The sequence below is a fragment of the Chiloscyllium plagiosum genome, unplaced genomic scaffold (genome assembly GCF_037043375.1).
Source record: "Chiloscyllium plagiosum isolate Xiang-an unplaced genomic scaffold, Cpla_swu_hap1 HiC_scaffold_44, whole genome shotgun sequence".
Lineage (NCBI taxonomy): Eukaryota > Metazoa > Chordata > Chondrichthyes > Orectolobiformes > Hemiscylliidae > Chiloscyllium > Chiloscyllium plagiosum.
Genome location: NW_028270182.1, coordinates 3,663,194 through 3,807,372, shown reverse-complemented (window position 1 = coordinate 3,807,372; position 144,179 = coordinate 3,663,194). Strand labels below are relative to the sequence as shown.

General features: G+C 49.9%; 3 protein-coding genes across 7 annotated transcripts in view; 2 read left to right on the top strand and 1 right to left on the bottom strand.

Annotated features, from left to right (window-relative positions):
* The window catches only part of shbg (sex hormone-binding globulin), a 40,201-nt gene extending 31,872 nt beyond the window's left edge, over positions 1-8,329 (top strand). Inside the window, exons 6-8 of the mRNA XM_087982803.1 lie at positions 3,837-3,991; positions 5,884-6,103; positions 8,007-8,329. Coding sequence (XP_087838929.1) covers positions 3,837-3,991; positions 5,884-6,103; positions 8,007-8,155 — 524 coding nt within the window. The 3' untranslated portion in view covers positions 8,156-8,329. The remainder of the gene's footprint in view (positions 1-3,836; positions 3,992-5,883; positions 6,104-8,006) is intronic.
* A 3,265-nt stretch (positions 8,330-11,594) lies between these two features.
* On the bottom strand, positions 11,595-39,982 carry LOC122546811 (rhodopsin kinase GRK1-like). 2 transcript variants are annotated; one of them, XM_087982747.1, is made up of 7 exons: positions 39,011-39,982; positions 35,534-35,661; positions 32,348-32,505; positions 28,188-28,271; positions 19,861-19,985; positions 15,444-15,645; positions 11,595-12,518 (listed from the first exon to the last, which is right to left on the bottom strand). In XM_087982747.1, the coding sequence occupies exons 1-7, from the start codon at positions 39,710-39,712 to the stop codon at positions 12,238-12,240; spliced, it is 1,680 nt and encodes a 559-aa protein (XP_087838873.1). In that variant the 5' UTR covers positions 39,713-39,982; the 3' UTR covers positions 11,595-12,237. The 2 variants fall into 2 exon arrangements, with proteins under 2 accessions (XP_087838873.1, XP_087838874.1); XM_087982748.1 differs by lacking the exon at positions 15,444-15,645.
* A 16,043-nt stretch (positions 39,983-56,025) lies between these two features.
* atp1b2b (ATPase Na+/K+ transporting subunit beta 2b) lies at positions 56,026-129,449 on the top strand. Of its 4 annotated transcripts, none has more exons than XM_087982730.1 (8): positions 56,026-56,230; positions 119,678-119,806; positions 121,444-121,548; positions 123,104-123,309; positions 123,852-123,908; positions 124,051-124,074; positions 126,109-126,204; positions 127,608-129,449. In XM_087982730.1, the coding sequence occupies exons 1-8, from the start codon at positions 56,122-56,124 to the stop codon at positions 127,788-127,790; spliced, it is 909 nt and encodes a 302-aa protein (XP_087838856.1). In that variant the 5' UTR covers positions 56,026-56,121; the 3' UTR covers positions 127,791-129,449. The 4 variants fall into 4 exon arrangements, with proteins under 4 accessions (XP_087838856.1, XP_087838858.1, XP_087838857.1 ...); XM_087982731.1 differs by having other exon boundaries at positions 56,028-56,230; positions 127,611-129,449; XM_087982732.1 differs by lacking the exon at positions 124,051-124,074.
* Positions 129,450-144,179: the final 14,730 nt, after the last annotated feature.

Genomic DNA, 144,179 nt, shown 5'->3' with positions numbered 1-144,179 from the left:
TTGGGGAGTGTGGGTGTTGTTGGGGGTGGGGAGTGTGGGTGTTGTTAGGGTTGGGGAGTGTGGGTGTTGTTGGGGATGGGGAGTGTGGGTGTTATTGGGGGTTAGGGAGTGTGGGTGTTGATGGGGTTGGGGAGTGTGGGTGTTGATGGGGGTGGGGTGTGTGGGTGTTATTGGGGTGTGGGGTGTGTGGGGGTTGTTGGGGGTGGGGAATGTGGGTGTTGATGGGGGTGGGGAGTGTGGGTGTTGATGGGGGTGGGGTGTGTGGGTGTTGTTGGGGATGGGGAATGTGGGGGTTGATGGGGGTGGGGAGTGTGGGTGTTGTTGGGGATGGGGAGTATGGGTGTTGATGGGGTTGGGGAGTGTGGGTGTTGTTGGGGGTGGGGAGTGTGGGTGTTGTTAGGGTTGGGGAGTGTGGGTGTTGTTGGGGATGGGGAGTGTGGGTGTTATTGGGGGTTAGGGAGTGTGGGTGTTGATGGGGTTGGGGAGTGTGGGTGTTGATGGGGGTGGGGTGTGTGGGTGTTATTGGGGTGTGGGGTGTGTGGGGGTTGTTGGGGGTGGGGAGTGTGGGTGTTGATGGGGGTGGGGAGTGTGGGTGTTATTGGGGGTGGTATATGGGGGTGTGGTTTGGGGTAGGAGGGGTCTGTGCTCTTGGAAGAAGTGGAAGCCGTTCAGCCCAGTCTGGGACATCCTGGCCCACAGAGCCAGAGTAATGCTGCTGTACTGGAAGGGTGGGGCTGGCACATTCGGTCCATCTAGTCTGTCCCGAGGCCCAGATGCCCTTCCCAATCCCGTCCTCCTACCCAAATGGAGTCAGGTATCACCACATTGAATTCACGCCCCAAAACTCCTCTCCCAAATCCTTTCACTCCATTGCTCTCTGGATGTGTATTGCAGGGGGGTGGGGGGGAGTAGGGGGAGATGAGGAGTGCCTCCTCACCAAATGTGTTTGGAGGTAACTGTAGGATCATACAGTGCAGAGGAGGCCCTTCAGCCCTTCGAGCCTGTACTGCCATGACAGTATATGGGACAGGGGTGTTGTGAGTGTGTCTCTCTCGCTCTGTGTGAGAGTGTGTGTGTGTGCGTGTGTGTGTGTGTGAGTGTGTGATTGTGTGTCAGTATGAGTGCCTGGGTAAGTGTATGTGAGTGAGTGTGAATGAGTGTGTGCGTGTGAATATGTGTGAGTGAATGTGAGTGTGTGTGGGTGGGTGTGTGTGGGGTATATGTGTATGTGGGTGAGTGCGTGTGAGTTAATGTGAGTGTGTGTGTGCATATAGGTGAGTGAGTGTGAGTGAATGTGCGTGCGAATGTGTCTGCGAATGTGAGTGAGTATGCATGTCTGTGTGTGCGAATGTGAGTGAGTATGCATGTCTGTGTGTTTAAGTGTGTGTGTATGTTTGTAAGTGAGTGTGAGTATGTGTCTGTGTGTGTGAGAGAGAGTGTGTGTGAGAGAGCGTGTGGGAGGGTGTGTGTGTGGGAGTGTGTGTATGAGGGAGGGATGCTGTATTTGTATGAGTGTGGGGGTGTGTGTGCGTGTGTGAGTGTGTGTATGGGGGAGGGTGCTCTGTGTGTGTGTGTGGGAGTGTTTGTATGAGGGATGGGTGCTTGTGTGTTTGTGGGTGTGTGTGCATGTGTGAGTGTGTGTGTTTGTGGGTGTGTGTGTATGGGGAGGGATGCTGTGTTTGCATGAGTGTGTGTGGGTGTGGGTGTGTGTGCATGTGGGAGTGTGTGTGTGTTTGTGGGAGTGTGTGTGTGTGAACATATGTGGGTGTAGGTGTGTGTGCATGTGTGATTGTGAGTGTGTGTATGGGTGTGTGTGTGTGCGTGTGTGTCAGTGCATTTGTGAGTGTGTGAGGGTGTGTGAGTGTGTGGGTGTGTGTGTGTGAGTGCGTGGGTGTGTGTGAGTGTGTGAGGGTGTGTGATTGTGAATGTGAGTGTGGGTGTGTGTGTGAGTGTGTGTGAGTGCCTGTGTGTGTGTGTGTGAGGGTGTGTGAGTGTGAGTGTGTGTGTGGGTGTGTGTGATGTGTGCGTGTGTGTGAGTGCATGTGTGTGTGAGTGTGGGTGAGTGTGTGTGTGTGTGTGTGTGTGTGAGTGTGTGCGTGTGTGTGAGTGCCTGTGTGTGTGTGTATGAGGGTGTATGTGTGAGGGTGTGTGATTGAGTGAGTCTGGGTGAGTATGGGTGTGTGTGTGAGTGTGTGCGTGTGTGTGAGTGCCTGAGTGTGTGTGTGTGTGTAAGTGTGTGTGAGTGTGAGTGTGTGTGTGGGTATGTGTGATGTGTGCGTGTGTGTGAGTGTGTGTATGTGTGCGTAAGTGTGAGTGTGTGGGAGTCTGTGTGAGTGTGTGAGTGGGTGGGTGTGTGTGAGTGCGTGGGCGTGTGTGTGTGAGTGTGTGTGTATGTGAGGGTGTGTGTGTGTGGGTGAGTGTGGGTGTGTGTGTGAGTGTGTGTGTGTGTGTGAGTGCGTGGGTGTATGTGTGTGTGAGAGTGTGTGTGAGTGTGTGTGTGTGTGAGTGTCAGTGTAAGTGTGGGTGAGTGTGTGTGAGTGTGCCTGAGTGTGTGTGTGTACATGTGTGTGTGAGTATGTGTGTGTGAGAGTGTGTGAATGTGTGTATGTGAGTGTGTGTGTGTATGTGTGAGTGTGATTGTGGGAGTGTGTGTGAGTGTGGGTGTGAGTGTGAGCATGTGAGTGTGTGTGTGCGTGTGTGAGAGAGTGTGTGTTCGAGTGTGTGTGAGTGTGTGTGTGAGTGAGAGTGTGTGAGTGTGTGTGTGACTGTGTGTGTGAGAGTGGGTGTGTGAGTGTGTTTGTGAGTGTGCATGTGTCTGTGTGTGTATGTGTGAGTATGTGTGTGTGCGTATGTGTGTGAGTGAGTGTGTGAGTGTGTATGAGTGTGTTTGTGAGTGTGTGTGTGAGTTCGTGTGTGTGTGTGTGTGTGTATGTGTGTGTGAGTATGTGTGTGTTTGTGTGTGTGTATGTGTGTGCCTATGTGTGTGTGAGTGTGTGTGTATGTGCGTGTGTGTGTGAGTGTGTGTGTATGTGTGTGAGTGTGTATGAGTGTGGGTGTGTGTGTGTGAGTGTGTGTGTGTGTGTATGTGAGTGTGTGTGTGTGTGTCTGAGTCTGTGTGTGAGTGTGGGTGTGAGTGTGTGAGTGCGCATGTGTGTGTGTATGTGTGTGTGTGAGTGTGGGTGTGTGTGTGTGAGTGTGTGTGTGTGTGAGAGTTTGGGTGTGTGTGAGTGTGGGTGTGTATGCGTTGGTGTGTGTGTGTGTGTGAGTTTGGGTGTGTGTGAGTGTGTGTGTGTGTGTGAGTTTGGGTGTGTGTGAGTGTGCGTGTGTGAGTGTGTGTGAGATTGGGTGTGTGTGAGTGTGTGTGTGAGTGTGTGTGTGTGTGAGTTTGGGTGTGTGCGTGTGTGAGTGTGAGTTTGGGTGTGTGCGTGTGTGAGTGTGTGTGTGTGAGTGTGTGTGTGTGTGTGTGTGAGTGTGGGTGGGGTGGGCTGTGTTGTCCCCAGTGCCTGGTGATGAGACCCTCAGGCCGAACACTATCAAAAGTACCAACCACGACCTGCTCTTTGCATTCCCCCCCTCTCCCCTCCATCCCCTGGCCCCTGCGGTCTGTGGGATCTTGCTGTGCATGGGTTGGACGCCCTTCATGCCACAACAGCAATGGGAAAGCTCCTCATTGGCTGTGATAAATCCTCAGGGAGAGAGGAGGTGGGTGGATTGTCCTGGGGGGAGGGGGGTGAGGACTGATGCTAGTGAAACGCAGACTCTCTCCACCTGGGTATCATCCTGATGTTTCCTTGTTTCACTCCCCTCTCCCCTCCCCGCCACCCCACCACCCCCAGATCTAGTGAATGAGTCTGAGTCACAGACGGGTTGGGGTCTAACGTTCGAGGCCACAATCCGCCCAAAGAAGCACAGCGGCCTTGTCATGGCGTTACTGACGGCAGGGTACAGTCCCATGGTCAAATTGGATTTCTCCCTCCAGGACCGTCATGAGGTGAGTGTGTCTGCAGAGGCAGAGCCCCTCAACAGAGGGAGGGAGGGTGGGGCTATCCGAGATAGACTGGGATCATCATTCTAACCCACATGGCCCCCACTTAATGGTCCGAATGGACTCCCAAGACTGGGGAAGGGGAAAGGGTGGGGTGGGGAGGGGGATTTAACTGATCGGTGAGGGGCTCTGACCGGGAATTCTGACTATTGGGCAACAGGCTGAAGGGGAGAGGGGGAGGTGAAGGGCTGGAGTATTTGAGACAGTGAGTCATTGCGCGTTTCTGCCGCGATGGCAACAATCAACAAAGGGGCAAGGAACATACCAGAAGGCCATTCTGCCCCTTGAAGCTGTTCCACCACACAACATGGGGCGCCTCAGTGGTCAGCGCTGCAGCCTCCCACTGCCAGGGACCCAGGTTCAATTCCACCCTTGGGCCACTGTCCATGTGCAGTTTGCACATTCTCCCGGTGTCTTCCCCCACAGTCCAGGTCTGTGTAGGTTAGGGTGGATTGGCCATGGGAAATTGTCCCATAGTGCCCAGGGATGTGCAGGTTAGGGTGGGTTGGCCATGGGAAATTGTCCCATAGTGCCCAAGGATGTGCAGGTTAGGGTGGATTGGCCATGGGAAATTGTCCCATAGTGCCCAGGGATGTGCAGGTTAGGGTGGATTGGCCATGGGAAATTGTCCCATAGTGCCCAGGGATGTGCAGGTTAGGATGGATTGGCCATGGGAAATTGTCCCATAGTGCCCAGGGATGTGCAGGTTCGGGTGGATTGGCCATGGGAAATTGTCCCATTGTGCCCAGGGATGTGCAGGTTAGGGTGGATTGGCCATGGGAAATTGTCCCATAGTGCCCAGGGATGTGCAGGTTAGGGTGGATTGGCCATGGGAAATTGTCCCATAATACCCAGGGATGTGCAGGTTAGGGTGGATTGGCCATGGGAAATTGTCCCATAGTGCCCAGGGATGTGCAGGTTGGGGTGGATTGGCCATGGGAAATTGTCCCATAGTGCCCAGGGATGTGCAGGTTAGGGTGGATTGGCCATGGGAAATTGTCCCATAGTGCCCAGGGATGTGCAGGTTAGGGTGGATTGGCCATGGGAAATTGTCCCATAGTGTCCAGGGATGTGCAGGTTAGGGTGGATTGACCATGGGAAATTGTCCCATAGTGTCCAGGAATGAACAGGTTAGGGTGGATTGGCCATGGGAAATTGTCCCATAGTGCCCAGGGATGTGCAGGTTAGGGTGGATTGGCCATGGGAAATTGTCCCATAGTGTCCAGTAATGAGCAGGTTTGGGTGGCCATGGGAAATTGCTGAATATCCCATTTTTACACTGTAGGGATTCTATGGTGACCTCTGGCTGAACTCCCTGTTTAATAAAAATGTATTGATCTCAGATTTAATATTAACAATGGATCCATTACCCCCCGCTGTTTATGGAAGAGAGTTCCAAACCTCTCCCACCCTTTGTGTGTCAAAGTGCTTCCTAACATCTCTCCTGAATAATCTGGCCCGAATTCTCAGACTGTGCCCCTCGATCTCGAACCCCAGCTTTCTCCTCACGTACACTCTCATTTCTTGTCAACATGCTGCAGGCTTTGATCAGGTCACCCCAGAACCTTTTAAGTTCTCGAGAAAACCTGGCCTTGTTTTACTCACCTTTCCCCATAACCTCATCCCCCGAGGCCCAAGTATTATTCTACATTGTACTCCCTTTCCAAAGGTGCGGTGCCTATTGACATGGGATGTTCCTTTGACAAAGCGTTTTGTGCTTCCGTGTGGGAGCGTATTTTGCGAAATTAGAGCTGACCCTAGTGTACAATTCTAACGTTCCTTATCTCCTCCTCCCCCTCCTTACACTCCCCATCCCCGAACCTCCTGACGTTCCTCAGCATTTCCGACTGGACCTGGGGATGAACACGGTCATTGAGATGGCTGGCCCGGACAGATTGTGTGACGGGCAGCAGGTCATAGTTCGCGTCTCAGAGACCGAGGTGAGGTTACAGGTTGGGGACCAGGAGGCACGTCGTGCAGTCGATGCCGGAGACTTTGCGGTTTTGAAAACGGCCTGGTTCAGCCGGAAGTCTGTGTTGTGTCTCGGAGGTCTCCCAGGTAAGTCCCAGAACCCCAAGCCTACCCATTTTCCCAACCCACAATCCCGTCCCAGTCGACAGGCGGGAGCAAGACTGCATCTGTTAGGAAAAGAAATGGCACAGAAATAGGCCTTTCAGCCCATTGGGTTTTCCCCAACGGGATCACAGCCCAATTGGATCACCCTCAGTTCCACTCTCCCACCTTTACCCTAGAACCCACGAATCCCAGAGTCCCAGAAACACAACCAGGAATTGCTGGAGAAACTCAGCAGGTCTGGGAGCATCTGTGGAGGGAGAGAAATAGGTAACAGTTCGAGTCCAGTGACTCTTCATCAGGATTGATTAAAAATCCATCTCTCTCAACCTTGACTATACTCAACGCCCCAGACCTGACAGCCCACTCTCAGAGAGAATTCCACAGATCCACCAGAGGAAGCTTTATTTTCAGTCTCAAAAAGTTGAGGTAGCTCTATGATGGGCTGAACTGCCTCTTTCTGTGCTGCAGAGCTGATGACTCTGTGTTAAAGAGAAATCATTTCCTCAGAGCAGTGGGGAGGGGACGTTTTGTGTCTGTGTGCATATGCGTGTGTGTGCGTGTGTGTGTGTGAATGTCTGTTTCTGTGCATGCATTTGTGACTATGTGTGCGCGTGTGTGCGCGCGCGCGAGGGAGTGTGTGTATGTGTAAGAGTGTCTGTGAGAGAATGTGTCTATAAGTTTCTGTGAGTGCATGAGAGTATGTGTGTGTGATTTTCTATATGTCTGTGTGTGGGTGTCATATGTGAGAGTGTGAGTGTGTATGTGAAAGTGTGAGTGAGTGTGTGTATGTGTAAGTTTGAGAATGTGTGTGAGATTGTGTGTACATGAGAGTGTGTGTACAGTGAGTGTGTGTGTGAGTATAGGTGTGAGCATGTGTACATGTGAGAGTGTGAGTGTATGAATGTGTGTTTATGTGTGTGTGTGATTGTATGTGTAAGTTTGAGAATGTTTGTGAGAGTGTGTGTACAGTGAGTGTGTGTGCATGTGTGAGTGTGTGTGTGACCGTGTGTGTAGGTGTGTGTCTGTGAGTGTATGAATGTGTGTTTATGAGTGTGTGTGTTTATGAGTGTGTGTGTGAGTGTGTGTACATGTGTGAGAGTGTGTACGTGTGTGTGTGAGAGTGTGTACGTGTGTGTGTGTGTGAGAGTGTGTGAGAGTGTGTATGTGTGTGAGTGCATATGTATGTGTGTGTGTGTGAGAGAGTGTGTATGTGCATGTGTGGGAGAGTGTGTTTGTATGTATGTGTGAGTGTGTGCGTGTGTGTATGTGTGTGAGTGTGTATGTGTGTGAGAGTGTGTGCGTGTGTGTGTGTATACGTGTGTATGTGTGTGAGAGTGTCTGTGTGTGTACGTGTGTGTGTGAGTGTGTGTGTATGTATGTGCGTGTGTGGGAGAGTGTTCGTGTGTGTGTGTGTGGGGGAAAGTGTGTTTGTATGTGCGTGTGTGTGTGGGAGAGTGTGTTTGTGTGTGTGTGGGAGAGTGTGTTCGTGTGTGTGTGAGTGTTGGGTTTGTCAGAAACAAAGGCTGAGGAGGGTCAGTGGGCTCAGATGGGGTGGGGGTGAGGGTGAGGGTGGGGTTGGGTGTGAGGGTGAAGGTGGAGGTGGGGAGTGTGGGTGTTGATGGGGGTGGGGTTGGGTGTGAGGGTGAAGTTGGGGGTGGGGAGTGTGGGTGTTGATGGGAGTGGGGGTGGGGAGTGTGGGTGTTGATGGGAGTGGGGAGTGTGGGTGTTGATGGGGGTGGGGAGTGTGGGTGTTGATGGGGGTGGGGGTGGGGAGTGTGGGTGTTGATGGGAGTGGGGGTGAGGGTGAGGGTGGGGGTGGGGGTGGGTGACCGAGACAGTGCCACGAGAGAATCCCACAATGCTTTCCCTTTCCTTCGTCCTGCAGGTGTTGAGAAACTGGGTTATTCCTGGTACCTTTACTCGGGCTGTATGCAGGATATCCGTCTGCAGGGTGAAGAAGTGGACTTTAACTTGGCCTGGTACAAACATGATGCCATCTCTTCACACAGCTGCCCAGCTTCTGCCCCCTTATAGACCCTGCTGATGGAGTCTGACACCCATCTACATCGCTCCCTCCATTAATCTAAGAGGCTCCAAGAACCACTAGTGTCTGTATTCCCTCTGACAGCGTTCCTGCTTCCTATTGCTACAGCAACACCCCTCCCTCACCCTCACTGCCTCATCAATAAACTCTTTTGCAAAATTTTATTGCTTGTCTCTCGTCATTTCTCACCGTCTGAAGGGAACGGAGGAGATCATTTCGCCCCGCTGCTCCTGTACTGGCTGCTCCGAAACCAAACAGGAGCTCAGTGACCTTCCCGTGTTGCTCAGGTTTTCCTGTGAGGCTGAGAGAAATCCAAACATCTCTCTCATCCCGCTCAACCGACCTGGAGTTGGGGGCTGAGACCGGAGCCAGATGGAACAGAATGCAGGAAGCTGCCCGGAGTAGAGGGAATGAGCTATAAGGAGAAGCTAAAAAAAACTCAGGCTGTTTTCCCTGGACACTGAGGGGAGACTTATAAGTAATCTACAAAATAATGAGATGCACAGATAGGGCTGACAGTCACAATCTTTCTCCCAGATTGAAATAACTAATACTAGGGGCCGTGTGTTTAAGGCGAGAGGGGAAAAGTTCAAAGGAGGATGTGAGGGGCAAGTGTTTTTACACAATGTGGAGGTAGACACGACAGGGGCGTTTATGGGTCTTGGAGATCAGCACATGAATATGTAAGGAATAGAGGGATATGGACTGAGGACAGAGAGAGGGGATTAGTTTAATTTGACTTCATGTTTGTCCCGGTCCTGTGCTGTACTGTTCCGTGTTCAAACGGAAGGTATGCCCATTTTCCCACTGAAAACACGTTTCTCGCCTTCAGGAGGCGATACTGAGGCAGGCAGTGATGGCAACAAAGACCTGGACTCCCCAGTCACTGCGACTTGACGCCTGCACAGCTGACCCATTTCCTCTGACTCCAAGCTCTCATTAACACCCATTTTTCACCTTTACCACTCCTTTACTGCTGTCAGCAGCCTCTCTGCCTTTGCCTTCCCATCACCATTCCTTCAACACTCCTCCTGATAACCATCAGTTTCCAGTACCCACCTGCCTCAGATCAGGGGACAGGCTAACTTACGTCTCTCTCTCCCTCTCTCGCTCTCTCTCCTTCTCCCAACCTGTCAACTTTCTCCAGTACCTTCCGTTTCTAAGACAATGAGTTGCTGTTTGCTGTCTTTAAAAGGGTGGTCACTCCTGTTCGTTCCCTGGTTCACATGAGTGCCTTTTCCCATTTTAGGTCACTGTCCAAACTACAGAAAGGTCAAAGGACGTGGCCTTTACAGCGTGGGATTACAAACACAAGTGGATTGGCCACAATCTCAATGAATGGTGGAGTAGGATTGAGGGGCCGAATGGCCTACTCTTGCTCCTATTTCACATGTTCACTCACCCGATCCAACTGAAGAAGTCATAGAGATGTACAGCACAGAAACAGACCCTTCGGTCCAACCTGTCCATGCCTACCCAGATATCCGAAACTAATCTAGTCCCATTTGCTAGCACCTAGCCCATATTCCTCCAAACCCTTCCTATTCATGTCTGGAAATGTGTTGCTGGAAAAGCGCAGCAGGTCAGGCAGCATCCAGGGAACAGGAGAATCGACGTTTCGGCATAAGCCCTTCTTCAGAAGGGCTTATGCCCGAAACGTCGATTCTCCTGTTCCCTGGATGCTGCCTGACCTGCTGCGCTTTTCCAGCAACACATTTCCAGCTCTGATCTCCAGCATCTGCAGACCTCACTTTCTCCTTCCTATTCATATACCCATCCAAATGCCTCTTAAATGTTGTAATTGTACCAGCCTCCACGACTTCCTCTGGCAGCTCATTCCATACATGTCCCACCCTCTGAGTGAAAATGTTGTCCCTTAGGTCACTTTTATATCTTTCCCCTCTCACCCTAAACCTATGCCCTCTAGTTCTGGACTCCCTGACTCCAGGGAAAAGACCTTGTCTATTTACCCCATCCATGCCCCCTCATAATTTTGTAAACCTCTATAAGGTCACCCCTCAGCCTCCGACGCTCCAGGGAAAACAGCCCCAGCCTGTTCAGCCTCTCACTGTAGCTCAAACCCTCCAACCCTGGCAACATCCTTGTAAATCTTTGCTGAACTCTTTCACGTTTCTCAACATACGTTCTATAGCAGGGAGACCAGAATTGTACGCAATATTCCAACAGTGGCCTAACCAATGTCCTGTACAGCCACAACATGATCTCCCAACTCCTGTACTCAATACTCTGACCAATAAAGGAAAGCATACCCAACGCCTTCTTCACTATCCTATCTACCTGCGACTCCACTTTCAAGGAGTTATGAACCTGCACTCCAAGGTTTCTTTGTTCAGCAACACTCCCCAGGACCTTACCATTAAGTGTATAAGTCCTGCTAAGATTTGCTTTCCCAAAATGCAGCACCTCGCATTTATCTGAATTAAACTCCATCTGCCACTTCTCAGCCAATTGGCCCATCTGGTTCAGATCCTGTTGTAATCTGAGGAAACCCTCTTCGCTGTCCACTACACCTCCAATTTTGGTGTCATCTGCAAACTTACTAGCTGTACCTCTTATGCTCGCATCTAGATCATTGACAGAAATGACAGTTTCAGTTCACTTGCCTATGCGAAGGCAGAGAAGTCTGGACAATAGGGAGTCCCTATGGTGTGATAGAAAACCAACCCACCTCTTCTCCTATACCCATTGCCCAGAGATGCCTTGGCGTGCCCACTTACCACCCAGCAACCCTGCTTGGCCATTTCCCTGCACGTGACCTCTAACCTCGACTGTTCCATCACGCACTCTCTTATCATAGGTTCATTCTCCTAGCCCATTGCCTGCCCCTAGCCAATCACGAAAGGGAAGATGTCTTGGGAGCCAATGGGATCAATCTTGATTGAGAGCCAACAATGAAACCAAGAAGGCCACTCAACCCCTTGCTCCTGTTCCGCCACTGAATGGGATTGTGGTCAATCCGATTATAACCCTGGTTTATCCAAAGCGGAATCATCTGTTGAACTCAGAAGAGAAAAATAGGCCAAAGAGAGTTAAGAAAGGAGAAATTTTATTCATTGTCCTTGAGGACTTTTATCTCTGAATGAAAGGGTGGTCTCCAAACAATGTCGACCCGGATTTTGATTTAAAAGAGATTTCAGGGGCTATCATGGTCAACACAGAACAATCTCTCATCAGCTTTCCCAGATCCTGAGGTTGAAATAACCATGAAAGAATTTAATCTCTTTACCTTCCACTGAAGAAAGAAATGTCACAAATTGCCAAACTTTGTGAAGTGACACTGCCCTCTGCAGGGAGATACGTACACCTCAGACAACGAAGCAAACCTTCCAGAATGTTCTGACAGCAATGTCTCAGAATAAATCTCCCTCGACTCTTTTAATCCGAAAGTAAAGCTCCCTTGATACTGTACCCATCAAACCCCATTTTATTAACAACACCTTGGAACAGTCTGAAAACAGAGATTAAACACCAATTCTGGACAAAAATCACTAAAATACAGGATTGAGGGAGTGCCGCACTGTCGGAGGGTCAGTGCTGAGGGAGTGCCGCACTGTCGGAGGGTCAGTGCTGAGGGAGTGCCACACTGTCAGAGGGTCAGTACTGAGGGAGCACTACACAGTCGAAGGATCAGTGCTGAGGGAGTGGGCACTGTCAGAGGGTCAGTGCTGAGGGAGTGGGCACTGTCAGAGGGTCAGTGCTGAGGGAGTACCACACTGTCAGAGGGTCAGTGCTGAGGGAGTGAGCACTGTCGGAGGGTCAGTGTTGAGGGAGCGCCGCACTGTCGAAGGGTCAGTGCTGAGGGAGTGGGCACTGTCGGAGGGTCAGTGCTGAGGGAGTGGGCACTGTCGGAGGGTCAGTGCTGAGGGAGTGGGCTCTGTATAATAACATTGTTGAGGATTGAGTTGCTTTGGCATTTATTCTCTGTCTGAGTGCCATGTCGGTCCTGATGTGTGTGTGTGTGATCTGTGTGGGGGTGGGGGTGGTGGGAGTTGGGTTGTAGATTCGGTCCTGAATCTGGAGCTGGCATTGCTGCTGCGTGGCGGATGGAGTCTCAGAGGAGGAGACAAGTCCCTGATTTACTTCGAGCTGGATCCTCACCGTCACTTGGTGTTAACCCTCCATCTCCCCAGACGTTCAGTTCATCAAACACGCCGGTCTCGATGATCTCCTCCTGCCAAGGAACAGCCATCTTCCCAGAAGCAAACTCTTTGTAAAACTGCTGGTCACTCTCTGTGATAACAACACCCTTGATGCTGGAGAAGGTACCAACATCAGCAATGTCTTTGGCGTAGACTGTCTTTGGGTCGGGGGTGAATGGAGCCTCAATGAGACCTGCAGGGACAGCATGAGGCTGAGTTAATGGATACAGTCAGGGAATGCTGGGAATTCCTGGGCTCCCAGTTCCCGGAAACAATTGATATCCATCACAATCACAGCAAAGACTGAGGCCATTCACCTCCACATTCCCCCCCCCCCCCACTCCCTGTGGGAGCCAGTCCCATAAACCTACCCCCCACTCCCTGTGGGAGTCAGCCCCACATTCCCCCCCCCACTCCCCGTGGGAGTCAGTCCCACATTCCACCCTCCCCCCACTCCCTGTGGGAGTCAGTCCCACATTTCCCCCCCCACTCCCTGTGGGAGTCAGCCCCACATTCCCCCACCCCACCCCACTCCCTGTGGGAGTCAGTCCCACATTCCCCCCCCAACTCCCTGTGGGAGTCAGTCCCACATTCCCCCCCCTCCCTCCCAACTCCCTGTGGGAGTCAGTCCCACATTCCCCCCCCACACCCTGTGGGAATCAATCCCACATTCCCCCCCCGCCCCCCCCACTTCCTGTGGGAGTCAGTCCTGCAGGATCAGTGGATCTGCAAATTAATGAGCTTTGCAAAAGCTACACGTGTCAGAGTTGTGAAATGAAACAGGCAGCTGCTGGAAATAATCCATGGGACAGGGAGTATCTGTTTGAAAGAAAACATTTCACACACAGAACGTCATGGAGATCAGAACAGGAGCATATCATTACCAGCTGCACTCCCTCAGCACTGACCCTCCGTCAGTGCCCACTCCCTCAGCACTGACCCTCCGACAGTGCGGTGCTCCCTCAGCACTGACCCTCCGACAGTGCGGTGCTCCCTCAGCACTGACCCTCCGACAGTGCCCACTCCCTCAGCACTGACCCTCCGACAGTGCGGCTCTCCCTCAGCACTGACCCTCCGACAGTGCCCACTCCCTCAGCACTGACCCTCCGACAGTGCGGCACTCCCTCAGCACTGACCCTCCGACAGTGCGGCACTCCCTCAGCACTGACCCTCCGACATTGCGGCTCTCCTCAGCACTGACCCTTCGACAGTGCGGCACTCCTTCAGCACTGACCCTCCGACAGTGCGGCATTCCCTCGGCACTGACCCTTGGACAGTGCCCACTCCCTCAGCACTGACCCTCTGACAGTGCGGCACTCCCTCAGTACTGACCCTCCGACAGTGCCCACTCCCTCAGCACTGACCCTCCGACAGTGCGGCACTCCCTCAGCACTGACCCTCCGACATTGCGGCACTCCCTCAGTATTGACCTTCCGACAGTGCGGCACTCCCTCAGCACTGACCCTCCGACAGTGCGGCACTCCCTCAGCACTGACCCTCCGACATTGCGGCTCTCCTCAGCACTGACCCTTCGACAGTGCGGCACTCCTTCAGCACTGACCCTCCGACAGTGCGGCATTCCCTCGGCACTGACCCTTGGACAGTGCCCACTCCCTCAGCACTGACCCTCTGACAGTGCGGCACTCCCTCAGTACTGACCCTCCGACAGTGCCCACTCCCTCAGCACTGACCCTCCGACAGTGCGGCACTCCCTCAGCACTGACCCTCCGACATTGCGGCACTCCCTCAGTATTGACCTTCCGACAGTGCGGCACTCCCTCAGCACTGACCCTCCGACAGTGCGGCACTCCCTCAGCACTGACCCTCCGACAGTGCGGCACTCCCTCAGCACTGACCTTCCGACAGTGCAGCATTCCCTCAGCACTGACCCTCCGACAGTGCGGCACTCCCTCAGCACTGACCCTCTGACAGTGCAGCATTCGCTCAGCACTGACCCTCCAACAGTGTGGCGCTCCCTCAGCACTGACCTTCCGACAGTGCTGCACTCCCTCAGCACTGACCCTCCGACAGTGCGGCACTCCCTCAGCACTAACCTTCCGACAGTGCGGCACTCCCTCAGCACTGACCCTCCGACAGTGCGGCACTCCCTCAGCACTGACCCTCCAACAGTGCGGCACTCCCTCAGCACTGACCTTCCGACAGTGCAGCATTCCCTCAGCACTGACCCTCCGACAGTGCGGCACTCCCTCAGCACTGACCCTCTGACAGTGCAGCATTCCCTCAGCACTGACCCTCCAACAGTGTGGCGCTCCCTCAGCACTGACCTTCCGACAGTGCTGCACTCCCTCAGCACTGACCCTCCAACAGTGCGGCACTCCCTCAGCACTAACCTTCCGACAGTGCGGCACTCCCTCAGCACTAACCTTCCGACAGTGCAGCACTCCCTCAGCACTGACCCTCCGACAGTGTGGCGCTCCCTCAGCACTGACCCTCCGACAGTGCGGCACTCCCTCAGCACTGAGCCTCTGACAGTGTGGCGCTCCCTCAGCATTGACCCTCCGACAGTGCCCACTCCCTCAGCTCTGACCCTCCGACAGTGCGGCGCTCCCTCAGCACTGACCCTCCGACAGTTCGGCGATCCCTCAGCACTGACCCTCCGACAGTGCGGTGCTCTCACAGCACTCACCCTCCGACAGTGCCCTCTCCCTCAGCACTGACCCTCCGACAGTGTGGCGCTGCCTCAGCACTGACACTCCGACAGTGCGGCGCTCCCTCAGCAGTTCCCCACCCCTCCCCTCTCTGTCCCTATTCCCACCACTGAACGCCCTCCCTCTCCCCCCACTCTCCCTTCTTTGTCCCCCTCCATGCTTCTCTCTCACTCCTCCCTCCCCCTCCCTCTCTCCCCCACTCCCTACCTCTCTTCCCACTTCTCTCTCCCCTCCCACCTCCCTCTGCCCCCTGCGATCTCCCTCTCCACCCTCCCCTCTCCCTCCTTCCCTCTGTCTCTCTCCCACCCCCTCCCTGTCCCCCTCCCTCTTCTCTCTGTGTCTCTCTCTTCCTTCCCTGACCCTCTCACACCCCCGTATCCTTCCCTCTCCCCTTCTCCCTCCATGTCTACCCCATCTCTCCCTCCGTCCCCCTCCCCCTCCTTCCTTACCAGCCTCCAGCCTGGCCCAGTTGAGGGTTTGGAAGAACAGATGTGTTTTCACCTCGCTGCAGGAGCCCAGCTTGAACCCGATGCGTTCCGAAGCATCTTTGGTCATGAGAGCCTCACACAGTGACTTACAATCCTCACTGAACACGCTGGGGTAAACTACTGGCTCATTCAGGGTCCGCCTGCTTACCTCCTGGGGCTCCACCTGTAACCAGAATGGTGTCAATATAAACCCCCGATCGTACTGGGACCCCACCGGCTACACTCTCACCAGGACAACACCTCCCCTCACCCCCAGAGACAGCAACCCGCACTCCCACGGCCCACTCCATCCTGGCAATGGACACTGCACAAACACAGCAGCTTTCAGCTCCATCAGGGAAGGGAATTGAACACGCCACGGGCAAAGGGGGAGTTCAAGACCAACAGGCTCAGGGAGGGGGTTCCAGAGCTCAGGACACAGGCAGCTCAATGTACTGCCCCCAGTGGGAGAGCGAGGGGAATCGAGGGTGGTCAAGGGGCGGGAAATGGAGGGGGTTACACAGATAGGGAGGGGGTGTAGGGGCTGGAGGGGGTTACAGAGATAGGGAGGGATGTAGGGGCTGGAGGAGGTTACAGAGATAGGGAGGGGTGTAGGGATACGGGGGAGTTACAGAGATAGGGAGGGGGTGTAGGGAATGGAGGGGGTTACAGAGATAGGGAGGGGGTGTAGGGGCTGAAGGGGGTTACAGAGATAGGGAGGGGGTGTAGGGGCTGGAGGGGGTTACAGAGATAGGGAGGGGGTGTAGGGGCTGGAGGGGGTTACAGAGATAGGGAGGGGATGTAGGGAATGGAGGGGGTTACAGAGATAGGGAGGGGGTGTAGGGGCTGGAGGGGGTTACAGAGATAGGGAGGGGGTGTAGGGGCTGGAGGGGGTTACAGAGATAGGGAGGGGTGTAGGGGCCGGAGGAGGTTACAGAGATAGGGAGGGGGTGTAGGGAATGGAGGGGGTTACAGAGATAGGGAGGGGGTGTAGGGGCTGGAGGGGGTTACAGAGATAGGGAGGGGGTGTAGGGAATGGAGGGGGTTACAGAGATAGGGAGGGGGTGTAGGGGCTGGAGGGGGTTACAGAGATAGGGAGGGGTGTAGGGGCCGGAGGAGGTTACAGAGATAGGGAGGGGGTGTAGGGGCTGGAGGGGGGTTACAGAGATAGGGAGGGGATATAGGAGCTGGAGGGGGGTTACAGAGATAAGAATCTTTCTAAACATCTCCATGAGATTCCAGTCTGAAATGTATCCCTCAGTGTCAGCACCTCCAACAGCATATGGTCAGGGTTGGGTTTGGGATACAGTCTTTGTTAGGGTGTGTTCAGTTGGCTTCGAGTCTGGGTTTTAGTCTGGGTTTAGTCTGGATTTAATCTGGGTTTAGTCTGGTTTACTCAGGGTTAGTCTGGGTTTAGTCTGGGTTTAGTCTGGATTTAGTCTGACTTTTGTCTGGGTTTTGTCTGGTTTAGTCTGGGTTTAGTCTGACTTTTGTCTGGGTTTTGTCTGGGTTTAGTCTGGTTTAGTCAGGGTTTAGTCAGGGTTTAGTCTGGGTTTTGTCTGGGTTTAGTCTGGTTTAGTCAGGGTTTAGTCTGGGTTTAGTCTGGATTTAGTCTGAGGTTTTGTCTGGGTTTAGTCTGGGTTTAGTCTGAGGTTTTGTCTGGGTTTAGTCTGAGTTTTGACTGGATTTAGTCTGGGTTTAATCTGGGTTTAGTCTGGGTTTAATCTGGGTTTTGTCTGGATTTAGTCTGGGTTTAGTCTGGGTTTAGTCTGGATTCAGTCTGGGTTTAGTCTGGGTTTAGTTTGGGTTGAGTCTGGGTTTAGTCTGGGTTGAGTCTGGGATTAGTCTGGATTTAGTCTGGGTTTAGTCTGGGTTGAGTCTGGGTTTAATCTGGGTTTAGTCTGGGTTTAATCTGGGTTTTGTCTGGATTTAGTCTGAGTTTAGTCTGGGTTTAGTCTGGGTTTAGTCTGGGTTTAGTCTGGATTCAGTCTGGGTTTAGTCTGGGTTTAGTTTGGGTTGAGTCTGGGTTTAGTCTGGATTCAGTCTGGGTTTAGTTTGGGTTGAGTCTAGGTTTAGACTGGATTTAGTCTGGGTTTAGTCTGGGTGGAGTCTGGGATTAGTCTGGATTTAGTCTGGGTTTAGTCTGGGTTGAGTCTAGGTGGAGTCTGGGATTAGTCTGGATTTAGTCTGGGTTTAGTCTGGGTTTAGTCTGGGTTGAGCCTGGGTTTACCCACATTTAGCCCTGATCGAGCTTGACTTTAGATTGTGCTTTTTTTGGGGTTCTCACAGAGTCATGTCTCGGATTGGTCTGGGATTTTTGGGGCTCAGTCTGGTTATTCATTGGCTTTTAATCTTTTGAGTCGGTTTATTCAGGGTCTGGTCTGGGTCTATTCAGGGTCTGGTCTGGGTTTATTCAGGGTCTGGTCTGGGTTTATTCAGGGTCTGGTCTGGGTCTATTCAGGGTCTGGTCTGGGTTTATTCAGGGTCTGGTCTGGGTCTATTCAGGGTCTGGTCTGGGTTTATTCAGGGTCTGGTCTGGGTCTATTCAGGGTTTGGTCTGGGTTTATTCAGGGTCTGGTCTGGGTCTATTCAGGGTCTGGTCTGGGTTTATTCAGGGTCTGGTCTGGGTTTATTCAGGGTCTGGTCTGGGTTTAGTCAGGGTCTGGTCTGGGTCTATTCAGGGTCTGGTCTGGGTTTAGTCAGGGTCTGGTCTGGGTTTATTCGGGGTTTGGTCTGGGTTTATTCAGGGTCTGGTCTGGGTCTGTTCAGGGTCTGGTCTGGGTTTATTCAGGGTCTGGTCTGGGTGTATTCAGGGTCTGGTCTGGGTTTATTCAGGGTCTGGTCTGGGTTTATTCAGGGTTTGGTCTGGGTTTATTCAAACTTTGGTCTGGGTCTATTCAGGGTCTGGTCTGGGTTTATTCAGGGTCTGGTCTGGGTCTATTCAGAGTTTGGTCTGGGTTTATTCAGGGTCTGGTCTGGTTTTATTCAGGGTCTGGTCTGGGTCTATTCAGGGTTTGGTCTGGGTTTATTCAGGGATGGAAATGTGTTGCTGGAAAAGCGCAGCAGGTCAGGCAGCATCTAGGGAACAGGAGAATCGACGTTTCGGGCATTAGCCCTTCTTCAGGAATGAGGGTCTGGTCTGGGTTTATTCAGGGTCTGGTCTGGGTCTATTCAGGGTCTGGTCTGGGTTTATTCAGGGTTTGGTCTGGGTATATTCAGGGTCTGGTCTGGGTTTTTTCAGGGTCTGGTCTGGGTTTATTCAGGGTCTGGTCTGGGTCTATTCAGGGTCTGGTCTGCTGTAATCAGGGTCTGGTCTGGGTTTATTCAGGGTCTGGTCTGGGTTTATTCAGGGTCTGGTCTGGGTTTATTCAGGGTATGGTCTGGGTTTATTCAGGGTCTGGTCTGGGTTTATTCAGGGTCTGGTCTGGGTCTATTCAGGGTCTGGTCTGGGTTTATTCAGGGTCTGGTCTGGGTCTATTCAGGGTCCGGTCTGGGTTTATTCAGGGTCTGGTCTGGGTTTATTCAGGGTTTGGTCTGGGTTTATTCAGGGTCTGGTCTGGGTTTATTCAGGGTCTGGTCTGGGTCTATTCAGGGATGGAAATGTGTTGCTGGAAAAGCGCAGCAGGTCAGGCAGCATCTAGGGAACAGGAGAATCGACGTTTCGGGCATTAGCCCTTCTTCAGGAATGAGGGTCTGGTCTGGGTCTATTCAGGGTCTGGTCTGGGTTTATTCAGTGTTTGGTCTGGGTCTATTCAGGGTCTGGTCTGGGTCTATTCAGGGTCTGGTCTGGGTCTATTCAGGGTCTGGTCTGGGTTTATTCAGTGTTTGGTCTGGGTCTATTCAGGGTCTGGTCTGGGTTTATTCAGGGTCTGGTCTGGGTTTATTCAGGGTCTGGTCTGGGTTTATTCAGGGTCTGGTCTGGGTTTATTCAGGGTCTGGTCTGGGTTTATTCAGGGTCTGGTCTGGGTCTATTCAGGGTCTGGCCTGGATTTATTCAGGGTCTGGTCTGGGTCTATTCAGGGTCTGGTCTGGGTTTATTCAGGGTCTGGTCTGGGTCTATTCAGGGTCTGGTCTGGGTTTATTCAGGGTCTGGTCTGGGTCTATTCAGGGTCTGGCCTGGATTTATTCAGGGTCGGGCCTGGATTTATTCAGGGTCTGGTCTGGGTTTATTCAGGGTCTGGTCTGGGTTTATTCAGGGTCTGGTCTGGGTTTATTCAGGGTCTGGTCTGGGTTTATTCAGGGTCCGGTCTGGGTTTATTCAGGGTCTGGTCTGGGTTTATTCAGGGTCTGGTCTGGGTGTACTCGGGGATTGGTCGAGGTCTATTGATGGTGTGTTGAGGGTGTGTGGTTTGTTTCGTGTTTGGGGTACGGTGTGAGTTAAAGGTTGATTTTAACTGACCTTCTCTCCCCGGGATCGGAAAGGTCCCTTTGCAGCGACCATCTCATACAGCGTGACTCCGAGTGTGAAGTAATCCACACAGAAATCATAGCATTCCCCTTTCAGCATCTCTGGAGCCATGAAACCTGATGGGGAGATGATGACACCGTCCACAGATTAAAATATCACGTTGATATGCTGGAAGTACTCGGGAGATCTGAGATCTAAGCAGAGAGAAAGGGGAAGACTTATCCAGGGATGGAGGGAGAGAGTGTGAAAGAAAGAGACAGAAGGAGAGATCGAGACAAAGAGACAGAGACCGGGTGAAAGGCAGAGGGAGAGATAAATAGAGAGTGAGAGAGAAAGAGAGAGAAAGAAAGGGAGATAGAGACATACAAAGGGAGATAGGGAGTGAAAGAGAAAGAGGGTGAATGAGAGACAGGCAGAGACAGAGCAGGAGAGAGTGAGACAGACAGAGGAACACAGAGAGAGAGATATACATGAAGACACAGAGAGACAGTGTAAAAGAGAGAGATGGAGAGATGAAGAGATAGAGGGAGAAAGAGAAGGGTAGATAGCAATATATAAACACACACATATATATAAAATATATACGTAGAAAGAGAGAGAGCGAGAGTGAATATTTCAGATCAGTCAGAACCCCTCAGAACCCAATAGCTGTCAAAGTCTATTCCTTTAAATCAAAGTAGAAGCCCCAGTGAGTTTGCTGCCCCGAACCTGCAAGAGCGAGGAAATGACCAGGAGGTGTAACTGGGTGTGGGACAGAAAACGGTGGGAATGGTTTCGCCACATTTACAGAATACAACAAAGGTCACCAGCAAACCCCAGCTCATTGTCACATGGCTACATGTGGGATCTTCCCGTGCACAACCTCGCTCCTTTCCTCCAACATCACGACAGTAACAACATTACAAACAACCGACATCTCATTGTCCCATCACCGTGTGGGGGAATCACAGACACAGACCCCCGTCCCATCACCGTGTGGGGGAATCACAGACACAGACCCCCGTCCTGTCACCGTGTGGGGGAATCACAGACACAGACCCCGTCCCGTCACCGTGTGGGGGAATCACAGACACAGACCCCCGTCCTGTCACCGTGTGGGGGGAATCACAGACACAGACCCCCGTCCCGTCACCGTGTGGGGGAATCACAGACACAGACCCCCGTCCTGTCACCATGTGGGGGAATCACAGACACAGACCCCGTCCTGTCACCGTGTGGGGGAATCACAGACACAGACCCCCGTCCCATCACCGTGTGGGGGAATCACAGACACAGACCCCCGTCCTGTCACCGTGTGGGGGAATCACAGACACAGACCCCGTCCCGTCACCGTGTGGGGGAATCACAGACACAGACCCCCGTCCTGTCACCGTGTGGGGGAATCACAGACACAGACCCCCGTCCCATCACCGTGTGGGGGAGTCACAGACACAGACCCCCGTCCTGTCACCGTGTGGGGCAATCACAGACACAGACCCCCGTCCTGTCACCTTGTGGGGGAATCACAGACACAGACCCCCGTCCTGTCACCGTGTGGGGGGAATCACAGACACAGACCCCCGTCCTGTCACCGTGTGGGGGAATCACAGACACAGACCCCCGTCCCATCACCGTGTGGGGGAGTCACAGACACAGACCCCCGTCCTGTCACCGTGTGGGGGAATCACAGACACAGAACCCGTCCTGTCACCGTGTGGGGGAATCACAGACACAGACCCCCGTCCTGTCACCGTGTGGGGGAATCACAGACACAGACCCCCGTCCTGTCACCGTGTGGGGGAATCACAGACACAGAGCCCCGTCCTGTCACCGTGTGGGGGAATCACAGACACAGACCCCCGTCCTGTCACCGTGTGGGGGAATCACAGACACAGACCCCCGTCCTGTCACCGTGTGGGGGAATCACAGACACAGACCCCTGTCCTGTCACCATGTGGGGAATCACAGACACAGACCCCCGTCCTGTCACCGTGTGGGGGAATCACAGACACAGACCCCCGTCCCGTCACCGTGTGGGGGAATCACAGACACAGACCCCCGTCCTGTCACCATGTGGGGGAATCACAGACACAGACCCCGTCCTGTCACCGTGTGGGGGAATCACAGACACAGACCCCCGTCCTGTCACCGTGTGGGGGAATCACAGACACAGACCCCCGTCCTGTCACCGTGTAGGGGAATCACAGACACAGACCCCCCTCCCGTCACCGTGTGGGGGAATCACAGACACAGACCCCCCTCCCGTCACCGTGTGGGGGAATCACAGACACAGACCCCCGTCCCGTCACCGTGTGGGGGAATCACAGACACAGACCCCCGTCCTGTCACCATGTGGGGGAATCACAGACACAGACCCCGTCCTGTCACCGTGTGGGGGAATCACAGACACAGACCCCCGTCTCGTCACCATGTGGGGGAATCACAGACACAGACCCCCGTCCTGTCACCTTGTGGGGGAATCACAGACACAGACCCCCGTCCTGTCACCATGTGGGGGAATCACAGACACAGACCCCCGTCCTGTGATCGTGTGGGGGAATCACAGACACAGACCCCCGTCCTGTCACCGTGTGGGGGAATCACAGACACAGACCCCCGTCCCGTCACCGTGTGGGGGAATCACAGACACAGACCCCCGTCCTGTCACCGTGTGGGGGAATCACAGACACAGACCCCCGTCCTGTCACCGTGTGGGGGAATCACAGACACAGACCCCCGTCCTGTCACCGTGTGGGGGAATCACAGACACAGACCCCCGTCCTGTCACCGTGTGGGGGAATCACAGACACAGAGCCCCGTCCTGTCACCGTGTGGGGGAATCACAGACACAGACCCCCGTCCTGTCACCGTGTGGGGGAATCACAGACACAGACCCCCGTCCCGTCACCTTGTGGGGGAATCACAGACACAGACCCCTGTCCTGTCACCGTGTGGGGGAATCACAGACACAGACACCCGTCCTGTCACCGTGTGGGGGAATCACAGACACAGACCCCCGTCCTGTCACCGTGTGGGGGAATCACAGACACAGACCCCCGTCTCGTCACCGTGTGGGGGAATCACAGACACAGACCCCCGTCCTGTCACCATGTGGGGGAATCACAGACACAGACCCCCGTCCTGTCACCGTGTGGGGGAATCACAGACACTGACCCCCGTCCCCTCACCGTGTGGGGGAATCACAGACACAGACCCCCGTCCTGTCACTGTGTGGGGGAATCACAGACACAGACCCCCGTCCCGTCACCGTGTGGGGGAATCACAGACACAGACCCCCGTCCCGTCACCGTGTGGGGGAATCACAGACACAGACCACCGTCCTGTCACCGTGTGCGGGAATCACAGACACAGACCCCCGTCCCGTCACCTTGTGGGGGAATCACAGACACAGACCCCTGTCCTGTCACCGTGTGGGGGAATCACAGACACAGACCCCCGTCCTGTCACCGTGTGGGGGAGTCACAGACAGAGACCCCTGTCCCGTCACCATGTGGGGGAATCACAGACACAGACCCCCGTCCTGTCACTGTGTGGGGGAATCACAGACACAGACCACCGTCCTGTCACCGTGTGGGTGAATCACAGACACAGACCCCCGTCCCGTCACCATGTGGGGGAATCACAGACACAGACCCCCGTCCCGTCACCGTGTGGGGGAATCACAGACACAGACCACCGTCCTGTCACCGTGTGGGGGGAATCACAGACACAGACCCCCGTCCTGTCACCGTGTGGGGGAATCACAGACACAGACCCCCGTCCTGTCACCGTGTGGGGGAATCACAGACACAGACCCCCGTCCTGTCACCGTGTGGGGGAATCACAGACACAGAGCCCCATCCTGTCACCGTGTGGGGGAATCACAGACACAGACCCCCGTCCTGTCACCGTGTGGGGGAGTCACAGACACAGACCCCCGTCCTGTCACCGTGTGGGGGAATCACAGTCACAGACACCCGTCCTGTCACCGTGTGGGGGAATCACAGACACAGACCCCCGTCCCCTCACAGTGTGGGGGAATCACAGACACAGACCCCCGTCCCATCACCGTGTGGGGGAATCACAGACACAGACCCCCGTCCCATCACCGTGTGGGGTATATCACAGACACAGACCCCCGTCCCATCACCGTGTGGGGGAATCACAGACACAGACCCCCATCCTGTCACCGTGTGGGGGAATCACAGACACAGACCCCCGTCCCATCACCGTGTGGGGGAATCACAGACACAGACCCCCGTCCCGTCACCGTGTGGGAGAATCACAGACACAGACCCCCGTCCCATCACCGTGTGGGGGAATCACAGACACAGACCCCCATCCTGTCACCGTGTGGGGGAATCACAGACACAGACCCCCGTCCCATCACCGTGTGGGGGAATCACAGACACAGACCCCCATCCTGTCACCGTGTGGGGGAATCACAGACACAGACCCCCGTCCTGTCACCGTGTGGGGGAATCACAGACACAGACCCCCGTCCTGTCACCGTGTGGGGGAATCACAGACACAGACCCCCGTCCTGTCACCGTGTGGGGGAATCACAGACACAGACCCCCGTCCTGTCACCGTGTGGGGGAATCACAGACACAGACCCCCGTCCTGTCACCGTGTGGGGGAATCACAGACACAGAGCCCCGTCCTGTCACCGTGTGGGGGAATCACAGACACAGACCCCCGTCCTGTCACCGTGTGGGGGAATCACAGACACAGACCCCCGTCCCGTCACCGTGTGGGGGAATCACAGACACAGACCCCCATCCTGTCACCGTGTGGGGGAATCACAGACACAGACCCCCGTCCCATCACCGTGTGGGGGAATCACAGACACAGACCCCCGTCCCGTCACCGTGTGGGAGAATCACAGACACAGACCCCCGTCCCATCACCGTGTGGGGGAATCACAGACACAGACCCCCATCCTGTCACCGTGTGGGGGAATCACAGACACAGACCCCCGTCCCATCACCGTGTGGGGGAATCACAGACACAGACCCCCATTCTGTCACCGTGTGGGGGAATCACAGACACAGACCCCCGTCCTGTCACCGTGTGGGGGAATCACAGACACAGACCCCCGTCCTGTCACCGTGTGGGGGAATCACAGACACAGACCCCCGTCCTGTCACCGTGTGGGGGAATCACAGACACAGACCCCCGTCCTGTCACCGTGTGGGGGAATCACAGACACAGACCCCCGTCCTGTCACCGTGTGGGGGAATCACAGACACAGAGCCCCGTCCTGTCACCGTGTGGGGGAATCACAGACACAGACCCCCGTCCTGTCACCGTGTGGGGGAATCACAGACACAGACCCCCGTCCCGTCACCTTGTGGGGGAATCACAGACACAGACCCCTGTCCTGTCACCGTGTGGGGGAATCACAGACACAGACACCCGTCCTGTCACCGTGTGGGGGAATCACAGACACAGACCCCCGTCCTGTCACCGTGTGGGGGAATCACAGACACAGACCCCCGTCTCGTCACCGTGTGGGGGAATCACAGACACAGATCCCCGTCCTGTCACCATGTGGGGGAATCACAGACACAGACCCCCGTCCTGTCACCGTGTGGGGGAATCACAGACACAGACCCCCGTCCCGTCACCGTGTGGGGGAATCACAGACACAGACCCCCGTCCTGTCACCGTGTGCGGGAATCACAGACACAGACCCCCGTCCCGTCACCTTGTGGGGGAATCACAGACACAGACCCCTGTCCTGTCACCGTGTGGGGGAATCACAGACACAGACCCCCGTCCTGTCACCGTGTGGGGGAGTCACAGACAGAGACCCCTGTCCCGTCACCATGTGGGGGAATCACAGACACAGACCCCCGTCCTGTCACTGTGTGGGTGAATCACAGACACAGACCCCCGTCCCGTCACCATGTGGGGGAATCACAGACACAGACCCCCGTCCCGTCACCGTGTGGGGGAATCACAGACACAGACCCCCGTCCTGTCACTGTGTGGGTGAATCACAGACACAGACCCCCGTCCCGTCACCATGTGGGGGAATCACAGACACAGACCCCCGTCCCGTCACCGTGTGGGGGAATCACAGACACAGACCACCGTCCTGTCACCGTGTGGGGGGAATCACAGACACAGACCCCCGTCCTGTCACCGTGTGGGGGAATCACAGACACAGACCCCCGTCCTGTCACCGTGTGGGGGAATCACAGACACAGACCCCCGTCCTGTCACCGTGTGGGGGAATCACAGACACAGAGCCCCATCCTGTCACCGTGTGGGGGAATCACAGACACAGACCCCCGTCCTGTCACCGTGTGGGGGAGTCACAGACACAGACCCCCGTCCTGTCACCGTGTGGGGGAATCACAGTCACAGACACCCGTCCTGTCACCGTGTGGGGGAATCACAGACACAGACCCCCGTCCCGTCACCGTGTGGGGGAATCACAGACACAGATCCCCGTCCCATCACCGTGTGGGGGAATCACAGACACAGACCCCCGTCCCATCACCGTGTGGGGTATATCACAGACACAGACCCCCGTCCCATCACCGTGTGGGGGAATCACAGACACAGACCCCCATCCTGTCACCGTGTGGGGGAATCACAGACACAGACCCCCGTCCCATTACCGTGTGGGGGAATCACAGACACAGACCCCCATCCTGTCACCGTGTGGGGGAATCACAGACACAGACCCCCGTCCTGTCACCGTGTGGGGGAATCACAGACACAGACCCCCGTCCCGTCACCGTGTGGGGGAATCACAGACACAGATCCCCGTCCCGTCACCGTGTGGGGGAATCACAGACACAGACCCCCGTCCCGTCACCATGTGGGGGAATCACAGACACAGACCCCCGTCCCGTCACCGTGTGGGGGAATCACAGACACAGACCCCCGTCCTGTCACCGTGTGGGGGAATCACAGACACAGACCCCCCCGTCCCATCACCGTGTGGGGGAATCACAGACACAGACCCCCGTCCCATCACCGTGTGGGGGAATCACAGACACAGACCCCCGTCCTGTCACCGTGTGGGGGAATCACAGACACAGACCCCCGTCCTGTCACCGTGTGGGGGAATCACAGACACAGACCCCCGTCCTGTCACCGTGTGGGGGAATCACAGACACAGACCCCCGTCCCGTCACCGTGTGGGGGAATCACAGACACAGACCCCCCCGTCCCATCACCGTGTGGGGGAATCACAGACACAGACCCCCGTCCTGTCACCGTGTGGGGGAATCACAGACACAGACCCCCCCGTCCCGTCATCGTGTGGGGGAATCACAGACACAGACCCCCGTCCTGTCACCGTGTGGGGGAATCACAGACACAGACCCCCGTCCTGTCACTGTGTGGGGGAATCACAGACGCAGACCCCCGTCCTGTCACCGTGTGGGGGAATCACAGACACAGACCCCCGTCCCGTCACCGTGTGGGGGAATCACAGACACAGATCCCCGTCCCGTCACCGTGTGGGGGAATCACAGACACAGACCCCCGTCCTGTCACCGTGTGGGGGAATCACAGACACAGACCCCCGTCCTGTCACCGAGTGGGGGAATCACAGACACAGACCCCCGTCCCATCACCGTGTGGGGGAATCACAGACACAGATCCCCGTCCTGTCACCGTGTGGGGGAATCACAGACACAGACCCCCGTCCTGTCACCGTGTGGGGGAATCACAGACACAGACCCCCGTCCCATCACTGTGTGGGGGAATCACAGACACAGACCCCCGTCCCGTCACTGTGTGGGGGAATCACAGACACAGACCCCCGTCCCGTCACCGTGTGGGGGAATCACAGACACAGACCCCCGTCCTGTCACCGTGTGGGGGAATCACAGACACAGACCCCCGTCCTGTCACCGTGTGGGGGAATCACAGACACAGACCCCCGTCCTGTCACCGTGTGGGGGAATCACAGACACAGACCCCCGTCCTGTCACTGTGTGGGGGAATCACAGACACAGACCCCCGTCCTGTCACCGTGTGGGGGAATCACAGACACAGACCCCTGTCCCGTCACCGTGTGGGGGAATCACAGACACAGACCCCCGTCCTGTCACCGTGTGGGGGAATCACAGACACAGACCCCCGTCCCGTCACCGTGTGGGGGAATCACAGACACAGACCCCCGTCCCGTCACCATGTGGGAGGAGTCACAGACACAGACCCCCGTCCCGTCACCGTGTCGGGGAATTGCTGAAACAGAGCCCTGTTCTATGATTGTCAGACTGGTGTAATGTCAGTGAGACAGTCACACACTCAGGGCAGTAACTCTCCTGTTCGATTCCATCACATCCGGTCCCTCCACCTGCATCTCTCACCTGGAGTTCCTGCATAGCCCCTGGTGTGGCTGCAGCCCTCCTTCAGCACGGTCGCTAGACCCAGGTCTGATATTCTCACGTGACCTAGACAGAGAGAGATGGATAGTGACAACAGTGAATAATGCCTGGCAGCAGACTGCAATACTGAGAGGGTGTGGGCTAGGTTAGTCGTGAAGCAGTGCTGTCAAGATAGTAAGATGCTGTTGTTGGAGAACAGCGAGAATCTGGTATTAATGGTCACTCTGGAGATGTGGGGAAACCACTTATTATTCTGCTGCCTGTGATACAGGAAGAGTTTGCCTGACTCCCTGTTTAACAGCTGTTGTGACACTAAACCTGGGGATTCATGATCATCACAGATATGATCAAAGTGACTACTAGACACATACACACTCACCCCCCCCCACACACACACACACACACACACAGACCCACACACACACACACACCCTCACACACACAGACACACACTCACACACCCCCACACACACAGACCCACACACATACACATTCATACACCCTCACACACACACACACACACCCTCACACACACACAGACCCCCCTCACACACACCCTCACACACACAGACACACACACACCCTCACACACACAGACCCCCCCACACACACCCTCACACACACAGACACACACATACACACTCACCCCCCCCACACACACACACAGACCCACACACACCCTCACACACACAGACACACACTCACACACCCCCACACACATACACACTCATACACCCTCACACACACAGACACATACACACCCTCACACACACAGACCCCCCCACATACATACCCTCACACACACAGACACACACACACACACCCACACACACTCACACCCCCCAAACACACACAGACCCACACACACAGACACACACACACACACTCACTCCTCCCACACACACAGACACACACAGCTCCACACACACAGACCCACACACACACTCACACACACATACAGACACACACACACACACTCACCCCCCCCACACACACAGACACACTCACCTCCACACACACAGACACACTCACCTCCACACACACAGACACACTCACCTCCACACACACGCACACACTCACACAGACACTCAGACACACACACACCATCTTCACGTTCTCCATAGGCAGTACTGCTCTCGACAGCATGTCTGCAGTGTTCACCTGCTCCTTTCGCTTGGCTGTCACATCCTGATGGTAGCTCCACAAAGAGCAGAACATGGTTTGTTGATGTTGTTTGCAGTGTTCTAGGGGAGGGTCACTGGACATGAAACGTTCACCCGGATTTTTCACCACAGATGCTGCCAAACCCGCTGAGCTTTCCCTACAATCTCCGTTTTTGTTTGCAGCTGCTTTGGAGAATCTAGAATTGAACTGAAATGTGTTTCTAGTGAAACGCCTGTGTACAAGAGCAGTGAAACTGCCTTCTGCCACACTGTCCATGCCCCCTGCCCCTTTCTGCAAACTCCTTCTCCATAATCGCAACTTGTTCTCTGGCTCTGATCCTTCTGCAAACCATGAGGGCAGCACGGTGGATCAGGGGTCAGCACTGCTGCCTCCCAGCGCCAGGACCCAGGTTCGATCCCAGCCCCAGGCCACTGTCTACGTGGGTTTCCTCCCACAGTCTAAAGATTTGCAGGTCACGGTGGATTGGTCGTGGGAAATTGTCCCATAGTGTCCAGGGATGTGCAGGTCAGGGTGGATTGGCCGTGGGAAATTGTCCCATTGTGCCCAGGGATGTGCAGGTTAGGGTGGATTGGCCATGGGAAATTGTCCCATAGTGCCCAGGGATGTGCAGGTTAGGGTGGATTGGCCATGGGAAATTGTCCCATAGTGTCCAGGGATGTGCAGGTTAGGGTGGATTGGCCATGGGAAATTGTCCCATAGTGTCCAGGGATGTGCAGGTTAGGGTGGATTGGCCATGGGAAATTGTCCCATAGTGTCCAGGGATGTGCAGGTTAGGGTGGATTGGCCATGGGAAATTGTCCCATAGTGCCCAGGGATGTGCAGGTTAGGGTGGATTGGCCATGGGAAATTGTCCCATAGTGTCCAGGGATGTGCAGGTTAGGGTGGATTGGCCGTGGGAAATTGTCCCATAGTGCCCAGGGATGTGCAGGTTAGGGTGGATTGGCCGTGGGAAATTGTCCCATAGTGCCCAGGGATGTGCAGGTTAGGGTGGATTGGCCGTGGGAAATTGTCCCATAATGCCCAGGGATGTACAGGTTAGGGTGGATTGGCCATGGGAAATTGTCCCATAGTGCCCAGGGATATGCAGGTTAGGGTGGATTGGCCGTGGGAAATTGTCCCATAGTGCCCAGGGATGTGCAGGTTAGGGTGGATTGGCCGTGGGAAATTGTCCCATAATGCCCAGGGATGTACAGGTTAGGGTGGATTGGCCATGGGAAATTGTCCCATAGTGCCCAGGGATATGCAGGTTAGGGTGGATTGGCCATGGGAAATTGTCCCATAGTGTCCAGGGATGTGCAGGTTAGGGCGGATTGGTCATGGAAAATTGTCCCATAGTGTCCAGGGATGTGCAGGTTAGGGTGGATTGCCCATGGGAAATTGTCCCATAGTGCCCAGAATGTGCAGGTTAGGGTGGATTGGTCATGGAAAATTGTCCCATAGTGCCCAGGGATGTGCAGGTTAGGGTGGATTGGCCATGGGAAACTGTCCCATAATGCCCAGGAATGTGCAGGTTAGGGTGGGTTGGCCATGGGAAATTGTCCCATAGTGCCCAGGAACTTGCAGGTTAGGGTGGGTTGGCCATGGGAAATTGTCCCACAGTGCCCAGGGATGTGCAGGTTAGGGTGGATTGGCCATGGAAAATTGTCCCATATTGCCCAGGTATGTGCAGGTTAGGGTGGATTGGCCATGGGAAATTGTCCCATAGTGCCCAGGGATGTGCAGGTTAGGGTGGATTGGCCATGGGAAATTGTCCCATAGTGTCCAGGGATGTGCAGGTTAGGGTGGATTGGCCGTGGGAAATTGTCCCATAGTGCCCAGGGATGTGCAGGTTAGGGTGGATTGGCCATGGGAAATTGTCCCATAGTGCCCAGGGATGTGCAGGTTATGGTGGATTGGTCATGGGAAATTGTCCCATAGTGTCCAGGGATGTGCAGGTTAGGGTGGATTGGCCGTGGGAAATTGTCCCATAGTGCCCAAGGATGTGCAGGTTAGGGTGGATTGACCACGGGAAATGAAGGCTGACAGGAATAGTGTGGTCTGGGTGTAATGCTATCCAGAGGGTCAGTATGGACTCAATGGGCCGAATGGCCTACTCCCACATTTTCGGGATTCTAGGAGAGACAATATTGTCTTGCCGAAAGCCAATAGATGAAGGATTGAGTTGGTGGCGGCAATATTTATGGACTCCCATGTTTACTGACAGAGTCACACATGAGGAGCACAAATCTCCTCTCTCAGCCCCCTGCAGTTTGAGGTTATACAGAGGGGAACAAACAAAACCCCAATTAATGTCCACACTGCCTCGTAATAAATCTCATTAACATACAATGAGAATCTGATTGGAGTGAAATGAAACACCTCGATACCCAACTATATCAACTGAAGTTCTCTCTCCTCCTCTCAAACTGAATGTAAAGCTCCCTCTACACTGTTCAACCATCAAACACTCCCAGGACAGGGACAGCACGGGGTTAGATACAGAGTAAAGTTCCCTCTACACTGTTCCCCCATCAAACACTCCCAGGACAGGGACAGCACGGGGTTAGATACAGAGTAAAGTTCCCTCTACACTGTTCAACCATCAAACACTCCCAGGGACAGGGACAGCACGGGGTTAGATACAGAGTAAAGCTCCCTCTACACTGTCCCCCCATCAAACACTCCCAGGAACAGGGACAGCACAGGGTTAGATACAGAGTAAAACTCCCTCTACACTGTTCAACCATCAAACACTCCCAGGGACAGGGACAGCACGGGGTTAGATACAGAGTAAAGTTTCCTCTACACTGTCCCCATCAAACGCTCCCAGGCCAGGGACAGCATCGGGTTAGATACAGAGTAAAGCTTCCTCTACGCTGTCCCCCCATCCCAGGGACAGCATGGAGTTAGATACAGAGTAAAGCTCCCTCTGTGTAGTCTGCACAGGAATGTTGGGGCTGAATGGCCTCTCCATTTACCATTGTCATCAAGCAGCACGTTCTCCGGTTTGAGGTCTCGGTAGATGATACGGTTTTGGTGGAGGTGCTGCAGGCCACAGAGGATCTGGGCGGAATAGAAACACGCTCTGGCCTCATCAAAGCCTGGCATCTTCTCATTCACGTTGTAGATGTGATACCTGTCAATGAGAAACATTGTACCTGTCAATGAGAAACAGTTCGCAGGAGGGAGGGCAAAGAGGAAGTGCGGGATGCGGGTACAGTTACCATATTTAAAAGGCATGTGGATAAGTCCATCAACAGGAAATGTTTGGAGGGATATGGGCCAGGAGTAGGAATGTGGGATTAATTTGGATTGGAAGGAATCTCAGCGCTGAGAGAGTGGGCACTGTCGGACGGTTAGTGCTGAGGGAGCGCCACACTGTCGGAGGGTCAATGCTGAGGGAGTGCTGCACTGTCGGAGGGTCAATGCTGAGGGAGCACCGTATTGTCGGACGGTTAGTGCTGAGGGAGCAGGCACAGTTAGAGGGTCAGCGCTGACGGTGCGCCGTACTGTTGGAGGGTCAATGCTGAGGGAGTACCGTACTGTCAGAGGGTCAGTGCTGAGGGAGCAGGCACAGTTAGAGGGTCAGCGCTGACGGTGCGCCGTACTGTTGGAGGGTCAATGCTGAGGGAGCACCGTACTGTCGGAGGGTCAGTGCTGAGGGAGCAGGCACAGTTAGAGGGTCAGCGCTGATGGTGCGCCGTACTGTTGGAGGGTCAATGCTGAGGGAGCGCCGCACTGTTGGAGAGTCAATGCTGAGGGAGCAGGCACAGTTAGAGGGTCAGCGCTGACGGTGCGCCGTACTGTCAGAGGGTCAGTGCTGAGGGAGCGCCGCACTGTTGGAGAGTCAATGCTGAGGGAGTGCCGCACTGTCGGAGGGTCAGTGCTGAGGGAGTGCTGCACTGTCGGAGGGTCAGTGCTGAGGGAGTGCTGCACTGTCGGAGGGTCAGTGCTGAGGGAGCACCGCACTGTCAGAGGGTCAGTGCTGAGCGAGTGGGCACTGTCGGAGGGTCAGTGCTGAGGGAGTGGGCACTGTCGGAGGGTCAGTGCTGAGCGAGTGGGCACTGTCGGAGGGTCAGTGCTGAGGGAGTGCTGCACTGTCGGAGGGTCAATGCTGAGGGAGTGCTGCACTGTCGGAGGGTCAGTGCTGAGGGAGTGCTGCACTGTCGGAGGGTCAGTGCTGAGGGAGTGCTGCACTGTCGGAGGGTCAGTGCTGAGCGAGTGGGCACTGTCGGAGGGTCAGTGCTGAGGGAGTGGGCACTGTCGGAGGGTCAGTGCTGAGCGAGTGGGCACTGTCGGAGGGTCAGTGCTGAGGGAGTGCTGCACTGTCGGAGGGTCAATGCTGAGGGAGTGCTGCATTATCGGAGGGTCAGTGCTGAGGCAGTGTTGCACTGTCGGAGGGTCAGTTCTGAGGGAGTGCTGCATTGTCGGAGGGTCAGTTCTGAGGGAGTGCTGCATTGTCGGAGGGTCAGTGCTGAGGGAGTGCTGCACTGTCAGAGAGTCAGTGCTGAGGGTGTGCTGCACTGTCAGAGGGTCAGTAACATCTCAGGTTAATACAAGTGTTTGCATGGACACTGCTGAATGCGGATCCGGGGCCAATCTGTGCCTCTGTGTTGGGGTAAAATCATTTAGACAGATAGCTCTTCATCGCTTGTAGGGACTTGCTGTACAATGACTGGTTGCTGAATTTCCTCCCTCACAACAACGACAGTGTTTCTCTGAGCTGAGGATGAAGGCGATGCCAGAGAAATGTAAGTCTTTCTTTCTGATGAGCCCACTCCGTTCTCCTTCCCTGACCCTAACTTCATCGACAGGAGCACCTGCTCCAGGTACGCTCAGAACAGAATCCAAACAATATATGGTCGAGAAGGTGGGATTATCAGAGCTGTGTTGGTGGCGGGTGTGGGAGAGTGTCAGGGTTGGGGGGGGGGTTAAATTGGAGAGGCCTGACTAAGTGCTGGCAGAGACCCGAAGGGCTGAACGGACTCATTCAGCACGCTACGAATCTCTGACTCTCAGACACGTGACACTTTTCGAACAAATGGATGTGTGGCCAGCTGAAAGTGCACAGATGGACCTTCGATGACAGGTGTCACAGTCCACGTGGACACACAGTGTTTGACCTCAGACCTGCCAAATCCTATCTTAATCTGATTCCGAGCTAATCCGCGTGGAAATTCGGATCCACTGCTGCGATTGATACAGAAACATCCTTGGAGAGAGGCTCAACCAAACATCATGTTGTTCCCCACTCCCCTCACACCTCCCCCACTGAAATCTTGCCTTCTCTCAGCATGGGCAACAGCCAACCGGCGCACAGCAAGATCCCAGGGGCATCTCTCTTGCTGTCCTGCGCCATCTGTTGGGTACAAAGTGGGCAACTAGAGGCAGAAAAAAAGTGCTGGGCCCAGCATTTGCCCCCTTGAGAAGGTGGGGGGTGAGTTGCCTTCCTGACCCGCTGCAGTCCATGTGCTGGAGGGTAGACCCACAGTGTCCCTGAGGGAGGGAATCCCAGGATTCGGACCCAGCCACACTGAGGGAACAGTGATATATTTCCAAGTCAGGATGGTGAGGGGCTCGGAGGGGAACTTGCAGGGGGTGGTGTTCCCATGTATCTGCTGCCCCTTATCCTTCTGGATGGAAGTGGAGCAAAATATTAAAGGGTGCAATGGTTTGTGCTGGATGCAGAGACCAGGGAGTGCAGCAGGGTCCAACAAGTGAGATCCCAGTGTGAAGCTAAGAAACATTCCGAGATACAGAGGGTGGGAGAAATGTGGAACTCTCTTTGGTAAACAATCCTGCAACAGAGGGCCTGAGGGATTTGTGATGAATGCAGCTCAGTGGGAGACAGGGAGTAGGTTAGCCATGAGTGGAGGGATAGGTTACAAGGGGATGAGTGGCCTCAACTTTTCCAGTGTGGAAGTCAGATACAGGGTGGTGGGTTTTAAACTCCACGGGGTCGGAATCACTCGGAAAAGTCCAGCCAGTGGTGAGAGACTGAGGCATGGAGAGAGGGACAGGATTGGTGGGAAGCCGGGGTTCATGGTGGGAGACTCTGGGAGCAGTGTGTTTGAGGCACTGGGCTCTTCAGGAGGTTAACGCTGTCAGCTATGCTGGAACACGTTTCAGTGACTGATGGATTAATGAGGGGATATGTTTCTTACCTGAGGTCACCCCCACTCATCAAGGTCATAACCAAACACAACTCCTGCTTTGTCTGAAACGCGTAAGCCAGTGTCACAATGAAACGACTGTGAACCTTGGCCAGAATCTGTTTCTCAATCTTCACAGCCTAGAGAGGGAGAGAGAGGGCAGGAGAAGAGCATGAGACACTCACAATCCAGTCGGAGCCCAAATACCACTTTTCATTTGCATAGCACCTCTCAGGAAGCCGAACATCCCATTCCCCGGGGCAAACCTTCGGCTCCGATGCGATATTACGGACCGGCGATCATAACGAGATTGATATCAAGGAGCGTCTTAAAGGATAAGACACAGAGAGAGACACAGGGAGGGGATCAGAGAGGGGGTTCCTGAGCTCGGCGCTCAGGCAGCTGCAGGCACTGCCCCCAATGGGGGAGCGATGGGAATCGGGGGAAGTTCAAGGGGCTGGAATTGGAGGAGGTTACAGAGATAGAGAGGGGGTGTAGGGGCTGGAGGGGGTTACAGAGATAGAGGAGGGGGAGCAGGGGCTGTAGGGGGTTACAGAGAAAGGGAGGGGGTGTAGGGTCTGGAGGGGGTTACAGAGATGGGGGGGGAGCAGGGGCTGGAGGGGGCTACAGAGAAAGGGAGGGGGTGTAGGGTCTGGAGGGGGTTACAGAGATAGGGAGGAGGTGTAGGGGCTGAAGGGAGTGACAGAGATAGGGAGGGGGTGTAGGGGCTGGAGGGGGTTACAGAGATAGGGAGGGGGTGTAGGGGCTGGAGGGGGTTACAGAGATAGAGAGGGGATGTAGGGGCTGGAGGGGGTTACAGAGTAGGGAGGGGGTGTAGGGGCTGGAGGGGGTTACAGAGATAGAGAGGGGATGTAGGGGCTGGAGGGGGTTACAGAGTAGGGAGGGGGTGTAGGGGCTGGAGGGGGTTACAGAGTAGGGAGGGGGTGTAGGGACTGGAGGGGGTTACAGAGATAGGGAAGGGGTGTAGGAGCTGGAGGGGGTGTAGGGGCTAGAGGGGGTTACGGAGATAGGGAGGGGGTGTAGGGGCTGGTGGGGGTTACAGAGATAGGGAGGGGGTGTAGGGGCTAGAGGGGATTCCAGAGATAGGGAGGGATCTAGGGACTGGAGGCGGATTACAGAGATAGGGAGGAGGCATAGGGGGTTACAGAGATAGGGAGTGGGTGTAGGGCCTGAAGGAGGTTACAGAGATAGGGAGGGGATGTAGGGACTGGAGGGGGTTAGAGATAGGGAGGGGGCATAGGGGCTAGAGCGGGTTACAGAGATAGGGAGGGTGTAGGGACTGGAAGGGGTTACAGATATAGGGAGGGGGTGTCGGGGCTGGAGGGGTTTGCAGAGATAGGGAGGTGGTTACAGAGATAGGGAGGGGAGTAGGGGCTGGCGGGGGTTACAGAGATAGGGAGGGGGTATAGGGGCTGGAGTGGATTACAGAGATGGGGGGGGGAGTCGCGACTGGAGGGGTTACAGAGATAGCGAGGAGCTGTAGGGGGTTACAGAGATAGGGTGGGGGCGTAGGGGGTGGAGGGGGTTACAGATATAGGGAGGGGGTACGGGGCTGGGGGATGTTACAGAGAGAGGGAGGGGGTGTAGGGGCTGGAATGGGTTACAGAGATAGGGTGGGGGTATAGGGGCTGGAGGATGTTACAGAGATAGGGTGGGTGTGTAGGGGCTGGAGGGGGTTACAGAGATAGGGAGGGGGTGTAGGGGCTAGAGGGGGTTACAGAGATAGGGAGGGGGTGTAGGAGCCACGCTGGGATGTTGATCATTCAGCCGGTGGTTTCCTCCCTGTCCAGTTCCTGGAGACCCATCGTGTGAAATCGTGCCTGATCTCCTATTGTAGTGTGACAGTGTAGACATAGTGACAAGGGATAGGGATAGCAGCATCTTCCAAGTTCCCCTCTGAGCCCCTCACCATCCTGACTTGGGAATATATCGCCGTTCCCTCAGTGTGGCTGGGTCCGAATCCTGGGATTCCCTCCCTCAGGGACATTGTGGGTCTACCCTCCAGCAAGTGGACTGCAGCGGGTCAAGAAGGCAGCTCACCCCCCACCTTCTCAAGGGGGCAACTGGCGACTGGGCAGGAAATGTTGGGTCCAGCCTATGACACCCATAAGAGAATAAAATCTCACTGACCTAATATGTTCCGACTGAAGGAGTCACCACTGCAGGCAGCGGCTCAGTGGTTAGATCTGCTGTCAGCGACCTGGGTTCAATTCCAGCCTCAGGCAACTGTCTGTGTGGAGTTTACACATTCTCCCCGTGTCTGCGTGGGTTTCCTCTGGGTGCTCCGGTTTCCTCCCACAGTCCAGGAATGAGCAGGTTAGGGTGGATTGACCATGGGAAAGTGTCCCATAGTGCCCAGGGATGTGGAGGTTAGGGTGGATTGGCCATGGGAAATTGTCCCATAGTTTCCAGGGATGTGCAGGTTAGGGTGGATTGGCCATGGGAAATTGTCCCATAGTTTCCAGGGATGTGCAGGTTAGGGTGGGTTGGCCATGGGAAATTGTCCCATAGTGCCCAGGGATGTGCAGGTTAGGGTGGATTGGCCATGGGAAATTGTCCTATAGTGTCCAGGGATGTGCAGGTTAGGGTGGGTTGGCCATGGGAAATTGTCCCATGGTGCCCAGAGATGTGTAGGTTAGAGTGGATTGGCCATGGGAAATTCTTCCATAGTGCCCAGGGATGTGCAGGTTAGGGTGGATTGGCCATGGGAAATTGTCCCATAGTGTCCAGGGATTTCTAGATTAGATTAGATTACTTACAGTGTGGAAACAGGCCCTTCGGCCCAACAAGTCCACACCAACCCTCCGAAGAGCAACCCACCCAGACCCATTCCCCTACACCTAACACTACGGGCAATTTTAGCATGGCCAATTCACCTAATCTGCTCACCTTTGGACTGTGAGAGGAAACCGGAGCACCCGGTGGAAACCCACGCAGAGACGGGGAGAATGTGCAAACTCCACACAGACAATTGCCTGAGGTGGGAATTGAACCCAGAGCTCTGATGCTGTGAGGCAGCAGTGCTAACGACTGTGCCACGTGCCACCCTATTTGTGGGTTGGCCATGGGAAATTGTCCCATAGTGCCCAGGGATGTGCAGGTTAGGGTGGGTTGGCCATGGGAAATTGTCCCATAGTGCCCAGGGATGTGTAGGTTAGGGTGGATTGTCCATGGGAAATATGGGCTGGGTCTGGCTGGGGTGCTGTTTCGAGGGTTAGTCTGAATTGGAAGGGCTAAATGACGTCTTTCTGCAACATGGAGTGTTTAGACACACTGACTTGATTGGCTTTCTCCATTTCACACTGAAGGCTGAGTATTAACACTGCGTTCAAAGTCAGCACGCGGGAACTTTGTTAGTTTTCTCTGTGTGTGAGGGGGTTTTGGAGGGTATGCGGTGGGGGGGGGGGGGGGTTTGGGGTCCAAGCTGCACCCACCTCAAAGCCCAGTCTCTGATCACCTGCTGCCTACCTCATGGCCGTTGCGTTTCTTCAGCCGCTTCTTGTTGAGCTTTTTGTTGGCGTAGAGTTTTCCTGTGGCCCTCATCTGGCAGGCACACACCTCACCAAAGCCCCCCTTGCCCAGGACCCGCAAGTCGGCGAACCACTCCTCTCCGACCGGCTGTCCCTCCAGCCCCTTGAACTGCAGGAAGCGCTGGAAGAATTGGCTGGTCTTGTAGCCCTCAAAGGCCTGGGCCTCCAGGTAGCTCAGGAGCTGCTGCTCCGATTCCCGGAACAGGTCAGCCTTGCCGAACCTCGCGCCCTCATGCACCCGTGCGATGGCCTCCTCACTCAGGAAGGAGCAGAAATCCCGGGAGTCTGGATCGTAGTATTGGTGGATGATGGTCAGAGCCAGCGGGATGTGTTCGGCCTCCTCCGGCCTGCTGTTGTAGTCCTCCATGACCTGCCACAGCCCAGCGGCCATCTTGAACTGCTCGGTGCTCCTCAGGTGCTGCTGGAACAGCCTCTTGCCCACGGGTTGCCGGCAGCAAATGCTCTCAAATGTCAAGTCCATCTTGCCCTCAGTGGGCTGGCACTGAGACACTGGGGGCAACTTCAGGCGGGCCCTCATCCTTCTGTCCTGCATGGCAAACGCCAAGTGACTATCGATACTGCCCCTGGCTGCCAGATAGGCTGAGTTCGCCACCACAGTCTCCAGACCGGCAAAATCCATCGGCCTAACCCTTCAGGAGGCAAAAAACCCACCAGGCAGAGGGAGAGAGAGAGAATAACAGAGAAAGAGAGAGAGGAAGAGAGAGAGAGAGACAGAGAGAGTCAGACAGACTGACAGAGATAGACAGAGACACAGAGATAGAGATAGAATGACAGTGACAGAGAGAGAGAGATAGAGAGAGAGAGAGAGATACACAGAGAGAGTGACAGTGACAGAGAGAGAGAGATAGAGAGAGAGAGAGAGATACACAGAGAGAGTGACAGTGACTGAGAGAGATAGAGAGAGAGAGAGATACACAGAGAGAGTGACAGTGACTGAGAGAGATAGAGAGAGAGAGAGAGATACACAGAGAGAGTGACAGTGACTGAGAGATAGAGAGAGAGAGAGAGATACACAGAGAGAGTGACAGTGACTGAGAGAGATAGAGAGAGAGAGAGAGATACACAGAGAGAGTGACAGTGACTGAGAGAGATAGAGAGAGAGATACACAGAGAGAGTGACAGTGACTGAGAGAGAGATAGAGAGAGAGAAATACACAGAGAGAGTGACAGTGACTGAGAGAGAGATAGAGAGAGAGAGAGAGATACACAGAGAGAGTGACAGTGACTGAGAGAGAGATAGAGAGAGAGAAATACACAGAGAGAGTGACAGTGACAGAGAGAGAGATAGAGAGAGAGAGAGAGAGATACACAGAGAGAGTGACAGTGACTGAGAGAGATAGAGAGAGAGAGAGAGATACACAGAGAGAGTGACAGTGACTGAGAGAGATAGAGAGAGAGATACACAGAGAGAGTGACAGTGACTGAGAGAGAGATAGAGAGAGAGAAATACACAGAGAGAGTGACAGTGACTGAGAGAGAGATAGAGAGAGAGAGAGAGATACACAGAGAGAGTGACAGTGACTGAGAGAGAGATAGAGAGAGAGAAATACACAGAGAGAGTGACAGTGACAGAGAGAGAGATAGAGAGAGAGAGAGAGAGATACACAGAGAGAGTGACAGTGACTGAGAGAGAGATAGAGAGAGAGAGAGAGATACACAGAGAGAGTGACAGTGACTGAGAGAGATAGAGAGAGAGAGAGAGATACACAGAGAGAGTGACAGTGACTGAGAGAGAGATAGAGAGAGAGATACACAGAGAGAGTGACAGTGACTGAGAGAGAGATAGAGAGAGAGAGAGAGATACACAGAGAGAGTGACAGTGACTGAGAGAGATAGAGAGAGAGAGAGATACACAGAGAGAGTGACAGTGACTGAGAGAGAGATAGAGAGAGAGAGAGAGATACACAGAGAGAGTGACAGTGACAGAGAGAGAGATAGAGAGAGAGAGAGATACACAGAGAGAGTGACAGTGACAGAGAGAGAGATAGAGAGAGAGAGAGAGATACACAGAGAGAGTGACAGTAACAGAGAGAGAGATAGAAAGAGATACAGAGAGAGTGACAGTGACAGAGAGAGAGAGTGACAGAGAGAGAGTGAGAGACAGAAGATAGACAGAGAGAGACAGACAGAGAGTGAGTGAGAGACAGACAGAAAGAGAGAGACAGAGAGTGAGTGAGAGTGACAGAGAGACAAATAGAAAGAGAGCTGGAGAGACAAACAGACAGAAAGAGATTGAGAATGATAGAGAGAAACACAGAAACAGAAAGAGAGTGACAGGGACAGAAAAAGAGAGAGACTTAGAGAAAGTGACAGAGAGAGAAAATGACTGAGAGACAGAATGACAGAGAGAGATAGAGAGACAGAGAGTGACAGAGACAGGGAAAAAGAGTGAGAGAAAAAGAAAGAGAGAGACAGAGGGAGGAGGGGAGAGAGAGAGAGAGAGAATATAGTTCTGGCACACTGTTAGAGGAATGATGTTCGTAAACTGGAAATAGTGCAAAAATGTTTTACAAGGATGTTACTAATAGTGACCACGGTTGGAGGGCTTCAGCTATAGGAAGAGGTTGAACAGGCTGGGGCTGTTTTCCCTGGAGCATCGGAGGCTGAGGGGTGACCTTATAGAGGTTTATAAAATCATGACAGACATGGATAGGGTAAATAGACAAAGTCTTTTCCCTGGGGTGGGGGAGTCCAGAACTAGAGGGGCATAGGTTTAGGGTGAGAGGGGAAAGATATAAAAGAGACCTAAGGGCAACTTTTTCACCCAGAGGGTGGTACGTGTATGGAATGAGCTGCCAGAGGAAGTGGTGGAGGCTGGTATAATTGCAACATTTAAAAGGCATCTGGATGGGTATATGAATAGGAAGGGTTTGGAGGGATATGGGCCGGGTGCTGGCAGGTGGGACTAGATTGGGTTGGGATATCTGGTCGGCATGGATGGGTTGGACCGAAGGGTCTGTTTCTGTGCTGTACATCTCTATGACTGTACACTGCGATTTAGAGAAAGGCTATTGAACTGTTCCTACAACCTGTGAGGAGCAAAGATTGGATCCTCCCTTCATCAGGGAGTCCTGGTTCTCAACTCGCCCACAAGGGGAAATATTCCCACCACATCAACCCCTCCACCCTCATCCAGGATCTTCGTCAGGAACTGAAATTGCAGACAGGAATGTTTCTCACACAACTGTACACACCTCAGTGTAGCACTCCCTCAGGGCAGCTACTGAACAGGGCAGGTCCTACACCCCCTCCCCACCTCTGTAACCCCCTTCAGCCCCTACACCCCATCCCTATCTCTGTAACCCCCTCCAGACCCTACACATCTTCCCTATCTCTGTAACCCCCTCCAGACCCTACACCCCTCCCTATCTCTGCAACCCCTTCCAGACCCTACACCCCTCCCTATCTCTGTAACCCCCTCTAGCCCTTACACTCCTCCCTACCTCTGTAACCCTCTCCAGACCCTACACCCCTCCCTATCTCTGTAACCATCTTCAGGCCCTACACCCCCTCCCTATCTCTGTAACCCTCTCCAGCCCCTACACCCCCTCCCTATCTCTGTAACCCCCTCCAGCCCCTATAACCCCTCCCTATCTCTGTAATCCCCTCCAGCCCCTACACCCCCTCCCTATCTCTGTAACCCCATCCAGCCCCTACACCCCCTCCCTATCTCTGTAACCCACTCCAGCCCCTCCAGCCCCTACACCCCCTCCCTATCTCTGTAACCCTCTCTAGCCCCTACAACCCTCCCTATCTCTGTAACCCCCTCCAGTGAGGCTGGGATGTTTTTCACTGGAGCGTAGGAGGTTGAGGAGTGACTTTAGTGAGGTTTATAAAATAACGAGGGGCATAGATAAGGTCCCTTTACCCCCAGGGTGGGGATTTCAAGACCAGGGGGCACATTTTAAAGGTGAGAGGAGCAAGATTTAAAAAGACATCAGAGCAATTTTTTACATGGAGAGTGGTTCGTGTGTGGAGTGAATGTCCTGAGGAAGTGGTGGATGTGGGTACATTTACAACACTTGCTGACTCCCTCAGCAATTGAAAATCTTCCAAACGTGGCCCTGAATATATTCATTGGCCCAGTCTCTGCTGAGAGTTCCCCAGATTGATGACCCTCTGACAGGAAAATATTCCCACCTCTATTTTCATTCAGAAATCGTGCCCCCACCTCCCCCAATGCCATCCGCGCCCAGCGCTAGCCAACACCGGGAAACATCCTGGTCAGTAACTCCAGCCTTCCTCCCCCACGCCCTCCTGCTTCCGAATGTTACAATCTTGAATTGGGTCACCTGAGAGCCTCTTTTGCCTTCGACCTGGTCCAACCTGGCCTCAATCGCGTCCCGTGGTCCGTGGGAGAGCGGTTTTCCCTGGGGAATCTCAGGCGCTGTTCCCAGTGAGGGTGCAGTGAAACCCACAGACAAACGAGGACTCCAAAAGGAACTCTGTGCTGGTCAGACACTTTACTCACTCTCTTGCTCCTCCCGCCAACAGATCCCTCCTTGCCCCAGCACCACCAGCCCCTCACTCACAGGAGGCTAATCGCTCACACGACGGCTCACCTTGGAGCTGGGGAGAGGGGTTGGGGAGGAGAGACATGGGTTGGGGAGGGGAGGGAGCTGGTGTTTGCAGATTAACGGCTGTAGTTAAGACCAAATAGCCTTGTCAAACAGCATCAGGAAAATCTAGCAGTGATAGAGTCTGCCCAGACCTCAGACGTCAAGTCAAAGCTCCTTTGCACAAAGTCGCCCACTTTGACCTTTCATCGGGGAAGCCCTGAACTCTACCTCCCATTACATGACCATTTCAGAAAGGGAAGACAGCCCAGTAGGGGGGGAGGAGCGGGGGGTGGGGGGGGGGGGGGGGGGGGGGTGGCTGCTGGCGCCTCAAAGATAAAGCACCAGATGGAAAGGGGCAGAGAGTCAGAGATGTACAGCACAGAAACAGACTCTTCGGCCCAACCTGTCCATGCTGACCACATATCCTAAATTAATGTGGTCCCATTTGTCAGCATTTGGCCCATATCGCTCTAAACCTTTCCTATTTATGTACCCATCCAGGCGCCTTTTAAATGTGCAGGTTAGGTGAATTGGTCATGCTAAATTGCCCATAGTGTCCAGGGATGTGTAGGTTAGGTGCATCAGTCAGTGGTAAATGTAGGATCTGGGTGGGTTACTCTTCAGAGGGTCAATGTGGACTTGTTGGGCTGAAGGGCCTGTTTCCACACTGTAGGAATTCTAAAAAAAAATGTTTTAATTGTACCAGCCTCCACTACTTCCTCTGGCAGCTCATTCCATACACGCACCACCCTCTGTGTGAAAACATTACTCCATAGGTCCCTTTTAGGGCGGCACGGTGGCTCAGTGGTTAGCACTGTTGCCTCACAGCGCCAGGGACCCGGGTTCAATTCCTGCCTCAGGCAACTGTCTGTGTGGAGTTTGCACATTCTCCCCGTGTCTGCGTGGGTTTCCTCTGGGTGCTCTGGTTTCCTCCCACAGTCCAAAAATGTGCAAGTTAGGTGGATTGGCCATGCTAAATTGCCCACAATGTTAGGTGAAGGGGTAAATGTAGGAGCATGGGTCTGGGTGGGTTGCGCTTCGGCGGGTCAGTGTGGACTTGTTGGGCCGAAGGGCCTGTTTACACACTATAAGTAATCTAATCTAAACATATCTTTCCCCTCTCACCCTAAACCCATGCCCTCTAATTCTGGACTCCCCTACCCGGGGAAAACGATCTTGTCTATTTACCCTATCCATGCCCTCCATGATTTTGTAAGCCTCTATAAGGTCCCCCCCTCAGCCTCCGACGCTCCAGGGAAAACAGCCCCAGCTTGTTCAGCCTCTCCCTATAGCTCAGATCCTCCAACCCTGGCAACATCCTTGTAAATCTTTTCTGAACCCTTTCAAGTTTCACAACATCCTTCCGATAGGAAGGAGATTCCAGAATTGCACACAATATTCCAACAATGGCCTAACCAATGTCCTGTACAGCCGCAACATGACCTCCCAACCCCTGTACTCAATACTCTGATGAATAAATACAGAAAGGAACACAATCTTGTAGCAGCCTTGTGCCACCTCACCTTGTCCTGGAGTCAGCTTCACCCAGTAACGCCGCGTGGAGGCAGTGGAGAAAGTGAGGACTGCAGATGCCGGAGATCAGAGCTGGAAATGTGTTGCTGGAAAAGCGCAGCAGGTCAGGCAGCATCCAGGGAACAGGAGAATCGACGTTTCGGGCATAAGCCCTTCTTCAGGAATGAGGAAAGTTTGTCTAGCAGGCTAAGATAAAAGGTAGGGAGGAGGGACTTGGGGGAGGGGCGTTGGGAATGTGATAGGCGGAAAGAGGTCAAGGTGAGGGTGATAGGTCAGACTGGGGTGGGGGCGGAGAGGTCGGGAAGAAGATTGCAGGTTAGGAAGGCGGTGCTGAATTCGATGGATTTGACTGAGACAGGGTGGGGGGAGGGGAAATGAGGAAACTGGTGAAATCCGAGTTCATCCCCTGTGGTTGGAGGGTTCCTAGGCAGAAGATGAGGCGCTCTTCCTCCAACCGTCGTTTTGTTGTGGTCTGACGATGGAGGAGTCCAAAGACCTGCATATCCTTGGTGGAGTGGGAAGGGGAATTGAAATGTTGAGCTACAGGGTGGTTGGGTTGGTTGGTCCGGGTGTCCCAGAGGTGTTCTCTGAAACGCTCCGCAAGTAGCCGGCCTGTCTCCCCAATATAGAGGAGGCCACATCGGGTGCAGAGGATGCAATAGATGATGTGTGTGGAGGTGCAGGTGAATCTGTGGCGGATATGGAAGTTTCCTTTGGGGCCTTGGAGGGAGGTGAGGGGGGAGGTGTGGGCGCAAGTCTTGCACCTCCTGCGGTTGCAGGGGAAGGTGCCGTGAGTGGAGGTTGGGTTGGTGGGGGGTGTGGATCTGACGAGGGAGTCACGGAGGGAGTGGTCTTTACGGAATGCTGATAGGGGAGGGGAGGGAAATATATCCTTGGTGGTGGGGTCCGTTTGGAGGTAGCGGAAATGACGGCGGATGATGCGCTGTACATGGAGATTGGTGGGGTGGTAGGTGAGGACCAGTGGGGTTCTGTCCTGGTGGCGGTTGGAGGGGCGGGGTTCAAGGGCGGAGGAGCGGGAAGTGGAAGAGATGCGGTGGAGGGCATCGTCGATCACGTCTGGGGGAAAATTGCGGTCCTTGAAGAAGGAGGTCATCTGGGTTGTGCGTTTTTGGAACTGGTCCTCCTGGGAGCAGATGCGGCGGAGTCGAAGGAATTGGGAGAATGGGATGGCGTTTTTACAGGGGGCAGGATGGGAGGAGGTGTAGTCCAGGTAGCTGTGGGAGTCGGTCGGTTTGTAGTAGATGTCCGTGTTGATTCGGTCGCCTGAGATAGAAATAGAAAGGTCGAGGAAGGGGAGGGAGGAATCTGAGACTGTCCAGGTGAATTTGAGGTCGGGGTGGAAGGTGTTGGTGAAGTGGATGAACTGTTCAACCTCCTTGTGGGAGCACGAGGCGGCGCCGATACAGTCATCGATGTAGCGGAGGAAAAGGTGGGGGGTGGGGCCAGTGTAGTTGCGGAAGATGGATTGTTCCACATATCCTATGAAGAGGCAGGCATAGCTGGGGCCCATGCGGGTGCCCATGGCTACTCCTTTCGTTTGGAGGAAGTGGGAGGATTGGAAAGAGAAGTTGTTCAGGGTGAGGACCAGTTCAGTCAGTCGAAGGAGGGTGTCAGGTACTGGTCACTGGTCGGTACGGCGGGAAAGAAAGAAGCAGAGGGCTTTGAGGAGTCCTTCGTGATGGGGGATGGAGGTGTACAGGGACTGGATGTCCATGGTGAAAATAAGGCGTTGGGGACCAGGGAAGCGAAAATCATGGAGCAGGTGGAGGGCATGGGTGGTGTCCCGAACGTAGGTGGGGAGGTCTTGGACTAATGGGGACAAGACCGTGTCGAGGTATGCCGAGATGAGTTCGGTGGGGCAGGAGCAGGCTGAGACGATGGGTCGTCCGGGGCAGTCAGGTTTGTGGATTTTGGGCAGGAGGTAGAAGCGGGCGGTGCGGGGTTGTGGGACTATGAGGTTGGAGGCGGTGGATGGGAGGTCCCCTGAGGTGATGAGGTTATGGATGGTCTGGGAGATGATGGTTTGGTGGTGGGGGGTGGGGTCATGGTCAAGGGGGCAGTAGGAGGAGGTATCTGCGAGCTGGCGTTTGGCCTCAGCGGTGTAGAGGTCGGTGCGCCAAACTACCACCGCGCCTCCCTTGTCAGCTGGTTTGATAGTGAGGTTGGGGTTGCAACGGAGGGAGTGGAGGGCTGCGCGTTCCGAGGGTGAGAGGTTGGAGTGGGTGGGAGGGGTGGGGGAGTTCAGGTGGCGGTTAATATCGCGGCGGCAGTTGGCTATGAAGAGGTCGAGGGCAGGTAGGAGGCCAGCACGGGGTGTCCAGGTGGATGGGGTGTGTTGGAGGCGGGAGAAGGGGTCGTCAGAGGGTGGGCGAGAGTCTTGGTTAAAGAAGTAGGCACGGAGGCGAAGGCGGCGGAAGAATTGTTCGATGTCACGCTGCGTGGAGGCAGTGTCCTACCGGTATTATCACTGACTGTTAATCCAACAACCCAGCTAATGTCACGGGGACTGGGGTTCAAATCCCACCACGGCAGACAGCGGAAATTGAAATCAATAAGGAAAATCTGGAATTATGAATCTAATGATGACCATTAAATCCATTATCAGGAAAAGAAAATGATCAACCTCACTAGTAGGGAAGGAAACTGCCCGGTCTGGCCTACACATGACTCCAGACCCACAGCAATGGGGCAATTAGAGACCAGCAATAATTGCCAGCCTAGCCAGAGATCCTGTGAACGAACGGGGAAAATCTAGCTTTCAGAAGCGCTGCCGCCAGGGTGAGAAAACAGTGGCCAAACTGCACACAGCAAAGGCCCACAAGTAATGATGAGACGTGCCTAGGATTCCCTGAATTTCAGATGTGAATCCAGGGACAAATGTCAGCTCTGGGATTCAGGGGAACTGCATTTCTTCCGAATGCCAGGAGTGGGATCTTCAACGTCCATCGGAAAGGCCAGGAGACTTTGATTTAAGCTCAGCAGAGCTGTCAGCATCTGTGGAGAGGGCAGACACAGTTTGCACTTTGAGTCGTCTGATGAAGAATTCAGAAAGCAGTTACAAATCAACCGGAATTGCATGGGTCTGGAGGCAAGACTCGGTAAGGATGGCAAATTTCCAACCCCTGGAGAAAGGAGTGAGCCAGCTGGGGTTTTTACAACAATCCACTGCGGTCCCACAAGCTTCACTCAACATTTTACTGAATTCAATTCTCACCATCTGCCACTGTGGGGTTTGAACCCATAACTCAGACCATCAACCTGGGAATCAGATTTCTAGGAGAAAGTGAGGACTGCAGGTGCTGGAGATCAGAGCTGAAAATGTGTTGCTAGAAAAGCGCAGCAGGTCAGGCAGCATCCAAGGAGGAGGAGAATCGACGTTTCGGGCATGAGCCCTTCTTCAGGAAGGCTTCATTCCTGCTAGCTAGTCATATGGCAGGTGCTTGTAAGCTGTCAGTGTAGAACAGCATTCACTCTCTCTTAAAGGTACAGTACACACCTTCAATTTCATAACAATACTAAATTCTAATCGAGTTTGAATTTATTGTTTTGCCAACATTGAATCAATGAGATAATCCGGTGTTGGGGATATAAAAATGCAGACATTTTGAAAATTGGAAACAGAGCAACTGCCATCGAGAGAGACCCAGGAAAATAGGAAACCTCTCTATCAAAGGTACCTTTTCATATGAAAAAATTTGCAGTAAAAAGACAGAAGATGACCCAGGGAGATCTTCAGCTGAAAGGAAGAAGACACCGGAGACAACTACCGCTGTATGGTTTGGAAATGAAGTTGATGTTATTTTAATCAGTGTCTTATCGGAACAGCATATTGTTGTAGAGTTGGAGGCAGGTAATAAGCAGTTAAGAGAAAGGGGGGCTTAGAGTTGTGAATAGTTGTTGATTAATGTTCACTTTTAGATTTAAGGAATAAATTGATATTATTTTTTCTTTAAAGAGTGGAATTTGGAAATTCTCTGTCACTGATACTTTAACAGATTACGAGGTGAGGTGAGCTTTTCTGAGTGTTTGGTTTAATTAGCAGAAGGGTTCACCGCTGTGTCATAACAGTATCCTGGGGCATAATTTAAACTGATTAGTTAAATTCAAATTGTTGTCAAAACAGTAACCAAAACGCAGGTATCAATTTTATAGCCAAATGTTGCATATTTTCAATTTTCCAGTACACTGTGGGACTGCTAGTTAGTCAAATGACAGGTGCTTGTAAGCTCTCAGTGCAGAACAGCATTCACTCTCTCTTAAAGTTACGGTACAGGCCTTCAACTTCATAACACCAAAAAAAACAAATCTTTCTTTCCTTTAGTCTGTCAGTGAGCGATTCTCGGGAAGATGTGAATGGATTGGGGAGAGTGCAGAAGATGTTCACAACAGGGGGTGAGGATAGATTGGAGAGGGTGGGAACAGGGCTGAGAGGGAGATCTGATCAAGGTTTATGAGGAGGGCGTTAGAGTAGGTGGAGAGATACTGTTCCTGTTCATAAAAGGATTGAGAATGAGATGTCATAGATTGAGCTACAGGGAGGGGCTGATTAGGCTGGGTCAGTTTTCCCTGGAGCGTCGGTGGCTGAGGGTTGACCTTATAGAGGTTTATAGAATCATGAGGGGCATGGGTAGGGTAAATAGTCAAGATCTTTTCCCTGGGGAGGAGAGTCCAAAACTAGAGGGCATAGGTTTAGGGTGAGAGGGGAAAGATATAAAAGAGACCTAAGGGGCAACTTTTTCACTCAGAGGGTGGTGCGTGTATGGAATGAGCTGCCACAGGAAGTGGTGGAGGCTGGTACAATTAAATTACAGCATTTAAAAGGCACCTGGATTGGTATATGAATAGGAAGGGTTAGAGGGATATGGGATAAATGCTGGCAAATGGGGACTGGATCAGATTGAGATGTTTGGTTGGCGCTGACGATTTGGGTCTGTTTCCGTGCTGTGTGACTCTATGTATATTTGTATAAAATTTAAAGTGAATCTCCAAAAAGAAACCTGAGGTGAGTAAAAGCTTTCTCACACAGACAGTGGTTAGGGTCTGGAACGCACTGCCTGGAAACGTGATGGGGGCAGGTTAGATTGAGGCTTTCAAAAGGGGTGTTGGATGGTAATCTAAACAGAAGCCCAATGTGTAAGGCACTGGGGACAAGGCAGGAGAATGGGACCCAGTCATTTCACTCATTTGGAGAGCCAGTGCAGACCCATATCCCTCCAAATCCTTCCTATCCATATACCCATCCAAATGCCTTTTAAATGCTGTAATTGTACCAGCCTCCACCACTTCCTCTGGCAGCTCATTCCATACACACACCACCCTCTGTGTGAAAAAGTTGCCCCTTAGGTCTCTTTTATATCTTTCCCCTCTCACCCTAAGCCTATGCTCTCTAATTATGATTTCCCCTTCATAAATCCATGCTGATTCTGACCTATCCTGTTACTGCTATCCAGATGTGTCTCACCGGAAATTAACAGGTGATTATAAAAGCACACATGGGGCAATGTCCCTCTGCTTAAATGCCCCCTGCATTTGAGCAAAGGATGGAATACAATGAAAGTAATCAGCAACTTTCTGATGTTGCAGATGGTGTTGAATGGTCCACATGGCCAGCTGACAGGATAGCTCACTGCTGACACCTGCTGGTTATCAGTAAAATTAACATCTTTGAGCTGGACAAGAAATGACATGACTTTCAGCACCTTCAGGATGTGTCAAAGCAGCCAGAGGAAGTACTTTGCAAACCCACTAGAAATATGGCACACAGCAAGGTCCCAAATGCATCAGCAGCAAGATGCCAAAGTTAATTAAATTTCCCGACATCAGTTCAGGGATCCTGTCGTCCCCTCAGTAGAACCTGGGAGAACACTCCTGGTTGATACCTCGAAAGACATGCCTGGGGAAAACATTACTGCCTGTAGATAGACTCAATATTAACGATTCAGTCAAATCATGATACTGCCGACAGTGCGGCGCTCCCTCAGTACTGACCCTCCGACAGTGCCCACTCCCTCAGCACTGACCCTCCGACACTGTGGCACTCCCTCAGCACTGACCCTCCGACAGTGCCCACTCCCTCAGCACTGACCCTCCGACAGTGCCCACTCCCTCAGTACTGACCCTCCCACAGTGCGGCGCTCCCTCAGCACTGACCCTCCGACAGTGCCCACTCCCTCAGCACTGACCCTCCGACAGTGCCCACTCCCTCAGTACTGACCCTCCGACAGTGACCACTCCCTCAGCACTGACCCTCCGACAGTGCCCACTCCCTCAGCACTGACCCTCCGACAGTGCCCACTCCTTCAGCACTGACCCTCCCACAGTGCGGCGCTCCCTCAGCACTGACCCTCCGACAGTGCCCACTCCCTCAGCACTGACCCTCCGATAGTGCCCACTCCCTCAGCACTGACCCTCCGACAGTGCGGCGCTCCCTCAGCATTGACCCTCCGACAGTGCGGCGCTCCCTCAGCACTGACCCTCCAACAGTGCCCACTCCCTCAGTGCTGACCCTCCGACAGTGCCCACTCCCTCATGACTGACCCTCCGACAGTGCCCACTCCCTCAGTACTGACCATCCGACAATGCCCACTCCCTCAGTACTGATCCTCTGACAGTGCCCAGTCCCTCAGCGCTGACCCACCGACAATGTGGCGCTCCCTCATGACTGACCCTCCGACAGTGCGGCACTCCCTCATGACTGACCCTCCGACAGTGTGGCGCTCCCTCAGCACTGACCCTCCGACAGTGCCCACTCCCTCAGTACTGACCCTCCGACAGTGCGGCGCTCCCTCAGCACTGACCCTCCGACAGTGCGGTGCTCCCTCAGCACTGACCCTCCGACAGTGCCCACTCCCTCAGTACTGACCCTCCGACAGTGTGGCGCTCCCTCATGACTGACCCTCCGACAGTGCGGCGCTCCCTCAGCACTGACCCTCCGACAGTGCCCACTCCCTCAGTACTGACCCTCCGACAGTGCCCAGTCCCTCAGCGCTGACCCACCGACAATGTGGCGCTCCCTCATGACTGACCCTCCGACAGTGCGGCGCTCCCTCAGCACTGACCCTCCGACAGTGCAGCGCTCCCTCAGCGCTGACCCTCCGACAGTGCGGCACTCCCTCAGCACTGACCCTCCGACAGTGCGGCACTCCCTCAGCACTGACCCTCTGACAGTGCGGCACTCCCTCAGCACTGACCCTCCGACAATGCTGCGTTCCCTCAGCACTGACCATCCGTCAGTGTCCTCTTGCTCAGCATTGACCCTCCGACCGTGCCCGCTCCCTCAGCACTGATCCTCTGCAGTGCTGTGCCTCTCTATTGTCAGGTAGGGGGCCTAAATTGCAATCAAACAACAGCTTGCATTTATGTAGCACCTTTAGTATAGTAGTTCTTCCCTCAGTGTAAAGCATAGATCCTCAAACAGGAAAGATCAAAGGGTGTAGGGGATGGAGGAGGTTACAGAGATCGGGAGTGATGTAGGGGCTGGAGGGGGTTACAGCGATAGGGAGGGGGTGTAGGGGCTGAAGGGGGTTACAGCGATAGGGAGGGGGTGTAGGGGCTGGAGGGGGTTACAGCGATAGGGAGGGGGTGTAGGGGCTGGAGGGGGTTACAGCGATAGGGAGGGGATGTAGGGGCTGGAGGGGGTTACAGAGATAGGGTGGGGTGTAGGGGCTGGAGGGGGTTACAGAGATATGGAGGGAGTGTAGGGACTGGAGGGGGTTATAGAGATAGAGGGGTGGGGTAACCGTGATGGGTGACAGTGAAAATGAACAGTCGAGGGCCAAAGGGATTTGGATGAAATCAGGTTTCTATCAGGTGGCAACAGGAAGAATCATTGAGAGCAGAGTGACCAAAGCACTGGACACCCTCTGGCAGTGAGGATGACCTCCCAGGGACAAGGAGAGCTGGCTGTTTAAGGTCCAATGGTATTGCGGGTTCCTCCTGGTGTGTGAGGGGGTTGTGATTGGAATCTCTGCCTTTTTACACACCACACTCCCAACACCAAGCTGCTCCTGAACTGGTCTCACCATCCACTCTTATTGTCTCATCCCCTTCGACAGGGAGGATGGGTTCTGCCACTGCATACGTGAGATGCTCAACCCTGGGTAGCATCACAATATTGACCACACAACACACTGGGCGAGCTCTGGTTACCATGGCATCCTTTATTCTCCTTCTTGTCTTTTAGACAACAATCAATGCCACCATTTTTAATGAATTGAGATCTGTCTCACTCTCTCTCTTCCTCTCTCACAGGCGGTTGAATAGTATCACGCTAACAGGCAGCTTGACCAGGCTTTTCCGTTTGGAACCTTGTTAATAATGACCTATATTAAAAGAGGTAAGCTGAAGGTAACCTATAACCTCCAGAGGATAATGCAGCAAATGTTTTTCATCTCTCTGGTATCTCATCCTGAATCAGGAAACCTCAAAGACTCATGGGATGTGGGTGTCGCTAGGTGGGCCTGACCCTAGTTGCCCCCCTTGAGAAGGTGGGGGTGAGCTGCTTTCTTGACCCGTTGCAGTCCATGTGCTGGAGGGTAGTCCCACAATGTCCCTGAGGGAGGGAATCCCAGGATTCTGACCCAGCCACACTGAAGGAACGACGATATATTTCCAAGTCAGGATGGTGAGGGGCTCAGAGGGAACTTGCAGGGGGTGGGGTTCCCATGTATCTGTGGCCCCTTGTCTTTCTAGATGGAAGGGGCCGTGGGTTTGGAAGGTGCTGCCTGAGGATCTTTGGGGAGTTTCTGCAGTGTATCTTGTAGATGGTACACACTGCTGCTACTGAGCGTCGGTGGGTAAGGGAGGGAGGGGATGTTTGTGGGTGTGGTGCCAATCAAGCGGGGGCTGCTTTGTCCCTGGATGGTGTCGAGCTTCTTGAATGTTGTTGGAGCTGCCCCCATCCAGGGGCAAGTGGGGAGTATTCCCTCACACTCCTGACTTGTGCCTTGTAGATGGTGGGACAGGCTTTGGGGAGTCAGGAGGGGAGTTACTCCAGTTGTTATAGCCACTGTGTCTATGTGGTGAACAGTGACCCCCAGCATGATGACAGTGGTGGGAAGGGGGTTCATTGATGTTAACACCATTGAATGTCAAGGGGTGTCAGTTAGATGGTCTTTTCCTGGAGATGCTCAGTGTCTGACAGTGAAAGAGAGATTTATTTTGGAAGTGCAGTGATTTGTGGAAGGTAGGAAACATGGCAGACAATTTGTGCACTGCAAGATCTTACAAACAGCAACATGGTGGAAACGTGACAGAGCAGATACCTTTCTAAATACAGCTGTTTGTGGGATTGATCCTCACCCCGGCACACCGAGGAAAACCCACTTGCCATTCTCCGGTTTCACCAAGTCCTTTATACCCAGCGCGATGCTTGATTAAAGTGGGACAGGTATGGGGAGACTGGCAGCTGTTTAAGGTGCATTGAAGATGGTTAAGAGGAACCAGCAGATAGAGGAAAACAATCTGCTCTGTTTCAGCTGGGAATGTTCAACCTGAACATCTCAGCTGGGCTGGGGATATGATCTCAGCAATCACACCCTCACACAGACAGAAGGGGGTCTCTGGAACTTTTACCCCTCACTCAGATAAAGGCAGCCAACTGGAAACTTCAGAGCTCAGATCGATAGTTTATTTGTTTTTTTTTCTGGGCAAAATGTGATCACAGGTTAAGGAAGAGAGACCCGTAGATGGTGTTCAGATATAGATCAGCCACAATTGAATGGGCTTTTCCTGTCTCTAATGCATCCAATGTCCACACAGTGAGAATTAGGTTGGGGATGATCCCACAGAAACCTATAACCTTGTATTCGTTAGAGTTTAGAAGGTTGAAGGGAGATCTAATAGAAACTTCCAAGATAATGCATGGCTTAGAAAAGGTGGACGCTGGGAAATTGTTCCTGTCAGGTGGGAATACTAGGACCCGTGGGCACAGCCTTAGAACTAGAGGGGGTCAATTTACAACCGAAACAAGAGACATTTCTTCAGCCAGAGAGTGGTGGGCCTGTGGAATTCATTGCCACGGAGCGCATTGGAGGCCGGGACATTAAATGTCTTCAAGGCAGGGATTGATAAATTCTTAATCTCGCAAGGAATTAAGGGATACAGAGAGTGTGCATGTAAGTGGCGCTGAAATGCCCAACAGCTATGATTAAATGGCAGAGTGGACTCGATGGGCCGAATGGCCTTACTTCCACTCCATGTCGTATGGTCTTATACCATTCTAACAGGGTAAAGGGTGTTTCTGATGACCGAGGGGGAATCCAGAACCGACGTGGGGGACTGGTTTACAGTCTAAAGGAGACTGGGTAGGACTCAGATGAGGAGAAATGGCTTCACCCGGAGAGTGGGGAACCTCTGCCTCGGAAAGCGGCCCATTCCAAAAATATTGGATGCTTTCAACGAAGGAGTTGGATGTAGCTCTCCAGGTTGATGGGAATGGGGGAGAAAGCAGGGAACAGGGATGATCAGTCACAATCCATTGGAATGGCAGAGCAGGCTCAAGGGGACGAATGGCCTTCTCCCGCCCCGATTCTGTACGTTTCTTTGAGTGAAGCCTTTCGAAATTGAATAGCCTGAGGACCTTTCCTACCTGAGCTGTAGGAAGTGTTAAATGGGAGTCCTGTCACAACCTAAAATAGCCTTGGCAGGAGTGATGGGAACAGGAACAAAAAACAGTACTTTTCAAAACCTCTTGGAGGATCTGGACAGGCGAATATTAATGAAGAGGGTGGGGAGAGGATTAGCGCGTATGAATGTTAAGCAGGAGGAGGATTATAAACAGGTTCAGCCGCATCTTTTGACAGTCCAACTGGTCTTGCTAAGCGTGCGTATGTTTGTCTGCTGCTGCATTTAACTGTTTGACTCCTGACTCTAACCTCAGTTGTGTTTGCCTCGACCACTTCCAACTTTAGTGAAGATGGCTCCCAAGGTGAAGAAATCATTTGGACAGACCATGCATGAGTGGGGAGAGTTCTTGTGGAACCCAAGGACACAGGAGTTCCTGGGGAGGACTGGCTCCAGTTGGGGTAAGTCAGTGAGGTTCCTCGCAAAATGTTTCAGTTCTGTTGTTGGTCTTTCCCGTCTACCCCTGGGCTCCAGCTCAATGGGAGACTTGCAATTAGCCGAGGGAACTTTCAATCTCTTAAAAGTTTTGCGTCTCTTGACTGTTTCTTCCAGGTGTTTGCAAAGATGTAAATAAATCCTGGGAGACAGAGAGGGTTAATTTTTCCCGTGTTCCAGGTTATGAGTCTTCCCGCTGGGTGAGTGTGTACTTGTCTGAGCAGAATGGGAAAGCCGAAGCCAAATTCCCCCCTTACTGAGGGAATGGGGAGGGGGAATAAAGGGGCTCGATAACTTCACTCCCCAACCCCATCCAATACTGGGCTAGAAACCCTCCAGGCTAGAGGGAGGTAAACACCACTGAAATTCAGGAGGCAATTAAAACCCATTCAAACAGCGGGGGCTCCCTTCACCCTCGTTGAGGGGATGGGCTTAAACATTGGATACAGGGGTGGATCACCCGAATATGGGGCTGTGGGGGAACACCACTGGAATATAATAACCCCTTCCAGTGTTCCCCACCACTGGAATATAATAACCCCTTCCAGTGTTCATCACCACTGGAATATAATAACCCCTTCCAGTGTTCCCCACCACTGGAATACAATAACCCCTTCCAGTGTTCCCCATCACTGGAATATAATAACCCCTTCCAGTGTTCATCACCACTGGAATATAATAACCCATTCCAGTGTTCCCCACCACTGGAATACAATAACCCCTTCCAGTGTTCCCCACCACTGGAATATAATAATCCCTTCCAGTGTTCATCACCACTGGAATATAATAACCCCTTCCACTGTTCATCACCACTGCAATATAATAACCCATTCCAGTGTTCATCACCATTGGAATATAATAACCCCTTCCAGTGTTTCCCATCACTGGAATATAATAACACCTTCCAATGTTTCCCACCACTGGAATATAATAACCCCTTCCAGTGTTCCCCACCACTGGAATATAATAACCCCTTCCAGTGGCCCTCACCACTGCAATATAATAACCCATTCCAGTGTTCATCACCACTGGAATATAATAACCCCTTCCAGTGTTCCCCACTACTGCAATATAATAACCCCTTCCAGTGTTCCCCACTACTGCAATATAATAACACCTTCCAGTGTTCCCTGATCACTGCAATATAATAACCCCTTTCAGTGTTTCCCCACCACTGGAATATAATAACCCCTTCCAGTGTTCCCCACCACTGGAATATAATAACCCCTTTCAGTGTTTCCCCACCACTGGAATATAATAACCCCTTCCAGTGTTCCCCACTACTGGAATATAATAACCCCTTTCAGTGTTTCCCCACCACTGGAATATAATAACCCCTTCCAGTGTTCCCCACTACTGCAATATAATAACACCTTCCAGTGTTCCCCACCACTGGAATATAATAACCCCTTCCAATGTTTCCCACCACTGGAATATAATAACCCCTTCCAGTGGCCCTCACCACTGCAATATAATAACCCCTTCCAGTGTTCCCCACCACTGGAATATAATAACACCTTCCAGTGGCCCTCACCACTGCAATATAATAACCCATTCCAGTGTTTCCCACCACTGGAATATAATAACCTCTTCCAGTGTTCCCCACACCACTGGAATATAATAACCCCTTCCAGTGTCCCCCACCACTGGAATATAATAACCCCTTCCAGTGTCCCCCACCACTGGAATATAATAACCCCTTCCAGTGTCCCCCACCACTGGAATATAACACCTTCCAGTGTTCCCCATCACTGGAATATAATAACCCCTTCCAGTGTTTCCCCACCACTAGAATATAATAGCGCCTTTCAATGTTCCCCCACAGCCCCACATTCGGGGTGATCCACCCCTGTATCCAATGTTTAAGCCCACCCCTCCAATGAGGGTAAAGGGGCCCCCCTCTGTTTGAATGGGTTTAAATTGCCTCCTGGATTTCAGTGATGTTTACCCCCCTCTAGCCTGGAGGGTTTCTAGCCCAGTATTGTATGGGGTTGTGGAATGAAGTTATCGGGCTTCAACCCCTGTATCTGACATTTAAACCCACACCCAATAAGAGTATATCTAGCCCCCTTTACTTGAAAGGGGTTATTATATTCCAGTGAATAAAGGGGGCTGGATATACCCTTATTGGGTATGGGCTTAAATGTCAGATACAGGGGTTGGTGCATCCCCTTTCTCTCCAAATATGGGGTGTAGATAGATACCGCTGGAATATAATAAACCCCTTCCAGTGCAGGGAGAGGGGTGGGGGGGGGGGGGAACCTTCTCTTTAACATCAGATACAGGGGATGGGCGGTAAATAAAGGGATGGATAGCTCAAACCCAGATTTAATCATTGCTTGCCCAGCCCTCCACACAGGAATCCGGGTGTGGGGGCTAGACTAGGTTTCTGGGACTGGTTCCATGCAGAAACATCAAGGGTGGCCACTCTGAGTCCTGCGCTCAATCCCAACTCAATCCCTGTCCTCCCCCTGAGCAGCGTGCATTGGATTGTGACTCGGTCTGAGCTTGGGGCAGGCGGGGGGAGTCTATCCTTGTGTCCTCAGACTGTGGGGGCCAGGGAGGAGTTAGAACAGGGTGAGAGGTGGGGGAAAGGAGGTGGGACTTCTCTCCTTGGGCTCATCCCCCAGCAAACGCAGGACGTCTGAAACTGGAACAATCTGTTTCAGCGTTATAGCTGGGCATAGTGTCTGATAGATTCCACTTGACAGATGGTATTTAATCCCACACGGACCTCAATCCCTTCAACATCCTTCACACGCAGGCGAAAAGGAAATACAGTGGCAGGCAATACAGATCCCTATCCGACTGGGTGAATCCAGGTTAACTTGCCCGTGAGCTGTTGAGAGGGATTTGAGATCAAATTCCGCCTCAATTTCTCACTGCCTGATAGTACAGGCTGGAAGGGCTGAATGGACTCATTACTTCTGGAATGCTGCGTTCAATTCTGGTCGCTCTGCTGCAGGAAGCATGTTGTGAAACTTGAAAGGGTTCAGAAAAGATTTACAAGGATGTTGCCAGGGTTGGAGGGTTTGAGCTAAAGGGAGAGGCTGAACAGGCTGGGGCTGCTTTCCCTGGAGTGTTCGAGGGGTGACCTTATAGAGGTTTATAAAATCATGAGGGGCGTGGATAGGGTAAATAGACAAGGTGTTTTCCCTGGGGTGGAGGAGTTCAGAACTAGAGGGCATAGGTTTAGGGTGAGAGGAGAAAGATATAAAAGGGACCTAAGGGGTGACTTTTTCACACAGAGGGTGGTGTGTGTATGGAATGAGCTGCCAGAGGAAGTGGTGGAAGCTGGTACAATTGCAACATTTAAAAGGCATCTGGATGGGTATATGGATAGGAAAAGTTAGAAGGATATGGGCCAAATGTTGCTGGATTAATTTAGAATATCGAGGGATATCAGGAACATAGATAAGCTGCAGAGCTGGTCTGAGAGGTGGCAAATGGAGTTTAATGCGGAAAAGTGTGAGGCAGTTCACTTTGGAAAAAGTAACATGAATGCAGAGTACTGGGCTAATGGTAAAATTCATGGCAGTGTCGAGAAACAGAGATATTGGTGTCCTGATGCATAAATTCCTGAAAGTTGCCACCCAGGTTGATAAGGTTAGTAAGAAGGCATGTGGTGTGTTGGTGTTTATTGGTCGGGGGACTGAGTTTCAGAGCCACGAGGTCATGCTTCAGCTGTACAAGACACTAGTAAGGTCGCACCTGGAGTATTGCGTGCAGTTCTGGTCACTGCATTATAGGGAGGATATGGAAGTTTTGGAAAGGGTTCAGAGGAGATTTACCAGGATGTTGCCTGGTATGAAAGGGAGGTCTTGTGTGGAAAGGCTGAGGGAACTAAGGCTGTTTTCGTTAGAGAGAAGGAGGTTGAGAGCTGACTTAATCGAGCCATATAAGATAATCAGAGGGTTAGGTCGGGTGGATAGTGAGAGCCTTTTTCGTCGGATGGTGATGGCTAGCACAAGGAGACATAGTTTTAAAGTGGGGGATGATAGATTTAGGACAGATATAAGGAGTAGTTTCTTCACTCAGAGAGTAGTAGGGGCATGGAATGCATTGCCTGAAATAGTAGTGGACTCAAAAACTTTAAGAGCATTAAATGGTCATTGGACAAACATATGGATAATAATGGAACTGTATAGGTTAGATGGGCATCAGATTAATTTTGCAGGTCAGCGCAACATCGAGGGCTGAAGGGCCTGCACTGTGCTGCAACGTTCTGTGTTCTATGATCAGATTGGCATTGGACTGAAGGGTTTGTTTCCATACTGTACACCTGGACTGAATGGTCTGTTTCCATACTGTACACCTGGACTGAATGGTCTGTTTCCGTACTGTACACCTGGACTGAAGGGTCTGTTTCCATACTGTACACCTGGACTGAAGGGTCTGTTTCCATACTGTACACCTGGACTGAATGGTCTGTTTCCGTACTGTACACCTGGACTGAAGGGTCTGTTTCCATACTGTACACCTGGACTGAAGGGTCTGTTTCCATACTGTACACCTGGACTGAATGGTCTGTTTCCGTACTGTACACCTGGACTGAAGGGTCTGTTTCCATACTGTACACCTGGACTGAAGTATCTGTTTCCATACTGTACACCTGGACTGAATGGTCTGTTTCCGTACTGTACACCTGGACTGAAGGGTCTGTTTCCATACTGTACACCTGGACTGAAGGGTCTGTTTGAATGCTGTACACCTGGACTGAAGGGTCTGTTTCCATACTGTACACCTGGACTGAAGTGTGTTTCCATACTGTACACCTGGACTGAAGTATCTGTTTCCATACTGTACACCTGGACTGAAGGGTCTGTATCCATACTGTACACCTGGACTGAATGGTCTGTTTCCGTACTGTACACCTGGACTGAAGGGTCTGTTTCCATACTGTACACCTGGACTGAAGGGTCTGTTTCCATACTGTACACCTAGACTGAAGGGTCTGTTTCCATGCTGTACACCTGGACTGAAGGGTCTGTTTCCATACTGTACACCTGGACTGAAGGGTCTGTTTCCATACTGTACACCTGGACTGAAGGGTCTGTTTCCATGCTGTACACCTGGACTGAAGGGTCTGTTTCCGTACTGTACACCTGGACTGAAGGGTCTGTTTCCATACTGTACACCTGGACTGAAGGGTCTGTTTCCATGCTGTACACCTGGACTGAAGGGTCTGTTTCCATAGTGTACACCTGGACTGAAGGGTCTGTTTCCATGCTGTACACCTGGCTGAAGGGTCTGTTTCCATACTGTACACCTGGACTGAAGGACCTGTTTCCATGCTGTACACCTGGACTGAAGGGTCTGTTTCCATACTGTACACCTGGACTGAAGAGTCTGTTTCCATACTGTACACCTGGACTGAAGGGTCTGTTTCCATACTGTACACCTGGACTGAAGAGTCTGTTTCCATACTGTACACCTGGACTGAAGGCTCTGTTTCCATGCTGTATACCTGGACTGAAGGGTCTGTTTCCATGCTGTACACCTGGACTGAAGGGTCTGTTTCCATATTGTACACCTGGACTGAAGGGCCTGTTTCCATACTGTACACCTGGACTGAAGGGTCTGTTTCCATACTGTACACCTGGACTGAAGGGCCTGTTTCCATACTGTACACCTGGACTGAAGGGTCTGTTTCCATGCTGTACACCTGGACTGAAGGGTCTGTTTCCATACTGCACACCTGGACTGAAGAGTCTGTTTCCATACTGTACACCTGGACTGAAGGGTCTGTTTCCATACTGTACACCTGGACTGAAGGGTCTGTTTCCACGCTGTACACCTGGACTGAAGGGTCTGTTTCCATGCTGTACACCTGGACTGAAGGGTCTGTTTCCATGCTGTACACCTGGATAGAAGGGTCTGTTTCCATACTGTACACCTGGACTGAAGGGTCTGTTTCCACACTGTACACCTGGACTGAAGTGTCTGTTTCCATACTGTACACCTGGACTGAAGGGTCTGTTTCCACACTGTACACCTGGACTGAAGGGTCTGTTTCCACACTGTACACCTGGACTGAAGAGTCTGTTTCCATATTGTACACCTGGACTGAAGGGTCTGTTTCCATACTGTACACCAGGACTGAAGGGTCTGTTTCCACACTGTACACCAGGACTGAAGGGTCTGCTTCCACACTGTACACCTGGACTGAAGGGTCTGTTTCCATATTGTACACCTGGACTGAAGGGTCTGTTTCCATACTGTACACCAGGACTGAAGGGTCTGTTTCCATCCTGTACACCTGGACTGAAGGGTCTGCTTCCATACTGTACACCAGGACTGAAGGTTCTGTTTCCATATTGTACACCTGGACTGAAGGGTCTGTTTCCATACTGTACACCAGGACTGAAGGGTCTGTTTCCATATTGTACACCTGGACTGAAGGGTCTGTTTCCATATTGTACGCCTGGAGTGAAGGGTCTGTTTCCATACTGTACACCAGGACTGAAGGGTCTGTTTCCATACTGTACACCTGGACTGAAGGGTCTGTTTCCATGCTGTACACCTGGACTGAAGGGTCTGTTTCCATGCTGTACACCTGGACTGAAGGGTCTGTTTCCATGCTGTACACCTGGACTGAAGGGTCTGTTTCCACACTGTACAGCTGGACTGAAGGGTCTGTTTCCATACTGTACACCTGGACTGAAGGGTCTGTTTCCACACTTTACACCTGGACTGAAGGGTCTGTTTCCACACTGTACACCTGGACTGAAGAGTCTGTTTCCATATTGTACACCTGGACTGAAGGGTCTGTTTCCATACTGTACACCTGGACTGAAGGGTCTGTTTCCACACTGTACACCTGGACTGAAGAGTCTGTTTCCATATTGTACACCTGGACTGAAGGGTCTGTTTCCATGCTGTACACCTGGACTGAAGGGTCTGTTTCCATACTGTACACCTGGACTGAAGGGTCTGTTTCCATGCTGTACACCTGGACTGAAGGGTCTGTTTCCATGCTGTACACCTGGACTGAAGGGTCTGTTTCCACACTGTACACCTGGACTGAAGAGTCTGTTTCCATCTTGTACACCTGGACTGAAGGGTCTGTTTCCATGCTGTACACCTGGACTGTGAAGGGTCTGTTTCCATCCTGTACACCTGGACTGAAGGGCCTGTTTCCATCCTGTACACCTGTACTGAAGGGTCTGTTTCCATATTGTACACCTGGACTGAAGGGTCTGTTTCCATACTGTACACCTGGACTGAAGGGTCTGTTTCCATCCTGTACACCTGGACTGAAGGGTCTGTTTCCATACTGTACACCTGGACTGAAGGGTCTGTTTCCATACTGTACACCTGGACTGAAGGGTCTGTTTCCATCCTGTACACCTGGACTGAAGGGTCTGTTTCCATACTGTACACCTGGACTGAAGGGTCTGTTTCCATTATGTACACCTGGACTGAAGGGTCTGTTTCCATACTGTACACCTGTACTGAAGGGCCTGTTTCCATACTGTACACCTGGACGGAAGGGACTGTTTCCATCCTGTACACCTGGACTGAAGGGTCTGTTTCCACACTGTACACCTGGACTGAAGGGTCTGTTTCCAAACTGTACACCTGGACTGAAGGGCCTGTTTCCATACTGTACACCTGGACTGAAGGGACTGTTTCCATCCTGTACACCTGGACTGAAGGGTCTGTTTCCACACTGTACACCTGGACTGAAGGGTCTGTTTCCAAACTGTACACCTGGACTGAAGGGTCTGTTTCCATTCTGTACACCAGGACTGAAGGGTCTGTTTCCATACTTTATACCTGGACTGAAGGGTCTGTTTCCATCCTGTACACCTGAACTGAAGGTCTGTTTCCATAATGGACACCTGGACTAAAGGGTCTGTTTCCATGCTGTACACCTGGACTGAAGGGTCTGTTTCCATACTGGACACCTGGACTAAAGGGTCTGTTTCCATGCTGTACACCTGGACTGAAGGGCCTGTTTCCATATTGTATACCTGGACTGAAGGTCTGTTTCCATACTGGACACCTGGACTGAAGGGTCTGTTTCCATCCTGTACACCTGAACTGAAGGTCTGTTTCCATACTGGACACCTGGACTAAAGGGTCTGTTTCCATGCTGTACACCTGGACTGAAAGGCCTGTTTCCATAATGTACACCTGGACAGAAGGATGTTTCCATACTGTACACCAGGACTGTGATGGGTCTGTTTCCATACTGGACACCTGGACTAAAGGGTCTGTTTCCATACTGTACACCTGGACTGAAGGGTCTGTTTCCATAATGTACACCTGGACTGAAGGGTCTGTTTCCATACTGTACACCTGGACTGAAGGGTCTGTTTCCATAATGTACACCTGGACTGAAGGGTCTGTTTCCATACTGTACAACTGGACTGAAGTGTCGGTTTACATACTGTACACCAGGACTGTGAAGGGTCTGTTTCCATACTGTACACCTGGACTGAAGGGTCTGCTTCCATGCTGTACACCTGGACTGTGAAGGGCCTGTTTCCACACTGTACACCTGGACTATGAAGGGCCTGTTTCCACACTGTACACCTGGACTGAAGTGTCTGTTTCCAAACTGTACACCTGAACTGAAGTGTCAGTTTCCATGCTGTACACCTGGACTGAGGGGCCTGTTTCCATACTGTACATCTGGACTGTGAAGGGTCTGTTTCCATGCTGTACACCTGGACTGAAGGGTCTGTTTCCATACTGTACAACTGGAATGAAGGGTCTGTTTCCAAATTGTACACCTGGACTGAAGAGTCTGTTTCCATACTGTACACCTGGACTGTGAAGGGTCTGTTTCCAGGCTGTACACCAGGACTGTGAAAGGTCTGTTTCCATGCTGTACACCTGGACTGAAGGGTCTGTTTCCATGCTGTTCACCTGGACTGAAGGGTCTGTTTCCATGCTGGACACCTGGACTGAAGGGTCTGTTTCCGTACTGTATACCTGGACTGAAGTATCTGTTTCCATACTGTACACCTGGACTGAAGGGTCTGTTTCCATGCTGTACACCTGGACTGAAGGGTCTGTTTCCCTGCTGTACACCTGGACTGAAGGGTCTGTTTCCATAATGTACACCTGGATTGAACGGTCTGTTTCCACACTGTACACCTGGACTGAAGGGTCTGTTTCCATACAGTACACCTGGACTGAAGGGTCTGCTTCCATGCTGTACACCAGGACTGTGAAGGGTCTGTTTCCATACTGAACACCTGGACTGAAGGGTCTGCTTCCATACTGTGCACCTGGACTGTAAAGGGTCTGTTTCCTTACTGTACACCTGGACTGAAGGGTCTGTTTCCATACTGTACACCTGGACTGAAGGGTCTGTTTCCATAATGTACACCTGGACTGAAGGGTCTGTTTCCATACTGTACAACTGGACTGAAGTGTCGGTTTACATACTGTACACCAGGACTGTGAAGGGTCTGTTTCCATACTGTACACCTGGACTGAAGGGTCTGCTTCCATGCTGTACACCTGGACTGTGAAGGGCCTGTTTCCACACTGTACACCTGGACTGTGAATGGCCTGTTTCCTTACTGTACACCTGGACTATGAAGGGCCTGTTTCCACACTGTACACCTGGACTGAAGTGTCTGTTTCCAAACTGTACACCTGGACTGAAGGGTCTGTTTCCATACTGTACAACTGGAATGAAGGGTCTGTTTCCAAATTGTACATCTGGACTGAAGAGTCTGTTTCCATGCTGTACACCTGGACTGAAGGGTCTGTTTCCAAACTGTACACCTGGACTGTGAAGGGTCTGTTTCCAGGCTGTACACCAGGACTGTGAAAGGTCTGTTTCTATGCTGTACACCTGGACTGAAGGGTCTGTTTCCATGCTGTTCACCTGGACTGAAGGGTCTGTTTCCGTACTGTATACCTGGACTGAAGTATCTGTTTCCATACTGTACACCTGGACTGAAGGGTCTGTTTCCATGCTGTACACCTGGACTGAAGGGTCTGTTTCCCTGCTGTACACCTGGACTGAAGGGTCTGTTTCCATAATGTACACCTGGATTGAACGGTCTGTTTCCACACTGTACACCTGGACTGAAGGGTCTGTTTCCATACTGTACACCTGGACTGAAGGGTCTGCTTGCATGCTGTACACCAGGACTGTGAAGGGTCTGTTTCCATACTGTACACCTGGACTGAAGGGTCTGCTTCCATACTGTGCACCTGGACTGTAAAGGGTCTGTTTCCTTACTGTACACCTGGACTGAAGGGTCTGCTTCCATACTGTGCACCTGGACTGTGAAGGGTCTGTTTCTGTACTGTACACGTGGACTGAAGGGTCTGTTTCCATACTGTACACCAGGACTGAAGGGTCTGTTTCCCTGCTGTACACCTGGACTGAAGTGTCTGTTTCCACACTGTACACCAGGATTGAAGAGTCTGTTTACATACTGTACACCTGGACTGAAGGGTCTGTTTCCATACTGTACACCTGGACTGAAGGGTCTGTTTCCACGCTGTAGACCTGGACTGAAGGGTCTGCTTCCATGCTGTACACCAGGACTGTGAAGGGTCTGTTTCCATACTGTACACCTGAACTGAAGGATCTATTTCCATACTGTACACCTGGACTGAAGGGCCTGTTTCCATTCTGTACACCTGGACTGTGAAGGGCCTGTTTCCACACTGTACACCTGGACTGTGAAGGGCCTGTTTCCTTACAGTACACCTGGACTGTGAAGGGCCTGTTTCCACACTGTACACCTGAACTGAAGTGTCTGTTTCCATGCTGTACACCGAGATTGTGAAGGGTTTGTTTCCATACTGTACACCTGGACTGTGAAGGGCCTGTTTCCACACTGTACACCTGGACTGAAGTGTCTGTTTCCAAACTGTACACCTGAACTGAAGTGTCTGTTTCCATGCTGTACACCGAGATTGTGAAGGGTCTGTTTCCATACTGTACACCAGGACTGAAGGGTCTGTTTCCATACTGTACACCAGGACTGAAGGGTCTGTTTCCATGCTGTACACCCGGACTGAAGGGACTGTGTCCATGCTGTACACCTGGACTGATGGGTCTGTTTCCATGCTGCACACCTGGACTGAAGGGTGTTTCCATACTGTACACCTGGACTGAAGGGCCTGTTTCCATGCTGTACACCTGGACTGTGAAGGGTCTGTTTCCATGCTGTACACCTGGACTGAAGGGTCTGTTTCCATACTGTACACCAGGACTGAAGGGTCTGTTTCCATACTGTGCACCTAGATTGTGAAGGGGCTGTTTCCATACTGTACACCTGGACTGAAGGGTCTGTTTCCATACTGTACGCCAGGACTGAAGGGTCTGTTTCCATGCTGTACACCTGGACTGAAGGGTCTGTTTCCATACTGTGCACCTAGATTGTGAAGGGGCTGTTTCCATACTGTACACCTGGACTGAAGGGTCTGATTCAATGCTGTACACCCGGACTGAAGGGCCTGTGTCCATGCTGTACACCTGGACTGAAGGGTCTGTTTCCATGCTGTACACTTGGGCTGATGGGACTGTTTCCATACAGTACACCTGGACTGAAGGGTCTGTTTCCATGCTGTACACCTGGACTGTGAAGGGTCTGTTTCCATACTGTACACCTGGACTGAAGGGCCTGTTTCCATGCTGTACACCTGGACTGTGAAGGGTCTGTTTCCATACTGTACACCTGGACTGAAGGGTCTGTTTCCATGCTGTACACCTGGACTGTGAAGGGTCTGTTTCCATACTGTACAACTGGAATGAAGGGTCTGTTTCCATACTGTACACCAGGACTGAAGGATCTGTTTCCATACTGTACACCTGGACTGAAGGGCCTGTTTCCATGCTGTACACCTGGACTGTGAAGGGTCTGTTTCCATACTGTACACCTGGACTGAAGGGTCTGTTTCCATGCTGTACACCTGGACTGTGAAGGGTCTGTTTCCATACTGTACAACTGGAATGAAGGGTCTGTTTCCATACTGTACACCAGGACTGAAGGATCTGTTTCCATATTGTACACCTGGACTGAGAAGGGTCTGTTTCCATGTTGTACACCTGGACTGAAGGGCCTGTTTCCATACTGTGCACTTGGATTGTGAAGGGTCTGTTTCCATACTGTACAACTGGACTGAGAAGGGTCTGTATCCATGCTGTACAGCTGGACTGAAGGGTCTGTTTCCATGCTGTACACCTGGACTGAAGAGACTATTTCTATGCTGTGCAACTGGACTGAAGGGTCTGTTTCCATGCTGTACACCTGGACTGTGAAGGGTCTGTTTCCATACTGTACAACTGGAATGAAGGGTCTGTTTCCATACTGTACACCAGGACTGAAGGATCTGTTTCCATGCTGTACACCCGGACTAAAGGGCCTGTGTCCATGCTGTACACCTGGACTGATGGGTCTGTTTCCATGCTGTACACCTGGACTGAAGGGTATTTCCATAGTGTACACCTGGACTGTGAAGGGTCTGTTTCCATACTGTACACCTGGACTGAAGGGTATTTCCATAGTGTACACCTGGACTGTGAAGGGTCTGTTTCCATACTGTACACCTGGCCTGAAGGGTCTGTTTCCATGCTGTATACCTGGACTGAAGAGTCTGTTTCTATGCTGTACACCAGGACTGTGAAAGGTCTGTTTCCATCCTGTACACCTGGACTAAAGGGTCTGTTTCCATACTGTACACTTGGACTGTGAAGGGCCTGTTTCCATGCTGCACACCTGGACTGTGAAGTCTCTGTTACCATACTGTACATCAGGACTGAACGGTCTATTTCCCTGCTGTACAACTGGACTGAAGTGTGTATTTCCATACTGTACACCTGGACTGTGAAGGGCCTGTTTTCATACTGTACACCTGGACTGAAGAGTCGATTTCCATACTGTACACCTGGACCGAAGGGTCTGTGTCCATGCTGTACACCTGGACTGAAGGGTCTGTTTCCATTTTGTACAACTGGAGTGAAGGGTCTGTTTCCATAATGTCCACCTGGACCGAACGGACTGTTTCCAGGCTGTACACTTGGACTGTGAAAGGTCTGTTTCCATACTGTACACCTGGACTAAAGGGTCTGTTTCTATGCTGTACACCTGGACTGTGAAGTGTTTGTTTCCATACTGGACACCTGGACTGAAGGGTCTGTTTGCATACTGTATACCTGGACTGAAGGGTCTGTTTGTTTCCATACTGTACACCTGGACTGAAGGGTCTGATTCCATGCTGTACACCTGGACTGAAGGGTCTGTTTCCATGCTGTACACCTGGACTGAAGGGTCTGTTTCCATACTGTACACCTGGACTGAAGGGTGTTTCCATACTGTACACCTGGACTGAAGGGTCTGTTTCCATACTGTACACCTGGACTGAAGGGTCTGTTTCCATGCTGTACACCTGGACTGAAGGGTCTGTTTCCAAACTGTACACCTGGACCGAAGGATCTGTTTCCAAACTGTACACCTGGACCGAAGGATCTGTTTCCTGACTGGACACCTGGATTGTGAAGGGTCTGTTTCCATACTGTACACCTGGATTGTGAAAGGTCTGTTTCCATACTGTACAACTGGACTGAGAAGGGTTTGTAACCATGCTATACACCTGGACCGAAGGGTCTGTTTCCATTTTGTACAACTGGAGTGAAGGGTCTGTTTCCATAATGTCCACCTGGACCGAACGGACTGTTTCCATACTGTACAACTGGACTGTGAAGGGTCTGTTTCTATGTTGTACACCTGGGGGACTGATGGTTCTGTTTCCATGCTGTACACCTGGACTGAAGGGTGTTTCCATACTGTACACCTGGACTGAAGGGTCTGTTTCCATATTGTACACCTGGACTGAGAAGGGTCTGTTTCCATGTTGTACACCTGGACTGAAGGGCCTGTTTCCATACTGTGCACTTGGATTGTGAAGGGTCTGTTTCCATACTGTACAACTGGACTGAGAACGGTTTGTATCCATACAGTACACCTGGACTGTGAAGTGTCTGTTTCTATGTTGTACACTTAGACTGAAGGGTCTGTTTCTATACTGTACACCTGGACTGTAAAGGGCCTGTTTCCATACTGTACACCTGGACTGAAGGGTCTGCTTCCATACTGTGCACCTGGATTGTGAAGGGGTAGTTTCCATACTGTACAACTGGACTGAGAAGGGTCTGTATCCATGCTGTACAGCTGGACTGAAGGGTCTGTTTCCATGCTGTACACCTGGACTGAAGAGACTATTTCTATGCTGTGCAACTGGACTGAAGGGTCTGTTTCCATACTGTACACCTGGACTGTGAAAGGTCTGTTTCCATAATTTACAACTGGACTGTGAACGGTCTGTTTCCATACTACACACCTGGACTGAAGGGTCTGATTCCATGCTGTACACCTGGACTGAAGGGTCTGTTTCCATACTGTACACCTGGACTGAAGGGTCTGTTTCCATACTGTACACCTGGACTGAAGGGTCTGTTTCCATACTGTACACCTGGACTGAAGGGTCTGTTTCCATGCTGTATACCTGGACTGAAGGGTCCGTTTCCATGCTGTACACCTGGACTGAAGGGTCTGTTTCCATGCTGTATACCTGGACTGAAGGGTCCGTTTCCATGCTGTACACCTGGACTGAAGGGTCTGTTTCCATACTGTACACCTGGACTGAAGGGTCTGTTTCCATACTGTACACCTGGACTGAAGGGTCTGTTACCATACTGTGCACCTGGACTGAAGGGTCTGATTCCATGCTGTACACCTGGACTGAAGGGTCTGTTTCCATACTGTACACCTGGACTGAAGGGTCTGTTTCCATACTGTACACCTGGACTGAAGGGTCTGTTTCCATGCTGTATACCTGGACTGAAGGGTCCGTTTCCATGCTGTACACCTGGACTGAAGGGTCTGTTTCCATGCTGTACAATTGGACTGTGAAGGATCTGTTTCCATGCTGTACACCTGGACTGTGAACGGTCTGTTTCCATACTTTACAACTGGACTGTGAAGGGTCTATTTCCATGCTGTACACCTGGACTGAAGAGACTGTTTCCATGCTGTACACCTGGACTGAAGAGACTGTTTCCCTGCTGTACACCTGGACTGAAGGGTCTGTTTCCATACTGTACACCTGGACTGTGAAAGGTCTGTTTCCATAATTTACAACTGGACTGTGAACGGTCTGTTACCATACTGTGCACCTGGACTGAAGGGTCTGATTCCATGCTGTACACCTGGACTGAAGGGTCTGTTTCCATACTGTACACCTGGACTGAAGGGTCTGTTTCCATACTGTACACCTGGACTGAAGGGTCTGTTTCCATGCTGTATACCTGGACTGAAGGGTCCGTTTCCATGCTGTACACCTGGACTGAAGGGTCTGTTTCCATGCTGTACAATTGGACTGTGAAGGATCTGTTTCCATGCTGTACACCTGGACTGTGAACGGTCTGTTTCCATACTTTACAACTGGACTGTGAAGGGTCTATTTCCATGCTGTACACCTGGACTGAAGAGACTGTTTCCATGCTGTACACCTGGACTGAAGAGACTGTTTCCCTGCTGTACACCTAGACTGGAGGGTCTGTTTCCATGCTGTACACCTGGACTGTGAAGGGTCTGTTTCCATACTTTACAACTGGACAGAAGGGTCTGTTTCCATGCTGTACACCTGGACTGTGAACGGTCTGTTTCCATACTTTACAACTGGACTGTGAAGGGTCTATTTCCAAGCTGTACACCTGGACTGAAGAGACTGTTTCCATGCTGTACACCTGGACTGAAGAGACTGTTTCAATGATGTGCTACTGGACTGAAGGGTCTGTTTCCATGCTGTACACCTGGACTGTGAACGGTCTGTTTCCATACTTTACAACTGGACTGTGAAGGGTCTATTTCTATGCTGTACACCTGGACTGAAGAGACTGTTTCCATGCTGTACACCTGGACTGAAGAGACTGTTTCTATGCTGTGCAACTGGACTGAAGGGTCTGTTTCCATGCTGTACACCTAGACTGAAGGGTCTGTTTCCATGCTGTACACCTGGACTGTGAAGGGTCTGTTTCCATACTGTACAACTGGACAGAAGGGTCTGTTTCCATGCTGTACACCTGGAATGAAGGGCCAGTTTCCAAACTGTACACCGGCACTGAAGGGTCTGTTTCCGTCCTGTACAACTGGACTGAAGGGTCTGTGTCCCTGCTGTGCAACTGGACTGTGAAGGGTCTGTTTCCATACTGTACACCTGGATTGAAGAGACTGTTTCCATGCTGTACACCTGGACTCAAGGGTCTGTTTCCAAACTGTACACCTGGACTGTGGAGGGTCTGTTTCCATAATGTACACCTGGACTGAAGGGTGTTTCCATACTTTACAACTGGACTGAAGGGTCTGTTTCCTTCCTGTACAACTGGACTGAAGGGTCTGTTTCCATGCTGTACACCTGGACTGAAGGGTCTGTTTCCATGCTGTACACCTGGACTGAAGGATGTTTCCATACTGTACACCTGGACTGATGGGTCTGTTTCCATGCTGTACACCTGGACTGAAGGGACTGTTTCCATGCTGTACACCTGGACTGAAGGATGTTTCCATACTGTACACCTGGACTGTGAAGGGTCTGTTTCCATGCTGTACACCTGGACTGAAGGGTCTGATTCAATGCTGTGCAACTGGACTGAAGGGTCTGATTCAATGCTGTGCACCTGGACTGATGGGTCTGTTTCCATACTGTACACCTGGACTGAAGGGTCTGTTTTCATGCTGTACACCAGGACTGTGAAGGTTCTGTTACCATACTGTACACCTGGACTGAATGGTCTGTTTCCGTACTGTACACCTGGACTGAAGGGTCTGTTTCCATGCTGTACACCTGGACCGAAGGGTCTGTTTCCATGCTGTACACCTGGACTGAAGGGTCTGTTTCCATGCTGTACACCTGGACCGAAGGGTCTGTTTCCATGCTGTACACCTGGACCGAAGGGTCTGTTTCCATGCTGTACACCTGGACTGTGAAGGTTCTGTTACCATACTGTACACCTGGACTGAAGGGTCTATTTCCATACTGTACACCTGGACTGAAGGGTGTTTCCATATTGTACACCTGGACTGTGAAGGGTCTGTTTGCATACTGTATACCTGGACTGAAGGGTCTGTTTCCATGCTGTACACCTGAACTGAAGGATCTGTTTCCATACTGTACAACTGGAATGAAGGGTCTGTTTCCATGCTGTACAAATGGATTGTGAAGGGTCTGTTTCCATGCTGTACACCTAGACTGAAGGGTCTGTTTCCATGCTGTACACCTGGACTGTGAAGGGTCTGTTTCCATACTGTACAACTGGACAGAAGGGTCTGTTTCCATGCTGTACACCTGGAATGAAGGGCCAGTTTCCAAACTGTACACCGGCACTGAAGGGTCTGTTTCCGTCCTGTACAACTGGACTGAAGGGTCTGTGTCCCTGCTGTGCAACTGGACTGTGAAGGGTCTGTTTCCATACTGTACACCTGGATTGAAGAGACTGTTTCCATGCTGTACACCTGGACTCAAGGGTCTGTTTCCAAACTGTACACCTGGACTGTGGAGGGTCTGTTTCCATAATGTACACCTGGACTGAAGGGTGTTTCCATACTTTACAACTGGACTGAAGGGTCTGTTTCCTTCCTGTACAACTGGACTGAAGGGTCTGTTTCCATGCTGTACACCTGGACTGAAGGGTCTGTTTCCATGCTGTACACCTGGACTGAAGGATGTTTCCATACTGTACACCTGGACTGATGGGTCTGTTTCCATGCTGTACACCTGGACTGAAGGGTCTGTTTCCATGCTGTACACCTGGACTGAAGGATGTTTCCATACTGTACACCTGGACTGTGAAGGGTCTGTTTCCATGCTGTACACCTGGACTGAAGGGTCTGATTCAATGCTGTGCAACTGGACTGAAGGGTCTGATTCAATGCTGTGCACCTGGACTGATGGGTCTATTTCCATACTGTACACCTGGACTGAAGGGTCTGTTTTCATGCTGTACACCAGGACTGTGAAGGTTCTGTTACCATACTGTACACCTGGACTGAAGGGTCTGTTTCCATGCTGTACACCTGGACCGAAGGGTCTGTTTCCATGCTGTACACCTGGACTGAAGGGTCTGTTTCCATGCTGTACACCTGGACTGAAGGGTCTGTTTCCATGCTGTACACCTGGACTGTGAAGGTTCTGTTACCATACTGTACACCTGGACTGAAGGGTCTATTTCCATACTGTACACCTGGACTGAAGGGTGTTTCCATATTGTACACCTGGACTGTGAAGGGTCTGTTTGCATACTGTATACCTGGACTGAAGGGTCTGTTTCCATGCTGTACACCTGAACTGAAGGATCTGTTTCCATACTGTACAACTGGAATGAAGGGTCTGTTTCCATGCTGTACAAATGGATTGTGAAGGGTCTGATTCCATGCTGTACACCTGGACTGTGAAGGGTCTGTTTCCATACTGTACACCTGGACTGAAGGGTCTGTTTCCATGCTGTACACCTGAACTGAAGGGTCTGTTTCCATACTGTACAACTGGAATGAAGGGTCTGTTTCCATGCTGTACACCTGGACTGAAGGATCTGTTTCCAGACTGTACACCTGGACTGTGAAGGGCCTGTTTCCATGCTGCACACCTGGACTGTGAAGTCTCTGTTACCATACTGTACATCAGGACTGAACGGTCTATTTCCCTGCTGTACAACTGGACTGAAGTGTGTATTTCCATACTGTACACCTGGACTGTGAAGGGCCTGTTTTCATACTGTACACCTGGACTGAAGAGTCTATTTCCATACTGTACACCTGGACCGAAGAGTCTGTTTCCATGCTGTACACCTGCACTGAAGGGTCTGTGTCCATGCTGTACACCTGGACTGAAGGGTCTGTTTCCATTTTGTACAACTGGAGTGAAGGGTCTGTTTCCATAATGTCCACCTGGACCGAACGGACTGTTTCCAGGCTGTACACTTGGACTGTGAAAGGTCTGTTTCCATACTGTACACCTGGACTAAAGGGTCTGTTTCTATGCTGCACACCTGGACTGTTAAGTGTTTGTTTCCATACTGGACACCTGGACTGAAGGGTCTGTTTGCATACTGTATACCTGGACTGAAGGGTCTGTTTCCATACTGTACACCTGGACTGAAGGGTCTGATTCCATGCTGTACACCTGGACTGAAGGGTCTGTTTCCATGCTGTACACCTGGACTGAAGGGTCTGTTTCCATACTGTACACCTGGACTGAAGGGTCTGTTTCCATACTGTACACCTGGACTGAAGGGTCTGTTTCCATGCTGTACACCTGGATTGAACGGTCTGTTTCCATACTGTACACCTGGACTGATGGGTCTGTTTCCATGCTGTACACCTGGACTGAAGGGTCTGTTTCCATGCTGTACACCTGGACTGAAGGATATTTCCATACTGTACACCTGGACTGTGAAGGGTCTGTTTCCATGCTGTACACCTGGACTGAAGGGATGTTTCCATGCTGTACAACTGGACTGAAGGGTCTGTTTCCATGCTGTACAACTGGGCTGAAGGGTCTGTTTCATTGCTGTGCAACTGGACTGAAGGGTCTGATTCCATCATGTACACCTGGACTGAAGGGTCTGTTTCATTGCTGTGCAACTGGACTGAAGGGATGTTTCCATACTGTACACCTGGACTGAAGGGTCTGTTTCATTGCTGTGCAACTGGACTGAAGGGACTGTTTCCATACTGTACACCTGGACTGAAGGGTCTGTTTCCATACTGTACACCTGGACTGAAGGGTCTGTTTCCATGCTGTACACCTGGATTGAACGGTCTGTTTCCATACTGTACACCTGGACTGATGGGTCTGTTTCCATGCTGTACACCTGGACTGAAGGGTCTGTTTCCATGCTGTACACCTGGACTGAAGGATATTTCCATACTGTACACCTGGACTGTGAAGGGTCTGTTTCCATGCTGTACACCTGGACTGAAGGGATGTTTCCATGCTGTACAACTGGACTGAAGGGTCTGTTTCCATGCTGTACAACTGGGCTGAAGGGTCTGTTTCATTGCTGTGCAACTGGACTGAAGGGTCTGATTCCATCATGTACACCTGGACTGAAGGGTCTGTTTCATTGCTGTGCAACTGGACTGAAGGGATGTTTCCATACTGTACACCTGGACTGAAGGGTCTGTTTCATTGCTGTGCAACTGGACTGAAGGGACTGTTTCCATACTGTACACCTGGACTGAAGCGTCTGTTTCAATGCTGTGCAACTGGGATGAAGGGTCTGTTTCATTGCTGTGCAACTGGACTGAAGGGATGTTTCCATGCTGTACAACTGGACTGAAGGGTCTGTTTCATTGCTGTGCAACTGGACTGAAGGGATGTTTCCATACTGTACACCTGGACTGAAGGGTCTGTTTCAATGCTGTACACCTGAACTGAAGGGTCTGTTTCAATGCTGTACACCTGAACTGAAGGGTCTGTTTCCATACTGTACAACTGGAATGAAGGGTCTGTTTCCATACTGTACAACTGGAATGAAGGGTCTGTTTCCATACTGTACAACTGGACCGAAGGATCTGTTTCCAGACTGTACACCTGGACTGTGAAGGGCCTGTTTCCATGCTGCACACCTGGACTGTGAAGTCTCTGTTACCATACTGTACATCAGGACTGAACGGTCTATTTCCCTGCTGTACAACTGGACTGAAGTGTGTATTTCCATACTGTACACCTGGACTGTGAAGGGCCTGTTTTCATACTGTACACCTGGACTGAAGAGTCGATTTCCATACTGTACACCTGGACCGAAGGGTCTGTGTCCATGCTGTACACCTGGACTGAAGGGTCTGTTTCCATTTTGTACAACTGGAGTGAAGGGTCTGTTTCCATAATGTCCACCTGGACCGAACGGACTGTTTCCAGGCTGTACACTTGGACTGTGAAAGGTCTGTTTCCATACTGTACACCTGGACTAAAGGGTCTGTTTCTATGCTGTACACCTGGACTGTGAAGTGTTTGTTTCCATACTGGACACCTGGACTGAAGGGTCTGTTTGCATACTGTATACCTGGACTGAAGGGTCTGTTTGTTTCCATACTGTACACCTGGACTGAAGGGTCTGATTCCATGCTGTACACCTGGACTGAAGGGTCTGTTTCCATGCTGTACACCTGGACTGAAGGGTCTGTTTCCATGCTGTACACCTGGACTGAAGGGTGTTTCCATACTGTACACCTGGACTGAAGGGTCTGTTTCCATACTGTACACCTGGACTGAAGGGTCTGTTTCCATGCTGTACACCTGGACTGAAGGGTCTGTTTCCAAACTGTACACCTGGACCGAAGGATCTGTTTCCAAACTGTACACCTGGACCGAAGGATCTGTTTCCTGACTGGACACCTGGATTGTGAAGGGTCTGTTTCCATACTGTACACCTGGATTGTGAAAGGTCTGTTTCCATACTGTACAACTGGACTGAGAAGGGTTTGTAACCATGCTATACACCTGGACCGAAGGGTCTGTTTCCATTTTGTACAACTGGAGTGAAGGGTCTGTTTCCATAATGTCCACCTGGACCGAACGGACTGTTTCCATACTGTACAACTGGACTGTGAAGGGTCTGTTTCTATGTTGTACACCTGGGGGACTGATGGTTCTGTTTCCATGCTGTACACCTGGACTGAAGGGTGTTTCCATACTGTACACCTGGACTGAAGGGTCTGTTTCCATATTGTACACCTGGACTGAGAAGGGTCTGTTTCCATGTTGTACACCTGGACTGAAGGGCCTGTTTCCATACTGTGCACTTGGATTGTGAAGGGTCTGTTTCCATACTGTACAACTGGACTGAGAACGGTTTGTATCCATACAGTACACCTGGACTGTGAAGTGTCTGTTTCTATGTTGTACACTTAGACTGAAGGGTCTGTTTCTATACTGTACACCTGGACTGTAAAGGGCCTGTTTCCATACTGTACACCTGGACTGAAGGGTCTGCTTCCATACTGTGCACCTGGATTGTGAAGGGGTAGTTTCCATACTGTACAACTGGACTGAGAAGGGTCTGTATCCATGCTGTACAGCTGGACTGAAGGGTCTGTTTCCATGCTGTACACCTGGACTGAAGAGACTATTTCTATGCTGTGCAACTGGACTGAAGGGTCTGTTTCCATACTGTACACCTGGACTGTGAAAGGTCTGTTTCCATAATTTACAACTGGACTGTGAACGGTCTGTTTCCATACTACACACCTGGACTGAAGGGTCTGATTCCATGCTGTACACCTGGACTGAAGGGTCTGTTTCCATACTGTACACCTGGACTGTGAAAGGTCTGTTTCCATAATTTACAACTGGACTGTGAATGGTCTGTTACCATACTGTGCACCTGGACTGAAGGGTCTGATTCCATGCTGTACACCTGGACTGAAGGGTCTGTTTCCATACTGTACACCTGGACTGAAGGGTCTGTTTCCATACTGTACACCTGGACTGAAGGGTCTGTTTCCATGCTGTATACCTGGACTGAAGGGTCCGTTTCCATGCTGTACACCTGGACTGAAGGGTCTGTTTCCATGCTGTACAATTGGACTGTGAAGGATCTGTTTCCATGCTGTACACCTGGACTGTGAACGGTCTGTTTCCATACTTTACAACTGGACTGTGAAGGGTCTATTTCCATGCTGTACACCTGGACTGAAGAGACTGTTTCCATGCTGTACACCTGGACTGAAGAGACTGTTTCCCTGCTGTACACCTAGACTGGAGGGTCTGTTTCCATGCTGTACACCTGGACTGTGAAGGGTCTGTTTCCATACTTTACAACTGGACAGAAGGGTCTGTTTCCATGCTGTACACCTGGACTGTGAACGGTCTGTTTCCATACTTTACAACTGGACTGTGAAGGGTCTATTTCCATGCTGTACACCTGGACTGAAGAGACTGTTTCCATGCTGTACACCTGGACTGAAGAGACTGTTTCAATGATGTGCTACTGGACTGAAGGGTCTGTTTCCATGCTGTACACCTGGACTGTGAACGGTCTGTTTCCATACTTTACAACTGGACTGTGAAGGGTCTATTTCTATGCTGTACACCTGGACTGAAGAGACTGTTTCCATGCTGTACACCTGGACTGAAGAGACTGTTTCTATGCTGTGCAACTGGACTGAAGGGTCTGTTTCCATGCTGTACACCTAGACTGAAGGGTCTGTTTCCATACTGTACACCTGGACTGTGAAGGGTCTGTTTCCATACTGTACAACTGGACAGAAGGGTCTGTTTCCATGCTGTACACCTGGAATGAAGGGCCAGTTTCCAAACTGTACACCGGCACTGAAGGGTCTGTTTCCGTCCTGTACAACTGGACTGAAGGGTCTGTGTCCCTGCTGTGCAGCTGGACTGTGAAGGGTCTGTTTCCATACTGTACACCTGGATTGAAGAGACTGTTTCCATGCTGTACACCTGGACTCAAGGGTCTGTTTCCAAACTGTACACCTGGACTGTGGAGGGTCTGTTTCCATAATGTACACCTGGACTGAAGGGTGTTTCCATACTTTACAACTGGACTGAAGGGTCTGTTTCCTTCCTGTACAACTGGACTGAAGGGTCTGTTTCCATGCTGTACACCTGGACTGAAGGGTCTGTTTCCATGCTGTACACCTGGACTGAAGGATGTTTCCATGCTGTACACCTGGACTGATGGGTCTGTTTCCATGCTGTACACCTGGACTGAAGGGTCTGTTTCCATGCTGTACACCTGGACTGAAGGATGTTTCCATACTGTACACCTGGACTGTGAAGGGTCTGTTTCCATGCTGTACACCTGGACTGAAGGGTCTGATTCAATGCTGTGCAACTGGACTGAAGGGTCTGATTCAATGCTGTGCACCTGGACTGATGGGTCTGTTTCCATACTGTACACCTGGACTGAAGGGTCTGTTTTCATGCTGTACACCAGGACTGTGAAGGTTCTGTTACCATACTGTACACCTGGACTGAAGGGTCTGTTTCCATGCTGTACACCTGGACCGAAGGGTCTGTTTCCATGCTGTACACCTGGACTGAAGGGTCTGTTTCCATGCTGTACACCTGGACCGAAGGGTCTGTTTCCATGCTGTACACCTGGACTGTGAAGGTTCTGTTACCATACTGTACACCTGGACTGAAGGGTCTATTTCCATACTGTACACCTGGACTGAAGGGTGTTTCCATATTGTACACCTGGACTGTGAAGGGTCTGTTTGCATACTGTATACCTGGACTGAAGGGTCTGTTTCCATGCTGTACACCTGAACTGAAGGATCTGTTTCCATACTGTACAACTGGAATGAAGGGTCTGTTTCCATGCTGTACAAATGGATTGTGAAGGGTCTGTTTCCATGCTGTACACCTAGACTGAAGGGTCTGTTTCCATGCTGTACACCTGGACTGTGAAGGGTCTGTTTCCATACTGTACCACTGGACAGAAGGGTCTGTTTCCATGCTGTACACCTGGAATGAAGGGCCAGTTTCCAAACTGTACACCGGCACTGAAGGGTCTGTTTCCGTCCTGTACAACTGGACTGAAGGGTCTGTGTCCCTGCTGTGCAACTGGACTGTGAAGGGTCTGTTTCCATACTGTACACCTGGATTGAAGAGACTGTTTCCATGCTGTACACCTGGACTCAAGGGTCTGTTTCCAAACTGTACACCTGGACTGTGGAGGGTCTGTTTCCATAATGTACACCTGGACTGAAGGGTGTTTCCATACTTTACAACTGGACTGAAGGGTCTGTTTCCTTCCTGTACAACTGGACTGAAGGGTCTGTTTCCATGCTGTACACCTGGACTGAAGGGTCTGTTTCCATGCTGTACACCTGGACTGAAGGATGTTTCCATACTGTACACCTGGACTGATGGGTCTGTTTCCATGCTGTACACCTGGACTGAAGGGTCTGTTTCCATGCTGTACACCTGGACTGAAGGATGTTTCCATACTGTACACCTGGACTGTGAAGGGTCTGTTTCCATGCTGTACACCTGGACTGAAGGGTCTGATTCAATGCTGTGCAACTGGACTGAAGGGTCTGATTCAATGCTGTGCACCTGGACTGATGGGTCTGTTTCCATACTGTACACCTGGACTGAAGGGTCTGTTTCCATGCTGTACACCTGGACCGAAGGGTCTGTTTCCATGCTGTACACCTGGACTGAAGGGTCTGTTTCCATGCTGTACACCTGGACCGAAGGGTCTGTTTCCATGCTGTACACCTGGACTGTGAAGGTTCTGTTACCATACTGTACACCTGGACTGAAGGGTCTATTTCCATACTGTACACCTGGACTGAAGGGTGTTTCCATATTGTACACCTGGACTGTGAAGGGTCTGTTTGCATACTGTATACCTGGACTGAAGGGTCTGTTTCCATGCTGTACACCTGAACTGAAGGATCTGTTTCCATACTGTACAACTGGAATGAAGGGTCTGTTTCCATGCTGTACAAATGGATTGTGAAGGGTCTGATTCCATGCTGTACACCTGGACTGTGAAGGGTCTGTTTCCATACTGTACACCTGGACTGAAGGGTCTGTTTCCATGCTGTACACCTGAACTGAAGGGTCTGTTTCCATACTGTACAACTGGAATGAAGGGTCTGTTTCCATGCTGTACAACTGGACCGAAGGATCTGTTTCCAGACTGTACACCTGGACTGTGAAGGGCCTGTTTCCATGCTGCACACCTGGACTGTGAAGTCTCTGTTACCATACTGTACATCAGGACTGAACGGTCTATTTCCCTGCTGTACAACTGGACTGAAGTGTGTATTTCCATACTGTACACCTGGACTGTGAAGGGCCTGTTTTCATACTGTACACCTGGACTGAAGAGTCTATTTCCATACTGTACACCTGGACCGAAGAGTCTGTTTCCATGCTGTACACCTGCACTGAAGGGTCTGTGTCCATGCTGTACACCTGGACTGAAGGGTCTGTTTCCATTTTGTACAACTGGAGTGAAGGGTCTGTTTCCATAATGTCCACCTGGACCGAACGGACTGTTTCCAGGCTGTACACTTGGACTGTGAAAGGTCTGTTTCCATACTGTACACCTGGACTAAAGGGTCTGTTTCTATGCTGCACACCTGGACTGTTAAGTGTTTGTTTCCATACTGGACACCTGGACTGAAGGGTCTGTTTCCATACTGTATACCTGGACTGAAGGGTCTGTTTCCATACTGTACACCTGGACTGAAGGGTCTGATTCCATGCTGTACACCTGGACTGAAGGGTCTGTTTCCATGCTGTACACCTGGACTGAAGGGTCTGTTTCCATACTGTACACCTGGACTGAAGGGTCTGTTTCCATACTGTACACCTGGACTGAAGGGTCTGTTTCCTTGCTGTACACCTGGACTGAAGGGTCTGTTTCCAAACTGTACACCTGGACCGAAGGATCTGTTTCCTGACTGGAAACCTGGATTGTGAAGGGTCTGTTTCCATACTGTACACCTGGATTGTGAAAGGTCTGTTTCCATACTGTACAACTGGACTGAGAAGGGTTTGTAACCATGCTATACACCTGGACCGAAGGGTCTGTTTCCATTTTGTACAACTGGAGTGAAGGGTCTGTTTCCATAATGTCCACCTGGACCGAACGGACTGTTTCCATACTGTACAACTGGACTGTGAAGGGTCTGTTTCTATGTTGTACACCTGGGGGACTGATGGTTCTGTTTCCATGCTGTACACCTGGACTGAAGGGTGTTTCCATACTGTACACCTGGACTGAAGGGTCTGTTTCCATATTGTACACCTGGACTGAGAAGGGTCTGTTTCCATGTTGTACACCTGGACTGAAGGGCCTGTTTCCATACTGTGCACTTGGATTGTGAAGGGTCTGTTTCCATACTGTACAACTGGACTGAGAACGGTTTGTATCCATACAGTACACCTGGACTGTGAAGTGTCTGTTTCTATGTTGTACACTTAGACTGAAGGGTCTGTTTCTATACTGTACACCTGGACAGTAAAGGGCCTGTTTCCATACTGTACACCTGGACTGAAGGGTCTGCTTCCATACTGTGCACCTGGATTGTGAAGGGGTAGTTTCCATACTGTACAACTGGACTGAGAAGGGTCTGTATCCATGCTGTACAGCTGGACTGAAGGGTCTGTTTCCATGCTGTACACCTGGACTGAAGAGACTATTTCTATGCTGTGCAACTGGACTGAAGGGTCTGTTTCCATACTGTACACCTGGACTGTGAAAGGTCTGTTTCCATAATTTACAACTGGACTGTGAACGGTCTGTTTCCATACTACACACCTGGACTGAAGGGTCTGATTCCATGCTGTACACCTGGACTGAAGGGTCTGTTTCCATACTGTACACCTGGACTGTGAAAGGTCTGTTTCCATAATTTACAACTGGACTGTGAACGGTCTGTTACCATGCTGTGCACCAGGACTGAAGGGTCTGATTCCATGCTGTACACCTGGACTGAAGGGTCTGTTTCCATACTGTACACCTGGACTGAAGGGTCTGTTTCCATACTGTATACCTAGACTGAAGGGTCCGTTTCCATGCTGTACACCTGGACTGAAGGGTCTGTTTCCATGCTGTACAATTGGACTGTGAAGGATCTGTTTCCATGCTGTACACCTGGACTGTGAACGGTCTGTTTCCATACTTTACAACTGGACTGTGAAGGGTCTATTTCCATGCTGTACACCTGGACTGAAGAGACTGTTTCCATGCTGTACACCTGGACTGAAGAGACTGTTTCCCTGCTGTACACCTAGACTGGAGGGTCTGTTTCCATGCTGTACACCTGGACTGAAGAGACTGTTTCCATGCTGTACACCTGGACTGAAGAGACTGTTTCCCTGCTGTACACCTAGACTGGAGGGTCTGTTTCCATGCTGTACACCTGGACTGTGAAGGGTCTGTTTCCATACTTTACAACTGGACAGAAGGGTCTGTTTCCATGCTGTACACCTGGACTGTGAAGGGTCTGTTTCCATACTTTACAACTGGACTGTGAAGGGTCTATTTCCATGCTGTACACCTGGACTGAAGAGACTGTTTCCATGCTGTACACCTGGACTGAAGAGACTGTTTCAATGATGTGCTACTGGACTGAAGGGTCTGTTTCCATGCTGTACACCTGGACTGTGAACGGTCTGTTTCCATACTTTACAACTGGACTGTGAAGGGTCTATTTCTATGCTGTACACCTGGACTGAAGAGACTGTTTCCATGCTGTACACCTGGACTGAAGAGACTGTTTCTATGCTGTGCAACTGGACTGAAGGGTCTGTTTCCATGCTGTACACCTAGACTGAAGGGTCTGTTTCCATGCTGTACACCTGGACTGTGAAGGGTCTGTTTCCATACTGTACAACTGGACAGAAGGGTCTGTTTCCATGCTGTACACCTGGACCGAAGGGTCTGTTTCCATACTGTACAACTGGACAGAAGGGTCTGTTTCCATGCTGTACACCTGGAATGAAGGGCCAGTTTCCAAACTGTACACCGGCACTGAAGGGTCTGTTTCCGTCCTGTACAACTGGACTGAAGGGTCTGTGTCCCTGCTGTGCAACTGGACTGTGAAGGGTCTGTTTCCATACTGTACACCTGGATTGAAGAGACTGTTTCCATGCTGTACACCTGGACTCAAGGGTCTGTTTCCAAACTGTACACCTGGACTGTGGAGGGTCTGTTTCCATAATGTACACCTGGACTGAAGGGTGTTTCCATACTTTACAACTGGACTGAAGGGTCTGTTTCCTTCCTGTACAACTGGACTGAAGGGTCTGTGTCCATACTGTACAACTGGACTGAAGGGTCTGTGTCCATACTGTACACCTGGACTGAAGGGTCTGTGTCCATACTGTACACCTGGACTGAAGGTTCTGTTTCCATGCTGTACAACTGGACTGAAGGGTCTGTTTCATTGCTGTGCAACTGGACTGAAGGGTCTGTTTCCATGCTGTACAACTGGACTGAAGGGTCTGTTTCATTGCTGTGCAACTGGACTGAAGGGTCTGATTCCATGCTGTACTCCTGGACTGAAGGGTCTGTTTCATTGCTGTGCAACTGGACTGAAGGGATGTTTCCATACTGTACACCTGGACTGAAGGGTCTGTTTCAATGCTGTGCAACTGGACTGAAGGGTCTGTTTCATTGCTGTGCAACTGGACTGAAGGGTCTGATTCCATGCTGTACACCTGGACTGAATGGTCTGTTTCATTGCTGTGCAACTGGACTGAAGGGTCTGATTCCATGCTGTACTCCTGGACTGAAGGGTCTGTTTCATTGCTGTGCAACTGGACTGAAGGGATGTTTCCATACTGTACACCTGGACTGAAGGGTCTGTTTCATTGCTGTGCAACTGGACTGAAGGGACTGTTTCCATACTGTACACCTGGACTGAAGCGTCTGTTTCAATGCTGTGCAACTGGACTGAAGGGTCTGTTTCATTGCTGTGCAACTGGACTGAAGGGATGTTTCCATGCTGTACAACTGGACTGAAGGGTCTGTTTCCATGCTGTACAACTGGGCTGAAGGGTCTGTTTCATTGCTGTGCAACTGGACTGAAGGGTCTGATTCCATCATGTACACCTGGACTGAAGGGTCTGTTTCATTGCTGTGCAACTGGACTGAAGGGATGTTTCCATACTGTACACCTGGACTGAAGGGTCTGTTTCATTGCTGTGCAACTGGACTGAAGGGACTGTTTCCATACTGTACACCTGGACTGAAGCGTCTGTTTCAATGCTGTGCAACTGGGATGAAGGGTCTGTTTCATTGCTGTGCAACTGGACTGAAGGGATGTTTCCATGCTGTACAACTGGACTGAAGGGTCTGTTTCATTGCTGTGCAACTGGACTGAAGGGATGTTTCCATACTGTACACCTGGACTGAAGGGTCTGTTTCAATGCTGTACACCTGAACTGAAGGGTCTGTTTCAATGCTGTACACCTGAACTGAAGGGTCTGTTTCCATACTGTACAACTGGAATGAAGGGTCTGTTTCCATACTGTACAACTGGAATGAAGGGTCTGTTTCCATACTGTACAACTGGACCGAAGGATCTGTTTCCAGACTGTACACCTGGACTGTGAAGGGCCTGTTTCCATGCTGCACACCTGGACTGTGAAGTCTCTGTTATCATACTGTACATCAGGACTGAACGGTCTATTTCCCTGCTGTACAACTGGACTGAAGTGTGTATTTCCATACTGTACACCTGGACTGTGAAGGGCCTGTTTTCATACTGTACACCTGGACTGAAGAGTCGATTTCCATACTGTACACCTGGACCGAAGGGTCTGTGTCCATGCTGTACACCTGGACTGAAGGGTCTGTTTCCATTTTGTACAACTGGAGTGAAGGGTCTGTTTCCATAATGTCCACCTGGACCGAACGGACTGTTTCCAGGCTGTACACTTGGACTGTGAAAGGTCTGTTTCCATACTGTACACCTGGACTAAAGGGTCTGTTTCTATGCTGTACACCTGGACTGTGAAGTGTTTGTTTCCATACTGGACACCTGGACTGAAGGGTCTGTTTGCATACTGTATACCTGGACTGAAGGGTCTGTTTCCATACTGTACACCTGGACTGAAGGATCTGATTCCATGCTGTACACCTGGACTGAAGGGTCTGTTTCCATGCTGAACACCTGGACTGAAGGGTCTGTTTCCATACTGTACACCTGGACTGAAGGGTGTTTCCATACTGTACACCTGGACTGAAGGGTCTGTTTCCATACTGTACACCTGGACTGAAGGGTCTGTTTCCAAACTGTACACCTGGACCGAAGGATCTGTTTCCAAACTGTACACCTGGACCGAAGGATCTGTTTCCTGACTGGACACCTGGATTGTGAAGGGTCTGTTTCCATACTGTACACCTGGATTGTGAAAGGTCTGTTTCCATACTGTACAACTGGACTGAGAAGGGTTTGTAACCATGCTATACACCTGGACCGAAGGGTCTGTTTCCATTTTGTACAACTGGAGTGAAGGGTCTGTTTCCATAATGTCCACCTGGACCGAACGGACTGTTTCCATACTGTACAACTGGACTGTGAAGGGTCTGTTTCTATGTTGTACACCTGGGGGACTGATGGTTCTGTTTCCATGCTGTACACCTGGACTGAAGGGTGTTTCCATACTGTACACCTGGACTGAAGGGTCTGTTTCCATATTGTACACCTGGACTGAGAAGGGTCTGTTTCCATGCTGTACACCTGGACTGAAGGGTGTTTCCATACTGTACACCTGGACTGAAGGGTCTGTTTCCATATTGTACACCTGGACTGAGAAGGGTCTGTTTCCATGTTGTACACCTGGACTGAAGGGCCTGTTTCCATACTGTGCACTTGGATTGTGAAGGGTCTGTTTCCATACTGTACAACTGGACTGAGAACGGTTTGTATCCATACAGTACACCTGGACTGTGAAGTGTCTGTTTCTATGTTGTACACTTAGACTGAAGGGTCTGTTTCTATACTGTACACCTGGACTGTAAAGGGCCTGTTTCCATACTGTACACCTGGACTGAAGGGTCTGCTTCCATACTGTGCACCTGGATTGTGAAGGGGTAGTTTCCATACTGTACAACTGGACAGAGAAGGGTCTGTATCCATGCTGTACAGCTGGACTGAAGGGTCTGTTTCCATGCTGTACACCTGGACTGAAGAGACTATTTCTATGCTGTGCAACTGGACTGAAGGGTCTGTTTCCATACTGTACACCTGGACTGTGAAAGGTCTGTTTCCATAATTTACAACTGGACTGTGAACGGTCTGTTACCATACTGTGCACCTGGACTGAAGGGTCTGATTCCATGCTGTACACCTGGACTGAAGGGTCTGTTTCCATACTGTACACCTGGACTGAAGGGTCTGTTTCCATGCTGTATACCTGGACTGAAGGGTCCGTTTCCATGCTGTACACCTGGACTGAAGGGTCTGTTTCCATGCTGTACACCTGGACTGTGAAGGGTCTGTTTCCATACTGTACAACTGGACAGAAGGGTCTGTTTCCATGCTGTACACCTGGACCGAAGGGTCTGTTTCCATACTGTACAACTGGACAGAAGGGTCTGTTTCCATGCTGTACACCTGGAATGAAGGGCCAGTTTCCAAACTGTACACCGGCACTGAAGGGTCTGTTTCCGTCCTGTACAACTGGACTGAAGGGTCTGTGTCCCTGCTGTGCAACTGGACTGTGAAGGGTCTGTTTCCATACTGTACACCTGGATTGAAGAGACTGTTTCCATGCTGTACACCTGGACTCAAGGGTCTGTTTCCAAACTGTACACCTGGACTGTGGAGGGTCTGTTTCCATAATGTACACCTGGACTGAAGGGTGTTTCCATACTTTACAACTGGACTGAAGGGTCTGTTTCCTTCCTGTACAACTGGACTGAAGGGTCTGTGTCCATACTGTACAACTGGACTGAAGGGTCTGTGTCCATACTGTACACCTGGACTGAAGGGTCTGTGTCCATACTGTACACCTGGACTGAAGGTTCTGTTTCCATGCTGTACAACTGGACTGAAGGGTCTGTTTCATTGCTGTGCAACTGGACTGAAGGGTCTGTTTCCATGCTGTACAACTGGACTGAAGGGTCTGTTTCATTGCTGTGCAACTGGACTGAAGGGTCTGATTCCATGCTGTACACCTGGACTGAATGGTCTGTTTCATTGCTGTGCAACTGGACTGAAGGGTCTGATTCCATGCTGTACTCCTGGACTGAAGGGTCTGTTTCATTGCTGTGCAACTGGACTGAAGGGATGTTTCCATACTGTACACCTGGACTGAAGGGTCTGTTTCATTGCTGTGCAACTGGACTGAAGGGACTGTTTCCATACTGTACACCTGGACTGAAGCGTCTGTTTCAATGCTGTGCAACTGGACTGAAGGGTCTGTTTCATTGCTGTGCAACTGGACTGAAGGGATGTTTCCATGCTGTACAACTGGACTGAAGGGTCTGTTTCCATGCTGTACAACTGGGCTGAAGGGTCTGTTTCATTGCTGTGCAACTGGACTGAAGGGTCTGATTCCATCATGTACACCTGGACTGAAGGGTCTGTTTCATTGCTGGGCAACTGGACTGAAGGGATGTTTCCATACTGTACACCTGGACTGAAGGGTCTGTTTCATTGCTGTGCAACTGGACTGAAGGGACTGTTTCCATACTGTACACCTGGACTGAAGCGTCTGTTTCAATGCTGTGCAACTGGGATGAAGGGTCTGTTTCATTGCTGTGCAACTGGACTGAAGGGATGTTTCCATGCTGTACAACTGGACTGAAGGGTCTGTTTCATTGCTGTGCAACTGGACTGAAGGGTCTGTTTCAATGCTGTACACCTGAACTGAAGGGTCTGTTTCAATGCTGTACACCTGAACTGAAGGGTCTGTTTCCATACTGTACAACTGGAATGAAGGGTCTGTTTCCATACTGTACAACTGGAATGAAGGGTCTGTTTCCATACTGTACAACTGGACCGAAGGATCTGTTTCCAGACTGTACACCTGGACTGTGAAGGGCCTGTTTCCATGCTGCACACCTGGACTGTGAAGTCTCTGTTATCATACTGTACATCAGGACTGAACGGTCTATTTCCCTGCTGTACAACTGGACTGAAGTGTGTATTTCCATACTGTACACCTGGACTGTGAAGGGCCTGTTTTCATACTGTACACCTGGACTGAAGAGTCGATTTCCATACTGTACACCTGGACCGAAGGGTCTGTGTCCATGCTGTACACCTGGACTGAAGGGTCTGTTTCCATTTTGTACAACTGGAGTGAAGGGTCTGTTTCCATAATGTCCACCTGGACCGAACGGACTGTTTCCAGGCTGTACACTTGGACTGTGAAAGGTCTGTTTCCATACTGTACACCTGGACTAAAGGGTCTGTTTCTATGCTGTACACCTGGACTGTGAAGTGTTTGTTTCCATACTGGACACCTGGACTGAAGGGTCTGTTTGCATACTGTATACCTGGACTGAAGGGTCTGTTTCCATACTGTACACCTGGACTGAAGGGTCTGATTCCATGCTGTACACCTGGACTGAAGGGTCTGTTTCCATGCTGTACACCTGGACTGAAGGGTCTGTTTCCATACTGTACACCTGGACTGAAGGGTGTTTCCATACTGTACACCTGGACTGAAGGGTCTGTTTCCATACTGTACACCTGGACTGAAGGGTCTGTTTCCAAACTGTACACCTGGACCGAAGGATCTGTTTCCAAACTGTACACCTGGACCGAAGGATCTGTTTCCTGACTGGACACCTGGATTGTGAAGGGTCTGTTTCCATACTGTACACCTGGATTGTGAAAGGTCTGTTTCCATACTGTACAACTGGACTGAGAAGGGTTTGTAACCATGCTATACACCTGGACCGAAGGGTCTGTTTCCATTTTGTACAACTGGAGTGAAGGGTCTGTTTCCATAATGTCCACCTGGACCGAACGGACTGTTTCCATACTGTACAACTGGACTGTGAAGGGTCTGTTTCTATGTTGTACACCTGGGGGACTGATGGTTCTGTTTCCATGCTGTACACCTGGACTGAAGGGTGTTTCCATACTGTACACCTGGACTGAAGGGTCTGTTTCCATATTGTACACCTGGACTGAGAAGGGTCTGTTTCCATGCTGTACACCTGGACTGAAGGGTGTTTCCATACTGTACACCTGGACTGAAGGGTCTGTTTCCATATTGTACACCTGGACTGAGAAGGGTCTGTTTCCATGTTGTACACCTGGACTGAAGGGCCTGTTTCCATACTGTGCACTTGGATTGTGAAGGGTCTGTTTCCATACTGTACAACTGGACTGAGAACGGTTTGTATCCATACAGTACACCTGGACTGTGAAGTGTCTGTTTCTATGTTGTACACTTAGACTGAAGGGTCTGTTTCTATACTGTACACCTGGACTGTAAAGGGCCTGTTTCCATACTGTACACCTGGACTGAAGGGTCTGCTTCCATACTGTGCACCTGGATTGTGAAGGGGTAGTTTCCATACTGTACAACTGGACTGAGAAGGGTCTGTATCCATGCTGTACAGCTGGACTGAAGGGTCTGTTTCCATGCTGTACACCTGGACTGAAGAGACTATTTCTATGCTGTGCAACTAGACTGAAGGGTCTGTTTCCATACTGTACACCTGGACTGTGAAAGGTCTGTTTCCATAATTTACAACTGGACTGTGAACGGTCTGTTACCATACTGTGCACCTGGACTGAAGGGTCTGATTCCATGCTGTACACCTGGACTGAAGGGTCTGTTTCCATACTGTACACCTGGACTGAAGGGTCTGTTTCCATGCTGTATACCTGGACTGAAGGGTCCGTTTCCATGCTGTACACCTGGACTGAAGGGTCTGTTTCCATGCTGTACAATTGGACTGTGAAGGGTCTGTTTCCATGCTGTACACCTGGACTGAAGAGACTGTTTCTATGATGTGCTACTGGACTGAAGGATCTGTTTCCATGCTGTACACCTGGACTGTGAACGGTCTGTTTCCATACTTTACAACTGGACTGTGAAGGGTCTATTTCCATGCTGTACACCTGGACTGAAGAGACTGTTTCCATGCTGTACACCTGGACTGAAGAGACTGTTTCCCTGCTGTACACCTAGACTGGAGGGTCTGTTTCCATGCTGTACACCTGGACTGTGAAGGGTCTGTTTCCATACTTTACAACTGGACTGTGAAGGGTCTATTTCCATGCTGTACACCTGGACTGAAGAGACTGTTTCCATGCTGTACACCTGGACTGAAGAGACTGTTTCAATGATGTGCTACTGGACTGAAGGGTCTGTTTCCATGCTGTACACCTGGACTGTGAAGGGTCTGTTTCCATACTTTACAACTGGACTGTGAAGGGTCTATTTCTATGCTGTACACCTGGACTGAAGAGACTGTTTCCATGCTGTACACCTGGACTGAAGAGACTGTTTCAATGATGTGCTACTGGACTGAAGGGTCTGTTTCCATGCTGTACACCTGGAGTGTGAACGGTCTGTTTCCATACTTTACAACTGGACTGTGAAGGGTCTATTTCTATGCTGTACACCTGGACTGAAGAGACTGTTTCCATGCTGTACACCTGGACTGAAGAGACTGTTTCTATGCTGTGCAACTGGACTGAAGGGTCTGTTTCCATGCTGTACACCTAGACTGAAGGGTCTGTTTCCATGCTGTACACCTGGACTGTGAAGGGTCTGTTTCCATACTGTACAACTGGACAGAAGGGTCTGTTTCCATGCTGTACACCTGGACCGAAGGGTCTGTTTCCATACTGTACAACTGGACAGAAGGGTCTGTTTCCATGCTGTACACCTGGAATGAAGGGCCAGTTTCCAAACTGTACACCGGCACTGAAGGGTCTGTTTCCGTCCTGTACAACTGGACTGAAGGGTCTGTGTCCCTGCTGTGCAACTGGACTGTGAAGGGTCTGTTTCCATACTGTACACCTGGATTGAAGAGACTGTTTCCATGCTGTACACCTGGACTCAAGGGTCTGTTTCCAAACTGTACACCTGGACTGTGGAGGGTCTGTTTCCATAATGTACACCTGGACTGAAGGGTGTTTCCATACTTTACAACTGGACTGAAGGGTCTGTTTCCTTCCTGTACAACTGGACTGAAGGGTCTGTGTCCATACTGTACACCTGGACTGAAGGGTCTGTGTCCATACTGTACACTTGGACTGAAGGGTCTGTGTCCATACTGTACACCTGGACTGAAGGGTCTGTGTCCATACTGTACACCTGGACTGAAGGTTCTGTTTCCATGCTGTACTCCTGGACTGAAGGGTCTGTTTCATTGCTGTACAACTGGACTGAAGGGTCTGTGTCATTGCTGTGCAACTGGACTGAAGGGTCTGTTTCCATGCTGTACAACTGGACTGAAGGGTCTGTTTCATTGCTGTGCAACTGGACTGAAGGGTTTGATTCCATGCTGTACACCTGGACTGAAGGGTCTGTTTCCATACTGTACACCTGGACTGAAGGGTCTGTTTCATTGCTGTGCAACTGGACTGAAGGGATGTTTCCATACTGTACACCTGGACTGAAGGGTCTGTTTCATTGCTGTGCAACTGGACTGAAGGGACTGTTTCCATACTGTACACCTGGACTGAAGCGTCTGTTTCAATGCTGTGCAACTGGACTGAAGGGTCTGTTTCATTGCTGTGCAACTGGACTGAAGGGATGTTTCCATGCTGTACAACTGGACTGAAGGGTCTGTTTCCATGCTGTACAACTGGGCTGAAGGGTCTGTTTCATTGCTGTGCAACTGGACTGAAGGGTCTGATTCCATCATGTACACCTGGACTGAAGGGTCTGTTTCATTGCTGTGCAACTGGATGAAGGGATGTTTCCATACTGTACACCTGGACTGAAGGGTCTGTTTCATTGCTGTGCAACTGGACTGAATGGACTGTTTCCATACTGTACACCTGGACTGAAGCGTCTGTTTCAATGCTGTGCAACTGGGATGAAGGGTCTGTTTCATTGCTGTGCAACTGGACTGAAGGGATGTTTCCATACTGTGCACCTGGACTGAAGGGTCTGTTTCATTGCTGTGCAACTGGACTGAAGGGATGTTTCCATACTGTACACCTGGACTGAAGGGTCTGTTTCAATGCTGTGCAACTGGACTGAAGGGTCTGTTTCCATACTGTACACCAGGACTGAAGGGTCTGTTTCCATGCTGTACACCCGGACTGAAGGGTCTGTTTCCATGCTGTACACCTGGACTGAAGGGTCTGTTTCCAAACTGTACACCTGGACTGTGGAGGGTTTGTTTCCATAATGTACACCTGGACTGAAGGGTGTTTCCATACTTTACAACTGGACTGAAGGGTCTGTGTCCATACTGTACAACTGGACTGAAGTGTCTGTGTCCATACTGTACACCTGGACTGAAGGGTCTGTGTCCATACTGTACACCTGGACTGAAGGGTCTGTGTCCATACTGTACACCTGGACTGAAGGTTCTGTTTCCATGCTGTACAACTGGACTAAAGGGTCTGTTTCATTGCTGTGCAACTGGACTGAAGGGTCTGTTTCCATGCTGTACAACTGGACTGAAGGGTCTGTTTCATTGCTGTGCAACTGGACTGAAGGGTCTGATTCCATGCTGTACACCTGGACTGAAGGGTCTGTTTCCATGCTGTATACCTGGACTGAAGGGTCCGTTTCCATGCTGTACACCTGGACTGAAGGGTCTGTTTCCATGCTGTACAATTGGACTGTGAAGGGTCTGTTTCCATGCTGTACACCTGGACTGAAGAGACTGTTTCTATGATGTGCTACTGGACTGAAGGATCTGTTTCCATGCTGTACACCTGGACTGTGAACGGTCTGTTTCCATACTTTACAACTGGACTGTGAAGGGTCTATTTCCATGCTGTACACCTGGACTGAAGAGACTGTTTCCATGCTGTACACCTGGACTGAAGAGACTGCTTCCCTGCTGTACACCTAGACTGGAGGGTCTGTTTCCATGCTGTACACCTGGACTGTGAAGGGTCTGTTTCCATACTTTACAACTGGACTGTGAAGGGTCTATTTCCATGCTGTACACCTGGACTGAAGAGACTGTTTCCATGCTGTACACCTGGACTGAAGAGACTGTTTCAATGATGTGCTACTGGACTGAAGGGTCTGTTTCCATGCTGTACACCTGGACTGTGAAGGGTCTGTTTCCATACTTTACAACTGGACTGTGAAGGGTCTATTTCTATGCTGTACACCTGGACTGAAGAGACTGTTTCCATGCTGTACACCTGGACTGAAGAGACTGTTTCAATGATGTGCTACTGGACTGAAGGGTCTGTTTCCATGCTGTACACCTGGAGTGTGAACGGTCTGTTTCCATACTTTACAACTGGACTGTGAAGGGTCTATTTCTATGCTGTACACCTGGACTGAAGAGACTGTTTCCATGCTGTACACCTGGACTGAAGAGACTGTTTCTATGCTGTGCAACTGGACTGAAGGGTCTGTTTCCATGCTGTACACCTAGACTGAAGGGTCTGTTTCCATGCTGTACACCTGGACTGTGAAGGGTCTGTTTCCATACTGTACAACTGGACAGAAGGGTCTGTTTCCATGCTGTACACCTGGACCGAAGGGTCTGTTTCCATACTGTACAACTGGACAGAAGGGTCTGTTTCCATGCTGTACACCTGGAATGAAGGGCCAGTTTCCAAACTGTACACCGGCACTGAAGGGTCTGTTTCCGTCCTGTACAACTGGACTGAAGGGTCTGTGTCCCTGCTGTGCAACTGGACTGTGAAGGGTCTGTTTCCATACTGTACACCTGGATTGAAGAGACTGTTTCCATGCTGTACACCTGGACTCAAGGGTCTGTTTCCAAACTGTACACCTGGACTGTGGAGGGTCTGTTTCCATAATGTACACCTGGACTGAAGGGTGTTTCCATACTTTACAACTGGACTGAAGGGTCTGTTTCCTTCCTGTACAACTGGACTGAAGGGTCTGTGTCCATACTGTACACCTGGACTGAAGGGTCTGTGTCCATACTGTACACTTGGACTGAAGGGTCTGTGTCCATACTGTACACCTGGACTGAAGGGTCTGTGTCCATACTGTACACCTGGACTGAAGGTTCTGTTTCCATGCTGTACTCCTGGACTGAAGGGTCTGTTTCATTGCTGTACAACTGGACTGAAGGGTCTGTGTCATTGCTGTGCAACTGGACTGAAGGGTCTGTTTCCATGCTGTACAACTGGACTGAAGGGTCTGTTTCATTGCTGTGCAACTGGACTGAAGGGTTTGATTCCATGCTGTACATCTGGACTGAAGGGTCTGTTTCCATACTGTACACCTGGACTGAAGGGTCTGTTTCATTGCTGTGCAACTGGACTGAAGGGATGTTTCCATACTGTACACCTGGACTGAAGGGTCTGTTTCATTGCTGTGCAACTGGACTGAAGGGACTGTTTCCATACTGTACACCTGGACTGAAGCGTCTGTTTCAATGCTGTGCAACTGGACTGAAGGGTCTGTTTCATTGCTGTGCAACTGGACTGAAGGGATGTTTCCATGCTGTACAACTGGACTGAAGGGTCTGTTTCCATGCTGTACAACTGGGCTGAAGGGTCTGTTTCATTGCTGTGCAACTGGACTGAAGGGTCTGATTCCATCATGTACACCTGGACTGAAGGGTCTGTTTCATTGCTGTGCAACTGGACTGAAGGGATGTTTCCATACTGTACACCTGGACTGAAGGGTCTGTTTCATTGCTGTGCAACTGGACTGAATGGACTGTTTCCATACTGTACACCTGGACTGAAGCGTCTGTTTCAATGCTGTGCAACTGGGATGAAGGGTCTGTTTCATTGCTGTGCAACTGGACTGAAGGGATGTTTCCATACTGTGCACCTGGACTGAAGGGTCTGTTTCATTGCTGTGCAACTGGACTGAAGGGATGTTTCCATACTGTACACCTGGACTGAAGGGTCTGTTTCAATGCTGTGCAACTGGACTGAAGGGTCTGTTTCCATACTGTACACCAGGACTGAAGGGTCTGTTTCCATGCTGTACACCCGGACTGAAGGGTCTGTTTCCATGCTGTACACCTGGACTGAAGGGTCTGTTTCCAAACTGTACACCTGGACTGTGGAGGGTTTGTTTCCATAATGTACACCTGGACTGAAGGGTGTTTCCATACTTTACAACTGGACTGAAGGGTCTGTGTCCATACTGTACAACTGGACTGAAGTGTCTGTGTCCATACTGTACACCTGGACTGAAGGGTCTGTGTCCATACTGTACACCTGGACTGAAGGGTCTGTGTCCATACTGTACACCTGGACTGAAGGTTCTGTTTCCATGCTGTACAACTGGACTAAAGGGTCTGTTTCATTGCTGTGCAACTGGACTGAAGGGTCTGTTTCCATGCTGTACAACTGGACTGAAGGGTCTGTTTCATTGCTGTGCAACTGGACTGAAGGGTCTGATTCCATGCTGTACACCTGGACTGAAGGGTCTGTTTCATTGCTGTGCAACTGGACTGAAGGGTCTGATTCCATGCTGTACTCCTGGACTGAAGGGTCTGTTTCATTGCTGTGCAACTGGACTGAAGGGATGTTTCCATACTGTACACCTGGACTGAAGGGTCTGTTTCATTGCTGTGCAACTGGACTGAAGGGACTGTTTCCATACTGTACACCTGGACTGAAGCGTCTGTTTCAATGCTGTGCAACTGGACTGAAGGGTCTGTTTCATTGCTGTGCAACTGGACTGAAGGGATGTTTCCATGCTGTACAACTGGACTGAAGGGTCTGTTTCCATGCTGTACAACTGGGCTGAAGGGTCTGTTTCATTGCTGTGCAACTGGACTGAAGGGTCTGATTCCATCATGTACACCTGGACTGAAGGGTCTGTTTCATTGCTGTGCAACTGGACTGAAGGGATGTTTCCATACTGTACACCTGGACTGAAGGGTCTGTTTCATTGCTGTGCAACTGGACTGAAGGGACTGTTTCCATACTGTACACCTGGACTGAAGCGTCTGTTTCAATGCTGTGCAACTGGGATGAAGGGTCTGTTTCATTGCTGTGCAACTGGACTGAAGGGATGTTTCCATACTGTACACCTGGACTGAAGGGTCTGTTTCATTGCTGTGCAACTGGACTGAAGGGATGTTTCCATACTGTACACCTGGACTGAAGGGTCTGTTTCAATGCTGTGCAACTGGACTGAAGGGTCTGTTTCCATACTGTACACCAGGACTGAAGGGTCTGTTTCCATGCTGTACACCCGGACTGAAGGGTCTGTTTCCATGCTGTACACCTGGACTGAAGGGTCTGTTTCCATGCTGTACAAATGGATTGTGAAGGGTCTGTTTCCATGCTGTACACCTGGACTGAAGGGTGTTTCGGACTGTACACCTGGACTGTGAAGGGTCTGTTTCCATCCTGTACACCTGGACTGAAGGGTCTGTTTCCATGCTGTATACCGGGACTGAAGGGTCTGTTTCCATGCTGTACACCTGAACTGAAGGGTCTGTTTCCATACTGTACACCTGGACTGAAGGGTCTGTTTCCATACTGTACACGAGGACTGAAGGGTCTGTTTCCATGCTGTATACCTGGACTGAAGGGTCTGTTTCCATACTGTACACCTGGACTGAAGGGTCTGTTTCCATACTGTACAACTGAACTGAAGGGTCTGTTTCCATACTGTACACCTGAACTGAAGGGTCTGTTTCCATACTGTACAACTGGACTAAAGGGTCTGTTTCCATACTGTACACCTGGACTGAAGGGTCTGTTTCCATGCTGTACAACTGGAGTGTGAAGGGTCTGTTTCCATACTGTACATCTGGACTAAAGAGTCTGTTTCCCTGCTGTACACCTGACTGAAGGGTCTGTTTCCATGCTGTACAACTGGACTGTGAAGGGTTTGTTTCCATACTGTACAACTGGACTGTGAAGTGTCTGTTTCCCTGCTGTACACCTGGACTGAAGGGTCTGTGTCCATGCTGTACAACTGGACTGAAGGGTCTGTTACCATACTGTACACCTGGACTGAAGGGTCTGTTTCCCTGCTGTACACCTGGACTGAAGGGTTTGTTTCCATGCTGTACAACTGGACTGTGAAGTGTCTGTTTCCCTACTGTACAACTGGACTGAAGGGTCTGTTACCATACTGTACACCTGGACTGAAGGGTCTGTTTCCATGCTGTACAACTGGACTGTGAAGGGTCTGTTACCATCCTGTACACCTGGACTGAAGGGTCTGTTTCCATGCTGTATACCTGGACTGTGAAGGGCCTGTTTCCATACTCTACAACTGGACTGAAGGGTCTGTTTCTATGCTGCACACCTGGACTGTGAAGTCTCTGTTACCATACTGTACATCGGGACTGAAGGGTCTGTTTCCATGCTGTACACCCGGACTGAAGGGTCTGTTTCCATGCTGTACACCTGGACTGAAGGGTCTGTTTCCATGCTGTACAAATGGATTGTGAAGGGTCTGTTTCCATGCTGTACACCTGGACTGAAGGGTGTTTCGGACTGTACACCTGGACTGTGAAGGGTCTGTTTCCATACTGTACACCTGGACTGAAGGGTCTGTTTCCATGCTGTATACCGGGACTGAAGGGTCTGTTTCCATGCTGTACACCTGAACTGAAGGGTCTGTTTCCATACTGTACACCTGGACTGAAGGGTCTGTTTCCATACTGTACACGAGGACTGAAGGGTCTGTTTCCATGCTGTATACCTGGACTGAAGGGTCTGTTTCCATACTGTACACCTGGACTGAAGGGTCTGTTTCCATACTGTACAACTGAACTGAAGGGTCTGTTTCCATACTGTACACCTGAACTGAAGGGTCTGTTTCCATACTGTACAACTGGACTAAAGGGTCTGTTTCCATACTGTACACCAGGACTGAAAGGTCTGATTCCATCCTGTACACCTGGACTGAAGGGTCTGTTACCATACTGTACACCTGGACTGAAGGGTCTGTTTCCATGCTGTACAACTGGACTGTGAAGGGTCTGTTTCCATACTGTACATCTGGACTAAAGAGTCTGTTTCCCTGCTGTACACCTGACTGAAGGGTCTGTTTCCATGCTGTACAACTGGACTGTGAAGGGTTTGTTTCCATACTGTACACCTGGACTAAAGGGTCTGTTTCCCTGCTGTACACCTGGACTGAAGGGTCTGTGTCCATGCTGTACAACTGGACTGAAGGGTCTGTTACCATACTGTACACCTGGACTGAAGGGTCTGTTTCCCTGCTGTACACCTGGACTGAAGGGTCTGTTTCCATGCTGTACAACTGGACTGTGAAGTGTCTGTTTCCCTACTGTACAACTGGACTGAAGGGTCTGTTACCATACTGTACACCTGGACTGAAGGGTCTGTTTCCATGCTGTACAACTGGACTGTGAAGGGTCTGTTACCATACTGTACACCTGGACTGAAGGGTCTGTTTCCATGCTGTATACCTGAACTGTGAAGGGCCTGTTTCCATACTCTACAACTGGACTGAAGGGTCTGTTTCTATGCTGCACACCTGGACTGTGAAGTCTCTGTTACCATACTGTACATCGGGACTGAACAGTCTATTTCCCTGCTGTACAAGTGGACTGAAGTGTGTATTTCCATACTGTACACCTGGACTGTAAAGGACCTGTTTTCATACTGTACAACTGGACTGTGAAGGGTCTGTTTCTATGTTGTACACCTGGACTGAAGGGTGTGTTTCTGTACTGTACACCTGGACTGTGAAGGGCCATTTTCCATACTGAACACCTGGACTGAAGGGTCTGTTCCATGCTGTACACCTGGACTGAAGAGACTATTTCTATGCTGTGCAACTGGACTGAAGGGTCTGTTTCCATGCTGTACACCGAGACTGAAGGGTCTGTTTCCATGCTGTACACCTGGACTGTGAACGGTCTGTATCCATACTTTACAACTGGACTGTGAAGGGTCTATTTCCATGCTGTACACTTGGACTGAAGAGACTGTTTCTATGCTGTGCAACTGGACTGAAGGGTCTGTTTCCATACTGTACACCTAGACTGAAGGGTCGGTATCCATGCTGTACACCTGGACTGAAGGGTCTCTTTCCATGCTGTACACCTGGACTGTAAAAGGTCTGTTTCCATAATTTACAACTGGACTGTGAACGGTCTGTTTCCATACTATGCACCTGGACTGAAGGGTCTGTTTCCATGCTGTACAACTGGACTGAAGGGTCTGTTTCCATACTGCACACCTGGACTGAAGGGTCTGTTTCCATGCTGTACAACTGGACTGTGAAGTGTCTGTTTCCATACTGTACACCAGGACTGAAGGGTCTGTATCCATGCTGTACAACTGGACTGTGAAGTGTCTGTTTCCCTGCTGTACAACTGGACTGAAGGGTCTGTTACCATACTGTACACCTGGACTGAAGGGTCTGTTTCCCTGCTGTACACCTGGACTGAAGGGTCTGTTTCAATGCTGTACACCTGGACTGCAGGGTCTGTTTCCATGCTGTACAACTGGACTGTGAAGTGTCTGTTTCCATGTTGTACACCTGGACTGAAGGGTCTGTTACCATACTGTACACCTGGACTGAAGGGTCTGTTTCCATGCTGTACAACTGGACTGTGAAGGGTCTGTTTCCATACTGTACATCTGGACTAAAGAGTCTGTTTCCCTGCTGTACACCTGGACTGAAGGGTCTGTTTCCATGCTGTACAACTGGACTGTGAAGGGTCTGTTTCCATACTGTACACCTGGACTAAAGGGTCTGTTTCCCTGTTGTACACCTGGACTGAAGGGTCGGTGTCCATGCTGTTCAACTGGACTGAAGGGTCTGTTACCATACTGTACACCTGGACTGAAGGGTCTGTTTCCCTGCTGTACACCTGGACTGAAGGGTCTGTTTCCATGCTGTACAACTGGACTGTGAAGTGTCTGTTTCCCTACTGTACAACTGGACTGAAGGGTCTGTTACCATACTGTACACCTGGACTGAAGGGTCTGTTTCCATGCTGTACAACTGGACTGTGAAGGGTCTGTTACCATACTGTACACCTGGACTGAAGGGTCTGATTCCATGCTTTACACCTGGACTGAAGGGTCTGTTTCCATACTGTACACCTGGACTGAAGGGTCTGTTTCCATGCTGTATACCTGGACTGAAGGGTCTGTTTCCATGCTGTACAACTGGACTGAAGGGTCTGTTTCCATGCTGTACACCTGGACTGTGAAGGGTCTGTTTCCATGCTGTGCAACTGGACTGAAGGGTCTGTTTCCATGCTGTACACCTGGACTGTGAACGGTCTGTTTCCATACTTTACAACTGGACTGAAGGGTCTATTTCCATGCTGTACACCTGGACAGAAAAGACTGTTTCCATGCTGTACACCAGGACTGAAGGGTATTTCCATACTGTACACTAGGACTGAAGGGTCTGTTTCCAAACTGTACACCTGGACTGTAAAGGGCCTGTTTCCATACTGTACAACTGGACTGTGAAGGGTCTGTTTCTATGTTGTACACCTGGACTGAAGGGTCTGTTTGTATACTGTACACCTGGACTGTAAAGGGTCTGTTTCCATACTGTACACTTGGACTGAGAAGGGTCTGTATCCATACTGTACACCTGGACTGAAGGGTCTGTTTCCATGCTGTGCAACTGGACTGTGAAGGGTCTGTTTCCATGTTGTACAACTGGACTGAAGGGTCTGTTTCCATGCTGTGCAACTGGACTGTGAAGGGTCTGTTTCCATGCTGTACAACTGGACTGAAGGGTCTATTTCCATGCTGTACACCTGGACAGAAAAGACTGTTTCCATGCTGTACACCAGGACTGAAGGGTCTGTTTCCATGCTGTACACCTGGACTGTGAAGGGTCTGTTTCCATGCTGTACAACTGGACTGAAGGGTCTATTTCCATGCTGTACACCTGGACAGAAAAGACTGTTTCCATGCTGTACACCAGGACTGAAGGGTCTGTTTCCATGCTGTGCAACTGGACTGTGAAGGGTCTGTTTCCCTGCTGTACACCTGGACTGTGAAGGGTCTGTTTCCATGCTGTGCAACTGGACTGTGAAGGGTCTGTTTCCCTGCTGTACACCTGGACTGAGGGGTCTGTTTCCATACTGTGCACCTGGACTGAAGGGTCTGTTTCCATGCTGTGCAACTGGACTGTGAAGGGTCTGTTTCCCTGCTGTACACCTGGACTGAGGGGTCTGTTTCCATACTGTGCACCTGGACTGAAGGGTCTGTTTCCATACTGTACACCTGGACTGAAGGGTCTGTTTCCATACTGTACACCTGGACTGAAGGGTCTGTTTCCATGCTGTATACCTGGACTGAAGGGTCTGTTTCCATACTGTACACCTGGACTGAAGGGTCTGTTTCCATGCTGTATACCTGGACTGAAGGGTCTGTTTCCATGCTGCACACCTGGACTGAAGGGTCTGTTTCCATGCTGTACACCTGGACTGAAGGGTCTGTTTCCATGCTGTACACCGGCACTGAAGGGTCTGTTTCCAAACTGTACACCAGGACTGAAGGGTCGGTTTCCATACTGTACACCTGGACTGAAGGGTCTGTTTCCATGCTGTATACCTGGACTGAAGGGTCTGTTTCCATGCTGTACACCTGGACTGAAGGGTCTGTTTCCAAACTGTACAACTGGACTGTGGAGGGACTGTTTCCATAATGTACACCTGGACTGAAGGGTGTTTCCATACTGTACAACTGGACTGAAGGGTCTGCTTCCATCCTGTACAACTGGACTGAAGGGTCTGTTTTCATGCTGTACAACTGGACTGAATGGACTGTTTCCATACTCGACACCAGGACTGAAGGGTGTTTCCATACTGTACACCTGGACTGATGGGCTTGTTTTCATGCTGTACACCTGGACTGAAGGGTCTGTTTCCAAACTGTACACCTGGACTGTGAAGGGTCTCTTTCCATACTGTAGAACTGGACTGATGTGTCTGTTTTCATGCTGTACAACTGGACTGAAGGGTCTGCTTCCATACTGTACACCTGGACAGAAGGGTCTGTTTCCATACTGTACACCTGGACTGAAGAGACTGTTTCTATACTGTACGCCTGGACTGTGAAGGGCCTGTTTCCATACTGTACACCTGGACTGAAGGGTCTGTTTCCATGCTGTACACCTGGACTGTGAAGGGTCTGTTTCCATACTGTACACCTGGACTGAAGGGTCTGTTTCCATACTGTACACCTGGACTGAAGGGTGTTTCCATACTTTATAACTGGACTGAAGGGTCTGTTTTCATGCTGTACACCTGGACTGAAGGGTCTGTTTCCATACTGTACACCTGGACTGATGGGTCTGTTTTCATGCTGTACACCTGGACTGAAGGGTCTGTTTCCATACTGTACACCTGGACTGAAGGGTCTGTTTCCATACTGTACACCTGGACTGAAGGGTCTGTTTCCATGCTGTGCAACTAGACTGAAGGGTCTGTTTCCCTGCTGTACAACTGGACTGTAAAGGGTCTGCTTCCATACTGTACACCAGGACTGAAGGGTCTGTTTCCATACTGTACACCAGGACTGAAGGGTCTGTTTCCATACTGTACACCTGGACTGAAGGGTCTGTTTCCATACTGTACACCTGGACTGAGGGTCTGTTTCCATACTGTACAACTGGACTGAAGGGTCTGTTTCCATACTGTACACCTGGACTGAAGGGTCTGTTTCCATGGTGTAAAACTGGACTGTAAAGGGTCTGTTTCCATACTGTACACCTGGACTGAAGGGTCTGTTTCCATGCTGTACACCTTGACTGTAGGGTTTGTTAACATACTGTACACCTGGACTGAATGGTCTGTTTCCATACTGTACACCTGGACTGAAGGGTCTGTTTCCATACTGTACAACTGGACTGTGAAGCGTCTGTTTCCCTGCTGTACACCTTGACTGTAGGGTCTGTTTCCTTACTGTACACCTGGACTGAAGGGTCTGTTTCATTGCTGTGCAACTGGACTGAAGGGACTTATTCCATACTGTACACCTGGACTGTGAAGGGTCTGTTTCCATACTGTACACCTGGTCTGTGAAGGGTCTGTTTCCATACTGTACACCTGGAGTGTGAACGGTCTGTTTCCATACTGTACACCTGGATTGAATGGCCTGTTTGCATACTGTACACCTGGACCGAAGGGTCTGTTTCCGTACTGTACACCTGGACAGAAGGGTCTGTTTCCATACTGTACACCTGGACTGTGAAGGGTCTGATTCCGTGCTTTACACCTGGACTGAAGGGTCTGGTTCTGTGCTGTACACCTGGACTGAAGGGTCTGTTTCCAAACTGTACAACTGGACTGTGGTGGGTCTGTTTCCCTGCTGTGCAACTGGACTGAAAGGTCAGTTTCCGTGCTGTACACCTGGACCGAAGGGTCTGTTTCCATGCTGTACAACTGGACTGAAGGGTCTGTTTCCATGCTGTACACCTGGACTGAAGGGTCTGTTTCCATAATGTACATCTGGACTGAAGGGTGTTTCCATACTTTACAACTGGACTGAAGGGTCTGTTTCCTTCCTGTACAACTGGACTGAAGGGTCTCTTTCAATGCTGTACACCTGGACTGATGGGTCTGTTTCCATGCTGTACACCTGGACTGATGGGTCTGTTTTCATGCTGTACAACTGGATTGATGGGTCTGTTTCCTTCCTGTACAACTGGACTGAAGGGTCTCTTTCAATGCTGTACACCTGGACTGATGGGTCTGTTTCCATGCTGTACACCTGGACTGATGGGTCTGTTTTCATGCTGTACACCTGGATTGATGGGTCTGTTTTCATGCTGTGCAACTGGACTGAAGGGTCTGTTTCCAAACTGTACACCTCGACTGATGGGTCTGTTTCCCTGCTGTGCAACTGGAATGAAGGGTCTGTTTCCATACTGTACACCTGGACTGAAGGGTCTGTTTTCATACTGTACACCTGGACTGAAGGGACTGTTTCCATACTGTTCACCTGGACTGAAGGGTGTGTTTCCATACTGTACACCTGGACTGGAGGTTCTGTTACCATACTGTACACCTGGGCTGAAAGGTGTGTTTCCCTGCTGTACAACTGGACTGTGAAGGGTCTGTTTCCATACTGTACACCAGGACTGAAGGGTCTGTTTCCATGCTGTACAACTGGACTGAAGGGTCTGCTTCCATGCTGTACACTTGGACTGAAGAGACTGTTTCCATACTGTACGCTTGGACTGTGAAGGGCCTGTTTCCATACTGTACACCTGGACGGAAGGTCTGTTTCCATACTGTACACCTGGACTGAAGGGTCTGATTCCATAATGTACACCTGGACTGAAGAGTGTTTCCATACTTTACAACTGGAATGAAGGGTCTGTTTCCTTCCTGTACAACTGGACTGAAGGGTCTCTTTCAATGCTGTGCAACTGGACTGAACGGTCTGTTTTCATGCTGTACACCTGGACTGATGGGTCTGTTTCCCTGCTGTACAACTGGACTGTAAAGGGTCTGTTTCCATACTGTACAACTGAACTGTAAAGGGTCTGTTTCCATACTGTACAACTGAACTGAAGGGTCTGTTTCCCTGCTGTACAACTGGACTGTAAAGGGTCTGTTTCCATACAGTACACCTGGACTGATGGGTCTGTTTCCCTGCTGTACAACTGGACTGTAAAGGGTCTGTTTCCATACTGTACAACTGAACTGTAAAGGGTCTGTTTCCATACTGTACAACTGAACTGAAGGGTCTGTTTCCCTGCTGTACAGTTTTGTGACTTTCCTCCCTTCAGGAAAGGAGGGAGTTGAAACCGATGGAATTCACAGTATTAGATGTCACCTGATCTGGGTTGAATCATTGCCTGGGCTCTATTGCACATTATTCCAGGCTCAACCAATACAGATAAAGTCATCATAGCCAACCGTACCAAAGGACTGCGGGAGTGGTGGATGTCAGTACAACTTAAAATTCATTTGCATCAGTCCATGAGCAGGAAAGGTTTGGAGGGCTCTGGGCCAGGAGCAGGCTGCTGGGACTAGTTCATTTGGGATTATGACCAGCATGGACTGGTTGGACCGAAGGGTCTGTTTCTGTGCTCTATGACTGTTCTCTGTTTAGAAAGAGACAACTGGTGGTTGTTTAAGCTGAGGGTCGCCACACCTCAGGCAAGGGGAGAAGTTGACAAGGAGAATCCTCAACCGCTGTGGGACTTGAACCTCTGCTGTTGGCATCACTGTGTTGTAAATCAGTCGTTCAGCCAACTGAGCCAAGTGACAAACCCCACCATTAGCTAATCAGCAATACCACCGTGCATGTGAACCTGGGTTCAGAGCTGTACTTGAATATAAACAACTTCTTTATAAAACTTATGGAAGCAAATGCATGTCGGGTTATAACCTGGGTGATCCTGTAGCCAGTCCGTATTTCACTCCGTTCTGCACACCCCTCATTCATTATCCATTCCTCTGCTGCTTCTCAACCCTCTCTTGGGGGTTGTGGGGGGGGAAGAAATTGCAGCAGATAGATCTGAAACAGACCCTTCGTCCCAACTCGTCCATGCTGACCAGATATCCTAAATTAATCTAGTCCCATGTGCCAACATTTGGCCCATATCCCTCTAAACCCTTCCTATTCAAATACCCATTGGGATGCCTTTTAAATGCTGTACCAGCCTCCACCACTTCCTCTAGCTGCTTATTCCCCATACACGTACCCCCTCTGCATGAAAAAGTTGTCCCTTAGGTCTCTTTTAAATCTTTCCCCTCTCACCCTAAACCTATGCCCTCTAGTTCTGGACTCCCCCACCCCAGGGAAAAGACCTCGGCTATTCAATCTATCTAAGCCCCTCATGATGTTATAAACTTCTATAAGGTCACCCCTCAGCCTCCGACGTGGGAAAACAGCCCCAACCTAGTCAGCCCCTCCCTATAGCTCAAACCCTCCAACATCCTTACAAATCTTTTCTGAACCCTTTTCAAGTTTAACAACATCCTTCCTATAGCAGGGAGACCAGAACTGAATGCAGCATTCCAAAAATGGTCTAACCAATGTCTCCTGTGTAGCCACAACATGACCTCCCAACTGCAGTGGTTCTATTCTGTTCAGACCAGTGTGCAAATGAAAACGGCAGTACTGGGTTTGATTGCTAATCTTTCTCATTCCATTTCATGGAACATGGGCATCGCTGGCTGGCCCAGTATTAATTGCCTGTCTCCAGTTGCTCCCGGTGAGCTGACGTGTTGAACTGCTGTATTGTAGATACACCCAAAACGTCCTTAGGGAGGGAGTTGTTTAAAATTCACTGTGGCGTCGCTGGATGGGCCAGCATTTATTGCCCTGTCCCTAGTTGCCCCTTGAGAAGGGGGGGGTGGGCTGCCTTCTTGACCGTTTGCTGTAGGGTTGACCCACAATGTCCCTGAGGGAGGGAATTCCAGGATGTTGACCCAGGGACACTGAAGGAATATTTCCAAGTCAGGACAGTGAGGGGCTTGGAGGGGAACTTGCAGGGATTAGTGTTCCCATCTATCTGCTGCCCCTTGTCCTTCTAGATGGAAGTAGCTGTGGGTTTGGAAGGTGCCATCTTAAGGAGCCCTTGGTGAATTTCTGCAGTGCATCTTGTAGATGGTACACACTGCTGTTACTCTGCCCCGAGTTGAGCTGACACCAGCTGCATAAATTCAGGGGAATGGGATGAGGAGGATTTGAAGGGTCTGATTCCATGCTGTATGATTCTAACTTTGCCAGATACCACACTGGGGGGGGGGGGGGGAAGGCCTTCCAATAGCCAGCCATTCGTAGGTGTCTCTGGGTGGTCCAATATTTAATACCATCCTTTATTGCCCAGATGTCAGTGAAGGGTCAACCACATTGCGGTGAGTCTGGATCACACTTAGGCCAGGCTTGGTCAGAACAGCAGATTTCCTTCCCGAAGGAAGATTAGTGAACCTGACCGGTTTTAATGACAATTGACAGCAGACACATGGTTGCCATGAGTTTGAAAGTTGGTTTTATTGTCATGTATACTCAAGTACAGGGACACAGGAGTACAGTGAAAAGTGTACGCCATTGCTATCGAGAAACAGAATTCACAGAGACAACCATTTTAGATACAAACAACAGAATTGGAAAAAGCAGAAGCTGAAATACAAGGAACAGAGCCAGGAGGAAAGGGAGACATCTGTATGTTAAAGTCTTATGTCTATCTCAAAGTCACTGCTAACTTGCTGCCGCACATCCACCACCCCCCACCCCAATTCCCCACCCCCCAAGACCACCCTTGAACCCCCACCCGGAACTCCCTGCAGCCCCTGTGAAGTTTAATTGACTTCAAACTTCTGCTGTGGTGAATATGAAACCCTCCCCGGTACACTATAGGAGCAAATGACTGCAGATGCTGGAATCTGAACTGAGAACCAAAAACACTGGAGATCACAGTGGGTCAGGCAGCTTCCATGGAGAGAGAACAGGCTAATGTTGAGTCTAGAACATCAGCCTGGGATTCTGGACTACTGTTCCAGAGATATTACCATTAGGTCACTGCCTCCCCTGTTTTAAAACATTTAAATATTTTACCTTCCAAATATTTATCTAATCATTATTCTACAAAATGGGATTAGTTTCTGCCCCTCAGAAATGGAGATACTTGTCTGCCAGGCTTTGAACTAGTTGTGGAGTCTGTACAGTGATCCTTGACTTTACAAATATGCAAAAGCAAACGCAGTGATGCTAATCCTTTTATAAATCACTAATGACCTCCCAGCGGGAGTATTGTCTTCAACAGTGGGTGAAAACCTTTAGGAAGGAATTTGACATCCTTAAAGAGCTTTGAGAGGAGTTACACAGCAAGAAACAGACCCTACAGCCCATGCCAACCAAGTTTCCCAAACTCAATTAATCATATTTGCCTGCATTTGGCCCATATCCCTCTAAAACTTCCCTATTCATGTACCTGTCCAAATGTCTTTTAAAAGGTGTGATTGTATCTGTGTCTATCATTTCCATATACATAATCCCCTGTGTGTGAAAAAGGTGCTCCTCAGTTCCCTTTTAAATCTTTCCTCTCTCATCTTAAACCCATGCCCTTTCGAGTCAGTCATAGAGACGTACAGCACGGAAACACATACTTCGGTCCAACCCATCCATGCCGACCAGATATCCCAACCCAATCTAGTCCCATTTGTCAGCACTTGGCCCATATCCCTCCAAACCCTTCCTATTCATATACCCATTCAGATGCCTTTTAAATGTTGTAATTGTACCAGCCTCCACCACTTCCTCTGGCAGCTCAGTCCATACACACACCACCCTCTGCGTGAAAATGTTGTCCCTTAGGTCTCTTTTAAATCTTTCTCCTCTTATCTTAGACTTATGTCCTTTAGCTTTGGACTCTGTTACCCTGGGAACAGACCTTGGCTATTGATCTTATCCGTGCCCTTCATGATTTTATAAATCTGTATAAAGTCACCTTCAATCTCCTACGCTCCAGGGTAAAGAGCCCCAGTCAATTTAGATTCTCCTTATAAATCAACCCTCCAGTTCCAGTAACGTCCTTATAAATCTTCTCTGCACCCTCTCCAATTTAATAATATCTGAAGGACTTCAATTAATGTGGAGAAACTGGAATTGTGTCTGGGATTGTGGTCCTCAAAGCGGAGAAAGTTCAAATGGAAATTTAATCGAGGCATTTAAGATGATGATGGGGTTTGATAGGGTAAATGAGGAGAAACCTCCCAGTGACAGGACGGTCTGTAACCAGGGAGGCACAGATTGGCAAAAGGATTGAAGGGAGAGATGAAGAGAATTTTCTTGACAGGTGGAACTATTGTGGCTGGCCTGGTGGCATCTTCAAGAATTTCTAACAGCACAGGAAAGAACCCTTCAACCCACTGTGTCTGTGCTGGTCACCAAGTGTCTTGATGCTAATTCCCTTTTCCAGCATTTGGCCTCTAATTTTGTACTCTTTGGCATTTCGAGTGCTCATCTAAATACTTCTCAAACGCCGTGAGGGTTCCTGCCTCTCTTGCCCTTTCAGGAAGTGAGTTCTGGATCCCTACCACTGTCTGAGTGAAAAACAAATTCCTTAGAAGCCCCCTAAACCTCCTGCTCCTTACCTTCAAACTATACCATCACCTGGTTACTGACTCCTCTACAAAGGGGAAACATTTCTCCCTATCCATCCTGCTTTGTACACCTTCGATCTTTATACCCCTTAGTCAGCACACCCCCAACCACCATGACCCCTCACCAATGCCTTCTCAGCTTCCCCAGCCTCCCTTCATCCCTGATTGGCTCCGGCCTCCCTTCATCACTGATTGGCTCCGGCCTCCCTTCATCACTGATTGGCTCCGGCCTCTCTTCATCCCTGATTGGCTCCGGCCTATTAGCTCCAGCCCTGGGAATATCCAGGTGAATCTCCTCTGCACCCTCTCCAGTGCAATCCCACCCTTCCTACAGTGTGGGGACCAGAACTGCACACGGTACTCCAACTGGGGCCTAACTAACGTTGTATACAGCTCCATCATAACCCCCATGTCTTGATTAATAAAGACAAGTGTCCCCTGTGCCTTCCTGAACCACCTTAGCTCCCTGTGCTGCTGCCTATGAGGATCTATTGATGTGCACAGCAAGATCCCGCTGATCCTTTTTATATCCGAGGCTGTTCACATTCAGTGTGTACTCCCTTATCTTGTTCATTCTCCCAAAATACACTGCCCCACACTTTTTTTCAGGATTAAATTCCATTCTTGAAAAGAACAGCATTTGCCAGACAATGGAGAGGGAGACAAATTGGACAGATCTTTCAAAGACTGGGTTGAATGTCCTCTTTTTTTATTCATTGACAGGATGAGGGTGACACTGGCTCGGCCAACACAGTTAAGAGTCAACCACACTTCTATGGATCTGGAGTCACATGTAGGCCACACCAGGAAAGGACAGCAGTTTCCTTCCCTGAAAGACATGAGTGAACCAGATGGGGTCTTCCAACAGCTGACATGGCCTTCAATACACTTTTAAATTTTGCTGTGGTGGTGTTCGAACCTGGGCTCTTGGAACATTACCTGGGTTGCTGGATTAATAGGAGAAAGTGAGGACTGCAGGTGCTGGAGATCAGAGCTGAAAATGTGTTGCTGGAAAAGCGCAGCAGGTCAGGCAGCATCCAAGGAGCAGGAGAATCGACATTTCGGGCATGAGCCCTTCTTCAGGAAGGGCTCATGCCCGAAATGTCGATTCTCCTGCTTCTTGGATGCTGCCTGACCTACTGCGCTTTTCCAGCAACACATTTTCAGCAGTTGCTGGATTAATAGTCCAGTGATAATATCAGTAGACTGTTGCCTCCTGTTCTGCATTAATGTAGCATCATATCCATTAAGTAATGGAGAGTTGTGTTCTTTGGAATTCTCTACTCAAGAGGGCTGAGTCTGTCTCGTCATGGAGTGTGTTCAAGCCTGAGGTCAATAGATTTTTAACTCGACTGGAACTGAGAGGGTTGTGAAAAGGTGGAGTTGAGGTTCACAATCAATCCTGACCGTATTGGATTGTGCAGCAGGCCAGAGGGGTAGAAAGGCCTCTGCTTTTTCTAGGTGCTTATGAGATTGGAACTTGCATCTAAATACCAGATGCAAACTCCATCGAGTCAGTCATGACGAGAGGGCGGATAACAGAGCCAGGTGTGAGGGGAAATTGTAAAGCAGGCAACCGCTTGAAATAGACACTTGTTCAAATCCGAGGATTCCTGCAATCACAGGAGCGAGGTTAGCATTGAAGCCTAACCAGTGTTTAAACTCCCTCAGGGAAGAGAAGCAGAATCACCCCAACTCTGGTCAAAACTCATGCTTCATTCAAAATCAGGACTTGATCACAATCTCTGCAATAATGCACTCCCTCAGCACTGACCCTCCGACAGTGCGGCGCTCCCTCAGCACTGACCCTCCGACAGTGCGGCGCTCCCTCAGCACTGACCCTCCGACAGTGCGGCGCTCCCTCAGCACTGACCATCCGACAGTGCGGCGCTCCCTCAGCACTGACCCTCCGACAGTGCGGCGCTCCCTCAGCACTGACCCTCCGACAGGGCCCACTCCCTCAGCACTGACGCTCCGACAGTGCGGCGCTCCCTCAGCACTGACCCTCCGACAGGGCCCACTCCCTCAGCACTGACCCTCCGACAGTGTGACACTCCCTCAGCACTGACCCTCCGACAGTGCCCACTCTCTCAGCACGACCCTTCGACAGTGTGGCGGTCCCTCAGCACTGACCCTCTGAAAGTGCCCACTCCCTCAGCACGACCTTCCGACAGTGTGGCGCTCCCTCAACACTGACCCTCCGACAGTGTGGCACTCCCTCAGCACTGACCCTCCGACAGTGCCCACTCCCTCAGTACTGACCCTCCGACAATGCGGCGCTCCCTCTGACCCTCTGACAGTACAGTGCTCCCTCAGCGCTGATCCTCCGACAGTGTGGCGCTCCCTCAGCGCTGACCCTCTGACAGTGCGGCGCTCCCTCAGCGTTGACCCTCCGATAGTGCGGCACTCCCTCAGCACTGACTCTCCGACAGTGCTCGCTCCCTCAGCACTGACCCCTCGATAGTGCGGCGCTCACTCAGCACTGACCCTCCGACAGTGCCCACTTCCTCAGCACTGACCCTCCGACAGTGCAGCGCTCACTCAGCACTGACCCTCTGACAGTGCGGCACTCCCTCAGCACTGACCCTCTGTAGGCCCGGCGGGTCTGCTCCCCCATTGGGAATGTCTATGTCTCCTCTGAAAGCTGCTAACCACGGTTGTGTCAATGCTACTTCTGTTGGGAATAATGAAAGTTTGGATGATAACAGTTCTCTCAGTGACATGGTCATTGAATCAGCACATTCAAGGCATCTAGACAACTGAGCTAATGAGGTAATTAGTGGGAATGTCAGCACCTACTGCTGCCCACTAACTCTTGAGTGTAATGTGTGGCTGGGGCCTGTTATGTTGACACACACAGCAACCTCCCACAGTGCTACTGGTAGTGTGCTGAAGATGGCCAAAATTACAATTGAGTTCTAATAATGAACTATCTTAAACTCTTGCCTTGTGTGGTACCACAAACTGTGCTGAGATACTGGGCTCCTTTGCATGGACTATCGAAAAACAGGGAGCCACTTATGGTGGCCATTCAGCCCCAGGAGAAGCCTGCTCTCCTCACCACCAAGTTCACACTTGGAATGGTAATATGTTACATCATCGAGTCTCCTGTCTTCAACTAGTCCGTATACCCCCACCCTCTGTGAATCAATATCCTCATAGCTCCCTGCCTTCTCAAAACCTCTGACTCACTCATCTTCAATCCCTAAAATGGAATTAGTTTTCATTTAAAAGTTAATGAGGCTCCAGTTTCAGCCATTTGTAATTAGGCAGCTGCAGCAATGCCTTGAAAACAAAGCTCACAACTTTATGATTCACAGCAAAGATACATCCTAGTGAGGAAGGAGGCCTTTAGGAAAGGGATAAACCAACCAGGGGAATAAAGAACGTACTACATTGAAAGAAAAATGTGCCAAACAATGTGGCAAATGTTAATGGCAACCAGACAATGGGTAAAATTTTAAAAGATGATGAAGGACAAAAAAGAGGGAGAAAATAAACTTTGAAGTCAAACTAGCAAGTATTATAATATCAGACAGTAAGAGCTTCTTTAAATATATAACTAAGAAGAGAAAGGCCTAAAGAATACTGAGAATGAGGCTGGGGACATAATAATGGGGAGCCAGGAAATGGCAGAAGAATTGATTAGATTAGATTAGATTCCCTACAGTGTGGAAACAGGCCCTTCGGCCCAACCCGTCCACACCGACCCTCCGAAGAGTAACCCTCTTTACTGCACAGGACACTAACAGCATTTTAAAAATACAAAAATAATCAAGGAAACTAAGGATGAGAGGGGGAGGGCATGGAGAGGAAATAAACGCAAAAACTATCACTTAAGACAAAAGTGCTACGGAATCACAAGCCAATATGTTCCATGGACCAGATGGGTTGCATGCATCCTTTTTATTTATTCACCTGTGAGACATGGGCGACACCGATTGGCCAACATTACTGTCTATCCCTAGCTACCTTTGAAATGACTGCCTTGCTAGGCCACTTCAGAGGGCAGTTGAGAGTCAACTGCTGTGGGTCTGGAGTCACATGTAGGCCAGACCAGGTGAGGATGGCAGTTTCCTTCCCTGAAGGACATCAGTGAACCAGATGGGTTTTTCAAACAGTTGACAATACTTATTATTATTGAACTCAGATTCCATCATTCGCTATGGCGCAATTCAAACTCGGGTCCCCAGAGCAATACCTGGGTCTCCAGATTAATAATCTAGCAGTAATACCAGTAGACCATTCCCTCCCCATCCTACAGTAGATGAGGTACTGAACGAACAGGTAGAAATCTTTCAATAATCCTTAGATTCCAGAGAATTGGAAATTTGCCAATATAACATGCTTATTCAAAAGGGGCGGGAGAGAGATATCAGGTAACTATAGGCCGAGTAACTAATTAGCTTAACACATCACTGGGTTAATGTTCGAGGCCATTATAAAGGAAGTGATGGCAGAGATTCAGAAATACATAATATGAATAAGCAGAGTGAGCATGGCTTCATAAAGGGCTCATGAAAGTCATGTTTGACAAATGTATTGGAATTCTTTGAGGAAATGACAAGCAGGATAGATAAAAGGGAACAGGTAAAGAGTCATAGAGTCATAAAGATGTACAGCACGGAAACAGACCCTTCGGTCCAACCCGTCCATGCCAACCAGATATCCCAACCCAATCTAGTCCCACCTGCCAGCATCCGGCCCATATCCCTCCAAACCCTTCCTATTCATATACCCATCCAAATGCCTCTTAAATGCTGCAATTGTAACAGCCTCTACCACATCCTCTGGCAGCTCATTCCATACGCATACCACTTTCTGAGTGAAAAAGTTGCCCCTTAGGTCTCTTTTATATCTTTCCTCTCTCACTTTAAACCTATGCCCTCTAGTTCTGGACTCCCCAACCTTCAGGAAAAGACTTTGTCTATTTACGCTATCTATGCCCCTCATAATTTTGTAAACCTCTATAAGGTCACCCCTCAGCCTCCGACGCTCCAGGGAAAACAGCCCCAGCCTGTTCAGCCTCTCCCTGCAGCTCAGATCCTCCAACCCTGGCAACATCCTTGTAAATCTTTTCTGAACCTTTTCAAGTTTCACAACATCCTTCCGATAGGAAGGAGACTAGAATTGCACGCAATATTCCAACAGTGGCCGAACCAATGTCCTGTACAGCCGCAACATGCCCTCCCAACTCCTGTACTCAATACTCTGACCAATAAAGGAAAGCATACCAAACGCCTTCTTCACTATCCTATCTACCTGCGACTCCAAGGTCTCTTTGTTCAGCAACACTCCCTCCGATCTGACCATTAAGTGTGTATGTCCTGCTAAGATTTGCTTTCCCAAAATGCAGCACCTCGCATTTATCTGAATTAAACTCCGTCTGCCACTTCTCAGTTCATTGGCCCATCTGGTCAAGATCCTGTTGTAATCTGAGGTAATCCTCTTCGCTGTCCACTACACCTCCAAATTTGGTGTCATCTGCAAACTTACTAACTGTACCTCTTATGCTCGCAATAGATAGGTATGTGTCTCATATTTGGATTCCCAAAAGGTGTTCAGTAAGGTTCCACACATAAGGCTACCTGATAAGGTAACAGCCCATGTTATGGGCAGTTACATATTCGCACAGATAGAGGATTGGCTAACTCATAAACATGGAGTTGGAATTAACATTATACTGCAGTACAGGCCCTTCGGCCCTCGATGTTGCGCCGACCTGTGGAACCAATCTGAAGCCAATCTAACCTACACTATTCCATTCTTGTCCATATGCCTATCCAATGACCATGTAAATGCCCTTAAAATTGGTGAGGCAGGGCGTTGCATGCCCCTACTACTCTCTGAATAAAGAAACTACCTCTGACATCTGCCCTATATCTATCATCCCTCAATTTAAAGCCATGTCCCTTCATGCTAGCCATCACCATCCGAGGAAAAAGGCTCTCACTGTCCACTCTATTTAACCCTCTGATTATCTTATATGTCTCAATTAAGTCACCTCTCAACCTTCTCTCTAATGAAAACAGCCTCAAGTCCCTCAGCCTATCTTCATAAGACCTTCCCTCCATACCAGGCAACATTCCAGTAAATCTCCTCTGAACCCTTTCCAAAGCTTCCACATCCTTCCTATAATGTGGTGACCAGAACTGCACACAATACTCCAAATGTAGCCACACCAGAGTTTTGTACAGCTGCAGCATGACCTCATGGCTCCGAAACTCAATCCCTCTACCAATAAAAGTGAACCCACCGTATGCCTTCTTAACAGCTCTATCAACCTGCGTGACAACTTTCAAGGATCTATGTACGTGGACACCGAATTCTCTCTGCTCATGAACACGACCAAAGATCTTATCATTAGCCCAGTACTCTGCATTCCTGTTCCTCCTTCCAAAGCGAATCACCTCACACGTTTCCACATTAAACTCCATTTGCCACCTCTCAGCCCAGCACTGCAGCTTATCTATGTCCCTCTACAACATCGTTCGGCACTTTCTACAACTGTACCGACCTTAGTGTCGTCTGCAAATTTACTAGGACATCCTTCTACACTCTCATCCAGGTCATTTATAAAAATGACAAACGGCAGTAGATCCAAAACAAATCCTTGTGGTACCCTAGGAACTGAACTCCAGGATGAACATTTCCCGTCAACTACCATCTTCTGTCTTCTTTCAGCTAGCCAATTTCTGATCCAACCCGCTAAATCACCCTCAATCCCATACCTCTGCATTTTGTGCAATAGCCTACTGTGGGGAATTTTATCAAACACCTTACTGAAATCCATATATCCCACATCAACCACTTTACCCTCATCCACCTGTTTGGTCACCTTCTCAAAGAACTCAATAAAGGTTTGTGAGGCACAAGCTATCCTTCATAAAACCGTGTTGACTATCCTTAATCAATTTATTCCTTTCGAGATGATTATAAATCCTATCTCTTATAACCTTTTCCAGCACTTTACCCACAACTGAAGTAAGGCTCTCTGGTCTATAATTACCAGAGTTGTCTCTACACACCTTCTTGAACAAGGGAACAACATTTGCTATCCACCAGTCTTCTGGCACTATTCCTGTAGACAATGACGACATAAAGATCAAAGCCAAAGGCTCAGCAATCTCCTCCCCGGCTTCCCACTGAATCCTAGGATAAATCCCATCCAGCCCAGGGGATTTATCTATTTTCACACTTTCCAGAATTGCTAACACGTCCTCCTTGTGAACTTCAATCCCATCTAGTCTCGTAGCCTGTATCTCAGTACTCTCCTCAACAACATTATTTTTCACCAGTGTGAATACCAATGAAAAATATTCATTTAGTGCTTCCCCTATCTCCTCTGACTTCCTGCTCAACCTCTCACTACTCTCCTTGATTGGCCCTAATCTTACTCTAGTCATTCTTTTATTCCTGATATATCTATAGAAAGCTTTAGTTTTTTGCCCTGATCCTATCAGCCAACGACTTCTCATGTCCCCTCCTGGCTCTTCTTAGCTCTCTCTTCCGGTCTTTCCTAAAAGGGGCATTTTCAGGATAGCAACCTATAACTAGGGATTAATGCTGGGGACCACACTTATTTACATTATATCCATGACTTCGATGAGGAAAGTGAATGTATTGTTGTCAACTTTGCAAACGTCACAAAAATAGGTAGGAAACAAATTGGTGAGAATGACACATAGACTCTACAAAGGGGCAGAGACAGGTTCAGTGAGTGGGCAAAAAACTTGGCAGGTGGAATATAATCTGGGAAAAAGTGAGGTTATGGCCGGATCAACATTTAAATGGAAAAAGACTGCAGAAAGGGATCTGAGGGTCTTTTTAATGAAAATACAAATAAGCAACTGTAAATATGCTTTGGTTAACATCCTATGTTAGAATGGACCAATGGTATTTGCAAACTATACTTAACAGTTGCAAGGAATGTTTTTCACAGGAACAGGAGGCTATTCAGCTCCTCTAGTTTGTTACACAGGAACCTATTGCTGAACTCCATTTGTTTAACCTTAATTCACCTAACTTTAAATTACCATCAAAAATCTCTCAACCTCAGTTCTGAAATTTCCAATTGGGCACTCAGCCTAGGCAGCTTTATTTCTGGGGTGGAGTGGGTGGTTGTGTGGAGCAAGAGTACCAGCTTTCCACTCCCCTTTGTGTGATGAAGAATTTGCTGCATTTATGGGGAACCTGGAGGAACACACTCTGGAGTAGGCTATTAAGGGATCATGTCAATGGGTTGAGGAAGGTGCAGGGAGACGTGTGTGGAGCATGAAGCATTTGGGCCAATGAGCCTGATCCTGACATGCTGCACTCTCTAGTAAAGTCACCATTGTCCCAGAGGACCACTCTGTCATTACAGGGAGATGACTAGTGGTGGTTTAACCTAAAGGTCATCACACCCCTGGAGAGGTCAAGGAGAGTCCTTCACGGTAACCTAGGCCAGTGCAGCAATTGAATCCACACTGTTGGATCACTCTGCATGGCAAACCAGCCTTCCAGCCAACTGAGGCAACCATGACCCCACTCCACCTTGGGCTCAATGCAAAGGGACACTTGCCCATTGCGCAGGGAATGTCAATCGAAGGACATGACGCTGGGTTTGGTTGCAATGTTGGTGAGACCTAGCAACTAGGGCACAACCTAATCTCCCAACCCCCTGTCAGGGTTAGGATGGTGGGGAATGGGCTGATTGCATCAAATCTGAATGGGGAAGGACTGTATGAACAGTGACTATCGCCTGTGCTAACACACTGATGCCCTGCAATATTCTGATCTCTTGCAGCACTGATTCTGATGTTTTATGCAGTCTTTTATACTTTCCTAACTGGTCTCTTCAGCCTGACCATGTGGGTGATGCTCCAGACCGTTAATGAATACACGCCAAAGTACCAAGATCGGATCACGAACCCAGGTAAAGAGATTTGCAAGGGGTGTCTGTGTGTCTGTGGCTGCCTGCGTGTGGGTGTCTGTGTGTGTGTGTGTGTGTGTGTATATGTGTGGATGCCATAGCCTCACCAAAGGCTCTTAGACGGCACATTCCAAACCAACAATCATTTCTAAGTGGAAGGACAATGCTGATTAATGGGACTAGATTAATTTAGAATATCTGGTCAGATGGACAGGTTGGACTGAAGAGTTTGTTTCTGCTGGACATCTCTATGACAAGGGCAGCAGCCATATGGGTTATGGGTCTATCCACAGCACATGGACTGCAGCGGGTCAAGAAAACAGCTCACCCCCACCTTCTCAAGGGGAACAAATAGGGATGGGGCAATAAGTGATGGGCCCAGCCAGTGATGCCCACATCCCATGAATAAATAAAGAAAAAGAATAATAGCCCAAACACATTCTGCCATTTAGATTCTGGAGGTCTGTAAATCCATTTACTCTATCCCTTACCCAACATTCAATTGATGTTTAATAGATGTTTATTACAGAGTCAATCCGTGCTATTCCCCACCACCCCTTCCTCAGAGGTTCATGGGGAGCGATGGGGGCCTCAGAACTGAACCTGTTACCCCAGCAACAGAGATCAAACAATCATCATCTTCAATCCTTTGTATTCCAGCTCTGTCCTGGGAAAGACTTTTCATTCCATTAGTCCTTTTGATTGCGGCCTCTAGCTGCCCATGAGGTTGCGATAAATGAACTGGACATGACCACTTCCTTATAATGTTGCTAACCATCAGGATCACAGGAAATTGACACAATTAGTCCCTCAGACCTATTCTCACATTCAGCTAGATCATGGCTAACTAGTCTCCCTCGATCTCAATTTCCTGCGCTATTCCCATGTTGCTTGATTACTTTTACAATCCAAATGGGGGCCTCTTCTTCAATATTTAACAACAAGTTCTGTCAATGAGATGAGAGGAAGCTCATTTGGAGTGTAAATGGAGACCAGTATGGAGCAGTGGGACTGACTGGCCTGTATCTATGCCTGATAGTCTAAGGCTGAGATAGAGAGGTTCTTGATCAGGAGAGGAAATAGAGGGTAATGGGGAAAAGGGCAGGACAGAGGACATGAGGAGTGTCGTGATCTTAGACAGTCATGATCTTACTGGGTGGTGGGGTGGCGCGGTTATTCAGTGGTTAGCACTGCTGCCTCACAGCACCAGGGACCTGGGTTCGATTCCACCCTCAGGCAGCTGTCTGTGTGGGGTTTGCGCATTCTCCCTGTGTCTGCGTGGGTTTCCTCTGGATGCTCCGGTTTCCTCCCACAGTCCAAAGTTGTGCAGATTAGGGTAAATTGGCCATGGGAAATTGTCCTGTTCATGTCCAGGATGTGCAGGCTAGGTGGATTAGACATGGGCAATGCAGGGTTACAGGTATAGGGAGGTGGGTCTAGATGGGATGGTCTTCAGATGGTCAGCATGGACCTGATAGGCTGAATGGCCTGCTTCCGCACTATGATTCTAAATGGTAGAGCAGGCTCAAGGGAACAAATGGCCTATTCCTGTTTCTTATGGTCTCATCATAATGGACGGCATCAGTTGTGGATTTGACAGTCTCTGGCAAGTGAATCACCAATGGGGTTTTCTTTCCTAGGTCTGATGATCCGCCCAAGAACAGACAGTCTACTTGTTACGTTCAACACATCACATGAAAGCACATGGCAGGCACATGTCCAAGCCCTCAACGCATACCTAGACTGTGAGTAGACCTCGTGGAGCAACCATCACTGACTTTACCCCATCTCCCCTCTTCACTTTCTGACTCCTCTCTCTGTAAGCATAGAACACAGAACATTACAGCACAGCACAGGCCCTTCAGCCCTTGATGTTGTGGAAACCTGTGAAACCAATCTGAAGCCCATCTAACCTACACTATTCCATTCTCATCCATGTGTTTTTCCAATGACCATTTAAATGCCCTTAAAAGTTGGCGAGTCTACTGCTGTTGCGGCAGGGCTCACCTACCTCCAAATCTAAAGCCTGGGCAGGTTCATTAGCCAGTACCAAATCCAATGTGGCCTCACCTCTTGTTGGTCTGTCGACATACTGTGTCAGGAAACCCTCCTGCACACATTGGACAAAAACTGACCCATCTAAAGTACTCAAACTATAATATTTCCAATCAATATTTGGACAGTTAAAGTTCCCCGTAACAACTATTGTGTTATTCTCGCTCCTATCCAGAATTATCTTTGCTATCCTTTCCTCTACATTTCTGGAACTTTTCAGAGGCCTATAGAAAACTCCCAACAGGGTGACCTCTCCTTTCCCATTTCTAACCTCAGCCCATACTACCTCAGTACACGAGTCCTATTGCCCAGCCTATTGCACTGTTATGGCACAAACGGAGGCCATTCGGCCCACAGTTTCTGTACCAATGTTAGTTTCTGCTGGGGCTATCTTTAGTAGGTTCACCCCCAGCGATCCCGCTTTCTGGTATGAGGCAAGCTTCTGACATCGACTGGAGAGAAAGGTCCACACGGTGACGTAGACAGAAGGATTTTGTTTTTCACTCGGGACATGTGGGCAGCATTTATTGTCCATCCCTAGCTGCCTTGAACTGGATGGCTTGCTAGAACATTTCAGACAGCCTTTAAGTGTCAACCACATTGGCTGTGGGTCTGGAATCATATGTAGACCAGGCCAGGAAAGGTTGGCAGATTTCCTTCCCTAAAAGACATTAGTGAGCCAGATGAGCTTTTCCTGACAATTGTTTATGGTCACTTGTAGATTCTTAATTCCAGAGTTAAAAAAAAAAATCACCACCATCACCGGGGCAAGACTTGAACCTGGGGTCCCCAAAACATTAGCTGAGTTTCTGGATTAATAATCCAGCAATAGTACCACTAAGCCATCTTAAAGTCAGAAGTCACATGATACCAGGTTATAGTCCAACAGGTTTATTTCAAATCACAAGCTTTCAGAGTGCTGCTCCTTCATCAGGTGATTTTAAATAAACCTGTTGCACTACAACTTGGCGTTGTGTAACTTCTGACTTTGTCCACCTCAGGCTAACAACGGTACTTCCACATCATCTTAAAAATAGGCTCTGTCTTATTTAAACAGCAAACGTTTATTGCATACTGCTTAGTAGCTAGTTACATTACATCTGAGATACGCGATTGTCTCCTGTCTGCAACATAACAGCACAGCAGATGGTTATGGCACGGGTTACAAGGAAGAGAATTTACCACAAGGGGTCATTTTCCATGGAGTGAACATCTCTAATGGTGAATCTTCCTCTGCTCCTCCAGCCTATAATGACAGTGTTCAGGTTTCGAACAATGACCAGTGCAAGCCAGGGACATATTACCTGCAAGAGGACAGTGGGGATGTTCGCAATACCCCGAAGCGATCCTGCCAATTCAATCGAACCATGCTGGGCCAGTGCTCGGGGCTAGAGGACAAGACGTATGGATACAGTGAAGGGAAACCCTGCATCCTCGTCAAGATGAATAAGGTGAGCTCGTGAGATGGTGGCTCAGTGGTTCGCACTGCTGCCTTCCAGTGGCAGGGACCTGGTTTCGATCCCACCCTCGGGCGACAGTCTGTGTGGAGTTTGCACATTCTCCCTGTGTCTCCGTAGGTTTCCTCTGGGTGCTCTCGTTTCCTCCCACAGTCCAAAGGTGTGCAGGTTTCAGGTGGATTGGCTGCGCTGTCGATAAGGTCGACGCTAAGGGAGCTCTGCGTGCTTGGACTAAGATGTTTAGTAAAAGTCCCTTTTATCCTCTCATGCGGACACAAGCAATCCCATGACCACCACTCAAGAAAGGCAAGAATGAGCTCTCCCTGCTGCGCTAGGGTCCAATATTTATTGCTCAACCATCGGTAAAATGGAATATCTGCTCATGATCCCAGTGTACTTGCTGTATACACCCTCGCTGTGGCACTTCCCACGTCACAACAGCCACACTTACAAAAGTGCTTCCCCAACTGTGAATGTCCCAAGAGGGGTGCTACAGAAATGCAAGATTTCCCACTTTCTCTCATTTTCCTTTTCAGATTATCGGGTTCCTACCTGGCGAAGGGAAGACACCGTACGTGTCCTGTGAAGGAAAGGTTAGTGACTGGCCAGTGGAATGGGTGCCTGACACATTGGCCATCATTGCAGGCAGCAGCTTCCAAGCTGAACACATGTTAACCGTCTCTCTCTCTCTTTCATTTCATCCCCTCTGCTGATCATTCCATCGGATCATCATAGGCAAAAAATGAAAAAAATGAGTGGGTAAGATGCCTGGACATTAGCGGGAGATGCTAGCTTACAGAAATCTGTCTTACCTTCCCCCTGCAGTGTATTCCCACCCTGAGCAGTTGACCCTTGACCTGCAGATTATTGGGATCTGAGTATCTACCCTTTTATCAAGTCTGTGAGTGACGGGGTGGGGAGGTCTCAGTGTTGGCTTCTAGGTTATTCCGTAGAGTCGAACCAATTTCGCCAGTGCTGCCCACTTTTCCAATGCTAGCCCTCCTCGCTTTAACTCCCTCGGGGCTTGCTGTTTCTCCTTTAGCTATCCCCAGTGTCAAAGAGACACAGAGTCGGCCTAACCCACTGCTATACCTTCGAGGGAAAGAGCAGAGCGTCATTCGAGGGGGAGCATGGACCAGCCAGAGAGGCCTTGTCTTTTCAGGGGCAATCTGATGGGTCAGAATTTTCCAAGACAACAACTTGTATTTTGGTAGAGCCCTTACTTTCCCCAGGGGCGCTTCGCAGAGGGGTGGGGGGAGTTGATGTATTAGAAGCAGTGACCAAATTCTCAGTCAAAGAGGTCAATTGTAGGCAGCATCTCCGAGGAGTAGAGAGAGTCGGGGATGGATGGGTTTAGGGAGGGGAATCCCAGGGCTCATACCCCAAGCAGCTGTAGGCAGAACCACTAATGGCGGAGCGATGGGAAATTGGGAGATGGTCAAGAGGCTGAAGCTGGAGGAGCGCTGAGTTCTTGGAGGGTGTTGGGGATTGAAGAGGATATGATGTTATTTCTTGAGCATGTAAGTTTATGGTGATTGGATCAAATACGGTGCATCAAAACCACCAGCATTCCACACCTTGACTGGATAGCTGGGACAGTTAGAGGAAAGTGATGGAGAGGGTGTCAATCTGTGCTTGAGGATCAGCTGGATATTAAATATCCCACAGCCACTATTTCAGAGAAAAGCTGGAGAGTTCTCCCCAGATCAATAATTCAATCCAAAAATTAAAATCACATTATCTACTGTGCTCGCTCCCTCCATTTACTCATTCACTCCCTATCGCTCTTTGTCCATCTCTCTCCCCATCCCTTTGTCTTTCTCTCTGACTCACACTTTCTCATTCACTCACTCCCTTTCACTCTCTCTCACTCTTTTTTCACTTTTTTTCACTCTCCTCCACACTCCATCATTCTCTCTCTCGCATTAATTTTCACTCTTTTTGTCTCTCACTCATTCCCCTTTTCTCTCTCACACACTCTCTTTCATTGTCTTTCTCTCATTTTTCTTACATTTACAGTCATACAGATGTACAGTATGGAAACAGACCCTTTAGTCCAACTTGTCCATGTCAACCAGATATCCTAAATTAATCTAGTCCCATTTGCCAGCACTTGGCCCATATCCCTCAAGACCCTTCCTATTCATAAACCCATCCAGATGCCTTTTAAATGTTGTAATTGTACCAGCCTCCACTACTTCCTCTGCATGAAAAAGTTGCCCCTTAGGTCCCTTTTTAGATCTTTCCACTCTCACCTTAAACCTCTGCCCTCTAGTTTTGGATTTCCCCCATCCTTGGGAAAAGACTCAGGCTATCCTCCCTATCCATGCCCCTCATGATTTCATAAGGTCACTCACTCCTCAGTCTCCGACGCTCCAGGGAAAACAGTTCCACCGTATTCAGCCTCTCCCTGTAGCTCAAACCCTCCAACCCTGGCAATATCCTTGTAAATCTTTTCTGAACCCTTTCAAGTTTCATAACATCTTCCCTATAGGAGGGAGAGCAGAATTGAATATTCCAAAAGTGGCCTCACGAATCTCCTATACGGCTGCAACATGACCTCCTAACTCGTATACTCAATGCACTGACCAATAAAGGCAAGTGTACCAAATCTTCTCTCTCTCCTTTTCACTCCTTCTCTCTCACTCACACTCCCTTTCATTCACTCACTCTCCCTCAAATTGCTGCCACAACTTTACGAAACCTATTTGATGTCTTGCACCTATTACACATGAATCTGAATTAGATTCGGCCAGATGAAACGAGTCATTGAAATATCTTTTCCTTGTTTAGACCAAAGACGACGACAAAGTTCACGAGCTCCAGTATTTCCCTCCCAACGGGACCTTGGACCTGATGTACTTCCCGTATTATGGAAAGAAGGCACACGTGAGTAAACCAGCTTGTAACTCCCTGGTATCAGCACATTCAGGGACTTTGTGGTGACGATGGGGAGTTGTTAAAATGTGTGGCTGGTTTACCTTGCCCCATGGACACAACGTCAGTCTGTGCCCCACACCCAACAGTGCCCCTCAAACCATCCCAATATAGGGATGACATTTAGTGCAAGAACCAACGGGAGTGTCAAATAGCATTGCAATGAAGCACCAAGCCCCTAGCCTCCCTTAAAATGATGCCTGTTTCCCCTTAAATATACACAGGAGAAACATGGAAATGACTTAATGCCGAGATCCATCGCAGGATTATCAGACAGAGTCTGATTCTGAGGTCAGGTCGAAAGCTTGGTCAAAGAGATCTGATCTTAAGGAGAGTCTTAAAGCAGAGAGAGAGATGTGGAGAGGTTTAGGTGAGGGGGAGTTTTGATAGTTCAGGGCCAATGACTGTGGTGACACAGTTGCCAATGATGATGGCTGGAATCAGAGCGACCCAGATGATGGTCACATGAACAGGAGTAGGCCACTCAGTCTGTCCAATCCACTTTGCATTTCAGTGATTGACCTGAGGATCCTTAACTCCCACCTTTTCTCCAGAGCCCTCAGTCCCCTTACCGATTGGAAATTTGTCTATCTCAGTCTTGAATATACTTAATGATCCTGCCTCAAAAGCCCTCTGCAGCAAAAACTTCAGGGGAGAAGGACCCCCACCTACAGGATTGCTGAATCAATGCTATCGCGTTTCTCTGACCCTTAAGAGTGCTGGCCCCTCTTGGACCCCAATCCAGATGTGTGCTTTTATCATGTCAATAAAACATGCAAAGTCTCTTATTCCGAAACGTTGATTTTCCTGCTCTTCGGATTCTGCTTGATCTAGTGCTTTTCCAACGCCACACTCTCAACTCTGATCTCCAGCATCTGCAGACCTCACTGTCCCCAAAGTCTCTTATTGTTCATGTCTCTCCAGGCTGCCCTAACCTTTGTAAATGGGCATGGTGAGCTGTTAATCCAGAGACCCAGCTAAAGTTCTGGGGACCCAGATTTGAATCCAACCATGGCAGATGGTGGCATTTGAATTCAATTAAAATCTGGAATTAAGATTCTAATGATGACTATGAAACAGTTATTGATTGTTGGAAAACCCATTGATATCCTTCAGGGAAGGAAACTGCCATCCTTACCTGGTCTGGCCTACACGTGACTCCAGACCCACAGCAAAGGGGTTGACTCTTAACTGCCCTCTGGGTAATTAGGGATGGGCAATAAATGCTGGCCCAGCCAGCGATGCCAGTGAATGAATTTTTTAAAATTCCAGAGATTCACTACTGCCCCAGTAAGAAAAGTTCCTTATCTCTGCCTTAAATGGGTGACTCCTCACACTGTGCATTCTTTGTCCAGCAGGTGAACTACACACAACCCTTGGTGGCTGTGAAGTTTGTGAACATAACAAACAACGTTGACGTCAACATTGAATGCAAAGTCTACGGGTCGAACGTGAAGAATGACGATGAGCGAGACAAGTTCGCTGGCAGGGTAGTCTTCACACTTAACGTGGGCTCAGGTGGAACAGGATCCGCTTAAACCTTTCTGCATTGGACATGTCTTACTGGGCAGGTGGGGATACACCTGGGTGCGTGTGCAGGCTTCGGGGGAGGGGGGGACATCGGGATTAGGGAAATGAGATCTGGCATGAGGGAGGAAGAAGAGTGCAGCGCCTGAATGTGCTTGACTGTCTTCTGGAGCACAGAGAGGTTGGAACTCCATCGGATAGGATATTCTTCCTACAATCCAGCTTCAGATTGGACACTGAATGGAACTGGCACAGCACCAAGAAGATCATGTCCCATGTAAAGAGTCAAGAACCCCCATCTGCAGGAATGCTCAATCAATGCTTTTACATTTTTCTGACCCTTAAGAGTGCTGGCCCCTCTTGCACCCTGATCCAGACGTGTGCTTTCATCATGTAAATAAAATATGCAAAGTCTCCTATCGTGCATGCCTCTCCAGCCTTGCCAGGCTGCCCCTATCTTTGTAAGTTTGGCTGTGCAACCTCAGAGTCAACATTAATACTTTGTGTCCTTCAAAAGTGTGATTCATCATTCATGGGATTTGCAATATCCCACCTCTGCCCAGCCTTCTGCCTCCCACCCTGCTCTCCGTGAGGATTTGCTCCAGTTTGGTTTCATTTCAGGTGTGTGTATGTGTATGCGCTGTGTGGAAAGGAACCAGGAATAAGGCCCCAGTATTAACTCGGTCTAAGTGAACGGGTTCGGAGTGAGTTACAATCTGGACTTAAGGACTGTTTTATTTACTGTGGCCAGTTTTCAACCCAGTATCTGATCACCTCCCAGGCTTGATAACGGTCATAAAGGGTCCAGTCTGTCTCTTGCTTTGCTGTTGTTAAAAACACCTCTCGCATTTATTCATTCATTCCAACCCTCATTCACAACTGGGTAAGTAAGGTTGCCCAACAACCACAAATTGTAAATGGCAAAACTCCAATGAGTCGATTCACAAAAGATCCTCAGGCAGTACCTTCCAAACCCACAGCCATTTCCATCTAGAAGGACAAGGGGCAGCAGCTACATAGGAACACCACCCCCTGCAAGTTCCCCTCCAAGCCCCTCACCATCCTGACTTGGAAATATATCGCCGTTCCTTCAGTGTGGCTGGGTCAGAATCCTGGGATTCCCTCCCTAAGGGACATTGTGGGTCTACCCTACAGAACATGGACTGCAGTGGGTCAAGAAGGCAGCTCACCCCCACCTTCTCAAGGGGGGCAACTAGGGACAGAGCAAGAAATGCTGGGCCCAGCAACACCCACATCTCAGAAATAAATTAATTTTTAAAAAACTTCACAAGCTGGCACCGTTCCCAGCAGGTAATCAAGGGAAAAGTATCTTGAGAGTTCCCAAACTATCAATTATGAAAATAATATGAGATGGTGTGTAGGGACTGTTGTATAGAGGTGTGTGTGTGTGTGTGCGTGTATGTATGTATGTTTGGGGAGGGGGTGCAGGGGTGACTAAAGCATTCCATGACTGTAGATGTTGGGAGACCATCAAGTCACTCTAACGTTCCACTAGGGCTCCTACATTAAATGATCTTTCCACAGCATCCAATGTTTGAAAGAAATGTACGTAAAAATATATATAAATACACATATCTACATTATATAATTCATTCAGTTTCAGGTTGTATGTCAACAGACTTTAAAAATGAATGCATTCCAAAAACATTGAGTCTTTTCTCACCGTGAATTTGTAAGATACGCTCTCTGATGTCGATGAATGCAAGTTTGAGGGTGTGTCCAGCTTTTAGCCCTGAATTCAAAACTAAGTTGTCTTTTGTCAAAAAGCCAAAAGTAGCCCAGAGTTGGGGGCACTATTCGTAAGAATCTGAGAACAGGAGGAGACTATTAAGGCCCTTGGAACTCTCCCATCATGCAGTTGGATGTGAACCTTGACCCCATTTCACCACCATGGTCCCTGTGAGGTTGTGATGCCCTTTGACCTAACAAGGCTACATGTGAAGATGAGTTTACTGACGTCCCTAAACTGGTTGGCTTGAATGTAACCTCAACCCTAACCCTTCTCTGAACTCCCACGTCCCCCACAACACCCTGGTCTCGAGAGAAAATAGCTTGTCTTTCTTTGCAAATTCTATCACCGCAGAGACGTATGGGGCCGGTGGGTTCTTGTCAGGAATTTGGCTGTGAAGGGTAGTTGCCATGGTGAATGCATGCCATCTATCAGATATTCATAATCAGCATCAAGGATGTGAAGGGAGAACATACAGACATTATTGATGGAGAGAGTTTGGGTCAAGGGGTTGGCGAAGAGCTGCAAAGGGACATGTTGTGAGGAGCGGCCCCCGAACCTCCCCAATGCCCTCTTCCTATCCTTCCCAACCATCTTGCTCCCTGAAAGTGGAGTTGCAGGTAGATAGATCAGTAAAAAAGGAGTTTGGTATACTTTCTTTTATTGGTCAGAGTATTGAGTACAGGAGTTGGGAGGTCATGTTGTAGCTACACAGGACATTGGCTGGGCCATTGTTGGAATATTGCATGCAATTCTGGTCTCCTTCCTATTGGAAGGATGTTGTAAAAATTGAAAGGGTTTAGAAAAGATTTACAAGGATGTTGCCAGGGTAGGAGGATTTGAGCTACAGGGAGAGGCTGAACAGACTGGGGCTGTTTTCCCTCAGTCGGAGGCTGAGGGGTGACCTGACAGAGGTTTATAAAATCATGAGGGACATGGATAGGGTAAATAGACAAAGTCTCTTCCCTGGCGTGGGGGAGTCCAGAACTAGAGGGCATAGGTTTCGGGTAAGAGGGGAAATATAAAGAAGAGACTACAGGGGAAACTTTTTCATGCAGAAGGTGGTACATGTATGGAATGAGCGGCCAGAGGAAGTGGTGGAGACTAGTACAATTGCGACATTTAATCTGGATGGGTGTATGAATAGGAAGGGTTTGGAAGGATATGGGTTGGGTGCTAGCTGGTGGGACTAGTTTGGGTTGGGATATCTAGTCGGCATGGACAAGTTAGACTGAAGGGTCTGTTTCCGTGCTGTACATCTCTATAACTCTATGACCTCGTGTGACTATGGATCCCCTCCTCACAGCCTCATGTCTCAAACTCCCATAGAGCTCGTTATTAGCTCAGGTACTCAGAGCTAGCTAACCCTATGTCCCTCTGCCTGATCGGGACAGTTCTCGGGTTATTTCACTGTCTGCTCCTGTCTAGTGTAGGAGTTGGCCATTCAACAACATTGATTCATAGAATCCTTACAGTATGGAACCAGGCCACTTGGTTCACAGAGTCCACACCGTCCCTCTGAAGAGCAGCTCGCCTTCTCTCCTCCGCACTCCCCATGGCTAAACCACCTAGCCTGCACATCATTGGACTGTGGGAGGAAACTGGAGCACCGAGAGGAAACCTATACAGATCCGGGCAGAATTTGCAAACTCCACACAGTTGCCTGAGGCTGGAATCAAACGGGGTCCCTGGTGCTGAGAGGCAGCAGTGCTAACCACAGCAGAGCCACAGACCTGTCTCCACCAGTACTGTACCCCAGTGTTATACAGGGAAAGACCTGTCCCCTCCAGTACTGTACCCCAGTGTTATACAGTGACAGACCTGTCCCCACCAGTACTGTACCCCAGTGTTATACACTGACAGACCTGTCCCCACCAGTACTGTACCCCAGTGTTATACAGTGACAGACCTGTCCCCACCAGTACTATACCCCAGTGTTATACAGTGACAGACCTGTCTCCACCAGTACTGTACCCCAGTGTTATACAGTGACAGACCTGTCCCCACCAGTACTATACCCCAGTGTTATACAGTGACAGACCTGTCTCCACCAGTACTGTCTTCCAGTGTTATACAGTGGTAGACCCATCCCCACCAGTACTGTACCCCAAGTATTATACATACAGATTCTGCAGACATGACCATTTCCCTGATATTGTCTCATTTCACTTGCAACATTAAGGAGCCAGGTATTGACGGAATGGTTCACCAAAATGCCATTCATACCTCCCCAGGCCAGCTGCCTAGCTTCACAAAGCATAGAACTCCCAGTGACAATGCTGACTTTACCCTCACTCATGTCAGGATGTGATAGACCTGGACACTGTAAAGAACTCTTTGAGTTTTGGAAAGGTAAATAAAACAAATTTTTGTGTCTTTGAACGTTGCACACGCTTACCTTGACTCTCTCCTTAAGGTGTTACTCTGGGCAATAATCAATAACCATGCACCCACGGTTTAGGAAGAAGTCTTCAACCATTAAAATTAAGGCAAGTCCTTAGGCAAGATTTTGCTGTAATGAAGCATTGTGTAGACCTCCTCCTTCAGACCCCAGTGCTCATAACAGGTTTGGCTCTAAAATAAGACGATAGGACATAGGACATTCAGCCCATTGAGTCCACTCTGCCATTCAATCATGGCTGACGGGCATTTCAACACCACTTACCCACACTCTCCCCGTATCCCTTAATTCCTTGCGAGATTAAGAATCTATCAATCTCTGCCTTGAAGACATCTAACATCCCGGCCTCCAAAATGTGTTGGGGGTTGATTCACATTAAGAATGATGGGAGTAGTGGATTCTCAGCAGAACTGACCTTTCACCTCTTTACAAGGTTAAAGGACTGGGAATGAAATGAGGGGCGGCAGAAGGAAATCAGAATCTTTAAAGGTTTTTTTTGGGGGGTAGGGGCATTATAGGCAAGGCCAGCATTTGCTGCTGTCCCTAATTGCCCTGAGTGTCTCCCTGGGACTATTTCAGGGAGTGGTTAAGGGTCAATCATATCACTGGGGTATGGAGTCACATGTAGACACAGACCAGGTAAGCACTAAAATGAAACAAAGGCATCGGATGATGGAAATCTGAAACGGACATGAGAAATTCCTGGAGAAACTCGGCAGGTCTGGCAGCATTCATGGAAAAAGAGATCAAGGTCAACATCCTGTGTCAATTCACCCTGTTCTTGAGAACTGGGTAAGGTTGGCAGATTTCCTTCCTTGAAAGCAGATGGCGCTTTATTTTACAACAACGTTCAATTCTGGTCTCCCTCCTATAGGGAGGATATTGTGAAACTTGAAAGGGTTCAGAAAAGATTTACAATGATGTTGCCAGACTTGGAAGGTTTGAGCTAAAGTGAGAGGCTGAATAGGCTGGGGACATTTTCCCTGGAGTGTCAGAGGCTGAGGGGTGACCTTATAGAGGTTTATAAAATCAGGAGGGGCATAGGTAGGGTAAATAGACAAAGTCTCTTCCCTGGAGTGGGGGAGTCCAAAACTGGAGGGGCATAGGTTTAGGGTGATAAGGGAAAGATTTAAAAGGGACCTAAGGGGTGCCTTTTTCACTCAGAGGGTGGTGAGTGTATGGAATGAGCTACCAGAGGAAGTGGTGGAGACTGGTACAATTACAGCATTTAAGACATCTGGATGGATAGTGACTAGGAGGGTTTGGAGGGTTATGGGCCAGGTGCTGTCAAACGAGACGAGATTAAGTTAGGATATCTGGTCAGCATGGAAAAGGTGACTGAAGGGTCTGTCTCCGTGCCAAATGACTCTATGACTCTGTAAGTGAGGCCCACTCTCTTGGTGACTGTCACAGAATGTTTCCATGCTACCAATTTATTAACAGAATTTAAATTTATCAGTGGATTCAGTGGTATTTAATTCTGTGCTACCAGAGGATTAGCCTCTTGATTATTAGCCTCAGTGGCAGTGCCAATGCACCATTCTGAACACCAGTTCTTGAATTCAACTTGATTCATTGACAGTGAAGCAGTGAAAGAAGGGTTGGATTAATTGGGAGAGAAAAGGTGTAGAAGGGGAAAAAAAAACAAAGGAAGTTGAATGAAGAAAAGCTGTGATCCCATCAGTGATATGTTCAAGGGGTTCATTGTTGTTAGTGTTGTTAGGTTTTCACAGGAGCTCCCACTCTGAACAAGTTTCAGAGGATGTTCACCTCCTGCCTCATCACACCACATGGTGCATCAGGACTCTACCAAGAAACTAAAGACAAAATACGACTACTAAGGGAGCAATTGTTACTGAGTAACATGACAGTACAGCGCTCCCTCAACACTGATCCCTGCCCTACAGTGCAGCATTCCCTCAGCACTGACACTCCGACAGTGTGGCGCTCCCTCAGCACTGACCCTCCGGCAGTGTGACGCTCCCTCAGCACTGACCCTCCGACAGTGTGGTGCTCCCTCAGCACTGACACTCCGATAGTGCCCACTCCCTCAGCACTGACACTCCGACAGTGTGGCGCTCCCTCAGCACTGACCCTCTGACAGTGTGGCGCTTCCTTAGCACTGACCCTCCGACAGTGTGGCGCTCCCTCAGCATTCACTCTCCAGCAGTGCGGCGCTCCCTTAGCACTGATAGTCTGACAGTGCCCACTCCCTCAGCGCTGACCCTCTGACAGTGCGGAGCTCTCTCAGCACTGACCCTCCGACAGTGTGGCGCTCCCTCAGCACTGACACTCCGATAGTGCCCACTCCCTCAGCACTGACACTCCGACAGTGTGGCGCTCCCTTAGCACTGACCCTCCGACAGTGTGGCGCTCCCTCAGCATTCACTCTCCAGCAGTGCGGCGCTCCCTTAGCACTGATAGTCTGACAGTGCCCACTCCCTCAGCGCTGACCCTCTGACAGTGCGGAGCTCTCTCAGCACTGACCCTCCGACAGTGCAGCGCTCCCTCAGTGCTGGACCTCCGACAGTGCAGCGCTCTCTCAGACCTGACTCTTCGACAGTCCCCGCTCCCTCAGCATTGACCCTCCGACAGTGCCCGCTTCCTCAACATTGACCCTCTGACAGTATGGTGCTCCCTCAGCCCTGACCCTCCGACAGTGCGGTGCTCCCTCAGCGCTGACCCTCCGACAGCACAGCGCTCCCTCAGCACTGACCCTCCGACACTGCGACGCTCTCTCAGCACTATTGCTTCACAACACCAGGGACCCGAGTTCGATTCTTGTCTTGGGCGACTGTCTGTGTGGAGTCTGCACATTCTCCCTGTGTCTGTGTGGGTTTCCTTCAGATGCTCTGGTTTCCTCCCACAGTCCAAAGCTGTGCAGGTCAGGTGAATTGGTCATGCTAAATTGCCCATAGTGTTAGGTGCATTAGTCAGAGGGAAATGGGTCTGGGTGGGTTACTCTTCGGAGTGTTGGTGTGGACTTGTTGGGCTGAAGAGCCTCTTTCCACACTGTAGGGAATCTAATCTAACCAGCAATCAAAGTAGGACAGGAGTGGAAAACTCCATCTCAAAAACCAGTCCAATTACTATTTTCAAATTGGCAATGGGTCAATTTTCTCTATGCCATCCTATCAAACTCTTCTATACTTTTATCAACCTTTGTCAGATCTCATTTCAGCCCCAGCCTGAAAGGTATAATCTGCTTGCTCCAATATCCCACTTGCAAATGTTTATCTGTTCCAGCATTAAAACTGTACCAGTCTACAGTTCGCTGAGTGTGGTCTAACCGAGGGATATGGAGACGGAACTATACATAGTGCTCCGGGCGTGGGTCCAACGGAGGGAGACAATGACAGGAATAGCACACAGTGCTCCGAGTGTAGGTCTAACTGAGGGATATGGAGATGGAACTATGCACAGTGCTCCAAGTGTGGTCTAACCGAGGGATATAGAGATGGAACTATGCACAGTGCTCTGAGTGTGGTCTAACTGAGGGATATGGAGACGGAACTATACATAGTGCTCCGGGCATGGGTCCAAAGGAGGGAGACAATGACAGGAATAGCACACAGTGCTCCGAGTGTAGGTCTAACTGAGGGATATAGAGACGGACCTATGCACAGTGCTCCAAGTGTGGTCTAAACAAGGGATATAGAGATGGAACTATGCACAGTGCTCCGAGTGTGGGTCTAACTGAGGGATATGAGATTGGAACTGTGCATAATGCTCCGAGAGTGGGTCTTACTGAGGGATAAGAGATTGGAACTGTGCATAATGCTCAGTGTGTGGGTCTTACTGAGGGATATGAGATTGGAACTGTGCATAATGCTCCGAGTGTGGGTCTTACTGAGAGATACGAGATTGGAACTGTGCATAATGTTCAGAGTGTGGGTCTTACTGAGGGATATGAGATTGGAACTGTGCATAATGCTCCGAGTGTGGGTCTTACTGAGGGATATGAGATTGGAACTGTGCATAATGCTCAGAGTGTGGGTCTTACTGAGGGATACGAGATTGGAACTGTGCATAATGCTCAGAGTGTGGGTCTTACTGAGGGATATGAGATTGGAACTGTGCATAATGCTCCGAGAGTGGGTCTTACTGAGGGATAAGAGATTGGAACTGTGCATAATGCTCAGAGTCTGGGTCTAACTGAGGGATATGAGATTGGAACTGTGCATAATGCTCAGAGTGTGGGTCTTACTGAGGGATAAGAGATTGGAACTGTGCATAATGCTCAGAGTGTGGGTCTTACTGAGGGATATGAGATTGGAACTGTGCATAATGCTCCGAGTGTGGGACTTACTGAGGGATAAGAGATTGGAACTGTGCATAATGCTCAGAGTGTGGGTCTTACTGAGGGATATGAGATTGGAACTGTGCATAATACTCAGAGTGTGGGTCTTACTGAGGGATACGAGATTGGAACTGTGCATAATGTTCAGAGTGTGGGTCTTACTGAGGGATACGAGATTGGAACTGTGCATAATGTTCAGAGTGTGGGTCTTACTGAGGGATATGAGATTGGAACTGTGCATAATGCTCCGAGTGTGGGTCTTACTGAGAGATACGAGATTGGAACTGTGCATAATGTTCAGAGGGTGGGTCTTACTGAGGGATACGAGATTGGAACTGTGCATAATGCTCCGAGTGTGGGTCTTACTGAGGGATACGAGATTGGAACTGTGCATAATGCTCCGAGTGTGGGTCTTACTGAGGGATATGAGATTGGAACTGTGCATAATGCTCAGAGTGTGGGTCTTACTGAGGGATACGAGATTGGAACTGTGCATAATGTTCAGAGTGTGGGTCTTACTGAGGGATACGAGATTGGAACTGTGAATAATGCTCAGAGTGTGGGTCTTACTGAGAGATACGAGATTGGAACTGTGCATAATGCTCCGAGTGTGGGTCTAACTGAGGGATACGAGATTGGAACTGTGCATAATGTTCAGAGTGTGGGTCTAACTGAGAACTGAGGGATATGAGATTGGAACTGTGCATAATGTTCAGAGTGTGGGTCTTACTGAGGGATATGAGATTGGAACTGTGCATAATGCTCAGAGTGTGGGTCTTACTGAGAGATACGAGATTGGAACTGTGCATAATGCTCCGAGTGTGGGTCTTACTGAGGAATATGAGATTGGAACTGTGCATAATGCTCAGAGTGTGGGTCGTACTGAGGGATATGAGATTGGAACTGTGCATAATGGTCAGAGTGTAGGTCTTCCTGAGAGGTACGAGATTGGAACTGTGCATTATGCTTAGAGTGTGGGTCTTACTGAGAGATACGAGATTGGAACTGTGCATAATGCTCAGACTGTGGGTCGTACTGAGGGATATGAGATTGGAACTGTGCATAATGATCAGAGTGTGGGTCTTACTTAGGGATATGAGATTGGAACTGTGCATAATGCTCAGAGTGTGGGTCTTACTGAGGGATATGAGATTGGAACTGTGCATAATGCTCAGAGTGTAGGTCTTACTGAGAGATACGAGATTGGAACTGTGCATAATGCTCAGACTGTGGGTCGTACTGAGGGATACGAGATTGGAACTGTGCATAATGATCAGAGTGTGGGTCTTACTTAGGGATATGAGATTGGAACTGTGCATAATGCTCAGAGTGTGGGTCTTACTTAGGGATACGAGATTGGAACTGTGCATAATGATCAGAGTGTGGGTCTTACTGAGAGATACGAGATTGGAACTGTGCATAATGCTCCGAGTGTGGGTCTAACTGAGAGATACGAGATTGGAACTGTGCATAATGCTCAGAGTGTCGGTCTTACTTAGGGATATGAGATTGGAACTGTGCATAATGCTCAGAGTGTGGGTCTTACTTAGGGATATGAGATTGGAACTGTGCATAATGCTCAGAGTGTGGGTCTTACTTAGGGATACGAGATTGGAACTGTGCATAATGCTCCGAGTGTGGGTCTTACTGAGGGATATGAGATTGGAAATGTGCATAATGTTCAGAGTGTGGGTCTTACTGAGGGATATGAGATTGGAACTGTGCATAATGTTCAGAGTGTGGGTCTTACTGAGGGATACGAGATTGGAACTGTGCATAATGCTCCGAGTGTGGGTCTTACTGAAAGATACGAGATTGGAACTGTGCATAATGCTCAGAGTTAGGGTCTTACTGAGAGATACGAGATTGGAACTGTGCATAATGCTCCGAGTGTGGGTCTAACTGAGGGATACGAGATTGGAACTGTGCATAATGCTCCGAGTGTGGGTCTAACTGAGGGATACGAGATTGGAACTGTGCATAATGTTCAGAGTGTGGGTCTAACTGAGAACTGAGGGATATGAGATTGGAACTGTGCATAATGTTCAGAGTGTGGGTCTTACTGAGGGATATGAGATTGGAACTGTGCATAATGCTCAGAGTGTGGGTCTTACTGAGAGATACGAGATTGGAACTGTGCATAATGCTCCGAGTGTGGGTCTTACTGAGGGATATGAGATTGGAACTGTGCATAATGCTCAGAGTGTGGGTCTTCCTGAGAGGTACGAGATTGGAACTGTGCATTATGCTTAGAGTGTGGGTCTTACTGAGAGATACGAGATTGGAACTGTGCATAATGCTCAGACTGTGGGTCGTACTGAGGGATATGAGATTGGAACTGTGCATAATGCTCAGAGTGTAGGTCTTACTGAGAGATACGAGATTGGAACTGTGCATAATACTCAGACTGTGGGTCGTACTGAGGGATACGAGATTGGAACTGTGCATAATGATCAGAGTGTGGGTCTTACTTAGGGATATGAGATTGGAACTGTGCATAATGCTCAGAGTGTGGGTCTTACTTAGGGATACGAGATTGGAACTGTGCATAATGATCAGAGTGTGGGTCTTACTTAGGGATATGAGATTGGAACTGTGCATAATGCTCAGAGTGTCGGTCTTACTTAGGGATATGAGATTGGAACTGTGCATAATGCTCAGAGTGTGGGTCTTACTGAGGGATACGAGATTGGAACTGTGCATAATGCTCCGAGTGTGGGTCTTACTGAGGGATATGAGATTGGAACTGTGCATAATGTTTAGAGTGTGGGTCTTACTGAGGGATATGAGATTGGAACTGTGCATAATGCTCAGACTGTGGGTCGTACTGAGGGATACGAGATTGGAACTGTGCATAATGATCAGAGTGTGGGTCTTACTTAGGGATATGAGATTGGAACTGTGCATAATGCTCAGAGTGTGGGTCTTACTTAGGGATACGAGATTGGAACTGTGCATAATGCTCCGAGTGTGGGTCTTACTGAGGGATATGAGATTGGAAATGTGCATAATGTTCAGAGTGTGGGTCTTACTGAGGGATATGAGATTGGAACTGTGCATAATGTTCAGAGTGTGGGTCTTACTGAGGGATATGAGATTGGAACTGTGCATAATGCTCCGAGTGTGGGTCTTACTGAAAGATACGAGATTGGAACTGTGCATAATGCTCCGAGTGTGGGTCTTACTGAGGGATATGAGATTGGAACTGTGCATAATGTTCAGAGTGTGGGTCTTACTGAGGGATATGAGATTGAAACTGTGCATAATGCTCCGAGTGTGGGTCTTACTGAAAGATATGAGATTGGAACTGTGCATAATGTTCAGAGTGTGGGTCTTACTGAGGGATATGAGATTGGAACTGTGCATAATGCTCCGAGTGTGGGTCTTACTGAAAGATATGAGATTGGAACTGTGCATAATGCTCAGAGTGTGGGTCTTACTGAGGGATATGAGATTGGAACTGTGCATAATGCTCAGAGTGTGGGTCTAACTGAGGGATACGAGATTGGAACTGTGCATAATGCTCAGAGTGTAGGTCTAACTGAGGGATACGAGATTGGAACTGTGCATAATGCTCCGAGTGTGGGTCTTACTGAGGGATACGAGATTGGAACTGTGCATAATGCTCAGAGTGTAGGTCTTACTGAGAGATACGAGATTGGAACTGTGCATTATGCTCAGAGTGTGGGTCGTACTGAGGGATACGAGATTGGAACTGTGCATAATGCTCCGAGTGTGGGTCTTACTGAAAGATACGAGATTGGAACTGTGCATAATGCTCAGAGTGTGGGTCTAACTGAGGGATACGAGATTGGAACTGTGCATAATGCTCAGAGTGTGGGTCTTACTGAGGGTTACGAGATTGGAACTGTGCATAATGCTCAGACTGTGGGTCTTACTGAGGGATACGAGATTGGAACTGTGCATAATGTTCAGAGTGTGGGTCTTACTGAGGGATATGAGATTGGAACTGTGCATAATGCTCCGAGTGTGGGTCTTACTGAGGGATACGAGATTGGAACTGTGCATAATGTTCAGAGTATGGGTCTTACTGAGGGATACGAGATTGGAACTGTGCATAATGTTCAGAGTGTGGGTCTTACTGAGGGATATGAGATTGGAACTGTGCATAATGCTCCGAGTGTGGGTCTTACTGAGGGATACGAGATTGGAACTGTGCATAATGTTCAGAGTGTGGGACTTACTGGGGGATATGAGATTGGAACTGTGCATAATGCTCAGAGTGTGGGTCTTACTGAGGGATACGAGATTGGAACTGTGCATAATGCTCCGAGTGTGGGTCTTACTGAGGGATACGAGATTGGAACTGTGCATAATGCTCAGAGTGTGGGTCTTACTGAGGGATATGAGATTGGAACTGTGCATAATGCTCAGAGTGTGGGTCTTACTGAGGGATATGAGATTGGAACTGTGCATAATGCTCAGAGTGTGGGTCTTACTGAGAGATACGAGATTGGAACTGTGCATAATGCTCAGAGTGTGGGTCTTACTGAGGGATATGAGATTGGAACTGTGCATAATGCTCAGAGTGTGGGTCGTACTGAGGGATATGAGATTGGAACTGTGCATAATGCTCAGAGTGTGGGTCTTACTGAAAGATACGAGATTGGAACTGTGCATAATGCTCAGAGTGTGGGTCGTACTGAGGGATATGAGATTGGAACTGTGCATAATGCTCAGAGTGTGGGTCTTACTGAAAGATACGAGATTAGAACTGTGCATAATGCTCAGAGTGTGGGTCTTACTGAGGGATATGAGATTGGAACTGTGCATAATGCTCCGAGTGTGGGTCGTACTGAGGGATATGAGATTGGAACTGTGCATAATGCTCAGAGTGTGGGTCTTACTGAGAGATACGAGATTGGACCTGTGCATAATGTTCAGAGTGTGGGTCTTACTGAGGGATAAGAGATTGGAACTGTGCATAATGCTCCGAGTGTGGGTCTTACTGAGAGATACGAGATTGGAACTGTGCATAATGTTCAGAGGGTGGGTCTTACTGAGGGATACGAGATTGGAACTGTGCATAATGCTCCGAGTGTGGGTCTTACTGAGGGATACGAGATTGGAACTGTGCATAATGCTCCGAGTGTGGGTCTTACTGAGGGATATGAGATTGGAACTGTGCATAATGCTCAGAGTGTGGGTCTTACTGAGGGATACGAGATTGGAACTGTGCATAATGCTCAGAGTGTGGGTCTTACTGAGAGATACGAGATTGGAACTGTGCATAATGCTCCGAGTGTGGGTCTAACTGAGGGATACGAGATTGGAACTGTGCATAATGTTCAGAGTGTGGGTCTAACTGAGAACTGAGGGATATGAGATTGGAACTGTGCATAATGTTCAGAGTGTGGGTCTTACTGAGGGATATGAGATTGGAACTGTGCATAATGCTCAGAGTGTGGGTCTTACTGAGGGATACGAGATTGGAACTGTGCATAATGCTCAGAGTGTGGGTCTTACTGAGAGATACGAGATTGGAACTGTGCATAATGCTCCGAGTGTGGGTCTAACTGAGGGATACGAGATTGGAACTGTGCATAATGTTCAGAGTGTGGGTCTTACTGAGGGATACGAGATTGGAACTGTGCATAATGCTCAGAGTGTGGGTCTTACTGAGAGATACGAGATTGGAACTGTGCATAATGCTCCGAGTGTGGGTCTAACTGAGGGATACGAGATTGGAACTGTGCATAATGTTCAGAGTGTGGGTCTAACTGAGAACTGAGGGATATGAGATTGGAACTGTGCATAATGTTCAGAGTGTGGGTCTTACTGAGGGATATGAGATTGGAACTGTGCATAATGCTCAGAGTGTGGGTCTTACTGAGAGATACGAGATTGGAACTGTGCATAATGCTCCGAGTGTGGGTCTAACTGAGGGATACGAGATTGGAACTGTGCATAATGTTCAGAGTGTGGGTCTAACTGAGAACTGAGGGATATGAGATTGGAACTGTGCATAATGTTCAGAGTGTGGGTCTTACTGAGGGATATGAGATTGGAACTGTGCATAATGCTCAGAGTGTGGGTCTTACTGAGAGATACGAGATTCGAACTGTGCATAATGCTCCGAGTGTGGGTCTTACTGAGGGATATGAGATTGGAACTGTGCATAATGCTCAGAGTGTGGGTCGTACTGAGGGATATGAGATTGGAACTGTGCATAATGGTCAGAGTGTAGGTCTTCCTGAGAGGTACGAGATTGGAACTGTGCATTATGCTTAGAGTGTGGGTCTTACTGAGAGATACGAGATTGGAACTGTGCATAATGCTCAGACTGTGGGTCGTACTGAGGGATATGAGATTGGAACTGTGCATAATGATCAGAGTGTGGGTCTTACTGAGAGATACGAGATTGGAACTGTGCATAATGCTCAGAGTGTAGGTCTTACTGAGAGATACGAGATTGGAACTGTGCATAATGCTCAGACTGTGGGTCGTACTGAGGGATACGAGATTGGAACTGTGCATAATGATCAGAGTGTGGGTCTTACTTAGGGATATGAGATTGGAACTGTGCATAATGCTCAGAGTGTGGGTCTTACTTAGGGATACGAGATTGGAACTGTGCATAATGATCAGAGTGTGGGTCTTACTTAGGGATATGAGATTGGAACTGTGCATAATGCTCAGAGTGTCGGTCTTACTTAGGGATATGAGATTGGAACTGTGCATAATGCTCCGAGTGTGGGTCTTACTGAGGGATATGAGATTGGAACTGTGCATAATGCTCCGAGTGTGGGTCTTACTGAGGGATATGAGATTGGAACTGTGCATAATGTTCAGAGTGTGGGTCTTACTTAGGGATATGAGATTGGAACTGTGCATAATGCTCAGAGTGTGGGTCTTACTGAGGGATACGAGATTGGAACTGTGCATAATGCTCCGAGTGTGGGTCTTACTGAGGGATATGAGATTGGAACTGTGCATAATGTTTAGAGTGTGGGTCTTACTGAGGGATATGAGATTGGAACTGTGCATAATGCTCAGACTGTGGGTCGTACTGAGGGATACGAGATTGGAACTGTGCATAATGATCAGAGTGTGGGTCTTACTTAGGGATATGAGATTGGAACTGTGCATAATGCTCAGAGTGTGGGTCTTACTTAGGGATACGAGATTGGAACTGTGCATAATGCTCCGAGTGTGGGTCTTACTGAGGGATATGAGATTGGAAATGTGCATAATGTTCAGAGTGTGGGTCTTACTGAGGGATATGAGATTGGAACTGTGCATAATGTTCAGAGTGTGGGTCTTACTGAGGGATACGAGATTGGAACTGTGCATAATGCTCCGAGTGTGGGTCTTACTGAAAGATACGAGATTGGAACTGTGCATAATGCTCAGAGTGTGGGTCTTACTGAGAGATACGAGATTGGAACTGTGCATAATGCTCCGAGTGTGGGTCTAACTGAGGGATACGAGATTGGAACTGTGCATAATGTTCAGAGTGTGGGTCTAACTGAGAACTGAGGGATATGAGATTGGAACTGTGCATAATGTTCAGAGTGTGGGTCTTACTGAGGGATATGAGATTGGAACTGTGCATAATGGTCAGAGTGTAGGTCTTCCTGAGAGGTACGAGATTGGAACTGTGCATTATGCTTAGATTGTGGGTCTTACTGAGGGATATGAGATTGGAACTGTGCATAATGGTCAGAGTGTAGGTCTTCCTGAGAGGTACGAGATTGGAACTGTGCATTATGCTTAGAGTGTGGGTCTTACTGAGGGATACGAGATTGGAACTGTGCATAATGCTCAGAGTGTAGGTCTTACTGAGAGATACGAGATTGGAACTGTGCATAATGCTCAGACTGTGGGTCGTACTGAGGGATACGAGATTGGAACTGTGCATAATGATCAGAGTGTGGGTCTTACTTAGGGATATGAGATTGGAACTGTGCATAATGCTCAGAGTGTGG

Bases quoted from the DNA above. Each gene is read 5' to 3' on its own strand.
- LOC122546811 (XM_087982747.1), bottom strand. From the start codon at position 39,712: ATGGATTTTGCCGGTCTGGAGACTGTGGTGGCGAACTCAGCCTATCTG. The intron at 19,986-28,187 runs GTGAGAGATGCA...TCTCCCCATCAG, and splicing joins GGGCTATGCAGGAACTCCAG to GTTTCATGGCTCCAGAGATG. The intron at 15,646-19,860 runs GTCAGTTAAAAT...TTCTGGTTACAG, and splicing joins TCCGATCCCGGGGAGAGAAG to GTGGAGCCCCAGGAGGTAAG.
- atp1b2b (XM_087982730.1), top strand. From the start codon at position 56,122: ATGGCTCCCAAGGTGAAGAAATCATTTGGACAGACCATGCATGAGTGG. The intron at 121,549-123,103 runs GTGAGTAGACCT...CTGCTCCTCCAG, and splicing joins CCTCAACGCATACCTAGACT to CCTATAATGACAGTGTTCAG. The intron at 124,075-126,108 runs GTAAGATGCCTG...TTCCTTGTTTAG, and splicing joins AAAATGAAAAAAATGAGTGG to ACCAAAGACGACGACAAAGT.